Source organism: Triticum aestivum, chromosome 7A (genome assembly GCF_018294505.1).
Source record: "Triticum aestivum cultivar Chinese Spring chromosome 7A, IWGSC CS RefSeq v2.1, whole genome shotgun sequence".
Lineage (NCBI taxonomy): Eukaryota > Viridiplantae > Streptophyta > Magnoliopsida > Poales > Poaceae > Triticum > Triticum aestivum.
Window position 1 is genome coordinate 70,354,136 of NC_057812.1, and position 144,179 is coordinate 70,498,314.

Below are 144,179 nucleotides of genomic sequence, written 5' to 3' on the forward strand. Positions count from 1 at the left end.
TTGCCCAAGATTCGATCGTCGGTATCTCGATACCTTGTTCAATCTCGTTACCGGCAAGTCTCTTTACTCGTTCCGTAACACATCATCCCGTGATCAACTCCTTGGTCACATTGCGCATATGATGATGTCCCATCGAGTGGGCCCAGAGATACCTCTCCGTCACACGGAGTGACAAATCCTAGTCTCGATTCGTGCCAACCCAACAGACACTTTCGGAGATACCCGTAGTGTACCTTTATAGCCACCCAGTTACGTTGTGACGTTTGGTACACCCAAAGCATTCCTACGGTATCCGGGAGTTGCACAATCTCATGGTCTAAGGAAATGATACTTGACATTAGAAAAGCTTTAGCATACGAACTACACGATCTTTGTGCTAGGCTTAGGATTGGGTCTTGTCCATCACATCATTCTCCTAATGATGTGATCGCGTTATCAACGACATCCAATGTCCATGGTCAAGAAACCGTAACCATCTATTGATCAACGAGCTAGTCAACTAGAGGCTTACTAGGGACATGGTGTTGTCTATGTATCCACACATGTATCTGAGTTTCCTATCAATACAATTATAGCATGGATAATAAACGATTATCATGAACAAGGAAATATAATAATAACCAATTTATTATTGCCTCTAGGGCATATTTCCAACAGTCTCCCACTTGCACTAGTGCCAATAATCTAGTTCACATTGCCATGTGATTAACACTCACAGGTCACATCGCCATGTGACCAACATCCAAAGAGTTTACTAGAGTCAATAATCTAGTTCACATCACTATGTGATTAACACTCAATGAGTTCTGGGTTTGATCATGTTATGCCTGTGAGAGAGGTTGTAGTCTACGGGTCTGCAACATTCAGATCCGTATGTATGTCATCTTGTGGATGCAGCTACTACGCTATATTTGGAGCCATTTCAAATAACTATTCTACTATAGAATCCGGTATCTCTACTCAGAACTATCCAGATAGGTGTTAAGCTTGCATTGATGTAACTCTTTACGTCGAACTCTTCATCACCTCCATAACCGAGAAACATATCCTTATTCCTCTAAGGATAATTTTGACCGCTATCTAGTGATCTACTCCTAGATCACCTTTGTACCCTCTTGCCAGACATGTGGCAAGGCACACATCGGGTGCCGTACTCAGCATGGCATACCGTACAGAGCCTATGACAAAAGCATAGGGGACGACCTTCATCCTTCCTCTTTCTTCTGCCGTGGTCGAGCTTTAAGTCTTAACTCCATACCTTACAACTCAGGCAAGAACTCCTTCTTTGGCTGATCCATCTTGAACACCTTCAAGATCATGTCAAGGTATGTGCTCATTTGAAAGTACCATTAAGCGTTTTTGATCTATCCTTATAGATCTTGATGCTCAATGTTCAAGTAGCTTAATCCAGGTTTTCCATTGAAAAACACCTTTCAAATAACCCTATATGCTTTCCAGAAATTCTACATCATTTCTGATCAACAATATGTTCACAACATATACTCATCAAAAATTATATAGTGCTCCCACTCACTTCTTTGGAAATACAAGTTTCTCATAAACTTTGTATAAACCCAAATCTTTGATCATCTCATCAAAGCGTGCATTCCAACTCCGAGATGCTTACTCCAGTCCTTAGAAGGGTTGCTGGTGCTTTGCATACTTGTTAGCATATTTCAGGATTGACAAAACCTTCTGGTTGTATCACATACAACCTTTCCTCAAGAAAATCGTCGAGGAAACAATGTTTTGACATCGTATCTGTAAGATTTCATAAATAATGCAGTAACTGCTAACATAATTCCAACAGACTCTTAGCATCGCTACGAGTGAGAAAGCCTCATCGTAGTCAACTCCTTGAACTTGTCGGAAAACATCTTAACGACAAGTCGAGCTTTCTTAATGGTGATACATACCATCATTGTCCGTCTTCCTTTTAAAATCCACATGTACCTAACAGCCTTACGACCATCAAGTAGTTCTTCCAAAGTCTATACTTTGTTTTCATACATGGATCCTCTCTCGGATTTTATGGCCTCGAGCCATTTTTTGGAATCCGGGCCCACCATCGCTTCTCCATAGCTCGTAGGTTCCTTGTTGTTTAGCAACATGACTTCCAAGACAGGATCACGTACCACTCTGAAGTAGCACGCATCCTTGTCGTCCTACGAGGTTTGGTAGTGACTTGATCCGAAGTTTCATGATCACTATCATAAGCTTCCACTTCAATTGGTGTAGGTGCCACAGGAACAACTCCCTGTGCGCTGCTACACACTAGTTGAAGTGACGGTTCAATAACCTTACCAACAGTCTCCACCATCCTCCCACTCAATTCTTTCGAGAGAAACTCTTCCTCGAGAAAGGACCCAATTTCTATTGCTTTCGGATCTGAGACAGGAGGTATACCCAACTGTTTTGGGTGTCCTATGAAGATGCATTTATCCGCTTTGGGTTCGAGCTTATCAGCCTGAAACCTTTTCACATAAGCATCGCAGCCCCAAACCTTTAAGAAACGATAGCTTAGGTTTATCTGAACCATAGTTCATACGGTGTCGACTCAAACGGAATTGCGTGGTGCCTTATTTAAAGTGAATGTGGTTGTCTCTAATGCCTAACCCATAAACTATAGTGGTAATTCGATAAGAGACATCATGGTATGCATCATGTTCGATAGGGTGCAGTTATGATGTTCGGACACACCATCACACTATGGTGTTCCAGGCTGTAGCAGTTGTGAAACCATTTCCACAATGTCTTAATTCTGTGCCAAACTCGTAATTCAGATATTCATCTCTATGATCATATCATAGATATTTTATCCTCTTGTCATGACGATCTTTCAACTTCACCCTGAAATTACTTGAACCTTTCAATAATTCAGACTCGTGATTCATCAAGTAAATATACAGAATCTACTCAAATAATAATGATATCCACTACATGCCTCAGCACTCATTGGACTATACACATCAAGATGTATTACTTCCAACAAGCTGCTTTCTTGTTCCATCTTACTAAAAAATGAGGCCTTTCAGTCATCTTGCCCATGCGGTATGATTTGCATGTCTCAAGTGATTCAAAATCAAGTGAGTCCAAAGATCCATCAACATGGAGCTTCTTCATGAGTTCTATACCAATATGACTCAAATTGCAGTGCCACAAGTATGTGGTTCTAATATTACTATCTTATATCTTTTGGCATGAACATGTGTATCACTACAATCGGGATTCAATAAACCATTCATTTTAAGTGTAAGACCATTGAAGGTATTATTCAAATAAACAGAGTAACCATTATTCTCCTTAAATGAATAACCATATTGCAATAAACATAATCGAATCATGTCTACGCTCAACGCAAACACCAAACAACAATTATTTAGGTTTAACACCAATCCCGATGGTAGACGGAGCGTGCGATGTTTGATCACATCAACCTTGGAAACTCTTCCAACACATATCGTCGTCTCACCTTTGGCTAGTCTCCGTTTATTCTGTAGCCTTTTATTTCGAGTTACTAACACTTAGCAACCGAACCGGTATCTAATACCCTACTGCTACTAGGAGTACTAGTAAAGTACACATTTAATACAATATATGGCCAATACATACTTTTGTCAACCTTGCCAGCCTTCTCATCTACCAAGTATCTAGGGTGGTTCTGCTTCATTGACCGTTCCCCTTATTACAGAAGCACTTAGTCTCGGGCTTGGGTTCAACTTTGGGTTTCTTCACTAGAGCGGCAACTGATTTGTTGTTTCATGAAGTATCCCTTTCTTGCCCTTGCCCTTCTTGAAACTAGTGGTTTTACTAACCATCAACAATTGATGCTCCCTTTTGATTTCTACTTTCGCGGTGTCGCGAATAGCTCAAGGATCATATCTATCCCTGATATGTTATAGTTCATCACGAAGCTCTAGTAGCTTGGTGACAGTGACTTTGGAGAACCATCACTATCTCATCTGGAAGATTAACTCCCACTCGATTCAAGCGATTGTAGTACTCATACAATCTGAGCACATGCTCAACGATTGAGCTTTTCTCCTTAGTCTGCAGGCTTAAGAAACTTGTCAGAGGTCTCATACCTCTTGACGTGGGCACTAGCCTGAAATCCCAATTTCAGTCCTTGGAACATCTCATATGTTCTGCGATGTTTCAAAAACGTCTTTGGTGCCTCAATTCTAAATGATTTAGCATTACGCATTGAACTATCATGTAGTCATCAAAATGTGTATGTCAGATGTTCGCAACATCTACAACTGACGCTTGAGGTTCAGCTCACTGAGCGGTGCATTAAGGACATAAACCTTATGTGCAGCAATGAGGACAATCCTCAGTTTACGGACCCGGTCCGCATAATTGCTACTATCAACTTTCAACTAAATTTTCTCAAGGAACGTATCTAAAACAGTAGAACTAAAGTTTACGCTATGACATAATTTGCAAAGTCCTTTTGACTATGTTCATGATAATTGAGTTCATCTGATTATTTCCTGAACTCCCACTCGGATAGACATCCCTCTAGTCATCTAAGTGATACATGATCCGAATCGACTAGGCCGTGTCCGATGATCACGTGAGACGAAGTAGTCATCATCGGTGAACATCTCATGTTGATTGCATCTTCTATATGACTCATGTTCGACGTTTCGGTCCTCCGTGTTCCGAGGCCATGTCTGTACATGCTAGGCTCGTCAAGTCAACCTAAGTGTTTAGCATGTGTTCCGAGGCCATGTCTGTACATGCTAGGCTCGTCAACACCCGTTGTATTCGAACGTTAGAATCTATCACACCTGATCATCATGTGGTGCTTCGAAACAACGAACCTTCGCACGGTGCACAGTTAGGGAGAACACTTTTCTTGAAATTTTAGTGAGGGATCATCTTATTTAAGCTACCGTCGTTCTAAGCAAATAAGATGTAAAAACATGATAAACATCACATGCAATCAAATAGTGACATGATATGGCCATCATCACTTTGCTCCTTTTGATCTCCATCTTTGGTGCTCCATGATCATCATCGTCACCGGCATGGCACCATGATATCCATCATCATGATCTCCATCATCGTGTCTTCATGAAGTTGTCTCGCCAACTATTACCTCTACTACTACAGCTAACGGTTAGCAATAAAGTAAAGTAATTACATGACATTTATGTTGACACGCAGGTCATAAATAAATTAAGAAAACTCCTATGGCTCCTGCTGGTTGTCATACTCATCGACATGCAAGTCGTGATTCCTATTACAAGAACATGATCAATCTCATACATCACATATATCATTCATTACATCCTTTTTGGCCATATCACATCACACGGCATATGCTGCAAAAACAAGTTAGACGTCCTCTAATTGTTGTAGCAAATTTTTACGTGGCTGCTATAGGTTTCTTAGCAAGAACGTTTCTTACCTACGCTAAAACCACAACATGATATGCCAATTTCTATTTACCCTTCACAAGGACCCTTTTCATCGAATCCGATCCGACTAAAGTGGGAGAGACAAACACCCGCTAGCCACCTTATGCAACTAGTGCATGTCAGTCGGTGCAACCTGTCTCACTTAAGAGTACGTGTAAGGTCGGTCCGGGCCGCTTCACCCCACGATGCCGCCGAATCAAGATAAGACTAGTAACGGCAAGTAAATTGACAAAATCGACGCCCACAACTACTTTGTGTTCTACTCGTGCAGAGAAACTATGCATAGACCTGGCTCATGATGCCACTATTGGGGATCATAGCACAAATTCAAAATTTTCTACGCATCACCAAGATCAATCTATGGAGTAATCTAGCAACAAAGGGAAGGAGAGTGCATCAACATACCCTTGTAGATCGCTAAGCGGAAGCGTTCAAGTGAACGGGGTTGATGGAGTTGTACTCGCCATGATCCAAATCACCGACGATCCTAGGGCCGAACGGACGGCACCTCCGCGTTCAACACACTTGCAGCCCGGTGACGTCTCCCACACCTTGATCCAGCAAGGGGAGAAGGAGAAGTTGGGGAAGACTCCATCCAACAGCAGCACGACGGCGTGGTGGTGAAGGAGGAGCGTGGCAATCCTGCAGGGCTTCACAAAGCACCGCGGGAGAGGAGGAGGACTTGGGAGAGGGGAAGGGCTGCGCCAGAACTTGGGTGTTGGGCTGCCCCTTTGCCTCCACTGTATATAGGGGGAGAGGGAGGGTTGCGCCCTCACCTAGGGTTTCCACCCTAGGGGTGGCGGCAGCCCCAATCCCCATCTGGGGTGGCGGCCAAGTGGGGGGGGGAGAGGCAGGCGCACCAGGCATGGGCCTTAGGGCCCATCTGTCCTTAGTGTTTGCCCCCTCTTCTCCCTAGGTGCATGGGCCTTGGTGGGGAGGCGCCCCAGCCCACCTAGGGGCTGGTCCCTTCTCACACTTGGCCCATGTATGCCTCCGGGGCCCGTGGCCCCTCCCGGTGGACCCCCGGACCCCTCCGGTGGTCCCGGTACACTATCGGTGATGCCGGGAACACTTCCGATGGCCAAAGTCATACTTCCTATATATAAATCTTTACCTCCGGACCATTCCGGAACTCCTCGTGACGTCCGGGATCTCATCTGGGACTCCGAACAACATTCGGTAACCACGTACATCTATTCCCTATAACCCTAGCGTCACCGAACCTTAAGTGTGTAGACCCTACGGGTTCGGGAACCATGTAGACATGACCGAGACACCTCTCCAGCCAATCACCAACAGCAGGATCTGGATACCCATGTTGGCTCCCACATGTTCCACGATGATCTCATCGGATGAACCACGATGTCGAGGATTCAATCAATCCCGTATTCAATTCCCTTTATCTAGCGGTATTGCACTTGCCCGAGATTTGATCGTCCGTATCTCGATACCTTGTTCAATCTCGTTACTGGCAAGTCTCTTTACTCGTTCTGTAACACATCATCCCGTGATCAAATCCTTGGTCACATTCCGCATATGATGATGTCCTACCGAGTGGGCCCAGAGATACCTCTCCGTCACACGGAGTGACAAATCCCAGTCTCGATTCGTGCCAACCCAACAGACACTTTCGGAGATACCCGTAGTGTACCTTTATAGCCAACCAGTTACGTTGTGACGTTTGGTACACCCAAAGCATTCCTACGGTATCCGGGACTTGCACAATCTCATGGTCTAAGGAAATGATACTTGACATTAGAAAAGCTTTAGCATACGAACTACACGATCTTTGTGCTAGGCTTAGGATTGGGTCTTGTCCATCACATCATTCTCCTAATGATGTGATCCTGTTATCAACGACATCCAATGTCCATGGTCAGGAAACCGTAACCATCTATTGATCAATGAGCTAGTCAACTAGAGGCTTACTAGGGACATGGTGTTGTCTATGTATCCACACATGTATCTGAGTTTCCTATCAATACAATTATAGCATGGATAATAAACGATTATCATGAACAAGGAAATATAATAATAACCAATTTATTATTGCCTCTAGGGCATATTTTCAACATCACCCCCATCGAGAAGAAATTCATAAAGCTGCTACATGATTGTAATGTCGGTCCATCAAGAATGGTCCAGATACTATCACTCATCCACAACAAAAAAAGGACTCTGAGTAGCATGCCCTACATACCAGCTGATGTCACAAACCTAAAGGCAAAGTACCATAGGGAGAGCAAGTTGGCTGACATAGAGGCCACAATGGCCTACTTCGATGAGAAAGTGAATGAAGATCTAGATTTGTTCTACAGGATAAGGTTGGACGATGAGGACCGTGTCAGGAACATGTATTGGGTGGATGGTGCTGCAAGGAGAGCCTACAAACATTTCTGAGATTGCATTTCATTCGACGCGACGTATCTCACTAATATGTACAAGATGCCATGCGCTCCATTCATAAGAATAGATAACCACAATCAGTCGTTGCAGTTCGGATGCGGGCTCGTTCGGAACGAAGACACGGATGGGTACGTTTGGTTGTTCAAGACCTTCTTGGAGTGCATGGATGGACTTGCTCCGATGAACATAATAATAGACCAGGATTTTAGCATGCGTGCAGGCATAGAGGAAGTCTTTCCGTTGGTAGTGCACAGGCACTGCAGGTGGCACATTATAAAGAAGGCTGAGGAGACGCTAGGACCGTTCTTTGCTGACCATCCAGAGCTGCACAAGGCATTCGAGCTGTGCGTGGACCACCGCTTGACGGTGGAGGAGTTTAAAAGGAGCTGGATGGCCATGATTGAAACATATCAAGTCCCAGACAACGAGACTCTTGCTAGCCTGTGGGAGAAGCGAATGTACTGGGTGTCGGCCTACTTCATGCAGTGCTTCTTCCCGTTTCTGCAGACTACGCAGCGCAGCGAGGGGTTCAATGCTGTTTTGAAGCAGTATGTGAGCCCTAGCAACTCATTGCTACAGTTTGCCAAGCAGTACATAGCTTTGCAAAAAAAATACTGGGATCTGAGCTACAGCAAGAAGCGAACACCGTGCTAAAGCAGCCAAAATTGCTAACTTATTTACCGATGGAGAGGCAAATGAGCAAGATATACACCAACAAGATCGTTAACAAGTAAGTCAGTTGCTTACAGTCTTATTTGCGCAAAGCACGAAGGCAATAGGTGGTTGCCATGTTTAATGAAATACTATTTGCCATGCTTACTCAGCTGCAGTTGCCATGTTCAATGGAAATTATGTTTGCCATGCTTACCCGGATGCAGTTTCCATGTTCAATGAAATGCAGTTGCCATGTTTAATGCACCGTACTTCCATTGGGCATGTTGGTATGCAAATGTCAATGTCAACTGAAAAATGTTATGTTGTTGCCATATCTACTGAAATGCAATTGCCATGTTTACCAAAATGCAACTGCCATGTTTGCTGAAATGCAATTGCCATGTTTACTCAACTGTAGTTGCCATATTTAATAAAATGCAGTTGCCATGTTTTATGCAATGTGCTTCCATTGCGAATGTTGGTGTGGAAATGATGATGGCCAGTTGAAAATGTTATGCAGTTGCCATGTTTAATGTACTGCAGTTGCCATGTCTAATTTACTACAGTTGTCATGTCTAATGTACTACAGTTGCCATGTCTTATGTACTATATTTTCCATGTTCAAGGTACTATATTTGCCATGTTCAATGTACTATATTTGCCATGTTCAAACAAAATGTATTTCTATTTCCATGACAACATATGGTGCTACAAAAAAAGAGTGCATGATAGTTTAACAAAAAACACACAAAACTTGCAGATTCCAGGAAGAAATAAAGTGTGCCAGCATGTTCACGGCTTTCCAGGTGGACGAACATACGTTCAAGGTGTGTTCTATTTTGGGCATGTCAGATTCAAAACCTGAAGACCCGGACAAAGGAAGGAACTACTTAGTGAAAGCCTCGATCGGCCAAGGCGAATACTACTGCCAATGCTGCAAGTTTGAACAGGACGACATTGTGTGCTGTCACATACTAAAAGTAATGGACATGAACGCTATGACATGGATGCCCCGCCATTTCATAAGGCGGCGATGGACTTGTGACGCTGACGGCGCGTTGGCACCGCAGACAACAAACGCAATTCTGGCTATGCATGACGAGAGACCTGAGTCTACCATGGAAGCCGTGAGACACGTTGTGTTGACAAAGAACTATGCTGAGCTAGTTGATGAAGCGTGCAAGAGTGATGAGACAGCGAGAGCCGCGGAAAAACACAGTAAGGCCCTGAAAAGAGAGCTTGATGAGATCAAAAAGAGGAAAGTTGAGGAAGCCTTACACAGGTTCTCCCGCACATCAATTGTGCCTTCGTCCACGGGGCCATCATCTGAAAACTCGGAGATAGGATCTGGAATAGCAAGCACACAAACCCAGGCCAGGAACCCGCCCCGTTCCATCACAAAGGGGCGCCCAAAAGAGATAAGGTACAAATCAGGATTGGAGATTCAAGCAAAACACAAGAAAACGAAGAAACGGACGGGCAATCCGTAAGCAAAATTGGGGCGTTGTGACATGGTCCTTGGGGACATTTTGTTTTGTAAGCTAGATGTTGTGAATTTTTTCTAGAAATGGGAGACTGACTCTTGAGGGGCATCAGAAGTTGCAGGAAAATGCATTGAATGGGTAACTGCAGTTACCATGTTGTGTGTACTTGATCTGCCATGTTATATGTGTTTAATCTGCCATGCTATTTCGTACTAAATATGCCATGATATTTTATACTGAATCTATCATGGTAAATATACTAGGTCTGCCATGTTAATTATACTCAATCCACCATGTCAAGTATACTGGATCTGCCATCTTGTTTATGCTGAATCTGCCGTGTTCTTTGTACTGAATCTGCCCTGTTAGCTGTACTGAAAAATGCCATGTTATTTGTAATGACTCTACATCGCGTATATTTTCATGATAATTCGACACGTTTTAGTCACACATGTTGTGTTGTGTGCAATCTATGGGAAACAAAGTTGAAAAAGCGTAACGTGCATCAACCGCAGAAAAGGTTACGGCTACATGATCAAAACTACCATGGTAGCCGATGCAGTTAGCAATGAAAAAGAAGAAGCAAAACAGCCAAATGAAAAAGGACGATGACTTTTAATAACCATGTCTGACAAACTACAGTTGCCATGTTTTAGAACATAGTGCACGCATTTGAAGCAGCAACCTGGTGGTGCAAACGATGAAACCACAATAATAATGATAAACATAAAATGCATCTACTATCACGCCTGAACTAGGTTCACATCCACACAAAATATTACAGAAAATATGCAAATGTCACTCACGAACCACCACTGGTACTAGGCTACTCGGGGTTGCAGTCATAGCATAGCACACGGACATAGTTTTTGAGAAGAACAAAAGGTAGTACCTTACATTCCTCAGCAACAGAATGTAAGGTATGCGTCCGGTGTGTAACGCCATGTGATCACTTGTACTTCTTGATGACTTTCTTGACAGCTTCCTCCACGAACTCGCGTGCTCCGGACCACTTGTTGAAATCTTCATTCGTCAACCAGTTCCATGTGTAAAATTTCCGGAGCTCAACAACCGTTGCAGCTGTGACAGCGGGAACAAGTCTACCTTCCCACTTTGCAAGGTATTCCAACGTGTGAAAGCCACAGTCCGTCCTGCACAAGAAAAAGAGTCAGGTGAACTCGCAAAAAGGACAGACATAGCAATGATAAACTTCAATTCAGATGTAACAACAAAGGGGTGGGATTGATGTAAATGGCACATGAAGGGGGGTAGGAAATTACGTGTTCCCTTGATTCGTAGTCGCCACGTACTCAATCAGGAAATGTCTGATCTGGACCTTTGAGTTTTCGTAGTGACGGCTCCATGTCTCTTTGACATTGTTGATGAAGAATTTAGCATGCGAAGTAGGATCTGCATCGGCTGCCGAACGCATTGAATCAAGCACCTCAAAGCGTTCACTAGTGCAGAACCGGGCATTAGCACCGGTTCGTAAGGCCCTTTAGTGCCGGTTCGGTAACCGGCAATAAAGTGTGGGCACTAAATCCCCCCCCCCCTTAGTACCGGTTCAGCACGAATCGGTGCTAAAGGGCAACCACGTGGCACGAGCCAGCTCCGGCGGCAGGGAGCCCTTTAGTACCGGTTGGTGAAACCAGCCGGTATTATAAGGTTGGGGGGGTTTGGGTTTATGATTTCTTTTTCATTTAATTTGGTATTTTCCATTTAATTTTTTTTGTTTGCTGGTATTTTACGATACTACACATTGTACACATTATGCATATATATATATATATATATAGAATTTCTAGTAGAACCGATCATATATATATCATCAAATGTCTCACAAACCACCATATTAATTCACACATACACACATGTATATATATATATACAATTAGCTAGCTATATACAATTTCTCCTACATGTTGCCTTCAGAGCCAGGGGCATTAGCCTAATTGGTGCCTTCGGAGCACGATGATAATTGGAAGTGGTTCATGGGGGCGATAGCGGGTAATGGTATTCTCCATTCGGATCTATGACCTGGTCGAGTAAAAATCCCGCTATTTCCTCTTGAAGTGCTTGTACGCGCTCCGTTGGTAGGAGCTTCTCCCGCACCTCTGTGAACTGTTAAGAAGGAGATCAATATGCATGTGTATTAGTTGTGCAACTACATATTGATAATGGTGCAAAAATTGTGAATAGTGTTCTGACAAACGTACCCATTCCTGTCTTTGAGATCTGCTCCTTTCGGACGCCATCATGCGAATGTTCTCGCAAACGCAGTATGCACACAGATCAGTCCCCTGCGCCTGCTTAAGGGCCTTTACGAGAATGGAATTTGATCAGATAATAATTAATCAAGCATGATAATTAAAGAGATGGCAGCTAGCTAGCTAGCTAGTACTACCTAATTACTTACCTTGGGTCGAAACCATTTCAGCTTTCGTTTCCATTGGCCTGGAGTGACGCTGATGAACCTTGCCTAAGCCCTGCCCGCCGACAAAGAAAATGAATAAAGGGGTTATTGAATAGTTCATATCAAGAAATGACGAACTAAATAGGCCGAGATATATAGTTCATAATGATTGAAATTACCTGTTGACTATCCCATACAAGATGTTGTAGTCAGTTTTTTTTGAGTAGTGAGTCCAGTATTTCAACTGTTCTTGCATCAACTTTAATGATACACAAGATCCAGTGAAATCTGCATGCACACACGTTTGCATGTCTTAATTAAGCGGGCATATGTAAGCAAAAACATGTAGCTAGCTAGTAGGCAAAAACAGAGAATTTGTAGTACAAGACAGTGTGACTCACTGGAAGTTGTAAGGAAGTAGTATATCTTCATTGCTATTGAGGCGCTTCAAGAACTCTAGCATGCTGTCCTCTACACTTTTTTCATGATATGCATCTAATTTCCATGTGTATTCATTAACGGTGTTTGGGTCAATGAACCCAATGCCATAGCATCCACCTTTTTTCATTTCATACATCTTCATCCTGCATAATACCACAGAAAAGAATATAGTGAGGATAATTACAGGTAATGATTGATCAAAAGGATCACTACAGCTAGCTTGAGACTTAAATTACAGAAAGAAATCACTTACAGACAATAGAAACTGATGATAGATTTGTCGAGTGCGTCTTGATTGTATAACTGAAACAGTTCAGAATACTCAACGGCCACAGCTTTCTCATGGTAGTAATGATCCTTCTTGACATCCACCATGAGGGACTCTCGATTGGAAATCTTGGTAATGTTCATGTACCATTGATGCAATTCATACATTCTCGTTGGGAGCTTCTTGACCTCGTCTGGCTTGACCAAAAGTTGGCCCCAGACATATTTCCATTTTATTTCCTCCTCTGTAAGCAGAGGCATGGGCTCGATCTCGAGGAGTTGTCCAACAGTGATCTTGAGGATTTTAGTCTGCCTGATATGCTCCTCGGTTATTACCACACCGCCCAGCTGGCGAACGTTAATGGTTTTCCCACAATAGTATTGGGCGCGTGTACTCTTATGTGTTGTTGGCACAACAAGCGGGGGGATTGATTGCGCCGCCTGTTCTCCTAGCTGGGGAACGGTTTTACCGCATTTTTTGCCAGCTGATTTGCTCGAGCTCGAGCTCGCCTCTTTCTGTAGACGTGCTCGATTTAACTTCCTGAGGTGGCGCTCATAGTCTGTGTCAACAGGCTTGGGAGCTGGTGGTGCAGCCATACGAATGAAGTGGTCAATCTTTTCCTCGGGCACTTTCTCCTTTGGCGGCGGTGGCGGTTTCGGTGCAAAATGGGCTTCCACCTCGGCCTTTGATATGGCTGTGTTTTCCTCCTCGGACTTGTCGTAAGGCCTCTGCGGAAGAGCCGCGAGGCTGCTTGGACCATATTGAAATCGCTTGCCTCCGCCTGTACCTCCCGTACTACCTCGACTTGTACCGCGACGCACCATAGCTGCGGCGGCTCTCTTCCGTGATTGCTGAGGCGGCGGAGATGGCTGACGTGGCTGAGTTGGACGAGGAGTGTCTTGAAGCTGTGCCGGACTTGGAGGAGGAGTGGCCTGAAGTTGTGCCGGACTTGGAGGAGGAGTGGACGTCTAACGCTGTGTCGGACTTGGAGGAGGAGTGGCCTGACACTTTGCCAGACTTGGAGGAGGAGGAGTGGTGTCGGTGTCAAAACCGGTGGAGCTCGGGTAGGGGGTCCCGAACTGTGCGTCTAGGCCGGATGGTAACAGGAGGCAGGGAACACGATGTTTTACCCAGGTTCGGGCCCTCTTGATGGAGGCAAAACGCTACGTCCTGCTTGATTAATATTGATGATATGGGTAGTACAAGAGTAGATCTACCACAAGATCAAGGAGGCTAAACCCTAGAAGCTAGCCTATGGTATGATTGTTGTATATGGAGTTGATTGCCTACGGACTACAACCCTCCGGTTTATATAGACACCGGATAGGGTTAGGGTTACACAGAGTCGGTTACAATGGTAGGAGATCTTGAATATCCGCATCACCAAGCTTGCCTTCCACGCCAAGGAAAGTACCATCCAGACACGGGACGAAGTCTTCAATCTTGTATCTTCATAGTCCAGGAGTTCGGCTGAAGGTATAGTCCGGCTACCCGAACACCCCCTAATCCAGGACTCCCTTAGTAGCCCCTGAACCAGGCTTCAATGACGACGAGTCCGGCGCGCAAATTGTCTTTGGCATTGAAAGGCGGGTTCCTCCTCCAAGTCCTTCATAGAAGATCGTAAACACCAAGAGTAGTGTCCGGTTCTGCAAAATAAGCTTTCACATATTGCCATAGAGAGAATAATATTAACACAAATCAAATCTGCTGACGTATTCCGTAGTGCATCATCACACTACAGCCCAGTCCTTCACTCGAATCGTTTTCACCTTTCCACCTCAGCGTGTTTTGCGAGGCGGCTTCCTTGGCATGTCTTGTCAAAGCAGAGATCGTGTGCCCCCCTTTTACGGGATTCTCATCAATACGGACGTGGGTAACCCAATCGTGCCCGTTAGCATATTTTCTCGATTAAAGGCGAGTCCCAAAAGGTTATGGTGAGGGCTCCTGGTATTCAACCTCTTATAAAGAGACCAGGGCCTTACTCCTTTTCTCCAATCCCAAAACAAGTTCGCCCGTCGCCTCGAGTTCCAACACCCTAGGCTCCAGATTCTGGGCGCCACAGACCTTCGACAATGTCCGGTTCCGACCTTCAAGGCCGATGGATGCCCTCCTCCGTCACGGAGGAGGACATGCTAAAGTTGAGAGAGGCTAAGTTCTTGACCGCCAAAATTTTGCACAGGTTGCCTGCTCAAAGGCAGGCTATCCCCAGTCCCCAGCCCGGTGAGAGCGTAGTGTTCGTGTCTCACTTCCTGCGGGGGTTAGGCTTCCCGATGGACCCCTTTGTGAGGGGACTACTGTTTTATTACGGGCTGGAATTCCACGACTTAGCTCCGGAGTCCATCCTCCATATCTCCTCGTTTATCGTTGTATGCGAAGCGTTCCTCCGTGTTACCCCTCACTTTGGATTATGGCTCAAGACTTTCAAACTGGAGCCGAAGATGATCAAGGGACGACACACAGAGTGCGGAGGCGCTGTTATAAGAAAAAATGCCGATGCTCCATGGCCCGAGGGCTCTTTTCAAGAGGAGCTAGGCTTGTGGCAACGAGAGTGGTTTTATATCACCGCTTCCTGGAGCACCAAGTGGGTGGCGCTTCCTGCCTTTCGCTCGGGTCCCCCACCACGGCTAGCGTCATGGGTTAACAGAGGGTTAGATTGGGGTTTGCCCAAAGACGTGCCCTTGTTATAGGGCCGAATTAAGGATCTCTTGGAAGGAGACCTCAGCTTGGTCAAGGTGATGCAGGTCATGCTGATTCGCCGAATATTGCCCGGCAAACGTCGCCCCCTTCGCCTGTGGGAGTTTAACCCAGAGGGACCGCGAGCTCTCCAGAACTTTATGGGCGCAACGCCCGCGGAGATGTATAGATTGTTCTTCGGATCACAAGAGATGTGTCCGGATTTAACCGAGGACCCAGGCCTAAGCTGCAATTGCCCGGATACTCAAGTAAGCAACCTTGTGCCCGGAGCTTCTATCCGTATATTTGTCATAAACTTGCCCCTAAAAGAGTCGTCCTTTTAAACAGGAGTGGATAGCGAAGGCAAAGCTGATAAGGTGTCCGGCTCCCCTTCCTGAAACCAGGCCGGATCCCGTGCTGGTCAGGATGCTGGAGATAATGCCTTTGGAGGGGGAGGACAAGGAAGCTATGGCCTCCTCGAAGGAGGCTGCTCCGAAGGGAGGAACCGACAATTCCTCTCCTAAGGGGAAGAAGAGAGCCACCTCTGACGACCCAGAAACCATGGCCTCGAAACGGGGGAGAAAATCCTCGTCAGAGGGTCCGACGCCGGGGAGTTCCTCGGTCGGACTACGCCCTCAAGGGGATCAGCCCTCCAGCGAGCCGTAAGTGGTGAAAAGATTTTCCTTTTGAGGGATGAGGGAAGTCCTTAATTTATATCTGAGAAGATTAACCGAACCTTTATATTGTAGCTCGGACCTCAGCCCTTCTCAGTAGAGCTCGTCTTCGGGGGATCTCCTTCCGGAGATGATGGAGAGCGGGACGCCTCCCCCTGCCGTGCCGCCTAGCGAGGCGGGCGACCCTGAGGTGTCGTCGCGGAGGGTTTCTCCAAATCCGGCAGGGGCGGAAGGTGGCTATGCGCCCCCCCGAGGTTCTCCGTGTCTGGCCTTCGAAAGAGGTCACGGGACGAGCCCGACACCGTCTGGTGCTCGGCTGGAGGAGCTAAAGATTCTGCTGGGGTGAGCTTCTATCTCAGAGGAGCACCGCGCATTGATGGGCACAGTGATTGAAAGGATTTCATCCGTAGAGAGCGGATTGTATGAGGCCGTCAAAAGTTTACTAACGGGTTTTGAGGTACATTAGATAATGTATACTTTTGTCAGTTGCGCATGAGTAAGATGCGCCCTGTGTAGATAGTAGCCCCTGAGACTCTGCGCGTCGTCAAGAAATGACGGCACGCGGAGGATCATAATCCCAGGTCTAAGATGTCACCTTTGAATGTAGGCGGCAGGGTGTCCGGAATTGAGCCGGACTGAAGATTTTGCCGAACTAAAGCGGCAACTGGACGTGGCAGATGCTGACATCACGCTTGTCAATAAGCGGCTTGATGAGGCTCAAGGTATGTAATTCCTCGGGCGGCATCAGGTAAGAACAGTTTCATGCCTGTGTCTTACGATGTGTGTGCTTGACGCAGATGGTGCGGCCGCCGTGGAGAGTCTTAGGGCAGAACTTGCCTGAGTTAAACAACAAGCCAGCGAAAGTGATGCGGCCACCAGGAAAGCCCTTGAAGAGCTGAGAGCCGAACAGGCTGCTCATTGCCGAAGCAAGGAAGAGATGGCCGAGATGGTCGTAAAGTTCAAAAGCACTACAGACCATTGCAGACTTCATGAAAAAGAAGACCAAGCGAAATAGACGAACTTAGAGAAGGTCGTTACCAATGCCAAGGACGCGCGTTGTGCGATGAGAGCTGCGAAGGAGGAGCTGCGTCAGGCCGAACAAATTGCGGCTAGAAAGCCCTTTATGCTGCGAAGGAAATTTTGTGATCCGAAGTTTGCTCCGTTGGACCGGATGTGGAGTGTGGAGGATACCTATCTGGACTTGGCAGCGAGTGCTGCTGATGCGACCGAACACTTTCGAGATCAGAAAGATCGCGAAGTGGAAAAGCTTTTCTAGTCGTAGTTTCACAATCCAGAGCGTCCGCTGGCCATGGATGATCGTTTGGCTCAATGGGCCGAACTGAATAGGTTGTCTGGACTCGCCATGAAGTACGTCATGGGTCACCTGTGGCCGGGGAGATCGGAGCCGAAGAGTTATTTCAGCTTGGTGCAACAATTCCTTGATGCGGTGCCGTGTATAAATGCAATGAAGAGGTCAGCATGCATAGAGTGCGCTACGATGGCTCTTGCCCGTGTTAAGACATACTGGGAAGAGATGGAGACCACCGTTGTTGCGTCCTGAGATTCGGACAAAAGCCGATTACCCTCCGAGCACTATTTTCAGGAAGTTCTTGAAGGCGCTCGTGTAATAGAGACGCAGTGCCCGAAAGATGCTATGTTATGATAGCATATGTAATTATAAAGTAATATTTTGATAAACTGTAGTGGCCTTTTTTATACTTTTTTAAGATATATATATATATATATATATATATATATATATATATATAGAATCTGAAAGATGGCAGTCGTTGGCTTCAGCCCCCACGCACATGGTGCGGGGGTGCTCGCAGAAGACGCATTTTCACACTTAACCCAACGTCTTGGTCCTACAAAGGAGGTGATAGCGCAGCGGGCCAGGCAACCGGACTATAATGCTTTAACACTTTCACTTAGCCATAGGAGTTTGACAGTGAGACTATTTAGGTAGCCCCTTGGTGGCAACTGCGCTCGTCTGAGTTCGGGGCGCGTATGTGCCTGACCGGGAAGCGGCCCTTCGTTAAAGCGGAGGAATTCGATAGATTCCGATAGGTCATCGAGTGGCTGACCAGTCTCACGCTACATCATGACAGTCAGTTTTCGGCTTTCTCTACTGAGGTGCTCGCCCGGCCGAACCGGGGCACAATCGCAGTAGTTCTCCTGGTGCTACCTTAGCCGATAGAGCGGAACGTAAGGTAGCCGAACTCAGGAGCCGGGCAACCCAACATTTGACCAAAGACATGACTCGGAACTGATGCATATAATGCCAAAACTCGCGGCGCCGAACACTCCCTAAGGTGTTCGGTCTTTATGAGTGCGGGCGAAATGACACTCTTTATTAAAAAAGCCCCTAGTGTCCAGGTACGTGCAAAAATTCTGACGTGGCCACATGCCAAGACGCCAGCCTCCTCCTTGGTTATATTAGAAAGATAAAACTAGGGGATGTGTAGCAACAAGAGACAGTAAAAAAGGTTTATGCAGGGTCTTAATCTAAAAAGAATCCTTTAGGACGGGTCCCTACTGCACATCTTCGCCTGTGTCTCCATTGTGCTGTATCCTGGACGGGCGCCGCACGACGTTCATCTGTAAAAGAGAGGAACTGAGTTGAAAACGGGTCGTGCCGAAAAAGTTTAAAATAAGCAAAGTATAAAGTAATATATATAAGATTGAGCTTTATTGTCTCTTATTGTATATGCGTGGAGCCCCTAGTGCGGGGGTATATGGCTTCTAGGCCTGCATCAATGATGATTTGGCACCGAACTCGTCTATCCGCGTTCGTGGTATTGAATGACCTATTTCCAAGTTTTTTTGGCCGTGAGGCCATTTTGCTGTTGGGCTGTCAAAGCGGCCGCACAGTCCTCCGCTTGGGGAGGCGCACTTTAGTGCTTCCCCTTCAAAGAGATGATGCCTCATGGACCGGGCATCTTAAGCATAAGAGATGCATAATGCGGTATTGCGTTAAAGCGAGCGAAAGCTTCGCGTCCCAGTAGTGCTTGATAGTGACTTGAGAACGGGACGATATGGAAGGTCAGCTTTTCGCGGCGGAGGTTATCGGCAGAGCCGAATATGACTTTGAGCCGGAGAAAACCCATACAATGGGTGTCCGGACCAGGTATTACCCCTTGAAAGGAGGTTTTGCTGCGGCGGATTCTTGCTGGGTTTATCCGCATGTGATGGATTGTATCCTGATATATCAGGTTTAGTCCACTGCTACCGTCCATAAGGACATTTGAAAACTGGAGTCCGCCAATTATTGGATCGAGTATCAAGGCAGTCAAGCCTACATTCTTGACATTCCTAGAATAATCTAGCTGATCGAAGATGATCGGTTTTGACAACCAGTGGCAGGACCCTTTGGGGATGGGCCATGTGGAGCGTACCTTTACGGGCGCCGCAGGTTTTGTTATGTGAAGTGAGTTCACTGTTTTTACTTCTTGTGGGAAGTACATTTGTTTCCTGGTGCTCTGCTTTTGGGGTTCGTCCTCGTCTTCGCTTGGTGTGTCGAGCCCCTTGTGTTCGACATTCAGTCTGCCGGATTGTTTGAAAACCCAACAGTCTCTGTGGGTATGGTTAGCAGGCTTCCCGAGAGTACTGTCTATCTGACATATCCTGTCCAGGATTTTATTTAGGTTGGATGGATCGTCCTTGTTATCCCGGGGGGCGATTTTTCCTGATTTTGTCGTGAGCCTTTGAATCCGGCATTGACTGTCATGCTCTTCGGACTTTTGTCCTTAGTCCAGCGACGGTCCTTGTTGCATCACGGTTTTCCGTTTCCATCCCTAGTTTCGGATGTACTTGGGTCGCTGGGGCTGCACCTTGCCAACCAGCTGTCCTCCCATGCATAAAAGCGGGTCATGAGGCTTGTTAGTGCGGCCATTGTTCTTGGCTTTTCTTGGCCGAGGTGTCTGGCGAGCCATTCGTCTTGGACGTTATGCCTGAAAGCTGCTAAGGCTTCGGCGTCCGGACAGTCGACTATCTGATTCTTTTTAGTGAGGAATCTATTCTAGAACTGCCGAGATGATTCTCCGGGTTGTTGAGTTATGTGACTAAGATCGTCTGCATCCGGAGGGCGGACATATGTCCCTTGAAAGTTTGCTCGGAAAGCATCCTCGAGCTCTTCCCAGCTTCTCATTGTGTTTTCAGGAAGGCTTTTAAGCCAATGCCGGGCTGGCCCTTTAAGCTTAAGGGGTAGATATTTTATGGCGTGGAGATCATCTCTTCTAGCCATGTGTATGTGGAGGATATAATCCTCGATCCAAACTCCAGGGTCTGTTGTTCCATCATATGCCTCTATGTTTACGGGTTTGAATCCCTCTGGGAATTCATAGTCCAGGACCTCATTGGTGAAACATAGGGGGTGTGCGGCGCCCCTGTATTTGGGTGTGCCGGATTCTGAGGATGGCTTCATAGCATTGCTTACGAGAGCTTGCTTTCTTGGCCCATAAATGGACCTGACTGGGCCATGATGCGAATCCTTAAGTGGGTCGCATGCCAATTTAGGTGCGGCGCCGCTTGCCGCTTTATGGGGTCGTCTATCCGACCGTGTGGCTTTTTCATTTTTTGAATGCGAGGGCTCTAGGGCCTCTTCGTCGAATTCAGGCAGTAGCCTTCTTTTCGGATAGCTTTTAGTGCGGCGACTGTCGTCGTACTTATCTCTGGTATTGATTACTTTGCTCCATCTAATCCGGAGTGCATCTTCCGCTGTTTTTAGCTTCCGCTTCTGCTTTTTTTAGGCTGCATGCAGTTGCAACGAGCCTCTCGTGGAGATTCTTCTGCTCCATAGGTTTATTCGGCGTGAGGTCGTCCGGAATGCCGTTTTCGTCGGAGGAGGGATGTTCGGTTTCTCTATCCGTGTTGCCCTATTCGGACGGTTGCTCTAAGGCCTGTTCGTCGTCTACCGGCTCGTCCTGCTCTATGGCTGGGTTTTTGTCGAGGCAGGGCTTGGGTCGGCGTTTACACCGACGCTTTGATTTATTTTCGGGGGGTCGATCTCCCGTCCCATCCCCTTTTTCCTCGTTGTCGGTGTCAAAACCGACGGATCTCGGGTAGGGGGTCCCGAACTGTGCGTCTAGGCTGGATGGTAGCAGGAGACAGGGGACAGTTTGTTTTACCTAGGTTTGGGCCCTCTCGATGGAGGTAATACCTACTCCTGCTTCATTAATATTGATGATATGGATAGTACAAGATTAAATCTACCACGAGATCAAGGAGGCTAAACCCTAGAAGCTAGCCTATGGTATGATTGTTGTGTATGGAGTTGATTATCGACTAGCCTGGCCTCGGTTTATATAATGCACCAGAGGCCCAGGATAACAAGAGTCCTAGCCGAATATGCCGGTGGGGGAGGAGTCCTTGTCTTGATCACCAAGTCTTGTGGAATCTTCCTTGTATGCGGCAGCCGTCCAGACTGGCCCATGAGTATATGGCCACGGGGGTCCTCGGCCCAATCTAACAGATCGGGAGATGACGTGTTGAGTACCCCCTAGTCCAGGACACCGTCAGTAGCCCCCTGAACCGGTCTTCAAGTTAGGGACGCTCCTCGATTGTTCCAAACTGTTCTTCATCTTCGGTTGCCGGTCTTGAAAACTGGTTCAACAAATCTTCTCATCTTCTATCTTGAGGATCGCCGAAATGCATTCGACAAGTTTACACATCGGGCATCCGAGGATCCCCTTTAAGTTTCCGGCCTTTATTAATGCCTTGACGTTTTTATGCCACACCTCGTGTTTGAAGTTGTTCCCGGGAGGCAGTGTCCTCTTGCGTCCGAGCTCTAACGCCGGACTACATTCGAGGTATCTTTTGCGGCCGAGTACCAATGCCGGACCGCTTCCCAGCTCTAACGCCGGAATGTATCCGAGCTCCAACGCCGGACTATGTCCAAGCTCCAACGCCGGACTGTATCCGAACTCCAACGCCGGACTATATCCGAGGTGTCATATCACCTTGGTTCAAAAAAGTTGAAGGAGTTTAGTCGAGCTTAATGCCGGAAATGCCCTTTATGCAGCCAGCCACTAGCGCCCGAGCTTTATGCCAGACTGCTTCCGAGGTGGTGCACCACCCCGACTATGGGCCGATTTTTTGTCAATATTTTTTATTGGTGCAATTTATTCTCTGCCGAGATATATAGCCAGTAGCCCTCAAGGTGTGTATCGGTCCAAAACCCGAGATGCACATGAAGGATGACATAAGACCGCTGATCCCAGTAGCCGTTGAGACTCAGGTTGATTTGCAAAATCGGCCTAAGGATCACGTCCTAGCTCGGCAGAATACTTCGGGACACAAAAGCGGCGTGCTCAGTCCTCAAGACTCAGGTTGTGTGCGGCCGACCAACCTGAGGATCAAAATCTCCTCGGAAACTATATTGCACATAAAAATTTTCTGCATTGGACAAGCAATGCAGTAGCCCCCGAGACACTGGTCGGGTGGCAACACCAGATCAGGGGATCGATGTGCCCCTTTAATATTTGTAAATAATAAGCCCGAAGCCCAGTAGCCCCCGAGCCTTAATGCGGGCATGGGTGGCCGAATTAAGGATCAATATCCATATTAAAAATCACAAATTATGTGTAATGACTCTATGTATCCAAGTACTTTACGTAATTAATGCTCGGATCCGCATTGTACAAAACTTTATTGACCGACCATCGGCTTCCACCTCCTTGGCCAGTAGCCGAGGAGTATTTGTCCTACTTTATGAAGCCTTTATGAGGGCAAAGATTTACGACAAACAAGGCAATCTGGCCACACGGTTTTATAAACAAAGGTACGCAGAGAGATATGTTATATTGCTATTTAACAGAAGAAATGTATTCCAAAGAAAATAGTCCCGCTATCGGTTCCTTTCTTTGGGTTGTCATGCTAAGCATGATCATGAAACCTCAGCTCGAATGTAAGAGCAAAATATCGAGGATTTAGTTTGGGAGGCCAGTTAATAGCCCCCGGCAGTGTTCGGCGACAGTCGAGGTCAAGTTGTAAACACTTCGGCCAATGTTATGAATGGCCCGTTATAGTCATCGGATCGCTGACCAGTTTACGCTTATTGTGGCAATCAGTTTTCGGCTTTCTCCACTAAGGTGCTTAACCATGTGAGCTGGAAGCACAATCGCAGTGGTTCTCCCTTTGCACGCCTAGCCGAACAAAACGGAACATAGGAAGCAAGTGCAGGAGCCGGGCAACTCAACTATTGACCGAAGACACAATTCGAAACCGATGCATATATAGCAATATCTAAGAATGTTTTTGCCGAATCCCTAAAGGTGTCCGGCGTTGTACTGCGAGACTAATGCTGGAAAAGCACAAATAGTTTAAAAGTGCCAAAAAAGCTTGGAAAACCAAGAAACGTCAGTAAAAACATGACGTCCGAACAATATCAAGTGTTCGGTGCCAATCCAAAAATTGGTCTTAGAAAAAAAAGAGTGCTTCTGTCGTGCTTTAACATTACACATCCGATCTCAAGACTTCAAGTGGGTCAGCCTACGGCTGGCTATTGACCACACACTCACGTCGAAAAAGGAGCGATAGAAAAAGACTTTGCAACGACCAAGAAGAAAACACATTTACTCTAAAATAGCTCATATAAATTTAAGAGCCCCAAGTGACTTGGGTGAAAGAATGATTTCATGTACCGAAGTACTTATATCATATCTATGTTCAACCGAACTTTCAACGCGTCTTAGCCGACTGTCAGCTTCTCCCTCTTCGGTCAAGGACCGAAAAGTGTTATGTACTCCATCAGTCGAGAATATCAACGGTGTTTCCAATAACCAGGCAATCAGGCCATAAGGCTATAATAGACAAAGCGCGCTCAGGGAACTTATGCTATATTACTACGAAGAGTAAGAAGCATCTTCGAAGAAAATAGTACCCCCACTGATACCTTTCTTCAGTGCTCATTGTTATTATGAGACTTGTGCAATAGATTTTTTGTACTCATGAGTTCCGTTGTGTGCCGACCATCACTGAATAACTATAAGAGCGCTAGCTTTCGGCTTCACCCAGTCTGAGGTCCGGCTCGGGTGACCCGATCGTGACAATCGCAGAGGTGCTCCCTTTACTCCCTAGCCGAACAATCGGGAACGTAGGGGTAAACACAGGAGCGAGGCAACCCAGCTTGCAAATCGCTTAAGTCAATGTGGTGCATATTGTGGCGTAATACACGAACAAGGAACGAAGCCATACAAGTATAATCATATGCAACAGGAAAAACTTCATAAAGGAAGCCCCCAAGTAAATGGGGTATTTGAATTTATGCGTCACAAACAAAGTTTGGACAAGGAAATTTTTTAGAAGCAACTTTTTTCCAAAAAAGTATAATGCTTGGTCGAACCGAACACAAGTTAGAAATTAAAGCTTTGAGCATGAAAGCGACTTAGCTGGTTAATGTGTTCGGTATTGATGACGCGGTCCGAGCTTGATGCGGGGCAAAGTTCCATCCCCCAAGCTGGTCCTGAGGTGGCGGAGCGGAGAGCTCGACACGCCGAAGTGGTGACATAGCACGGTGAATGCAGACCAGCAGAGTGACGCCGAAGTCCCCGGATCATTTTCCTGTGCACAAAAAATAGTGCAAACCGGAGATAATAGTAATAATGATAATTAAAAAAATGTGTTGCATAATAAATAATTTATGCAAAGTGAGGAATAGAAGAAATATGGCCTGGCACCGCAGTCAATGTCGATGCAGGGCGTTGGCGTGATGTAGTAAAGGCGTGGCAAAGCCTGAATTCACAGATCGGTTCGAGCTTCGGATGCGGCGTTCGCCTAACTATGTACGGAAGAGCTCGAACCACCACGCGACCGTCATTAATGCGGTCACCATTTGATAGACCTGTGTACATATCATGGACAAACCAGAGTAATAATTCCTTGGGAAAAATGAACCCAAACAAGCAAAAAATACTGGGATTAATAGCACCTGGTTTATTTGTTGTAGCAATCTGAAGGAAGGTGGTTCCCAAAATTAGGACTCGCTCCGCACACCCATTGCCTGATGGGCGATAAAACGACGGCATGGCAATGCTGGTAAAGGTTGACTCGCCGAGGCAAAGCCCTCGGCCCAGCTAACATGACGGAGCTGGTCGGCTAGTGACGCCGAAGTGTCCGGAGTAGGTTGATGAAGAGATGGCGAAGCCCCCGGTCTAGCCGAGATGTCGAAGCCTCGACGTCAGCCGATGAGTCAAAGCAGGTCGGCGTGACGGACACCAGCTTGAAGAAGCAATAGTGCGGCCCTGTCGATGCAGGTCGTGACGTGGTTGATGCCGGCTTGATGAAGCGACCGTACGGCGATGCCGGTATGCCCGCTCCGTGTAATCCGTGGGGCGGCGATTTTGATGATGATTTATCCTTCGCGATGCCGGACTCTTGTTCGGCTTGCCGAGATGATGATCCGAAGAAGTTGAGCTCGGCTAAAGTGACGACGTGTCTAGCGCAGGTCGGCAGCCGTGGAGTAATATTGCCGGACTGGTTTGACACCAGCATGATGTTGAAGATCATGTTCAAAAGATCTTACAGTTAGTGGGATGTGTTCGGGAACAAAACACAATACCCCATACAAAACTTCCTTCAAAAGGGATGTCCGAAATCCTGTTCATAAAAAAGATGAACTCGGCTCGGATTCGTTTTCGCGCAGAAAAACAGATCCAAAAAATGACGCACTAACTGGAAGGTTCCTGGAGTTTGGACGGTCGGATCGAGCCGAAATTTTGAGAGGTGGTAGATATAGGAATTCCGCAGCCGATCAACGGTTGGATCTTCCAAAGGACGTCCGAGTTAGAAGCTGGACACCACGCCCTAAACTCATCCAAATTCCCGTCCAGATTTGACAGGGCTCCGGTATATCGTGGATTGCCAGAGATTCCTCCTTCGGAACTCGAAGAAATTTTCCAGGGTTGTTGTAGACTCAATTCCGCACAATTCCACCAAAGCGATCGTCAAAGCGATACTCGAGGAGGTGGTGGTGGCATATACGAGTTCGCTGTCCAAAAAAACAACACGGTCGTTTGAGGGCAATATTGACGTTGAGCCCCCGAGCTCCATAGATGATTCCTCCGTGATCTTGATAGAGATCGGAGTTGATGTTTGATGAAGGCCCTTGTCCGGACATGGTGATCCGAACACGGGGCGCAATTCTTGGTCGAACCAAGGTGACCAGTCGAGCTGGTGACGAAGATGCCGAAGTCGCAGTTGATCTGCAGGCGAGCCATCGATCCTTTTGTCGATCACACAGCGGAACTCTCAATGAAAGCACCAATGTCGGTGTCAAAACCGACGGATCTCAGGTAGGGGGTCCCAAACTGTGCGTCTAGGCCGGATGGTAACAGGAGACAGGGGACACTTTGTTTTACCCAGGTTCGGGCCCTCTCGATGGAGGTAATATCCTACTCCTGCTTGATTAATATTGATGATATGGGTAGTACAAGAGTAAATCTACCATGAGATCAAGAAGGCTAAACCCTAGAAGCTAGCCTATGGTATGATTATTGTGTATGGAGTTGATTATCGACTAGCCTGGCCTCAGTTTATATAATGCACCAGAGGCCCAGGATAACAAGAGTCCTAGCCGAATACGCCGGTGGGGGAGGAGTCCTTGTCTTGATCACCAAGTCTTGTGGAATCTTCCTTGTATGCGGCAGCCGTCCGGACTGGCCCATGAGTATACGGCCACGGGGGTGCTCGGCCCAATCTAACAGATCGGGAGATGACGTGTTGAGTACCCCCTAGTCCAGGACACCGTCACTCGTTGTTGCTTCCTTTAGGGGTATCCACCATGTACACATTGTGAGACGAGGTGGCTGTCCAATGCCCTATGGGCGTTGGTTCATCGGTATCTCCTGCATCGTCATCCATGCTGTCGATGTCTCCGGAGTCGAAGTTGAGCACGTCGTTTAAATTGTCGACAGTGGCTACCAAGTGGGTGGTGGGTGGGCTTTGAATTTCTTCATCATCTGTATCCCATCCTCGCTGACCGTAGTCCAGCCAGGGCTCTCCTGATAAAGAGAGAGACTTAAGAGAATTCAGGATGTCGCCAAAAGGCAAATGCTGAAAGATGTCTGCGGCGGTGAACTCCATTATCGGCGCCCAATCGGATTCGATTGGCAGGGGCGCGGGGGGTTCGGAGTCCGGGGAGGAGTCTGGATCCTCGGAGTCACGGGTCGTGCAGAGTGCGGGGTTAGCGTTTGGCTCGATCGCTTTCGGGATTGCAGCCCTCGAGGTGACGTCCAACCGCTCATCCTCGATTGGCGCAATAGGCTCCGAGTTAGGGGTTGGAACCGATGCGTGTGCGGCCTCCAGGACATTGTCCGGGGGTAGAGCTAGATCATGCCCCTCGAGATAGCGCGGCGCACTTGGCCGTGGCTCGAGCCCGTCCAAGATCAAGTCTCCACGGATGTCAGCCGTGTAGTTTAAGCTTCCAAACCTGACTTGATGGCCAGGGGCGTAGCTTTCGATCTGCTCCAGGTGGCTGAGCGAACTGGCCTGCAGAGCGAAGCCGCCGAAGATGAAGATCTGTCCGTGGAGAAAAGTCTCACCCTGGACCGTATCGTTGTTGATGATCAAAGGAGCCATCGGGCCTAAAGGCGACGACACAGAGGAATTCTCAATGAAAACACCAATGTTGGTGTCAAAACTGGCGGATCTCGGGTAGGGGGTCCCAAACTGTGCGTCTAGGCCGGATGGTAATAGGAGGCAGGGAACATGATGTTTTACCCAGGTTTGGGCCCTCTTGATGGAGGTAAAACCCTACGTCCTGCTTGATTAACATTGATGATATGGGTAGTACAAGAGTAGATCTACCACGAGATCAAGGAGGCTAAACCCTAGAAGCTAGCCTATGGTATGATTGGTGTATATGGAGTTGATTGCCTACGGACTACAACCCTCCGGTTTATATAGACACCGGATAGGGTTAGGGTTACACAGAGTCGGTTACAATGGTAGGAGATCTTGAATATCCGCATCGCCAAGCTTGCCTTCCACGCCAAGGAAAGTACCATCCGGACACGGGACGAAGTCTTTAATCTTGTATCTTCATAGTCCAGGAGTCCGGCTACCCAAACACCCCCTAATCCAGGACTCCCTCAAGTGGCCTCACGCGTTGGTGGACTTGGAGGAGCGGGAGTCTACTGACTCAGTGGCGGACTTCGACGAGGAGTCGGGTGACGCGGTGTCGGTGGCCTTCGAAAGACGATGCAATCCTTTCTCCATAGGATGATACGATGTATGGTCTCTCCCAATGTGTGCTCGTCGTCACCTCCAGGAATGTCAAGATGTAGCCCCGAATATGGGTCCAACACCTCATCAACCAAGACACGAGCATAGCCCGCTGGAATCTGGTTGCAATGGAAGGTTGCCTCGGGGGGATTTGTAAAAGTAATGGCGTCCGCCACCTTCATGGATATGTTCTTCATTTTGAAGTGTAGCTCGCAGTTAGTGTTCTCCATGATGTCATCCACGTGGTATCTATCCAGCATTGTGTTGCCCGGGGCGGAACCCACGCTGCTTCTCCGCATGGATGGGGTGGTGCTATCCAATGCTGGATCATCCGCTAGCTGATGCAGCTGCTGAGACCCCCTTTGCTGGCTAAGTGAGTCGATCTGCTCCTGCTGCCGCTGGAATTTGACTGCCAAGTCCGCGTGCGCTGATTCTAGGCCTTGAAGGCATTCATAGTCTAGCTTCCTCTTCTCCTCCTCCATCTTCCTCTTCTTCTCCTCCGCAATCTTCTTTCTCGCACGGGTTCTGTAGTCGGCGTTCCAGTCCGAAAAACCCTCATACCACGGAATAGCGCCCTTGCCTCATGTTCTTCCCGGGTGTTCAGGATTTCCCAAGGCACGCGTAAGCTCGTCGTTCTCTCTGTTGGGATGGAACACCCCCGATCGAGCCTCTTCTATTGCAGCAAGTAGCTTATCGTCGGCCCCGTTCAGACATGCCTTCGTTGAAACTTTGCCTGTCTTCGGGTCCAACTCCCCCCATGCGCATAGAACCAAGTCCTGCACCTGGGGGGCTAGCTCCTAGTAACCGGAGTGACACCTGCATCCTCCATCTCTTTCTCAGACTTATCCCACTTAGGCATTGCCACCGCATAGCCATCCGGCCCCAGCTTATGGAACTTATCCTTTTTTCGGCATTCTTCTTGTTTATTCTCGAACGTTCCTTAGCTAATACCAAATCCTTGAATTTCAGGAAATCGTCCCAATGAGCACTTTGCTTCTCTAGTGTTCCCTTGAATACTGGAGTCTTCCTTCCTCCCTTGACGTACTTGTCCCATACACGATTCTTGTGGTTGTTGAATGCAACCGCCATCTTCCTAAGAGTAGCGTCCTTGACTTTCTCCACATCTGCATTTGTGAAATGATCTGGTAGGGTGAAATGTTCCATGAGAGTTTCCCAAAGCAGACCTTTTTGTCTGTCGTCGACAAAAGTAACATCTGGACGTGGCTTTGCTGGCTCTCTCCATGCTTGAAGGGAGATCGGGAGTTGGTCCTTCACAAGAACTCCGCACTGACGAATGAACATGCTCGCAATCTTCTTAGGCGCTAATGGTCCGCCATTAGGTTTGATGGCCTCGATATTGTACTTTACGCCCTCCTTCAACTTTTTGTTCGGGCCTCGTTTCATGTTGCCTGAAGATTTGCTCGATCCGGATGGCTGAAAGAAGAAAGATCAATTCGTTAATATATCTTCAAGTCATTTAAAACATGTGATGATCACCAGATTCCTGCTTATATAAATATATATAACTCACCGGTCTTTGTTGTTTCAAGATCGACATTTTCTTCGACATCATCATAATCATAGTTCATGACTTCATCAATTCGGTCGTCGCGATCGAAGATCATATCACCCTCCCCGGTGTTGTTTAGAAATTCGGAGCCGTCATAATCTTCTTCATTCTGATCATCATCTGGCCCGCGAGGATGGCGTATGATATCGAACAGGGTCTCTTCTCCCTCTCTGCCGGTATTGTCCGCCATAGCTTTTATTTAACCAATCCAAAAGAAATATAAAACAATTTAGTATTCAAATTACATCGTCTCGAATAATAGATATAATCTCGAATACATCGTCTCGAATAATAGATATAATCTCGAATACATCGTCTCGAATAATATATAATCCCGAATACATCGTCTCGAATATTATATATCGAATACATCACTGGCTAGGTAGCTAATAAAGATCGAATACTACAAAAGAATCTAGGCCACCCGTGGTTCCTGCGGCGCGGGCGCTGGACACCCAAAGAGAAGGAACCCTCACAGGATCATAGCTCAAGTGAGACCCCTGAAGAACCTGCCAAGTATTGGAGAACCTGCCGCCCTCTAACACAACCATGTAGCGATGGACGTGCTCGTCCTCCTCCCTGACATGGTGACGTACCACCTCCGGCGGGGCTGGCTCCCTCTGCACCGAAAGTGGCCCACACGAACGCCACCAAAGGAGATCAGGCTCGACGACGGGACCCGGGGCCGGGTTCCTCATTGTAACGACCAAACCTCAAAGGATTTGAGTCTCTGTGCTTACCGTGCTAGTCCCTGGATCGAACTCGCTAGCACACACAGTATAGATGAATACCAGAATAGCAAGTGCATCATTTATTACAACGTTTGATCCAGAGTATATAAAATAAAACAATCTGCATAGCATTTGGCTAGCCTTATTCAATCAAACAGCGGAAAGTAGCAGAAAATAACGATGAGTCCCATCATAGCCCACTGGCGATGCTGAGTGCAGACTCGCGACCCTAACGGTACCTTACTCTTCATCTGAATATCCTGCAACATGAGACGTTGCAGCCATATAGGTCAATACTTGGAATGTATTGGCAAGTTACACAGGGGTAATAATATAGCATACCTACATGTATATGCATAGTATAACAAAGGAAGGCTTGAGGGTTTATTTTTGCAGAAAGCTGATTTTGTCCTCATAACTACCTAATAGTCATATTTTTATTTAGTTCTTTTATTACTACAATTAAATACACAAGGTTGAGTTGGCCAAATCAGCTCCAACCTACCCTTTTATTAAGTTGCCCACAAATATTATTAAGTGTCACATCTGTAATGGCATAGAGGCTCAAATTTACCCATAACCGGGGCACGGCTAATCATGATTAGTTTTAATACTCTACAGAGTTTTGTTCACTTTACCCACTGGACCCAATCCGAAGATTGAGACGAAGTCTTTCAGAAGAGGTACCCTTAACCACCTGACGGCCACATCCCACCTACATATGCTACATCTGTCGACACAGTCTGGGCAAGGGTTCCAACAACTAATCAACTAAGCCAGAGACCATATAGCCAGTGGCCGCACATGGAAGCTACTAGTCACTAAGTTTGTCTGATCTTTTTGAACCTGGGCGGCATTCCACTTAGGGTGCACTCTCATGAGCGCATGGCCTTAGAAAAGGTGCAAGACCCCATGATGCCTTCCCTCAACACCAAGCAATACCACTTCCGCCCAGAGGTGAGTTAAATCCTTAATTACTACTCAGTTGAGTTATATATATAATCCTCACATAAATTCAATGAATACACGAACCACCCCCGTCTACAAAGCATAGCAACCTACAACTACCACAATTTGCAAAGACGGGAAGATAGCTCAACAGCATTGCCAACATATATAATACTCCTATACATGCATATATTCATAGTGTGATATAACTACATGCATAGAAAACAATAGGTAAAGGATGATCAACATGTAACTTGCCTTCGTTTTGGTTCAGAAAGTCACACTCCGGACAATAGCTCGCATCGCACTCCGGACAATCTACACGTTTCACACAATTCAACAAATCAATCATCGGAACACGAATAGAACCAAAACAAATCCAACAGCAATAAAATCATTTTTAAAACTCAACAACAGAATCTTAACATCACCTAAATTGCACTACGGTCACAACGCAAAAAGAAACAATCGATTCCGATAAACAGTTTGAAAGTTACGGCCTCCGGAAGGTTTGATTTGGATTTGAACGAATTCAAATTTGAACAATGCAAACATGTGCAAAGTTGGTACTGTGATAATGTGCTGATTTTTGTGAGATCATAGGAAAAAGAATTACCTAATTTGGACATATAGGTTAAAAGATATAGCTAGTTGAAGTTAGAGGAAGAATCTGAAAAGAAATAAAACAGCAACAGAAAACTCCTGAGCGCTGTAGCGAACTCCTGTGGAAGCTCCTGTAGAGACATGCCACATGGCGGTTCTTGATTGGCCGGGCGCGTGTGCTCACCCAAAACAGAGAAAAAAACGGCGGCGGTAGTCGGGCGGCGGCGGCTCTTCGGTGGGTCTCCGGCGAGGGCGAAGTGACGGATGGTGTGGCGCAGAGCGGAGGAGGTAGTGGTGGTGTTCAACGGCGACGGGGCTCCCTCGAGCGGCGGTGGCGAGTTCCTGAACTCCGGCGAAGTCGGGCGTCGGTGGCGGCGTCGTTCTGCTGCGCTGCAGGTTAACCAGAGGTGTCAAGGAACAGGCAACCGAGTGGGCGTTCGAGAAGAACAAGCGGCGCAGCCGGGGGCGTCCTTACGGTGACAGAAACGGCCGGCGAAGACGGCAGCGTCGCGAGCTCCTCGGTGAGATCTGATTTCCCCCGGCTCACGCGTGCGGCAACAGGGAAGATCGAGGAGGGGGTGTGGGGCTTCCCTGGAGTCTTTGACTCGCGCACGGCAGGTCGGGTGCTTGCTGGGTTGGCTAGGGCGCGAGCACGAGTCGGGTGCGGCCTCGACGTGCGTGCGTGCGGCGGTCGACCGGTATCCGGCTCGAGGAAGAAACAGGGGCGCGGGGTGGGGTCCGCTGGTAGCGGCTGAAGGCACGGGGCGTGCGTGCGTGTAGCGTACCGCTTCGGCAGCGGGTAGGTGGGCTGCGGCGGCTCGGGTTGGCGGGCCGCGGGTGGGGAAGTGCTCTGCTGGGCCGCGGGCGAGAGCTGGCTGGCTGGCTGGCCGGCCGGCTGTTTTTTTTCTTTTCTTTTACACAACTACAGGAACAGAAATAACTAAAATAAAAACAACAGAATAAAAACTAAATACAAATACATAGACACACATTAAAATGTATACTACTAACATAAACTACAGGAACACTAGTTCCTCACCTAATGCAAATTTTGGAAATTCATTTTGATGCAAAAGGCCACACAAACAGTAAAATAACACACAATTAAAATATTTTGAAGATTGCAAAAATTACCAGAACATATCAGATGAACTGGAAATAATATTCTGCACATTATGAACATTTTTAAAATAGGGGAGAAGTCATGTTATCTCCACTCCAAATAAATTGCCTTTGTTGCATAATGATTTGAATATTTTGAAAAAGCAAATAATGCAATAAAAATATGATATGCATATGAATGATCTATTAACATCCTAATTTAGGAAAATTGGGATGTTACAAACCTACCCCCCTTAAGATGAATCTCGCCCTCGAGATTCGGGCTGGCTAGCAAATAGGTGTGGGTGATCCTGCCTGAGATCTTCCTCTCGTTCCCAGGTAGCTTCCTCCTTTGTATGATGATCCCACTGAACCTTGCATAACTTAATTGTCTTGGTGCGAGTAACTCTCTCTACTGTCTCCAGAATCTTAACAGGCTTCTCGTCATATGTCAAATCACTCTCCAACTGAATTGCCTCAAGTGGGACCGTATCCCTTAATGGAACATCCATCATCTCTGCATGGAACTTCTCCAATTGAGATACATGAAACACATTATGAACTCCTGACAAGGATTCTAGCAACTCCAGCTGGTAAGCTACCTCTCCTCTATGCTCCAAGATCTTGTAAGGTCCCACAAAACGTGGTGCTAACTTACCCTTGATTCCAAACCTCTTAATTCCACGAAGTGGTGAAACTCGAAGGTATGCACGGTCTCCTACCTCATATGTCACCTCCTTGCGTTTTGCATCTGCATAACTCTTCTGCCTGGACTGTGCTATCTTTAGCCTATCACGAATCAACTTAACCTTCTCCTCAGCATCTCTGATCAAGTCTGGTCCAAAGAATTGACGCTCTCCAACCTCATCCCACATCAATGGTGTTCTGCACTTTCTGCCATACAATACCTCAAACGGTGCCATCTTCAGACTAGCCTGATAACTATTATTATATGAGAACTCTGCATAAGTTAAATTATCATCCCAACTGGACCCATAGTCCAAAGCACAAGCTCTCAACATATCCTCCAAAATCTGATTTACCCTCTCTGTCTGCCCATCTGTCTGTGGATGGAAAGCTGTACTGAACTCCAGCCTGGTGCCCAAGGATTCATGCAACTGACGCCAAAACTTGGATGTGAACTGAGTACCTCTATCATACACTACCTTCCTTGGAACTCCATGCAGACAAACAATTTTAGACATATAAATTTTTGCTAGTTAAGCACTGGTATAAGTAGTCTTTACCGGGATGAAGTGAGCAACTTTAGTCAAACGATCAACAACTACCCAAATAGAATCATAACCTGACCGAGTCCTGGGTAAACCTATAATGAAGTCCATACCAATCTCATCCCACTTCCAATCAGGTATAGGCAATGGTTGTAACAAACCTGCTGGTCGCTGATGTTCTGCTTTAACTCTCTGGCACACATCACATGTTGCAATATATCCAGCAATTTCCCTCTTCAGGCTAGGCCACCAAAATCTTTACCTCGAATCCAAATACATCTTAGTATTACCTGGGTGAATAGAATAAGGTGAATCATGCGCCTCCTGAAGAATCAACTTCCCGATATCTGCATCTTGAGGTACACAAATACGCTTCTCAAACCATATGGCTCCATGTTCATCCTCACGGAAACCTTCTGCCTTACCTTTAACCATATTCTCTTTTATCTCAGCAATCTCCTTATCATTCTTTTGAGCTTCTCTGATCCTGTCAAGCAAAGTAGGCTTTACCTCCAGTGTTGCTAAATATCCCTTAGGAACTATCTCAAACCTGAGATTCCTGAACTGTTCACATAACTCGGGTGGCATATTATCAATATTAATTGCATTTGCATGACTCCTACGACTCAATGCATCAGCAACAACATTAGGCTTACCAGGATGATACTACACATTCAAATCATAATCCTTAATAAGCTCCAACCATCTCCTCTGCCTGAGGTTCAAATCCTTCTGAGTAAAAATATACTTCAAGCTCTTATGATCAGTAAATATATCACAATGATTACCAATAAGATATGGCCTCCAAGTTTTCAATGCATGCACAACTGAGGCTAACTCCAAATCATGTGTAGGATAATTATGCTCATGATTCTTAAGATGACGTGAAGCATATGAAACAACTTTACCTTCCTGCATCAAAACACTCCCAAGTCCTTGACGAGAAGCATCACAATATACCTGGAAGTCCTTATGTATATCTGGCAGAGTTACGACTGGTGCTGTAACCAAACACTGCTTCAATTCCTGAAAGTTGGCTTCACATTCATCAGTCCAAACAAACTTCTTCTCCTTCTTCAACAATTCAGTCATAGGCTTTGCAATCTTGGAGAAGTTCTCAATAAACCTCCTGTAATAACCTGCAAGGCCCAAAAAGCTGTGAATCTCTCCAACTGTCGTGGGTGTCTCCCACTCTGTAACTGCAACAACCTTAGATGGATCAACTACAACTCCATTACCTGACACAACATGTCCAAGGAATGCTACCTCATCCAGCCAAAACTCACATTTGCTGAACTTGGCATACAACTGATGTTCCCTCAATTTCTCCAATACCAAACGCAAATGCACCTCATGCTCTTGCTTATTCTTGGAGAACACCAATATATCATCAATGAAAACAACCACAAATTTATCCAAGAACTCCATAAACACCTTGTTCATCATATTCATGAAGTATGCAGGGGCGTTAGTCAATCCAAATGACATAACAGTATATTCATACAACCCATACCTCGTAGTAAAAGCAGTCTTTGGAATATGTTGGTCATGAATCTTTAATTGATGATAACCAGAACGAGGATCAATCTTAGAAAACATAGTAGCTCCTTCCAACTGGTCAAACAGATCATTTATCATAGGCAAAGGATACTTACGGTTACCTCATTCAAAGAACGATAATCAACACACATCCTCAAGGTCCCATCCTTCTTCTCCACAAACAAATCCTTGCGCCTGCAATTCTCTTATCTGCTTCTTCAATTCCTCCAACTCTTGAGGAGGCATTCCATACGGTCTCTTTGCAATAGGTCCAGTGCCTGGTATTAAATCAATAAGAAACTCAATATCTCTATCTGGTGGCATACCTGGCAACTCCTCTGGAAACACATCTGGATAATCCCTCACAACTGGCACCTCTTCCAGGCTACCCCCTTAAGAGAGTTCACCTGCACCTGATTACACTTATACTTACACACATATTTGATCCTCTTCCCTCCTGGTGCACTGAGAGTAATAGATTGACTGGAACAATCAATGCGACCTTTATATAACTCTAACCAATCCATACCAAAAATAATATCCAGACCTTGTGACTTCAATATAATCAAATCCGTAGGAAACACATGCTTCCCAATAGATAAAGTCAACTGATGACAACCAACACCTGCTATCATCTCAGCTTCTGGGGAACTTGCTCTAATAGCCACACTAAGGGTTTTGGTCGGCAAGAATAGATGAGTTATAGATATAGTAGGGCCAAAAACTATGTATATATAAATATATTCTACCCATATGCATAATATGATCTCGGAGTTGGTGCAAGCATCTCGAGGTTGGAACATTCGCTTTGATGAGATGATCAAAGCGTTTGGGTTTGCGCAGACTTATGGAGAAGCCTGCGTTTACAAGAAAGTGAGTGGGCGCTCTGTAGCATTTCTCATATTATATGTAGATGACATACTTTTGATGGGGAATGATATAGAACTTTTGGACAGCATTAAGGCCTACTTGAATAAGAGTTTTTCAATGAAGGACCTTGGAGAAGCTGCTTATATATTAGGCATCAAGATCTATAGAGATAGATCAAGACGCCTCATAGGTCTTTCACAAAGCACATACCTTGATAAGATATTGAAGAAGTTCAATATGGATCAGTCTAAGAAGGGGTTCTTGCCTGTGTTGCAAGGTGTGAAATTGAGCTCAGCTCAATGTCCGACCACGGCAGAAGATATAGAAGAGATGAGTGTCATCCCCTGTGCCTCAGCCATAGGGTCTATTATGTATGCCATGCTGTGTACCAGACCTGATGTAAACCTTGCCGTGAGTTTGGTAGGAAGGTACCAAAGTAATCCGGGCAAGGAACACTAGACAGCGGTCAAGAATATCCTAAAGTACCTGAAAAGGACTAAGGACATGTTTCTCGTTTATGGAGGTGACGAAGAGCTCGTCGTAAAGGGTTACGTCGATGATAGCTTCGACACAGATCTGGATGACTCTAAGTCACAAACCGGATACGTGTATATGTTGAATGGTGGAGCAGTAAGCTGGTGCAGCTGCAAGCAGAGCATCGTGGCGGGATCTACATGTGAAGCGGAGTACATGGCAGCCTCGGAGGCAGCGCATGAAGCAATTTGGGTGAAGGAGTTCATCGCCGACCTAGGAGTCATACCCAATGCGTCGGGGCCGATCAAACTCTTCTGTGACAACACTGGAGCTATTGCACTTGCCAAGGAGCCCAGGTTTCACAAGAAGACCAGGCACATCAAGCGTCGCTTCAACTCCATTCGTGAAAATGTTCAAGATGGAGACATAGAAATTTGCAAAGTGCATACGGATCTGAATGTCGCAGATCCATTGACTAAACCTCTTCCGCGAGCAAAACATGATCAACACCAGAACTCTATGGGTGTTCGATTCATCACAATGTAACTAGATTATTGACTCTAGTGCAAGTGGGAGACTGTTGGAAATATGCCCTAGAGGCAATAATAAAATGATTATTATTATATTTCCTTGTTCATGATAATTGTATTTTATTCATGCTATAATTGTGTTATCCGGAAATCGTAATACATGTGTGAATACATAGACACCAACATGTCCCTAGTAAGCCTCTAGTTGACTAGCTCGTTGATCAATAGATAGTCATGGTTTCCTGACTATGGACATTGGATGTCATTGGTAACGAGATCACATCATTAGGAGAATGATGTGATGGACAAGACCCAATCCTAAGCCTAGCAGAAGATCGTATAGTTCGTTTGCTAGAACTTTTCCAATGTCAAGTATCTTTTCCTTAGACCATGAGATCATGTAACTCCCGTATATCGTAGGAGTGCTTTGGGTGTACCAAACGTCACAACGTAACTGGGTGACTATAAAGGTATACTACGGGTATCTCCGAAAGTGTCTGTTGGGTTGACACGGATCGAGACTGGGATTTGTCACTCCGTGTGACGGAGAGGTATCACTGGGCCCACTTGGTAATGCATCATCATAATGAGCTCAATGTGATCAAAGCTTTTGATCACAGGATCATGCATTACGGTACGAGTAAAGTGACTTGCCGGTAACGAGATTGAACGAGGTATCGGGATACCGACGATCGAATCTCGGGCAAGTAAAATACCGATTGACAAAGGGAATTGCATACGGGAGTGATTGAATCCTCGACATCGTGGTTCATCCGATGAGATCATCGAGGAGTATGTGGGAGCCAACATGGGTATCCAGATCCCGCTGTTGGTTATTGGCCGGAGAGGCATCTCGGTCATGTCTGCATGTCTCCCGAACCCGTAGGGTCTACACACTTAAGGTTCGGTGACGCTAGGGTTGTAGAGATATGAATATGCAGTAATCCGAAAGTTTTTCGGAGTCCCGGATGAGATCCGGGACATCACGAGGAGTTCCGGAATGGTCCGGAGGTGAAGAATTATATATAGGAAGTGTAGTTTCGGCCATCGGGAAAGATTCGGGGGTCACCGGTATTGTACCGGGACCACCGGATGGGTCCCGGGGGTCCACCGGGTAGGGCCACCCATCCCGTAGGGCCCCATGGGCTGAAGTGGGGAGGGGAACCAGCCCATAGTGGGCTGGTGCGCCCCCCTTGGCCCACCCCCTGCGCCTAGGGTTGAAACCCTAGGTTGGGGGGGGGGGGCGCCCCACTTGCCTTGGGGGGTACTCCACCCCCCTGGCCGCCGCCCCCAGATTCAATCTCCAGGGCCAGCGCCCCCCAGGGGGCCTATATAAAGGGGAGGAGGGAGGGGCAGCCGCACCCTTAAGCCTTGGCGCCTCCCTGTCCCCTGCTACACCTCTCCCTCTCGCAGAAGCTCGGCGAAGCCCTGCTGCGGTGACTGCTGCATCCACCATCACGCCGTCGTGCTGCTGGATCTTCATCAACCTCTCCTTCCCCCTTGCTGGATCAAGAAGGAGGAGACGTCACGCTGACCGTACGTGTGTTGAACGCGGAGGTGCTGTCCGTTCAGTGCTAGGATCTTTGGTGATTTAGATCACGTCGAGTACGACTCCCTCATCCCCGTTCTTTGAATGCTTCCGCTCGTGATCTACAAAGGTATGTAGATGCAATCCGATCACTCTATGCTAGATGAACTCATAGATGGATCTTGGTGAAACCATAGGAAATTTTTTATTTTCTGCAACGTTCCCCAACAGTGGCATCATGAGCTAGGTCTATGCGTAGTTCTCTTTGCACGAGTAGAACACAATTTGTTGTGGGCGTATATGTTGTCAACTTTCTTGCCGCTACTAGTCTTATTTTGCTTCAGCGGTATTGTGGGATGAAGCAGCCCGGACCAACCTTACACGTACGCTTACGTGAGACCGGTTCCACCGACTGACATGCACTAGTTGCATAAGGTGGCTGGCGGGTGTCTGTCTCTCCCACTTTAGTTGGAGCGGATTCGACGAAAAGGGTCCTTATGAAGGGTAAATAGAAGTTGACAAATCACGTTGTGGCTTTTACGTAGGTAAGAAAACGTTCTTGCTAGAACCCTATTGCAGCCACGTAAAACTTGCAACAACAATTAGAGGACGTCTAACTTGTTTTTGCAGCAAGTGCTTTGTGATGTGATATGGCCAAAGTTGTGATGAATGATGAATGATACATATGTGATGTATGAGATCATGTTCTTGTAATAGGAATCACGACTTGCATGTCGATGAGTATGACAACCGGCAGGAGCCATAGGAGTTGTCTTTATTTTTTGTATGACCTGTGCGTCATTGAGAAATGCCATGTAAATTACATTACTTTATTGCTAAATGTGTTAGCCATAGTAGTAGAAGTAATAGTTGGCGAGCAACTTCATGGAGACACGATGATGGAGATCATGGTGTCATGCCGGTGACAAGATGATCATGGAGCCCCAAGATGGAGATCAAAGGAGCTATATGATATTGGCCATATCATGTCACTATTATTATTTGATTGCATGTGATGTTTATCATGTTTTTGCATCTTGTTTACTTAGAACGACGGTAGTAAATAAGATGATCCCTCATAACAATTTCAAGAAAGTGTTCCACCTAACTGTGCGCCATTGCGACAGTTCGTTGTTTCGAAGCACCACGTGATGATCAGGTGTGATAGATTCCAACGTTCACATACAACGGGTGTAAGACAGATTTACACATGCAAACACTTAGGTTGACTTGACGAGCCTAGCATGTACAGACATGGCCTCGGAACACAAGAGACCAAAAGGTCGAACATGAGTCGGATGGAAGATACGATCAACATGGAGATGTTCACCGATGATGACTAGTCCGTCTCACATGATGATCGCACACGGCCTAGTCGAGTCAGATCATGTTTCACTTAGATGACTAGAGGGATGTCTAATCTGAGTGGGAGTTCACTAAATTAGATGAACTTAATTATCATGAACTTAGTCTAAAATCTTTGCACAAATGTCTTGTAGATCAAATGGCCAACGCTAATGTCAACCTCAACTTCAACGTGTTCCTAGAGAAAACCAAGATGAAAGACGATGGCAACAACTATACGGACTGGGTCTGGAACCTGAGGATCATCCTCATAGCTGCCAGGAAACAATATGTCCTAGAAGCACCGCTAGGTGATGCACCCATCCCAGAGAACCAAGACGTTATGAATGCTTGGCAGCAGCGTGCTAATGATTACTCCCTCGTTCAGTGCGGCATGCTTTACAGCTTAGAACCGGGGCTCCAAAAGCGTTTTGAGCAACACGGAGCATATGAGATGTTCGAAGAGCTGAAAATGGTTTTCCAAGCTCATGCCCGGGTCGAGAGATATGAAGTCTCCGACAAGTTCTACAGTTGTAAGATGGAGGAAAATAGTTCTGTCAGTGAGCACATACTCAAGATGTCTGGGTTGCACAACCGCTTGTCCCAGCTGGACATTAACCTCCCAGACGAGGCGGTCATTGACAAAATCCTTCATTCGCTCCCAGCTAGCTACAAGAGCTTTGCGATGAACTACAATATGCAGGGGATGGAGAAGAACATTCTTGAAGTTTTTGCAATGCTGAAATCAGCAGAGGTAGAAATCAAAAAGGAACATCAAGTGTTGATGGTCAATAAAACCACCAAGTTCAAGAAAGGCAAGGGTAAGAAGAACTTCAAGAAAGACGCCAAGGATGTTGCCGCGTCCGGTAAGCCAGTTGCCGGGAAGAAGTCAAAGAATGGACCCAAGCCTGAGACTGAGTGCTTTTATTGCAAAGGGAAGGGTCACTGGAAGCGGAACTGCCCCAAATACTTAGCGGACAAGAAGGCCGGCAACACTAAAGGTATATGTGATATACATGTAATTGATGTGTACCTTACCAGTGCTCGTAGTAGCTCCTGGGTATTTGATACCGGTGCCGTTGCTCATATTTGTAACTCAAAGCAGGAGCTGCGGAATAAGCGGAGACTGACGAAGGACGAGGTGACAATGCGCGCCGGGAATGGTTCCAAGGTCGATGTGATCGCCGTCGGCACGCTACCTCTACATTTACCTACGGGATTAGTTTTAAACCTCAATAATTGTTATTTAGTGCCAAGTTTGAGCATGAACATTGTATCTGGATCTCGTTTCATACGAGATGGCTACTCATTTAAATCCGAGAATAATGGTTGTTCTATTTATTTGAGAGATATGTTTTATGGTCATGCTCCGATGGTCAATGGTTTATTCTTAATGAATCTCGAACGTGATGTTACACATGTTCATAGTGTGAATGCCAAAAGATGTAAAGTTGACAACGATAGTCCCACATACTTGTGGCACTGTCGCCTTGGTCACATTGGTGTCAAGCGCATGTAGAAGCTCCATGCTGACGGACTTTTAGAGTCTCTCAATTATGAATCATTTGACACATGCGAACCATGCCTCATGGGAAAAATGACCAAGACTCCGTTCTCCGGAACAATGGAGCGAGCAACCAACTTATTGGAAATCATACATACTGATGTGTGCGGTCCAATGAGTGTTGAGGCTCGCAGAGGATATCGTTATGTTCTCACTCTCACTGATGACTTGAGTAGATATGGGTATGTCTACTTGATGAAACACAAGTCTGAGACCTTTGAAAAGTTCAAGGAATTTCAAAATGAGGTAGAGAATCAACGTGACCGTAACATAAAGTTCTTATGATCAGATCGTGGAGGAGAATATTTAAGTCACGAATTTGGCACACACTTAAGGAAATGTGGAATCGTTTCACAACTCACGCCGCCTGGAACACCTCAACATAACGGTGTGTCCGAACATCATAATCGCACTCTATTGGATATGGTGCGATCTATGATGTCTCTTACTGATTTACCACTATCATTTTGGGGATACACTCTAGAGACAGCTGCATTCACTTTAAATAGGGCACCGTCTAAATCCTTTGAGACGACACCGTATGAATTACGGTTTGGGAAGAAACCTAAGCTGTCGTTTCTAAAAGTTTGGGGATGCGATGCTTATGTTAAGAAACTTCAACCTGAAAAGCTCGAACCCAAGTCGGAAAAATACGTCTTCATAGGATACCCTAAGGAAACCATTGGGTATACCTTCTACCTAAGATCCGAAGGCAAGATCTTTGTTACCAAGAACGGATCCTTTCTAGAGAAAGAGTTTCTCTCGAAAGAAGTAAGTGGGAGGAAAGTGGAACTTGATGAAGTATTACCTCTTGAATCGGAGAGTAGCGCAGCTCAAGAAAATGTTTCTGTGGTGCCTCCACCGATTAGAGAGGAGGTTAATGATGATGATCATGAAACTTCAGATCACTGAACTTCGTAGGTCCACAAGGACACGTTCCGCACCAGAGTGGTACGGTAACCCTGTCCTGGAGATCATGTTGTTAGACAACGATGAACCTTCAAACTATGAAGAAGCAATGGCGGGCCCAGATTCCAACAAATGGCTTGAAGCCATGCAATCCGAGATAGGATCCATGTATGAAAACAAAGTATGGACTTTGACAGACTTGCCCGATAATCGGCAAGCGATATAAAAAAATGGATCTTTAAGAAGAAGACAGACGCGGATGGTAATGTTACCATCTATAAAGCTCGACTTGTCACTAAGGGTTATCGGTAAGTTCAAGGGGTTGACTACGATGAGACTTTCTCTACAGTAGCGAAGCTGAAGTCCGTCCGAATTATGTTAGCAATTGTCGCATACTATGATTATGAGATATGGCAAATGGACGTCAAAACGGCATTCCTTAACGGTTATCTTAAGGAAGAACTGTATATGATGCAGCCGGAAGATTTTGTCGACCCTAAGAATGCTAACAAGGTATGCAAGCTCCAACGATCCATTTATGGGCTGGTGCAAGCATCTCAGAGTTGGAACATTCGCTTTGATGAGATGATCAAAGTGTTTGGGTTTGGGCAGACTTATGGAGAAGCCTGCGTTTACAAGAAAGTGAGTGGGCGCTCTGTAGCATTTCTCATATTATATGTAGATGACATACTTTTGATGGGAAATGATATAGAACTTTTGGACAACATTAAGGCCTACTTGAATAAGAGTTTTTCAATGAAGGACCTTGGAGAAGCTGCTTATATATTAGGCATCAAGATCTATAGAGATAGATCAAGACGCCTCATAGGTCTTTCACAAAGCACATACCTTGATAAGATATTGAAGAAGTTCAATATGGATCAGTATAAGAAGGGGTTCTTGCCTGTGTTGCAAGGTGTGAAATTGAGCTCAGCTCAATGTCCGACCATGGTAGAAGATATAGAAGAGATGAGTGTCATCCCCTATGCCTCAGCCATAGGGTCTATTATGTATGCCATGCTGTGTACCAGACCTGATGTAAACCTTGCCGTGAGTTTGGTAGGAAGGTACCAAAGTAATCCGGGCAAGGAACACTGGACAGCGGTCAAGAATATCCTAAAGTACCTGAAAAGGACTAAGGACATGTTTCTCGTTTATGGAGGTGACGAAGAGCTCGTCGTAAAGGGTTACGTCGACAATAGCTTCGACACAGATCTGGATGACTCTAAGTCACAAACCGGATACGTGTATATGTTGAATGGTGGAGCAGTAAGCTGGTGCAGCTGCAAGCAGAGCGTCGTGGCGGGATCTACATGTGAAGCGGAGTACATGGCAGCCTCGGAGGCAGCGCATGAAGCAATTTGGGTGAAGGAGTTCATCACCGACCTAGGAGTCATACCCAATGCGTCGGGGCCGATCAAACTCTTCTGTGACAACACTGGAGCTATTGCACTTGCCAAGGAGCCCAGGTTTCACAAGAAGACCAGGCACATCAAGCGTCGCTTCAACTCCATTCGTGAAAATGTTCAAGATGGAGACATAGAAATTTGCAAAGTGCATACGGATCTGAATGTCGCAGATCCATTGACTAAACCTCTTCCGCGAGCAAAACATGATCAACACCAGAACTCTATGGGTGTTCGATTCATCACAATGTAACTAGATTATTGACTCTAGTGCAAGTGGGAGACTGTTGGAAATATGCCCTAGAGGCAATAATAAAAGGATTATTATTATAATTCCTTGTTCATGATAATTGTCTTTTATTCATGCTATAATTGTGTTATCCGGAAATCGTAATACATGTGTGAATACATAGACACCAACATGTCCCTAGTAAGCCTCTAGTTGACTAGCTCATTGATCAACAGATAGTCATGGTTTCCTGACTATGGACATTGGATGTCATTGGTAACGAGATCACATCATTAGGAGAATGATGTGATGGACAAGACCCAATCCTAAGCATAGCACAAGATCGTATAGTTCGTTTGCTAGAGCTTTTCCAATGTCAAGTATCTTTTCCTTAGACCATGAGATCGTGTAACTCCGGGATACCGTAGGAGTGCTTTGGGTGTACCAAATGTCACAACGTAACTGGGTGACTATAAAGGTATACTACGGGTATCTTCGAGACTGGGATTTGTCACTCTGTGTGACGGAGAGGTATCACTGGCCCACTCGGTAATGCATCATCATAATGAGCTCAATGTGATCAAAGTGTTTGATCACGGGATCATGCATTACGGTACGAGTAATGTGACTTGCCGGTAACGAGATTGAACGAGGTATCGGGATACCGACGATCGAATCTCGGGCAAGTAAAATACCGATTAACAAAGGGAATTGTATATGGGATTGATTGAATCCTCGACATCGTGGTTCATCCGATGAGATCATCGAGGAGTATGTGCGAGCCAACATGGGTATCGAGATCCCGCTGTTGGTTATTGGCCGGAGAGGCGTCTCGGTCATGTCTGCATGTCTCCCGAACCCGTAGGGTCTACACACTTAAGGTTCAGTGACGTTAGGGTTGTAGAGATATGAATATGCAGTAATCCGAAAGTTGTTCGGAGTCCCGGATGAGATCCCGGACGTCACGAGGAGTTCCGGAATGGTCTGGAGGTGAAGAATTATATATAGGAAGTGCAGTTTCGGCCATCAGGAAAGATTCGGGGGTCACCGGTATTGTACCGGGACCACCGGATGGGTCCCGGGGGTCCACCGGGTGGGGCCACCCATCCCGGAGGGCCCCATGGGCTGAAGTGGGGAGGGGAACCAGCCCATAGTGGGCTGGTGCGCCCCCCTTGGCCCACCCCCTGCGCCTAGGGTTGAAACCCTAGGGTGGGGGGGGCACTTGCCTTGGGGGTACTCCACCCCCCTGGCCGCCGCCCCCTTTGGGAGATTCAATCTCCAGGGCCGGCGCCCCCCAGGGGGCCTATATAAAGGGGGGGGGGAGGGAGGGGCAGCCGCACCCTTAAGCCTTGGCGCCTCCCTCTCCCCTGCTACACCTCTCCCTCTCGCAGAAGCTCGGCGAAGCCCTGCTGCGGTGACTGCTGCATCCACCACCACGCCGTCGTGCTGCTGGATCTTGATCAACCTCTCCTTCCCCCTTACTGGATCAAGAAGGAGGAGACGTCACGCTGACCATACATGTGTTGAACGCGGAGGTGCTGTCGGTTCGGCGCTAGGATCTCCGGTGATTTGGATCACGTCGAGTACGACTCCCTCATCCCCGTTCTTTGAACGCTTCCGCTCGCGATCTACAAAGGTATGTAGATGCAATCCGATCACTCGTTGCTAGATGAACTCATAGATGGATCTTGGTGAAACCGTAGGAATTTTTTTATTTTCTGCAACGTTCCCCAACAATAACGTTGTAATATAAAACAACATGAATGGTGGTCTCAGCACTAGCTCCTACTTAATTAACTGGTCAAGATAACTTGGGGGGGTTAACTAATAAACAACAAGAAGTATAGCTGGTTTATAAAATAATTTTCGCTCCTATGGCTTTTCTAATCCATTTTTGAGGGTCACGTCCTACAGTCAACACACTGCTCTGATGCCATCTGTAATGACCAAACCTCGAAGGATTTGAGTCTCTGTGCTTACCGTGCTAGTCCCTGGATCAAACTCACTAGCACACACAGTATAGATGAATACCAGAATAGCAAGTGCATCATTTATTACAACGTATGATCCAGAGTATATAAAATAAAACAATCTGCATAGCACTCGGCTAGCTTTATTCAATCAAACAGCGGAAAGTAGCAGAAAATAACGATGAGTCCCATCATAGCCCACTGGCGATGCTGAGTGCAGACTCGCGACCCTAACGGTACCTTACTCTTCGTCTGAATATCCTGCAACATGAGACATTGCAGCCACATAGGTCAATACTTGGATTGTATTGGCAAGTTACACAGGGGTAATAATATAGCAGACATACATGTATATGCATAGTATAACAAAGGAAGGCTTGAGGGTTTATTTTTGCAGAAAGCTGATTTTATCCTCATAACTACCTAATAGTCATATTTTTATTTAGTTCTTTTATTACTACAATTAAATACACAAGGTTGAGTTGGCAAAATCAACTCCAACCTACACTTTTATTAAGGTTCCCACAAATATTATTAAGTGTCACATCTGTCAAGATCATCCAACAACTGTAATGGCATAGTGGCTCAAATTTACCCATAACCGGGGCACGGCTAATCATGATTAGTTTTAATACTCTGCAGAGTTTTGTACGCTTTACCCACTGGACCCAATCCGAAGATTGAGACGAAGTTTTCAGAAGAGGTTCCCTTAACCACCTGACGGCCACATCCCACCTATATATGCTACATCTGTCGACACAGTCTGGGCAAGGGTTCCAACAACTGATCAACTAAGCCAGAGCCCATATAGCTAGTGGCCGCACATGGAAGATACTAGTCACTAAGTCTGTCTGATCTTTTTGAACCTGGGCGGCATTCCACTTAGGGTGCACTCTCATGAGCGCATGGCCTTAGAAAAGGTGCAAGACCCCATGATGCCTTCCCTCAACACCAAGCTATACCACTTCCGCCCAGAGGTGAGTTAAATCCTTAATTACTACTCAATTTAGTTATATATATAATCCTCACATAAACTCAATGAATACAGGAACCACCCCCGTCTACAAAGCATAGCAACCTACAACTACCACGATTTGCAAAGACGGGAAGATAGCTCAACAGCATTGCCAACATATATAATACTCCTATACATGCATATATTCATAGTGTGATATAACTACATGCATAGAAAACAATAGGTAAAGGATGATCAACATGTAACTTGCCTTGGTTTTGGTTCAGAAAGTCACACTCCTGACAATAGCTCGCGTCGCACTTCGGACAATCTACACGTTTCACACAATTGAACAAATCAAACATCGGAACACGAATAGAACCAAAACAAAACCAACAGCAAGAAAATCATTTTTAAAACTCAACAACAGAATCTTAACATCACCTAAATTGCACTACGGTCTCAAAGCAAAAAGAAACAATCGATTCCGATAAACGGTTTGAAAGTTACGGCCTCCGGAAGGTTTGATTTGGATTTGAACGAATTCCAATTTGAACAGTGCAAACATGTGCAAAGTTGGTACTGTGATAATGTGCTAATTTTTGTGAGATCATAGGAAAAAGAATTACCTAATTTGGACATATAGGTTAAAAGATATAGCTAGTTGAAGTTAGAGGAAGAATCTGAAAAGAAATAAAACAGCAACAGAAAACTCCTGAGCGCTGTAGCGAACTCCTGTAGAAGTTCCTGTAGAGACATGCCACATGGCGGTTCTTGATTGGCCGGGCGCATGTGCTCACCCAAAACAGAGAAAAAAACGGCGGCGGTAGTCGGGCGTCGGAGGCGGCGGCTCTTTGGTGGGTCTCCGGCGAGGGCGAAGTGACGGATGGTGTGGCGCAGAGCGGAGGAGGTAGTGGTGGTGTTCAACGGCGACGGGGCTCCCTCGAGCGGCGGTGGCGAGTTCCTGAACTCCGGCGAAGTCGGGCGTCGGTGGCAGCGTCGTTCTGCTGCGCTGCAGGGTAACCAGAGGTTTCAAGGAACGGGCAACCGAGTGGGCGTTCGAGAAGAACAAGCGGCACAGCCGGGGGCGTCCTTACGGTGACAGAAACGGCCGGCGAAGACAGCGGCGTCGTGAGCTCCTCGGTGAGATCCGATTTCCCCCGGCTCACGCGTGCGGCAACAGGGAAGATCGAGGAGGGGGTGCGGGGCTTCCCTGGAATCTTTGACTCGCGCACGGCAGGTCGGGTGCTTGCTGGGTTGGCTAGGGCGTGAGCGCGAGTCGGGTGCGGCCTCGGCGTGCGTGCGCGCGGCGGTCAACCGGTGTCCGGCTCGGGGAAGAAACAGGGGCGCGGGGTGTGGTCCGCTGGCAGCGGCTGAAGGCGCGGGGCATGCGTGCGTGTAGCATACCGCTTCGGCAGCGGGTAGGTGGGCTGCGGCTGCTCGGGTTGGCGGGCCGCGGGTGGGGAAGTGCTCTGCTGGGCTGCGGGCGAGAGCTGGCTGGCTGGCCGGCCGGCTGGTTTTTTTTCTTTTCTTTTACACAACTACAGGAACAGAAATAACTAAAATAAAAAAACAGAATAAAAACTAAATACAAATACTTAGACACACATTAAAATGTATACTACTAACTTAACTACAGGAACACTAGTTCCTCACCTAATGCAAATTTTGGAAATTCATTTTGATGCAAAAGGCCACACAAACAGTAAAATAACACACAATTAAAATATTTTGGAGATTGCAAAAATTACCAGAATATATCAGATGAATTGGAAATAATATTATGCACATTATGAACATTTTTAAAATAGGGGAGAAGTCATGTTATCTCCACTCCAAATAAATTGCCTTTGTTGCATAATGATTTGAATATTCTGAAAAAGCAAATAATGCAATAAAAATATGATATGCATATGAATGATCTATTAACATCCTAATTTAGGAAAATTGGGATGTTACACTCATCAAGCGGCATGCCCCTCCAGGCAGCACCTCCCAGTGCCAGCCCGGCGGAGCCCAGTCCCGGACATGGGTCAGCCGGACGTCGTCGCAGAAGGGTCGACGGCGAGGATGCGGGCCCGGCATCATCGAGAACAAATACTATATGCCCGCAAAAAGTAACATTTTTTAATGATTGGATTTTGATAACTAAAATTTCTAACATTTCTATATAACTAACATTTCTATAACATTTCTAACAATGCTATATAACTAACATTTCTATAACATTTCTAATATTTCTATAACTAAAAAATAGAAAAAAAATTATAACATTTCTATATAACTAACATTTGTAAAACATTTCTATAACTAATAAAAAGAAAAATTTCTAACTTTTTTATAACTATTTCTATAACTAAAAAACAGAAAAATTTCTAACATTTCTATAAATATTTCTATAACTAAAAAACAGGAGAAAAATATATAACTAAAAACAGAAAAACAAAGTGTATGTGTGTGTGTGTGCTCACCGGCGAGGCGAGAGGCGACGGGGGGCGGCGACGGGGATGGCGACGGGCGGCGACGACGGGGATGGCAACGATGGGGACAGGGACGGGGCGGCGACGACGGGGACGGGGATGGGGCGGCGACGACGGGGACGGGGACGTGGCGGCCGGGGACGACGCGGGACGGGCCGGGACGGGGCGGCGGTGACGACGGGGACGGGGACGGCCGGGGCGGCGACGACGGGGACGGGGCGGCGACGGGGGTGGCGACAAGGGATATGGAGACGGGGGCGGTGGGCGATGGGGCAGAGGAGAAGAAGCAGATGAGAAACTAAATTTTTTGAAGTGTTTTCTTATATAGGATGGACCTTTAGTACCGGTTGGAGCCACCAAACAGTACTAAAGGCCTGTTTTGGCCAGGCCATGCGGCGAGAAGCGCGCCCGCTTTAGTACCGGGTGGTGGCTCCAACCGGTACTAAAGGCCCCCCCTTTAGTACCGGTTGGTGCCACGACCCCGTACTAAAGGGGGTGCGCTGGCGCAGGTGCGGTGCGGCAAGTTTAGTCCCACCTTGCTAGCCGAGGGGCGTCCGCACTGGTTTATAAGCCCCCGTGCGGTAGCTCTCTCGAGCTCCTCTCCAAAGCAGGCCTACTAGGCCTACATGTTCCGTGCTGCCCTGTGGGCCTACTGGGCCTTTGCGGGTCTGCATCCTGGCCCAACAACACGTTGGGTTTCTAGTCGTATGCAGGCCGCTCTGGCCCAGTAGGCGGGCTTTTTTTCTTTATTTATTTTTGTTTTATTTATTTTTGAGTTGTTTTTTTTCTGTATTTAGAGTTTCTTTGTACAAAAAATTACAAACTTTCTGTTAGTGCCCGTAGTTTTCAAATTTGAATAGTTTAAATTTTGAATTATTTGAAATTAGTGTGAATCACTAGTTTGTGAATAACTTAACTTTAAAAATCAGTAAAGGCAAGAAAGAATTTGTTTGCACATAAATTTCTTCGCGTTTCAAATGCCAAAACAGATAACTACCCTAACTATTACAGAGATTCCCTCCTGGGTGTGAAACACAAAAGAAAGTGATGATAGTGAAGCCGATCACATCCCAGATCTTTGGGTGTGAAACTTTTTCTTCGCGTGTGTCCCTTTGCGCCGTAACCATGGAAAATCTTCATCATTTAACGGGTTGCTCGGGTCAAAATTCACTGTGAATGGAGCAATTTCATCAAACTTTTCATAATCTTCTGACATGTCTGTCTTGTCATCCACTCCCACGATGTTTCTCTTCCCAGAAAGAACTATGTGCTGCTTTGGCTCATTGTACGATGCATTCACTTCCTTATCTTTTCTTTTTCTCGGCTTGGTAGACATGTCCTTCACATAGAAAACCTGTGCCACATCATTGGCTAGGACGAATGGTTCGCCTGCATATGCAAGATTGTTGAGATCCACTGTTGCCATTCCGTATTGCGGGTCTTTTGTTACCCCGCCTCGTGTCATATTGACCCATTTGCACCGAAACAAAGGGACCTTCAAACCACGTCGATAGTCAAGTTCCCATATGTCATGTATATAACCATAATATGTTTCCTTTCCCGTCTTGGTTTCTGCATCAAAGCGGACACCACTGTTTTGGTTGGTGCTCTTCTTATCTTGGGCGATCGTGTAAAATGTATTACCATTTATCTCGTACCCTTTCAAAGTCATTATATTCGAAGATGGTAACTGGGACAGCAAGTACAGTTCATCTTCAATAGAGGCGTCATGCATGGTACATGTCTGCAACCAGCTGGTGAAACTCCTGGTTTGTTCACGTGTAATCTAGTCATCAGACCGCTCCGGGTGTTTGGAGTGTAGCAAATTCTTGTGTTCATCCATATACGGAGCCACCAAGGCGGAATTCTGTAGAACTGTGTAGTCTGTTTCAGTGAGAGAATGTCCGTCCATACATATTATTTGTTCCCCTCCTAGCGTGCCTTTTCCATCCAGTCTGCCCTTATGCCACGATTCAGGAACACCAATCGGCTTAAGGTCAGGAATAAAGTCAATACAAAACTCAATGACCTCCTCATTTTCATGGCCCTTGGAGATGCTTCCTTCTGGCCTAGCACGGTTATGAACATATTTCTTTAAGACTCCCATGAACCTCTCAAAGGGGAACATATTGTGTAGAAATACAGGACCCAAAACATTAATCTCTTCGCATAGGTGAACTAGGACGTGTGTCATGATGTTGAAGAAGGATGGTGGGAACACCAACTTGAAACTGACAAGACATTGCACCAAATCATTCTCTAACCTTGGTATGATTTCTGGATCGATTACCTTCTGAGAGATTGCATTGAGAAATGCACATAGCTTCACAATGGCTAATCGAATGTTTTTCGGTAGAAGCCCCCTCAATGCAACCGGAAGCAGTTGCGTCATAATCACATGGCAGTCATGAAACTTTAGGTTCTGGAACTTTTTCTCTGCCATGTTTATTATTCCCTTTATATTCGATGAGAAGCCAGACGGTACCTTAATACTGAGTAGGCATTCAAAGAAGATTTCCTTCTCTTCTTTGGTAAGAGCGTAGCTTGCATGACCCTGATGTATGCCGTCTTTTCCGTGCATACGTTGCTGGTCCTCCCGTGCGTCATGTGTATCTTTTGTCTTCCCATACATGCCCAAGAAGCCAAGCAGGGTCACACAAAGATTCTTCGTCACGTGCATCACGTCGATTGTGGAGCGGACCTCTAGGTCTTTCCTATAGGGCAGGTCCCAAAATATAGATTTCTTCTTCCACATGGGTGCGCGTCCATCAGCATCATTCGGAACAGGTTGTCCACCAGGACCCTTTCCAAATACCACCTTCAAATCCTTGACCATATCATGTACATCAGCACCAGTACGGTGGCGAGGCTTCGTCCGGTGATCTGCCTCACCTTTGAAATGCTTGCCTTTCTTTCTTACGGGATGCCTGCTCGGAAGAAATCGACGATGTCCCAGGTACACATTCTTCTTACAATTAGCCAAATATATACTATCGGTATCGGCCAAATAGTGCGTGCATGCGCGGTATCCCTTGTTTGTCTGTCCTAAAAGGTTACTGAGAGCAGGCCAATCATTGGTGTTCACGAACAACAACGCCTTTAGGTCAAATTCTTCCCCCATGTGCTCATCCCACGCACATACACCTGTTCCATTCCACAGTTGTAAGAGTTCTTCAACTAATGGCCTTAGGTACACATCAATGTCGTTGCCGGGTTGCTTAGGGCCTTGGATGAGCACTGGCATCATAATGAACTTCCGCTTCATGCACAACCAAGGAGGAATGTTATACAAACATAGAGTCACAGGCCAGGTGCTATGGTTGCTTCTTTGCTCCCCAAAAGGATTAATGCCATCTGCGCTTAGACCAAACCATACGTTCCGTGCGTCATCTGCAAACTCCTTCCCGTGCTTTCTTTCGATTTTTCTCCACTGCGACCCGTCAACGGGTACTCTCAACTTTCCGTCTTTCTTACGGTCTTCTCTGTGCGATCGCATCGCCTTGGCATGCTCTTTGTTTTGGAACAAACGTTTCAACCGTGGTATTATAGGAGCATACCACATCACCTTGGCAGGAATCTTCTTCCTGGGGCGCTCGCCCTCGACATCACCAGGAGCAAACCGGGCAAGCGTTCAAATCCTCGTACTCACCGCGGTAGAGGATGCAATCATTAGGGCATGCATGTATCTTCTGCACCTCTAACCCTAGAGGGAAGACAACCTTCTTTGCTTCGTACGTACTCTCGGGCAATTCGTTGTCCTTTGGAAGCATATTCTTTATCATTACCAGCAACTTTCCAAATCCCTTGTCAGATACACCATTCTCTGCCTTCCATTGCAGCAATTCCAGTGTGGTGCCTAGCTTTTTCTTGTCACCTATGCAATTCGGGTACAACAATTTTTTGTGATCCTCTAACATGTGCTGCAACTTCTTCTTCTCCAAATCACTTGCGCAGTTTCTCTTTGCATCGGCAATGGCCCGACCTAGATCATCAATGGGCTCATCTGATGCCTCTTCTTCAGCTTCTTCCCGCATTGCCGGCTCAGCTTCTTCCCGCATTACCGGCTCAGATTCTTCCCCCATTGTTGTATCATCGTATTCTAGGAACCCATGGCTAGGATAGCTGTCGTCGTCCTCTTCTTCTTCATTGTCTTCCATCATAACCCCTCTTTCTCCGTGCTTGGTCCAAACATTATAGTGGGGCATGAAACCGGACTCAAACAGGTCGACGTGAATGGTTCCTGACATAGAGTAATTGTGACCATTCTTACAGCCAGCACATGGACAAGGCATAAAACCATCCGCCCGCTTGTTTGCCTCAGCCGCAAGCAGAAAAGTATGAACGCCATTAATGAACTCGGGAGAGCATCGATCATCGTACATCCATTGCCAGCTCATCTTCAATACACAGCACCGAAAACACCAAATCTATAATACCTAAATAGTTCATCCCCACTATATTATTTCTCTTGACTTGTAGCCTATCCATATCAGCAGCCTAGCCACGTCAGCATTCTGTTACCCGCTTACAGGTGGGACCCACTACAGGTTGACCAGCATATCCACTACCTTGGCCTGTTCTTATTCTCATTGTTTTAGTTGGTGAATCATTTCAGTTCCGTGCGTTCACTTCTCGCAAACCAGCAATCACATGCAGCCCACTTCAGCCAATATGAGTTGTGAAGCGGCGTCTTCTCCCCTTCCCCTTCCATCCCGCCCCTTCATCTTCTTTGATACAGTCCTTCCTAATTAAAACCAACCAACCATATCTCCACAGGATGTAATCCTTCCCCATTTGAGTCCTTATAAACGGAATGTACTGCATCTTCTTGCCTAGCATGCATTGGCCATCGCCTGGCCATGGCTCCAGTTGATCTTCTCGCCACCATCGCTTGCGGAGCAACACTGGGATGGGTAATATTTGGTCAATTTCATGAGTTAGGAGGTTGATTTCCCTACATGATTTGGGTTATCTATATTATTCTTTGGGAAGATCGATGATCACTGCTAAGGTCTGCTTCTCCATCAAAGCCTCCGAATCTGAAACAAGGCTTCATGGATTTTTTTTCTTCTCCTTTGCTTTCTTGACCACTTACCCATTAATATGCTCTAGACGCAGACCAACATGTTGACAGACGTACGATCAAGGTGTTGCATGTCGTGGTCCATGCCAACCCAATCAGACGAGGAGGAGCTGCCGACACTGCTCCGTGATAGCGTGGGGCGACACCTCGAAGCTCTTGATCTGGACAATCTGGCCCGCCTTCTACCATAGCATCTTGCAACACAATAGGTCGTGCATGTGCATCTTCCCTCATCTCTTTCTATGTTTTTTTTCATAGATATGTCCGATTTCTATCACCTACACGAGCAGGTCATCACCCTGCGTTGGGGAGAAAGAGCCTAGAACCCCGACCATTAGATTTGTGCTTCCTTTGTATTGTTTCAGCACATACTGTCAAAATTGCTCTTTGCAATCTGAATGCTTGATTTGCTAGAAGCTGATTGAAGTCATGTGCCCGATAAACAACAACATTAAGAATATATTCAAGGTGCAGACAAGCAATTTGTCTTACAGTTGAACCTTAGTATGTACTGTATTATGATTAATTTGCATGATGGTCATATTGTTTCCTTCTTAACCTTCTCTGATTAGTTTACTTATACTGAAATTATTTCAGTGTATGTTTGGTCACAAACTGATCATACTACTTTTAATCATCGGATACTAACATGATATACAAGTTTGGTCACAAATTGGTCATACTGAGAAAGGTGATTTCATTGTTACATTATAATGAAGCCATTTTCTACGTTTTTTTTGCTTAAAGTGCTCTTCTCCTAAAAGCTCTTTGTCACACTACCATCCCGCAGAAATGCGCGGGGCATTGTCTAGTTAATACAATACATAAAGTTCATACAACACTTAAATGCAACAAACAAATAACTCTCTAGCAAAAGCATTTAAATGCAACAACAAATGCGATCAAGATCGCAACTAAGGTAACAATTGATCCAACAGCATAATGATACCAAGCCTCACTATCAATGGCATATTTTCTAATCTTTCTCATCTTCAAGCGCATTTTCTCCATCTTGATCTTGTGATCATCGATGACATCGGCAACATGCAACTCCAATTCCATCTTCTCCCCCTCAATTCTTTTCAATTTTTCTTTCAAATACTCGTTTTCTCTTTCAACTAAATTTAACCTCTCGACAATAGGGTCGGTTGGAATTTCCGGTTCACATACCTCCTAGATAAAAATATCAGTGTCAACTTGATGGGCATAATTTGTCATAAACACGAAATGCAAGCAATAGTTTTAAAAGAGAATATACCACATCCGAATCATAACAAAGGACGAGGGCCGACGGGGATGGATATCAAAACCATGGCACTATGTATTGTTGGGGAACGTAGTAATTTCAAAAATTTCCTACGCACAAGCAAGATCATGGTGATGCATAGCAATGAGAGGGGAGAGTATTGTCCATGTACCTTCATAGACCGAAAGCGGAAGCATTATAACAATGCGGTTGATGTTGTCGTACGTCTTCATGGCCCGACCGATCAAGCACCGAAACTACGGAACCTCCGAGTTCTTGCACACATTCAGCTCGATGACGATCCCCGGACTCCGATCCAGCAAAGTGTCGGGGAAGAGTTCCGTCAGCACGACGGCGTGGTGACGATCTTGATGTTCTACTGTCGCAGGGCTTCGCCTAAGCACCGCTACAATATTATCGAGGATTATGGTGGAGGGGGGCACCGCACACGGCTAAGAGACGATCAACTTGATCAACTTGTGTGTCTTTGGGTGCCCCCTCGCACCCGTATATAAAGGAGCAAGAGGGGAGGCCAGCCGGCCCTTGCAGGGCGCGCCAGGAGGAGGAGTCCTCCTCCTAGTAGGAGTAGGACTCCCCTCTTTCCTACTCCTACTAGGAGGGGGAAAGGAAGGGGGAGAGGGAGAAGGAAAGGGGGGCGCCCCCCCCTCTCCTAGTCCAATTCGGGCCAGAGGGGGAGGGGGCGCGCGGCCCCCCCTGGCCGCCCCTCTCTCTCTCCACTAAGGCCCATAAGGCCCATTACTTCTCCCGGGGGGTTCCGGTAACCCTCCGGCACTCCGGTTTTCTTCGAAATCACCCAGAACACTTCCGGTGTCCGAATATAGTCGTCCAATATATCAATCTTTATGTCTTGACCATTTCGAGACTCCTCGTCATGTCCGTGATCACATACGGGACTCCGAACAACCTTCGGTACATCAAAACATATAAACTCTTAATGAAACTGTCATCGTAATGTTAAGCGTGCGGACCCTATGGGTTCGAGAACAATGTAGACATGACCGAGACATGTCTCCGGTCAATAACCAATAGCGGAACCTGGATGCTCATATTGGCTCCTACATATTCTACGAAGATATTTATCAGTCAGACGGCATAACAACATACGTTGGTCCGTTTGTCCTCGGTATGTTACTTGCCCGAGATTCGATCGTCGGTATCTTAATACCTAGTTCAATATCATTACCGGCAAGTCTCTTTACTCGTTCCGTAATACATCATCTCGCAATTAACTCATTAGTTGCATTGCTTGCAAGGCTTAAGTGATGTGCATTACCAGGAGGGCTCAGAGATACCTCTTCGATGATCGGAGTGACAAATCCTAATCTCGAAATACGCCAACCCGACATGTACCTTTGGAGACACCTGTAGAGCTCCTTTATAATCACCCAGTTACGTTGTGACGTTTGGTAGAACACAAAGTGTTCCTCCGGTAAAAGGGAGTTGCATAATCTCATAGTCGTAGGAACATGTATAAGTCATGAAGAAAGCAATAGCAACATACTAAACGATCGGGTGCTAAGCTAAAGGAATGGGTCATGTTAATCACATCATTCTCCTAATGATGTGATCCCGTTAATCAAATGACAACTCATGTCTATGGTTAGGAAACATAACCATCTTCGATTAACGAGCTAGTCAAGTAGAGGCATACTAGTGACACTCTGTTTATCTATGTATTCACACAAGTATTATGTTTCCGGTTAATACAATTCTAGCATGAATAATAAACATTTATCATGATATAAGGAAATAAATAATAACTTTATTATTGCCTCTAGGGCATATTTCCTTCAGTCTCCCACTTGCACTAGAGTCAATAATCTAGATTACACAGTAATGATTCTAACACCCATGGAGCCTTGGTGCTGATCATGTTTTGCTCGTGGAAGAGGCTTGGTCAACGGGTCTGCTACATTCAGATCTTTATGTATCTTGCAAATCTCCATGTCTCCCACCTGGACTAGATCCCGGATGGAATTGAAGAGTCTCTTGATGTGCTTGGTTCTCTTGTGAAATCTGGATTCCTTTGCCAAGGCAATTGCACCAGTATTGTCACAAAAGATTTTCATTGGACCCGATGCATTAGGTATGACACCTAGATCGGATATGAACTCCTTCATCTAGACTCCTTCGTTTGCTGCTTCCGAAGCAGCTATGTACTCCGCTTCACATGTAGATCCCGCCATGACTCTTTGTTTAGAACTGCACCAACTGACAGCTCCACCGTTTAATGTAAACACGTATCCGGTTTGCGATTTAGAATCGTCCAAATCAGTGTCAAAGCTTCCATCAACCTAACCATTTACGATGAGCTCTTTGTCACCTCCATATACGAGAAACATATCCTTAGTCCTTTTCAGGTATTTCAGGATGTTCTTGACCGCTGTCCAGTGATCCATTCCTGGATTACTTTGGTACCTCCCTGCTAGACTTATAGCAAGGCAAACATCAGGTCTGGTACATAGCATTGCATACATGATAGAGCCTATGGCTGAAGCATAGGGAACTTCTTTCATATTTTCTCTATCTTCTGAAGTGGTCGGGCATTGAGTCTTACTCAACTTCACACCTTGTAACATAGGCAAGAACCCTTTCTTTGCTTAATCGATTTTGAACTTCTTCAAAACTTTGTCAAGGTATGTGCTTTGTGAAAGTCCAATTAAGCGTCTTTATCTATCTCTATAGATCTTAATGCCTAATATGTAAGTAGCTTCACCGAGGTCTTTCATTGAAAAACTTTTATTCAAGTATCCATTTATGCTATCCAGAAATTCTATATCATTTCCGATCAACAATATGTCATCCACATATAATATCAGAAATGCTACAGAGCTCCCACTCACTTTCTTGTAAATACAGGCTTCTGCAAAAGTCTGTACAAAACCAAATGCTTTGATCACACTATCAAAGCGTTTATTCCAACTCCGAGAGGCTTGCACCAGTCCATAAATGGATCGCTGGAGCTTGCACACTTTGTTAGCTCCCTTTGGATCAATAAAACCTTCTGGTTGCATCACATACAACTCTTCTTCCAGAAATCCATTCAGGAATGTAGTTTTGACATCCATTTGCTAAATTTCATAATCATAAAATGCGGCAATTGCTAACATGATTCGGACAAACTTAAGCATCGCTACGGGTGAGAAGGTCTCATCGTAGTCAATCCCTTGAACTTGTCGAAAACCTTTTGCAACAAGTTGAGCTTTGCAGACAGTAAAATTACCGTTAGCGTCAGTCTTCTTCTTGAAGATCCATTTATTCTCAATTGCTTGCCGATCATCGGGCAAGTCAACCAAAGTCCACACTTTGTTCTCATACATGGATCCCATCTCAGATTTCATGGCTTCAAGATTTTGCGGAATCTGGGCTCACCATCGCTTCTTCATAGTTCGTAGGTTCATCATGATCTAGTAGCATGACTTCCAGAACAGGATTACCGTACCACTCTGGTGCGGATCTTACTCTGGTTGATCTACGAGGTTTAGTAACAACTTGATCTGAAGTTTCATGATCATTATCATTAACTTCCTCACTAACTGGTGTAGGTGTCACAGAAACCGGTTTCTGTGATGTACTACTTTCCAATAAGGGAGCAGGTACAGTTACCTCATCAAGTTCTACTTTCCTCCCACTCACTTCTTTCAAGAGAAACTCCTTCTCTAGAAAGTTTCCGAATTTAGCAACAAAAGTCTTGCCTTCGGATCTGTGATAGAAGGTGTATCCAATAGTTTCCGTTGGATATCCTATGAAGACACATTTCTCCGATTTGGGTTCGAGCTTATCAGGTTGAAGCTTTTTCACATAAGCATCGCACCCCCAAACTTTAAGAAACGACAACTTTGGTTTCTAGCCAAACCATAGTTCATAAGGCGTCATCTCAACGGATTTCGATGGTGCCCTATTTAACGTGAATGCGTCCGTCTCTAAAGCATAACCCCAAAACGATAGCGGTAAATCAGTAAGAGACATCATAGATCGCACCATATCTACTAAAGTACGATTACAATGTTCGGACACACCATTATGCTGTGGTGTTCCGGGTGGCGTGAGTTGCGAAACTATTCCGCATTGTTTCAAATGTACACCAAACTCGTAACTCAAATATTCTCCTCCACGATCAGATCATAGAAACTTTATTTTCTTGTTACGATGATTTTCAACTTCTCTCTGAAATTCTTTGAACTTTTCAAATGTTTCAGACTTATGTTTCATTAAGTAGATATACCCATATCTTCTTAAGTCATCTGTGAAGGTGAGAAAATAACGATATCCGCCACGAGCCTCAACATTCATCGGACCACATACATCTATATGTATGATTTCCAACAAATCTGTTGCTCTCTCCATAGTATCGGAGAACGGAGTTTTTGTCATCTTCCCCATAAGGCACGGTTCACAAGTACCAACTGATTCATAATCAAGTGGTTCCAAAAGTCCATCAGAATGGAGTTTCTTCATGCGCTTTACTCCGATATGACCTAAACGGCAGTGCCACAAATAAGTTGCGCTATCATTATCAACTCTGCATCTTTTGGCTTCAACATTATGAATATGTGTGTCACTACTATCGAGATTTAATAAGAATAGACCATTCTTTAAGGGTGCATGACCATAAAAAATATTACTGATATAAATAGAACAACCATTATTCTCAGATTTAAATGAATAACTGTCTCGCATCAAACAAGATCCAGATATAATGTTCATGCTCGATGATGGCACCAAATAACAATTATTTATGTCTAAAACTAATCTCGAAGGTAGATGTAGAGGTAGCGTGCCGACCGCGATCACATCGACTTTGGAACCATTTCCCACGCGCATCATCACCTCATCCTTAGCCAATCTTCGCTTAATCCGTAGTCCCTGTTTCGAGTTACAAATATTAGCAACAGAACCAGTATCAAATACCCAGGTGCTACTGCAAGTATTAGTAAGGTACACATCAATAACATGTATATCACATATACCTTTGTTCACCTTGCCATCCTTCTTATCCGCCAAATACTTGGGGCAGTTCCGCTTCCAGTGACCAGTCGGCTTGCAGTAGAAGCACTAAGTTTCAGGCTAAGGTCCAGACTGGGGTTTCTTCTCTTGATCAGCAACTTTCTTGCTGTTCTTCTTGAAGTTCCCCTTCTTCTTCCCTTTGTCCTTCTTCTTGAAACTAGTGGTCTTGTTGACCATCAACACTTGATGCTCCTTCTTGATTTCTACCTCCGCAGCTTTTAGCATTGCGAAGAGCTTGGGAATTGTCTTTTCCATCCCTTGCATATTATAGTTCATCACAAAGCTCTTGTAGCTTGGTGGCAGTGATTGGAGAATTCTGTCAATGACGCTATCATCCGGAAGATTAACTCCCAGCTGAATCAAGTGATTATTATACCCAGACATTTAGAGTATATGCTCACTGACAGAACTGTTCTCCTCCATCTTGTAGCTGTAGAACTTATTGGAGACTTCATATCTCTCAATCTGGGCATTTGCTTGAAATATTAACTTCAACTCCTGGAACATCTCATATGCTCCATGACGTTCAAAACGTCATTGAAGACCCGGTTCTAAGCCGTAAAGCATGGCACACTGAACTATAGATTAGTCATCAGCTTTGCTCTGCTAGACGTTCATAACATCTGGTGTTGCTCCAGCAGCAGGCCTGGCACCCAACGGTGCTTCCAGGACGTAATTCTTCTGTGCAGCAATGAGGATAATCCTCAAGTTACGGACCCAGTCCATGTAATTGCTACCATCATCTTTCAACTTTGCTTTCTCAAGGAACGCATTAAATTTCAACGGAACAATAGCACGGGCCATCTATCTACAATCAAACATAAACAAGCAAGATACTATCAGGGACTAAGTTCATGATAAATTTAAGTTCAATTTAATCATATTACTAAAGAACTCCCACTTAGATAGACATCCCTCTAATCGTCTAAGTGATTACATGATCCATATCAACTACACCATGTCCGATCATCACGTGACATGGAGTAGTTTCAATGGTGAACATCAATATGTTGATCATATCTACTATATGATTCACGCTCGACCTTTCGGTCTCCGTGTTCCGAGGCCATATCTGTTATATGCTAGGCTCGTCAAGTTTAACGTGAGTATTCCGCGTGTGCAACTGTTTTGCACCCGTTGTATTTGAACGTAGAGCCTATCACACCCGATCATCACGTGGGGTCTCAGCGCGAAGAACTTTCGCAATGGTGCATACTCAAGGAGAACACTTTTACTATGATAATTTAATGAGGGATCATCTTATAATGCTACCGTCAATCAAAGCAAGATATGATGCATAAAAGATAAAAAATCACATGCAATCAATATAAGTGATATGATATGGCCATCATCATCTTGTGCTTGTGATCTCCATCTTCGAAGCACCGTCATGATCACCATCGTCACCGGCGCGACACCTTGATCTCCATCGTAGCATCGTTATCGTCTCGCCAATCTTATGCTTCTACGACTATCGCTACCGCTTAGTGATAAAGTAAAGCATTACAGGGCGATTGCATTGCATACAATAAAGAGACAACCATATGGCTCCTGCCAGTTGCCGATAACTCAGTTACAAAACATGATCATCTCATACAATAAAATTTAGCATCATGTCTTGACAATATGACATCACAACATGCCCTGCAAAAACAAGTTAGACGTCCTCTACTTTGTTGTTGCAAGTTTTACGTGGCTGCTACGGGCTTAGCACGAACCGTTCTTACCTACGCATCAAAACCACAACGATAGTTTGTCAAGTTGGTGCCGTTTTAACCTTCGCAAGGACCGGGCGTAGCCACACTCGGTTCAACTAAAGTTGGAGAAACTGACACCCGCCGGCCACGTTTGTGCAAAGCACGTCGGTAGAACCAGTCTCGCGTAAGCGTACGCGTAATGTCGGTCCGGGCCGCTTCATCCAACAATACCGCCGAACCAAAGTATGACATGTTGGTAAGCAGTATGACTTATATCGCCCACAATTTACTTGTGTTCTACTCGTGCATATGACATCTACGCATAAAACCTGGCTTGGATGCCACTATTGGGGAACGTAGTAATTTCAAAAATTTCCTACGCACACGCAAGATCATGGTGATGCATAGAAACGAGAGGGGAGAGTATTGTCCACGTACCTTCATAGACCAAACGCGGAAGCGTTATAACAATGCGGTTGATGTAGTCGTACGTCTTCACGGCCCGACCGATCAAGCACCGAAACTACGGCACCTCCGAGTTCTTGCACACGTTCAGCTCGATGACAATCCCCGGACTCCGATCCAGCAAAGTGTCGGGGAAGAGTTCCGTCAGCATGACGGCGTGGTGACGATCTTGATGTTCTACTGTCGCAGAGCTTCGCCAAAGAACCGCTACAATATTATCGAGGATTATGGTGGAGGGGGGCACCGCACACGGCTAAGAGACAATCAACATGATCAACTTGTGTGTCTTGGGGTGCCCCCTCGCCCTCGTATAAAAAGAAGCAAGGGGGGAGGCCGGCCGGCCCTTGCAGGGCGCGCCAGGAGGAGGAGTCCTCCTCCTAGTAGGAGTAGGACTCCCCTCTTTCCTACTCCTACTAGGAGGGGGAAAGGAAGGGGGAGAGGGAGAAGGAAAGGGGGGCGCCGCCCCCCCCCCTCTCCTAGTCCAATTCGGACCAGAGGGGGAGGGGGCGTGCGGCCCACCCTGGCCGCCCCTCTCTCTCCACTAAGGCCCATAAGGCCCATTACTTCCCCTGGGGGGTTCCGGTAACCCTCCGGCACTCCGGTTTTCTCCGAAATCACCCGGAACACTTCCGATGTCTGAATATAGTCGTCCAATATATCAATATTTATGTCTCGACCATTTCGAGACTCCTCGTCATGTCCGTGATCACATCCGGGACTCCGAACAACCTTCGGTACATCAAAACATATAAACTCTTAATGAAACTGTCATCGTAACGTTAAGCGCGCGGACCCTACGGGTTCGAGAACAATGTATACATGACCAAGACATGTCTCCAGTCAATAACCAATAGCAGAACCTGGATGCTCATATTGGCTCCTACATATTCTACAAAGATCTTTATCGGTCAGACCGCATAACAACATACGTTGTTCCCTTTGTCATCGGTATGTTACTTGCCCGAGATTCGATCGTCGGTATCTTAATACCTAGTTCAATCTCGTTACCGGCAAGTCTCTTTACTCGTTCCGTAATACATCATTTCGCAACTAACTCATTAGTTGCATTGCTTGCAAGGCTTAAGTGATGTGCATTACCGAGAGGGCCCAAAGATACCTCTCCGACGATCGGAGTGACAAATCCTAATCTCGAAATACGCCAACCCAACATGTACCCTTGGAGACACCTGTAGAGCTCCTTTATAATCACCCAGTTACATTGTGACGTTTGGTAGCTGTCACATCCCTAGCTTCTGGTAATGCTCTAGGCTAGCTTCATGTGTGCATCATGTTTAAATTTCATTTAAATTTGAAATGAGGATTGGTGGAACCCTCAGAATCATGTTGAAAATGACCCAAATAAAAAAAATCCCCAAAAGGGTCCAAGAAAATGCTCATGTTGCCCTCTGAAAATATTGGACAGAGATAAAAATCAAAACAATATTTTTAGGAGCTCATGGACATTTAATTTGGCCATTTGGATTAATTCGATAAATATTTGCATTGGAAAGATATTTCTATATATATGAAATATGGTCCAAAAATTATGCCAATTATAAAAGAGCTCTGGAATAATACCATTAGCCCCTACAAAAATTGGCATAATAAAATTAAATGATTTAATATATTTGTTAAATCAAACAAATGTCAGAAAAATAGAAAACAGAGGTAAAATAGGAAAAACAGAGAGAGGGAGGGAAACATTACCTGCAGCCCACCTGGGCCACTTACCTGTAGCCGGCCCAGCTCCTCCCGCTGGCCCAGCCCACCTCCTCCCCTTTGTCTTCTTCCTCCCCTCGCACCGAAGCAGCTCGGTGGCGAGCGCCGATGCCGCCTCGGCCACCTCCTGCCTCCCTGCTTGCCTCCGCTACTCCCTGGAGACGCCACGCGGCTCCCTCAGGCCTCTCTCAACTCCCTCCCGTGCTCATCCCCTTCTCCTGCTCTCCCTCTCGCTCCGCACCTCGGACCCGAACGGAGCCGTCGCCACCGACGCCGTTCGCCGCGGCCACCATCCCCCTCTCGCCTCCCCGACGCCTCCCAGAGCTCCGCAGTGCCTCCCTCGACCTCCTCGACGTCTCACGCGACCAGAAGGGCCCCGAGCAGCCGCCATCGTCATCATCCCCAAGCTTCGGCCCCGGCGCCGTTCTCCGTCGAATTCGGCCACTCCGGCGCGCCCCCGAGCTCGCTGACCCTCCCTGCGCGATCCCCGTGAGTCCCTGCTCCGTTTCCCCCTAACCCCAAGTTCGATTTCGAGCTCTAGCCGCCCCCTCTACCGGAGCCGAGACGCTCCGCCGCACGGACTCGTCGCCGGCGAAGCCCCGGTGACCAAACGGCCCCGCGCGTGCGTCCGTTGCACTCGCAACGACCCGTGGAGCAACGCTAGCGTGGCAGCTAGCTTGTTTGCAAGCCACAGCACTAACCCCGCACCCACCCGAGCTCCGGCCGCCGCCTCGGGCTCCACTCCGGCGGACTCCGTCCACCCCCGCACCTCCCGTTGGCCCCCCTAGGTGCGCACGGGCACGGGCTACCTTCTGGTGCCCTTCGCGCGTCCAGCCGTCGCCCGTAGCGCAACCCCGGTGAACTTCCGCCGCGTTCCGGGTCGCCGCCGGCCGAACTCCGGTGGCCAGTGACGTGGCTGGCTTAATTAGCCACTAATCACCGCTTTGTGACACTGACAGCAGGGCCCCACCTGCTAATTAATCATAGATTAGTTTCTGTTTAGTTTTTAACTAATCCAGTGGCCCCACCCGTCAGCATTGACTCTGCTGACGTGGCCTTTGACCCGGCCCCACCTGCCATTGACACTAAACAGCCCTGGGTCACTGACCAGTGGACCCCACTGGTCAGGTTTGACCTGGAGGCGCCCTGTTGACCTGCTGACGTCAAGGTGATGACATGCTGACGCCATAATTCATTTTCTGGAATTATTTTAATTCTAAATAATCAGAAAATTCCAGAAAATAGCTAAAACTTCAATAAATCATAGAAAATTAACCGTAACTCCAAATGAAATAAATTATATATGAAAAATTATCAGAAAAATTCAAGGAATCCATCTGTACCATTTTCATGCATGTTAGAACAACTTATAGCTGCTGTTTAGCACAAATCAATTAAAGGGCATTTAAATAATCACATATGGAGTTTGAATTTGAATCTTGTATTCAAACCAACTTCATTTAATCTGTTGCTAGTTGCATTAGCTCAAAACACATTCATTTTGCCATGTCATGATCATGCATCATATTGTGCATTGCATTGATTGTGTTTCCTTCTGTGTTGCCGGTATTTGTCCCCTCTCGATAGACGTGATACCGATGATGTGATCGTTGACACTGATGAAGACTCAATGTTATCTTCAGAAGTGCCAGGCAAGCAAAACCCCCTTGTTCATTCCGATACAATCCTACTCTCTCGCTCCTGCTCTCTTTTACTGCATTAGGACAACACCGATTCATCTGTTACTTGCTGCGGTAGCTGAACCCCTTTATCCTTTGCATGACCTGTCATTCCACAGTAAATAGATGAAACCCACTAGCATGAGTAGGAGTTGTTTGAGCCCTGTTGTGCCTACTCATTCATGTTTGTTTGTCATGCCTGCTACTGCTTAGAGTTGAGTCAGGTCTGATTCATCGGGGATGAATCAGAGGTGTGTGAACATGTCCTACTGTGTGTGAGCTAAGTGTGTGAACACGATTTGGTAAAGGTAGCGGTGAGAGGCCATGTAGGAGTACATGGTGGGTTGTCTCATTGCAGCCGTCCTCAGGAACTGAGTTCTGTGTTTGTGATCCATGATTCAGCTACTACCACGCATTGGGCCCGAAACCAATGGACCCTCTCGGCTTCTTGATCACCCTTGTCCTCTGTCCAGGAGTTGCAAGTAGTTTCTGGTGTTTGTAGTATGCTGGAGGCCGTGGACAGCGCTGACCGTAGGGGTGGGCTGTGATGCGGTAGGCACGTGGCCGGGTAACCGGGCGCCCGTTTGGTGTCACGGAACCCTGTTCACATCGTTTGGGGCTGTGAGCGAAACTCCGGCCGGATCTCCTCATGGATGGAACCCGAATAGGCGATAAACCTGGACTAGAGACTTGAGTGTTTAGGTAGGTCGTGGCCGACACCCACGTTGGGCTTCCGCTTGAAGGTTGCCGAGTACATGTCGTGTAAACGGCGGTAAGTGGTGAGAGCGTGTGTGAAGAAGTACACCCCTGCAGGGTTAACCTAATCTATTCGAATAGCCGTGTCCACGGAAAAGGACTTCTGGGTTGCTTATATCAGTTCATAGACAAGTGAAAGTGGATACTCTAAAATACGCAAGATAAGCGTGAGTGCTATGGATGGCGTTCTCGTAGGGAGACGGGAGCGGATCCATAGTGGTGTATTGATATGGTGAATATGTGGACTCGTGTGCGCCACCTCAAAAAAGTTACTCGCAGTCGTAGTTCAGGATAGCCACCGAGTCAAAGCTGGCTTGCTGCAGTTAAACCCCACCATCCCTTTGTTGATAATGATGCATATGTAGATAGTTCTGATGTAAGTCTTGCTGGGTACATTTGTACTCACGTTTGCCTATTTTATGTTTTTGCAGAGAGACTTCAGTCTCACTAGTATTCCGCGTGGTCTTCGACGTTTAGCTTGATACCTCAGCTACGATCTTGTGCCCTCGGCAGGATCTGATAGATAGTCAGGCTTCTCAGCCTTTTTCATTTATAGTTGTCTGTACTCAGACATGATAGCTTCCGCTTGTGCTTTGACTTGTATGCTCTGAGTGTTGGGTCATGAGACCCATGTTTGTAATATCTCGCTCCTCGGAGCCTATTGAATAAACTACTTGAGTCGTAGAGTCATGTTGTGATGCCATGTTGTATTGCACATATCGAGCATATTGTGTGTATGTTATTGAAATGCTTGGTATGTGTGGGATCTGACCATCTAGTTGTTTATCTTTAGTAGCCTCTCTTACGGGGAAATGTCTCCTAGTGTTTCCACCGAGCCATGGTAGCTTGCTACTGCTCCGGAACACTTAGGCTGGCCGGCATGTGTCCTTCTTCGTTCCTGTGTCTGTCCCTTCGGGGAAATGTCACGCGATGAATACCGGAGTCCTGTTAGCCCGCTACAGCCCGGTTCACCGGAGTCCTGCTAGCCCAGTGCTACAGCCTGGATTCACTCGCTGATGACCGACACGTTCGATGCTGGGTCATGGATGCCTGTCCCTGTAAGTCTGTGCCACTTTGGGTTTACGACTAGCCATGTCAGCCCGGGCTCCTTATCATATGGATGCTAGCGACACTGTCATATACGTGTGCCAAAAGGCGCAAACGGTCCCGGGCAAAGGTAAGGCGACACCCGTGGGAATACCGTGCGTGAGGCCGCAAAGTGATATGAGGTGTTACATGCTAGATCGATGTGGCATTGAGTCGGGGTCCTGACAGCGTTGGTATCAGAGCTTGACTGCCTGTAGGATTACCAAGCCAAACTGGTCGAAGTTGAGTTTAGAAATTCTTTAGTTATATAAGGGAATTGATTGTGGGATGGAACGTAAGGCTCTTTTTACTCCTTATACCTCATGCCTTCTGATCTGAGTCATCTTATCTTTCCTGCGGGGATTAAGAACTAGGCTATCTCTTCTTTCTATTAGGATCACGTGTTACTAATCAGTAGACTTATAAGATTGTTGGATTTAAGTCTCAGTTCAGTTCCTACTACTTCCGTATGTTAATTGTTGATCTCGGAACCTTGATATTGTGCTTCTGAGTGGTTATGCCACCATTTTTGTGATTGTCTCAAATCTTTTTGAGCAATTATAGCCGTTATGCTGTCCGAGTCATCCCAGGTTTCTAAATAGTCCGATGCATTTGCAAATCCCTTCCTTCTGTTTCCGATGTTCCCATGGGCCAGATTAACCACACTAATCGGTGTGTTGAGGTAATTATTGCCTCGACATATATGTTGGAATTATTATTATGACCCTAAGTGCTTAGGGGATCATCTAGTGGTCTAGCCATGATTTGTGTCCTAGTGTGAAGATTCTGGCCTTTATTCTCGGAAGCATCCCGTGATGCTACTTAGTAGTAGGTATTCTACTCCTGGGTTCTGAACCCGAGATTCACTCTACCTACTTCATGTTGATAGTAATTGCTAGTGCCTTTAGGATATTAGTAACCTTTGCGATAGTCCTTGAAGTCCGTGGTATCTTCTTCTTCCAAATACCATGAACTACTTATGGCAGATGTTTATTGGATCAAAAAAAATCACAATTAGAGTACTCTTGAGGAGTTCTCCATTCATAAATCGTGACTCTGCCAGTTCTACCTTTCTGCATGGGTTATCCGGAAGAAATATGTTGAACTTGGTTCGACATACTAATCTATGCATCCACAACTCAGAAAGTTATATGTTCCTTTGAGTTGTTCTCTTTAGTTGCATTCTGACCCTCGTCTATCAATTGATAGTCAAGAGTATGCGTGCGTTCGTTCATCGATGCCTATGACTCTTGTGGTCTGTCAAGCCATTCTATTCCGGAATGACTAGGAGAAACAAACTCCAGTACCTCTTCCATATCTAGGATTGGGTCAAAGTAGTTGTATTCCGCAGATCAAATGCCAATCCAGCTTTTGGTTCTGCTCTACCTTGGAGTATTACATATTTTATATCGAGATTGTTATAGGAATTGCACACCATCCCATGAACTCTTGGTACAGTGATACTTCTTGCCATCACTGTTCATTCCTCGGCCCTCGTGTTGATGCAACCGGAATACCGACAAATGAATTGTGATGTGTGAAATCAATACTGCTAGCAACTCTGTTGCTTGGTAGTTAAAGGATAATAATTTCATTCTTAGTATGTTGGTTTTCGAATCATCCTTCTAAGACTGATCGTGCTACCTAGTCCTTATTTCGGTGCACCCTTCGATTGATGAGTTAGGATCTTGTCAAGTCCTCACTCATTTGATCATATCGTCTTGCCCTCAAAAGCAAGATTGTTCTCGAGCTTAGTAACATACCGGTGGTTCGTGACTTTCCAAATATCTTCTTGGAGGTGTTACCGGGTTGTCACCTGACCGCTATGTTGAGTTCGTGATCAAGTTGGTTTCTTGTGAACCACCTTCTCTCCAAGAATCGGTGTTAGATATCCCTGAGCTAGTTGGTTAAGCTAGACAACAACTTGGAGAGTTGGAAGATAAAAGCTTGTCTGACTTAGTTCGTTCCAAAGGGATATTCTTGTGTAGTGTGTGTTGAAGAAAGATGATATCTTCATCGATTGGTCCTTGTGATCAGTTGCTGGACCTATTGTCTTATCAATCCTTTGATTTGAGTGTGGGCTATCGTCAAATCAAATCAGTACCAACGATGCTCGTAATGTTGTCTTATTCGTGGTTGATCCCTCGAGCATACACCATTATATCTTTTAGGTCTGACCAATGCTATCACTTGTTCACTTAACTATGGAATTCCTTTTAAAAGGAAACCCAGATGAATTGTTGTTGTGCCCATTGACAACATCCTTGTCTTCTCCATAATTTTGCTGAACATTAAGCTAGTGTTGGAAACTTTTGAAAGCATTTGTTCATGCTAGCTCATGAAGCATATGTTTGGATGAAGGTAGTGACTTCCTTTAATTCATGTGCATCTGATGCAAGTTGCCGCCGTGGATTCGAGAAAGTCAATGTTGCTTTCTTTGGAATCATTCCAAATCAGTCATGCACACGTGCGAAGAATGCTGTGGTTTGAAGACTTGCAACCTTCAATCTATATGTATCCCTAGCACACCAAGCCACTGATTGATTTGTTCAAGGAGAAGGAGTTCCTTCATAAGAGCTAATCCGGACTTATGAAAGAACTTCGATACCCTCGTTGATGGTTCCCCCTCCTGAACTCGGTAGTGTTTTATTATAAGACTACCACGTGGTCATGCTTGTCTGGGACAACGTGTTCACATGTTTGTAGCAGAACCAGCTCATGTTTTGGAGCTTGCTATCGTAGTTCATCTCCCGAGAATCCCGCAACGTCATCTCGTCGATTTGTGTTGCAAACTTTCATTTTTCTTCCTAAGACTCGATGAGCCTGGAATATCCTAACACCAACCAGAGCTGAATCTCAGGCAGATATGATGGTTGGAACATTTCCCTAAGAACTATAATATTGGTCTCTCGATAACCGGTAAGGTGGATGTCGTGGCCAACACACCCATCCGGTAGACCTATTATTATAGTATCTTGTTTGAGGAAGTTGGCCACCCCCCCCTAGGGATTTCGTAGGATTTACTCCCTAGTTGCCCCTATGGATTTTTGTGTTCCCGAAGTCCGACCTTTTACTTGATGTTTTAGATATCAAACCATATCTATGAATGGGTTATACTAGCACATCAAGGAGAACATTAGAAGCGGAGTGCTAAATGTCTCTCGGTCGATCATCCAGATTTTATTTGCTTGGCCTCGCTAAGGTGAAATCTGAGAAAGTGTTATCCTCCTTCGCATCTGCATCGTCCATCGCTATTCATCATGGTAGTATGTTGTGTTGTCAGCACCCTTGACGCGGTTGTTGATAAAACCTTGATGATTGTGGAAATGCTCAAGTTCTTGAGAGCACGCACAAGCGCTACGTCTTATCATCGGCACTAGCTGGGATTGCCCCAGATTTCCTCGGTTATGCTATAACCACTCCAACAGTGAATTCACTCTCTATTGTTGGGTTCTTCCCCAGTTACCAGAATCATTCCCAGCATTTGCATTTTGTTCCCAGCTTGCACCGCCAATGTGCCATTCTACCATGGGTCTCTTCCATTTCCGGTGATAAGAAAAATTCATCCATTACGTTGTCTTCAACAAGGTAATCCACATCATCCAAGTCCGAGTATGCCATTCTACCGACCCCCTCCAAACGATTGCTGTGATTTGCCTTAGGCTGATATAGAGAGTCTCAATGATCTCTATATCAAAAGTAATTCTTTTTGCCACTTAAGGATAATAATCTACGAATCACCCTCCTCCAGGATGTTTCGTCGTGGTATCATGGCAACTCAACTCCTCGCTACGTTGACAATCGTTTGCCACCCTCTTAAGCGTGAAATTGTTGTCTACCTAGTGAACCCTCGTCATCTGTTCCACTCCATCCCTCTAGAGGTGTGCTTCGTCTCTCAGCTCGAGAGATATTGTTATGTCTCATTCCGTGAGTTGTTCGATCTTCGAGAAGATCGACCCTTCTAGAGTCTCCTTCTTCCCCTCCATGTCATGTTGACAGGAATTCTCAGAGCAAGACTTCAAGACGATGATGGTGATCGAATCAACGTTCCTATGAAGTGCAACCTGGATCGTGAAGATTATACTAGTTTGCATTTCCCCTTCATCCTACCCTATGCTTGAATCTCGAGACGAGATTCTTGTTTAGTGGGGGTGAGTTGTCACATCCCTAGCTTCTGGTAATGCTCTAGGCTAGCTTCATGTGTGCATCATGTTTAAATTTCATTTAAATTTGAAATGAGGATTGGTGGAACCCTCAGAATCATGTTGAAAATGACCCAAATAAAAAAATTCCCCAAAAGGGTCCAAGAAAATGCTCATGTTGCCCTCTGAAAACATTGGACAGAGATAAAAATCAAAACAATATTTTTAGGAGCTCATGGACATTTAATTTGGCCATTTGGATTAATTCGATAAATATTTGCATTGGAAAGATATTTCTATATATATGAAATATGGTCCAAAAATTATGCCAATTATAAAAGAGCTCTGGAATAATACCATTAGCCCCTACAAAAATTGGCATAATAAAATTAAATGATTTAATATATTTGTTAAATCAAACAAATGTCAGAAAAATAGAAAACAGAGGTAAAATAGGAAAAACAGAGAGAGGGAGGGAAACATTACCTGCAGCCCACCTGGGCCACTTACCTGTAGCCGGCCCAGCTCCTCCCGCTGGCCCAGCCCACCTCCTCCCCTTTGTCTTCTTCCTCCCCTCGCACCGAAGCAGCTCGGTGGCGAGCGCCGATGCCGCCTCGGCCACCTCCTGCCTCCCTGCTTGCCTCCGCTACTCCCTGGAGACGCCACGCGGCTCCCTCAGGCCTCTCTCAACTCCCTCCCGTGCTCATCCCCTTCTCCTGCTCTCCCTCTCGCTCCGCACCTCGGACCCGAACGGAGCCGTCGCCACCGACGCCGTTCGCCGCGGCCACCATCCCCCTCTCGCCTCCCCGACGCCTCCCAGAGCTCCGCAGTGCCTCCCTCGACCTCCTCGACGTCTCACGCGACCAGAAGGGCCCCGAGCAGCCGCCATCGTCATCATCCCCAAGCTTCGGCCCCGGCGCCGTTCTCCGTCGAATTCGGCCACTCCGGCGCGCCCCCGAGCTCGCTGACCCTCCCTGCGCGATCCCCGTGAGTCCCTGCTCCGTTTCCCCCTAACCCCAAGTTCGATTTCGAGCTCTAGCCGCCCCCTCTACCGGAGCCGAGACGCTCCGCCGCACGGACTCGTCGCCGGCGAAGCCCCGGTGACCAAACGGCCCCGCGCGTGCGTCCGTTGCACTCGCAACGACCCGTGGAGCAACGCTAGCGTGGCAGCTAGCTTGTTTGCAAGCCACAGCACTAACCCCGCACCCACCCGAGCTCCGGCCGCCGCCTCGGGCTCCACTCCGGCGGACTCCGTCCACCCCCGCACCTCCCGTTGGCCCCCCTAGGTGCGCACGGGCACGGGCTACCTTCTGGTGCCCTTCGCGCGTCCAGCCGTCGCCCGTAGCGCAACCCCGGTGAACTTCCGCCGCGTTCCGGGTCGCCGCCGGCCGAACTCCGGTGGCCAGTGACGTGGCTGGCTTAATTAGCCACTAATCACCGCTTTGTGACACTGACAGCAGGGCCCCACCTGCTAATTAATCATAGATTAGTTTCTGTTTAGTTTTTAACTAATCCAGTGGCCCCACCCGTCAGCATTGACTCTGCTGACGTGGCCTTTGACCCGGCCCCACCTGCCATTGACACTAAACAGCCCTGGGTCACTGACCAGTGGACCCCACTGGTCAGGTTTGACCTGGAGGCGCCCTGTTGACCTGCTGACGTCAAGGTGATGACATGCTGACGCCATAATTCATTTTCTGGAATTATTTTAATTCTAAATAATCAGAAAATTCCAGAAAATAGCTAAAACTTCAATAAATCATAGAAAATTAACCGTAACTCCAAATGAAATAAATTATATATGAAAAATTATCAGAAAAATTCAAGGAATCCATCTGTACCATTTTCATGCATGTTAGAACAACTTATAGCTGCTGTTTAGCACAAATCAATTAAAGGGCATTTAAATAATCACATATGGAGTTTGAATTTGAATCTTGTATTCAAACCAACTTCATTTAACTTGTTGCTAGATGCATTAGCCCAAAACACATTCATTTTGCTATGTCATGATCATGCATCATATTGTGCATTGCATTGATTGTGTTTCCTTCTGTGTTGCCGGTATTTGTCCCCTCTCGATAGACGTGATACCGAGGATGTGATCGTTGACACTGATGAAGACTCAATGTTATCTTCAGAAGTGCCAGGCAAGCAAAACCCCCTTGTTCATTCCGATACAATCCTACTCTCTCGCTCCTGCTCTCTTTTACTGCATTAGGACAACACCGATTCATCTGTTACTTGCTGCGGTAGCTGAACCCCTTTATCCTTTGCATGACCTGTCATTCCACAGTAAATAGATGAAACCCACTAGCATGAGTAGGAGTTGTTTGAGCCCTGTTGTGCCTACTCATTCATGTTTGTTTGTCATGCCTGCTACTGCTTAGAGTTGAGTCAGGTCTGATTCATCGGGGATGAATCAGAGGTGTGTGAACATGTCCTACTGTGTGTGAGCTAAGTGTGTGAACACGATTTGGTAAAGGTAGCGGTGAGAGGCCATGTAGGAGTACATGGTGGGTTGTCTCATTGCAGCCGTCCTCAGGAACTGAGTTCTGTGTTTGTGATCCATGATTCAGCTACTACCACGCATTGGGCCCGAAACCAATGGACCCTCTCGGCTTCTTATCACCCTTGTCCTCTGTCCAGGAGTTGCAAGTAGTTTCTGGTGTTTGTAGTATGCTGGAGGCCGTGGACAGCGCTGACCGTAGGGGTGGGCTGTGATGCGGTAGGCACGTGGCCGGGTAACCGGGCGCCCGTTTGGTGTCACGGAACCCTGTTCACATCGTTTGGGGCTGTGAGCGAAACTCCGGCCGGATCTCCTCATGGATGGAACCCGAATAGGCGATAAACCTGGACTAGAGACTTGAGTGTTTAGGTAGGTCGTGGCCGACACCCACGTTGGGCTTCCGCTTGAAGGTTGCCGAGTACATGTCGTGTAAACGGCGGTAAGTGGTGAGAGCGTGTGTGAAGAAGTACACCCCTGCAGGGTTAACCTAATCTATTCGAATAGCCGTGTCCACGGAAAAGGACTTCTGGGTTGCTTATATCAGTTCATAGACAAGTGAAAGTGGATACTCTAAAATACGCAAGATAAGCGTGAGTGCTATGGATGGCGTTCTCGTAGGGAGACGGGAGCGGATCCATAGTGGTGTATTGATATGGTGAATATGTGGACTCGTGTGCGCCACCTCAAAAAAGTTACTCGCAGTCGTAGTTCAGGATAGCCACCGAGTCAAAGCTGGCTTGCTGCAGTTAAACCCCACCATCCCTTTGTTGATAATGATGCATATGTAGATAGTTCTGATGTAAGTCTTGCTGGGTACATTTGTACTCACGTTTGCCTATTTTATGTTTTTGCAGAGAGACTTCAGTCTCACTAGTATTTCCGCGTGGTCTTCGACGTTTAGCTTGATACCTCAGCTACGATCTTGTGCCCTCGGCAGGATCTGATAGATAGTCAGGCTTCTCAGCCTTTTTCATTTATAGATGTCTGTACTCAGACATGATAGCTTCCGCTTGTGCTTTGACTTGTATGCTCTGAGTGTTGGGTCATGAGACCCATGTTTGTAATATCTCGCTCCTCGGAGCCTATTGAATAAATACTTGAGTCGTAGAGTCATGTTGTGATGCCATGTTGTATTGCACATATCGAGCATATTGTGTGTATGTTATTGAAATGCTTGGTATGTGTGGGATCTGACCATCTAGTTGTTTATCTTTAGTAGCCTCTCTTACGGGGAAATGTCTCCTAGTGTTTCCACCGAGCCATGGTAGCTTGCTACTGCTCCGGAACACTTAGGCTGGCCGGCATGTGTCCTTCTTCGTTCCTGTGTCTGTCCCTTCGGGGAAATGTCACGCGATGAATACCGGAGTCCTGTTAGCCCGCTACAGCCCGGTTCACCGGAGTCCTGCTAGCCCAGTGCTACAGCCTGGATTCACTCGCTGATGACCGACACGTTCGATGCTGGGTCATGGATGCCTGTCCCTGTAAGTTTGTGCCACTTTGGGTTTACGACTAGCCATGTCAGCCCGGGCTCCTTATCATATGGATGCTAGCGACACTGTCATATACGTGTGCCAAAAGGCGCAAACGGTCCCGGGCAAAGGTAAGGCGACACCCGTGGGAATACCGTGCGTGAGGCCGCAAAGTGATATGAGGTGTTACATGCTAGATCGATGTGGCATTGAGTCGGGGTCCTGACAGTAGCACACAAAGTGTTCCTTCGGTAAACGGGAGTTGCATAATCTCATAGTCGTAGGAACATGTATAAGTCATGAAGAAAGCAATAGCAACATACTAAACGATCGGGTGCTAAGCCAACGGAATGGGTTATGTCAATCACATCATTCTCCTAATGATGTGATCCCGTTAATCAAATGACAACTCATGTCTATGGTTAGGAAACATAACCATCTTCGATTAATGAGCTAGTCAAGTAGAGGCATACTAGTGACACTCTGTTTGTCTATGTATTCACACAAGTATTATGGTTTCGGTTAATAGAATTCTAGCATGAATAATAAACATTTATCATGATATAAGGAAATAAATAATAACTTTATTATTGCCTCTAGGGCATATTTCCTTCATGTATAACAAACAACGTACGGGTAAGATAATTATATGAGTAACTATATATCCAAATCACACAAACATCAATTTTTTATATAAAATTTCATGAACAAGAAGCTCACCACAAGGTGGTGCCGGCGACGGGACGGTGCGGGCGATCGACAGTGGTTACGACGGAGATTTAGAAGGCATTAAGTAAACCACACCTACATATGCAAACTAAGTGTTATTTTGACCTCAATTTGCATATAAATCAAATACTACCACATATAATTCCTCCCAAATTACTAAAACCCACAATTAATCACTATATAAACCAATGCAAGAGCTAATCTAGCAATGAGAGATGAAAGGACAAAGTTGCTAACCTTTGTGATCATTTGAACGGATGGGGGCCTGCAAATCTTAACAAATTTGGGGCAAATTTTGTGATGAACTCGAGAGGAAGAAGGAAAGAACAGAGGAGATGGAGAGGGGAAAGGGGGAAGACCAGAGTGCTGGTGGACGAAGGGTTTATATAGGACGACCTTTAGTACCGGTTCATGCCACGAACCGGTACTAAAGGTGTTGGAGGGGCCCCACTCTGACAACATCCTGCCACCACTTTCATTAGTACCGGTTCGTGGCACAAACTGGTGCTAAAGGTTCGCCATGAACCGGTACTAAAGAGCTCCTCCCGCCTAGCCGTTGGAACCGGCACTAATGGACACATTAGTGCTGGTTCTGTTACAAACCGGGACTAATGTGTCTCACATTTGACCCTTTTTCTACTAGTGGTTGGTTCTTTGGGTCAAGACAGATCGCGTAGTGGTGACCACACTTGTCGTGTGGGTCGTGTGGTGCAAGCTCTTGGAACATGGGGAACAGGACCTGCATGTAAAAGTGAAGGAAATGAGAAGCAGAGTTCACATGAAGAACAATAGATGGACAAAAGTAGTAGAATCACGTAGAATGTTTAGTTATAGTGGGTAGTTGAAAGAAAGTTGTCGTCCATGTATGAACAAAATTTGCCGTGTATTTTACTTTGAAGTTGCCACATAGTTTGCACGGGACGCAAAAATCAAAAAGTCAGTTTGCACGGCAGCTGATGCCGCATGGAACATCTGCCACATAAACAGAGTGCAGATAATGGCAAAAAACCATACCATGTGAAAAAAGTGCAAATAGGGAAGGAGTACTCACATATTTCTTCAGTGTGAGCTTGAATTGACCGTGTTGAGCAAAATTCTTCCTCAGGATTTTGTGGTGGAAGTCACCATCCCATATTTTGCAGGTCACACTGTAATGCATGATTGTTTTGTCGGGAGACATATCCATATGCTTGTTAATGTAGTCAATCACGCATGTAACTACGTTCGTCGACATTTTACCGTTTGGCCTCACGGACTCGGCAAGATCACCCAGGTCGACGTACATAGCTTCGCATTGAATGACGTTGGTTCTGTCCAAACATGAGTTGTATGAAAATGATATAACATGAAAGAATCATGTCTACTAAGTAAAAAAGGAAGAACTAAAACGTAAGCGGATCATATATAGAAAGTAGGAAAAATATGAATGGTAGAAAGAGCAAAGCAAAATGTGGTCATTACGCTTTCAGCTCCTTCATGTGCTTGCTGCTGGCCCTCGCATTTCCAAATCGCTTACAATATCGTACAGCTGGGTTTGTTCCTTTGTGGCCCTGACTTCGGGCTCGTAGTCTTCCGCGGGAGGTGGGCGAACTACCCTCTGCTGCCTCACAGAACCAGGGGGGGCACTCCTAATGGTATCCTCAGATACCGTATCTGCAGGCACATTTGAACTTGATTGCCCCTGACCTCGTGAGGACCTCCTCTGCAATGTTGCCTCCTCGATCATGTGGTTAGCCTCATCAAGTGACGGTGAAATCTCCTCAGGGGTGCCTCCAAGGATCAAAAAAGTGGGTTAGGATACCTGGAAAACAAAAAAATGGAATGTGAAAAGATAGGGTGCATGATGTGAAATGTAGGTACAAAAGTAGGGAGTTGCGATGTGGAGGCAAATCTAGTTGCCATGTGTAGTGCACTGTAGTGGCCATGTGACAGCAACTACAGTTGCCATGTTGTGTCAACTCCAGTTGCCATGTGCTTGCCGAATGGAAAATGCAGCATGGAAACAAAAATACAGGTGACATGGTGCAGCAAATCCAGTTGCCATATGTATTGCACTGTAGTTGCCATGTGACAACAACTACAGTTGCCATGTTGAATGAACTTCAGTTACCATGTGATTGCCGAATGTAAAATGCAGCATGGCAACAAAAAAATGTAGGTGACATGGTGCAGCAAATCCAGTTGCCATGTCATCACATAAAAGTTGCCATCACAAGTGAGAACCCCAAAAAATGCTTGGGACAAAAGTCAGACTACACAGATGTATACAAGAAAATGATAAGCATATAAGAAATGTACCTTGGACGATCGGCTCTGTGAACTTGACAGCCTTCCTTCCCTCGACCATTGGCTGCGCCAACATTGCGGGCATGCCTCCCGGGAAAGAAAAGGCAACTGGCATAGGATCTGGCACCACTGGTTGATCTTGACTGATGCCAATGCTGAAGCTCGGTGGGGTGAAGGCCATTGGGTGCCTCTCATGCCTACTGGCCGGACCGCGAATAACTTGCGGGGCAGAATCCAAGGGTGAAAGGTCAACAAACATATCTGAATCGACCGCTACAGAATGATCGGGCTTATTTGTAGGGCGGGGCGTGTTGTCAGCGGTATCAACCGCAGCTTCCTTAAAAATCTTCTTGTTTGGGCTGTAGGGGACACCAACATTGACTGGGAGCCTAGAAGTGCGCAGATTTAAGCTGGGGATTTCCACTGCGGGTAAAGGTGCAGTCTACTCCGGGCATTCACCTGCGTCACTCGTGCCCGGCTTGACACATGCATCAGTTGTGCTCCGGTCTTCCGGTTTCTCCGTCATATTGCTTTTGGCAGGTGGCGGGAACAGTGTGGACGCAGGAACATAACCAGACTCATCTCTGCTGCTCCTAGTTACAGATGGTGCATTGGGTATGTCTGTTGATTGCTTGCGGGGGCTACGACGCCTTGGTGGAAGACCAGCACACGAAACAGTCGCCTTAGCAGTATCTGCACCGACAGGAGCTGGAGCTGTTGTGCCAAGACTCTCACCTGTAGATGGCATATCATTATTAACTGCCACCCCAGCCACTTCTGTCGTGGACACAGGAGTGCCACCACGCATGCGCTTGGAATCAGTGTCAGATGAGCGGGAATCTTCCTTGCTTATGTTGGTCTCGGGAGCGTCCACTTCAACGCTTGCTGATGGGGTGGCATGGCTCACAGCAGCATCCTTCATTGCCAAAAGAGTTGGCAATATTTCAGCTGTCCTGGCAGATACCGACTCGTCACTCCCCGATGTACTGATGCCTGTTGTTCTAACCTGCACATCTGCAACCGACGGAGATGGTCGGCCACTTGCGTCACAGTTAGTGGGAACAGTTGACGGTGCAGCAGCAGTTTTGTCGACTGGCGCCTCATGAACATCTGAGCTGCCCCCTGTTGACAACTTTGAATGAAGGCGTTCGAGTGGGTCCCTAATGATATGCTTGGCCCCGCGTGTAGTAGTCTTCTTCACCCTGCAAAAAAGAAAGCACATGAAAAAGGTATTAAAAATGAAAAAAAATATTTGCCATGGTATAAATCTAAAAAAAATGGAAAATAGGTGGAAAAGCTGGTAGTTGCCATGTAAGGGGAATATGAGTTGCCATGTGGCATAGTTAGCAGTTGCCATGCAAATCCAGCAAGAGTTGCCATGCTAGCCAACTTGAAGAATGATATAAATGTCTGATCTGCCAGGAATGCAATTTCAAAACTAGGTATGGGATGAGCACACAAGCCAATGGAAAGATGGCAGTTGCCATGTAGGTACAATAAGAGTTGCCATTTGGCCTAGATAGTAGTTGCCATGTAAAAAACAAGCAGGAGTTGCCATGCAGTTAAAAAGGAAGGAAATCATTAGAAAAACAGCAGTTGCCATGTGGGGACGATGACAGAAGCCCATGTGGCAAGCTGAACGGATGCATTGAAAAATCAAAAATATAGCACTATGTCAATGAAAGCACATGGAAAACCTACTTCTTGACTGGCTTTCTTAGGTCTGGTAACACGACAGGATCCCCGGTGTTGGACGTCGTCGTATGAGGGGGTGACCTGGTGGAAGGGGTGTCACCAGTAACGGGGGCACCTTTCTTCAACCGAGCAGAAACACGGGTTGGCGTTGGTGCCTGTTTCTTCGTAACTGCTCGTCCACCAGTTGTCGCCTCACTGCACGTATAAGATGGGGAAAAAAGGTGGCAATTGTCAGACAGCAAACTCGTTGCCGCGCTTAGCAAAAACAAATGCAAAAAGGGATCAGTCTATTCCAAAAATATAGACAAAACAAAAAACTAAAATTAAAGTCAAACCTCCTCCTAACAGCTACGGAATCGGTCCTAGACCTCTTGCCAGGAGAACCCTTCCCAACATCCTCTGGAGCCCTCCCCCTCTTTGATGGCAACACCCCCTCGCCTCTCACAGCCGTATGTTCTTTGACTTTCTCCAGTGGGGGGACATCTGGTGCATCCTTGCCCTTCTTACCACCTGCACGAACTTCAACATGTTCATCATCATCGTTGTCCTGTTGCACGTTCTCCATGTCATCATCGTCATCCTTGCTGAGACCAGCGTCTCCATCTAGTTCATCTTGTGTGTCAGCAAGCTCTTGGGAACTGTTGTAGTCATACCGGCCACAGCAACCAGTTGGCCGATGTGTCCGTTCTGGGACAAATGTAGTGAACTGCCTCGCAACCGTGTTGCTGTCGGAGCCATTAAGGGACGTCCACCCCTCAACCAACTTCTCGAGCAAGCCGGTCATTCCGAATGCAAACTGCCCAATTAGATGCTCAACAGGTGCCCTCGCCTGTGCACGAAACAAGAAGCAGCAATAACCAACCATATTACAGTCACTTGCACGACATCAAAAATAATCCAAGGCAACCATAGATATATATCTTTGATTACCTCAGTAGGGCAAGACGGAGCTGAGTGCACGTCCATCCACTTTCCAAAGTTTTGAGGCCCCCCAAACACGCTGTAGTCTATAGCATGCTTGGCCATCAGCTGGAAAAAACCAAAAAAATAGCTAGGATGTAAGAGAGAGAATGATGAACACTGACTAGCTGTTCATGTGTTGCAAAATACAACAAAAAAAGAAGACGCGAATATAAGTTTTACCACGAATGACAGAGTTGCCATGTGGAGTGAGACATGGATACCATACGCAGACAGCCATGGCTAAGAAAGGTAGTCATCTCTTGTTAACCACAGACGGTTGCCACAAAAATTTGTAAGAATGCCGTGTAGAGAAAGAAACCAGAACTAACCTGCAGTTTTCCATATTTGGTATCAGTTACCCTGTCTGCAGCAAGCACAACCTTGACAGTATCGATAGTCCATGCAGAAACAGCAAACTTGTGCGTAGGCGGCGGGCCTCCTGTCCCAGTGAAATCCACGGTGGAGAGATCAAGCTAGTCGACGTACATGAGCTGATGTATAACAATTTTAAAAAGAAAGAAATATCAGTTGCGATCATGGTATTTTGCCAAAAACAGGATAATATATGTTCCTACGATCATCAAGTTGAAGTGCATGAAAAGAGAAAAAGAAGAAGTTGCCATTTTTTTGTGCTAGTTGCCATCATAGTGTGATGGCAGTTGCCATATTGTCATGATGGCAGTTGCCATCATAGTATGATGGTAGTTGCCATATTGTCATGATGGCAGTTGCCATATTGTCATGATCAGGTTGCCATGCATGAATAAAAGGTGTTAAAAAGAGTGTTCGCAGAAAGGACTGGTAAAAAAATACCATTAAATGCAGTCGACAACCCTTCTGGTAGATCTTGCTTGAGAATGCATCATGCAGGAAGTCGGCAATGAACTTACACCAATTCATGTTCTTCACATCTTTCAGTTTCGCCTGCACCGCACAATTTTCAGGACAACGAGTTGCTGCGTCAAAAATCAAATGGAAAAAAACATCAAAAAACACTGGCAGTGACTAGCTTGCACATGACATCGGGCAAAAAACTTGAAGCAAAAACAAGTTAGACGTCCTCTACTTTGTTGTTGCAAGTTTTACGTGGCTGCTACGGGCTTAGCAAGAACCGTTCTTACCTACGCATCAAAACCACAACGATAGTTTGTCAAGTTGGTGCTGTTTTAACCTTCGCAAGGACCGGGCATAGCCACACTCGGTTCAACTAAAGTTGGAGAAACTGACACCCGCTGGCCACGTTTGTGCAAAGCACGTCGGTAGAACCAGTCTCACGTAAGCGTACGCGTAATGTCGGTCTGGGCTGCTTCATCCAACAATACCGCCGAACCAAAGTATGACATGATGGTAAGCAGTATGACTTATATCGCCCACAATTTACTTGTGTTCTACTCGTGCATATGACATCGATCTACGCACAAAACCTGGTTCGGATGCCACTGTTGGGGAACGTAGTAATTTCAAAAATTTCCTACGCACAAGCAAGATCATGGTGATGCATAGCAACGAGAGGGGAGAGTATTGTCCATGTACTTTCGTAGACCGAAAGCGGAAGCGTTATAACAATGTGGTTGATGTAGTGGTACGTCTTCACGGCCCGACCGATCAAGTACCGAAACTACGGAACCTCCGAGTTCTTGCACACATTCAGCTCGATGACGATCCCCGGACTCCGATCCAGCAAAGTGTCGGGGAAGAGTTCCATCAGCACGACGGCGTGGTGACGATCTTGATGTTCTACTGTCGCAGGGCTTCGCCTAAGCACCACTACAATATTATCGAGGATTATGGTGGAGGGGGGCACCGCACACGGCTAAGAGACGATCAACTTGATCAACTTGTGTGTCTTGGGGTGCCCCCTCGCACTCGTATATAAAGGAGCAAGGGGGGAGGCCGGCCGGCCCTTGCAGGGCGCGCCAGGAGGAGGAGTCCACCTCCTAGTAGGAGTAGGACTCCCCTCTTTCCTACTCCTACTAGTAGGGGGAAAGGAAGGGGGAGAGGGAGAAGGAAAGGGGGGCGCCGCCCCCCCCTCTCCTAGTCCAATTCGGACCAGAGGGGGAGGGGGCGCGTGGCCCACCCTGGCCCCCCCTCTCTCTCCACTAAGGCCCATAAGGCCCATTACTTCTCCCGGGGGGGTTCCGGTAACCCTCCGGCACTCCGGTTTTCTTCGAAATCACCCAGAACACTTCCGGTGTCCGAATATAGTCGTCCAATATATCAATCTTTATGTCTCGACCATTTCGAGACTCCTCGTCATGTCCGTGATCACATCCGGGACTCCGAACAACCTTCGGTACATCAAAACATATAAACTCTTAATGAAACTGTCATCGTAACGTTAAGCGTGCGGACCCTATGGGTTCGAGAACAATGTAGACATGACCGAGACATGTCTCCGGTCAATAACCAATAGCGGAACCTAGATGCTCTTATTGGCTCCTACATATTCTACGAAGATATTTATCGGTCAGACCGCATAACAACATACGTTGTTCCCTTTGTCCTCGGTATGTTACTTGCCCGAGATTCGATCGTCGGTATCTTAATACCTAGTTCAATATCATTACCGGCAAGTCTCTTTACTCGTTCCGTAATACATCATCTCGCAATTAACTCATTAGTTGCATTGCTTGCAAGGCTTAAGTGATGTGCATTACCAGGAGGGCTCAGAGATACCTCTTCGATGATCGGAGTGACAAATCCTAATCTCGAAATACGCCAACCCGACATGTACCTTTGGAGACACCTGTAGAGCTCCTTTATAATCACCCAGTTACGTTGTGACGTTTGGTAGAACACAAAGTGTTCCTCCGGTAAAAGGGAGTTGCATAATCTCATAGTCGTAGGAACATGTATAAGTCATGAAGAAAGCAATAGCAACATACTAAACGATCGGGTGCTAAGCTAAAGGAATGGGTCATGTTAATCACATCATTCTCCTAATGATGTGATCCCGTTAATCAAATGACAACTCATGTCTATGGTTAGGAAACATAACCATCTTCGATTAACGAGCTAGTCAAGTAGAGGCATACTAGTGACACTCTGTTTATCTATGTATTCACACAAGTATTATGTTTCCGGTTAATACAATTCTAGCATGAATAATAAACATTTATCATGATATAAGGAAATAAATAATAACTTTATTATTGCCTCTAGGGCATATTTCCTTCAGTCTCCCACTTGCACTAGAGTCAATAATCTAGATTACACAGTAATGATTCTAACACCCATGGAGCCTTGGTGCTGATCATGTTTTGCTCGTGGAAGAGGCTTGGTCAACGGGTCTGCTACATTCAGATCTGTATGTATCTTGCAAATCTCCATGTCTCCCACCTAGACTAGATCCCGGATGGAATTGAAGCGTCTCTTGATGTGCTTGGTTCTCTTGTGAAATCTGGATTCCTTTGCCAAGGCAATTGCACCAGTATTGTCACAAAAGATTTTCATTGGACCCGATGCATTAGGTATGACACCTAGATCGGATATGAACTCCTTCATCTAGACTCCTTCGTTTGCTGCTTCCAAAGCAGCTATGTACTCCGCTTCACATGTAGATCCCGCCACGACTCTTTGTTTAGAACTGCACCAACTGACAGCTCCACCATTTAATGTAAACACGTATCCGGTTTGCGATTTAGAATCGTCCGGATCAGTGTCAAAGCTTGCATCAACCTAACCATTTACGATGAGCTCTTTGTCACCTCCATATACGAGAAACATATCCTTAGTCCTTTTCAGGTATTTCAGGATGTTCTTGACCACTGTCCAGTGATCCATTCCTGGATTACTTTGGTACCTCCCTGCTAGACTTATAGCAAGGCACACATCAGGTCTGGTACATAGCATTGCATACATGATAGATCCTATGGCTGAAGCATAGGGAACTTCTTTCATCTTTTCTCTATCTTCTGCAGTGGTCGGGCATTGAGTCTTACTCAACTTCACACCTTGTAACACAGGCAAGAACCCTTTCTTTGCTTGATCCATTTTGAACTTCTTCAAAACTTTGTCAAGGTATGTGCTTTGTGAAAGTCCAATTAAGCGTCTTGATCTATCTCTATAGATCTTAATGCCTAATATGTAAGTAGCTTCACCGAGGTCTTTCATTGAAAAACTTTTATTCAAGTATCCCTTTATGCTATCCAGAAATTCTATATCATTTCCGATCAACAATATGTCATCCACATATAATATCAGAAATGCTACAGAGCTCCCACTCACTTTCTTGTAAATACAGGCTTCTGCAAAAGTCTGTACAAAACCAAATGCTTTGATCACACTATCAAAGCGTTTATTCCAACTCCGAGAGGCTTGCACCAGTCCATAAATGGATTGCTGGAGCTTGCACACTTTGTTAGCTCCCTTTGGATCAATAAAACCTTCTGGTTGCATCACATACAACTCTTCTTCCAGAAATCCATTCAGGAATGTAGTTTTGACATCCATTTGCCAAATTTCATAATCATAAAATGCGGCAATTGCTAACATGATTCGGACAGGCTTAAGCATCGCTACGGGTGAGAAGGTCTCATCATAGTCAATCCCTTGAACTTGTCGAAAACCTTTTGCAACAAGTCGAGCTTTGTAGACAGTAGCATTACCGTCAGCATCAGTCTTCTTCTTGAAGATCCATTTATTCTCAATTGCTTGCCGATCATCGGGCAAGTCAACCAAAGTCCACACTTTGTTCTCATACATGGATCCCATCTCAGATTTCATGGCTTCAAGCCATTTTGCGGAATCTGGGCTCACCATCGCTTCTTCATAGTTCGTAGGTTCATCATGATCTAGTAGCATGACTTCCAGAACAGGATTACCGTACCACTCTGGTGCGGATCTTACTCTGGTTGATCTACGAGGTTTAGTAACAACTTGATCTGAAGTTTCATGATCATTATCATTAACTTCCTCACTAACTGGTGTAGGTGTCACAGAAACCGGTTTCTGTGATGTACTACTTTCCAATAAGGGAGCAGGTACAGTTACCTCATCAAGTTCTACTTTCCTCCCACTCACTTCTTTCGAGAGAAACTCCTTCTCTAGAAAGTTTCCGAATTTAGCAACAAAAGTCTTGCCTTCGGATCTGTGATAGAAGGTGTATCCAATAGTTTCCTTTGGATATCCTATGAAGACACATTTCTCCGATTTGGGTTCTAGCTTATCAGGTTGAAGCTTTTTCACATAAGCATCGCAGCCCCAAACTTTAAGAAACGACAACTTTGGTTTCTTGCCAAACCACAGTTCATAAGGCATTGTCTCAACGGATTTCGATGGTGCCCTATTTAACGTGAATGCGTCTGTCTCTAAAGCATAACCCCAAAACGATAGCGGTAAATCAGTAAGAGACATCATAGATCGCACCATATCTAGTAAAGTACGATTACGACATTCGGACACACCATTATGCTGTGGTGTTCCGGGTGGCGTGAGTTGCGAAACTATTCTGCATTGTTTCAAGTGTACACCAAACTCGTAACTCAAATATTCTCCTCCATGATCAGATCGTAGAAACTTTATTTTCTTGTTACAATGATTTTCAACTTCACTCTGAAATTCTTTGAACTTTTCAAATGTTTTAGACTTATGTTTCATTAAGTAGATATACCCATATCTGCTTAAGTCATCTGTGAAGGTGAGAAAATAACGATATCCTCCACGAGCCTCAACATTCATCGGACCACATACATCTATATGTATGATTTCCAACAAATCTGTTGCTCTCTTCATAGTATCGGAGAACGGCGTTTTTGTCATCTTGCCCATAAGGCACGGTTCACAAGTACCAAGTGATTCATAATCAAGTGGTTCCAAAAGTCCATCAGAATGGAGTTTCTTCATGCACTTTACTCCGATATGACCTAAACGGCAGTGCCACAAATAAGTTGCGCTATCATTATCAACTCTGCATCTTTTGGCTTCAACATTATGAATATGTGTGTCACTACTATCGAGATTTAATAAGAATAGACCATTCTTTAAGGGTGCATGACCATAAAAAATATTACTGATATAAATAGAACAACCATTATTCTCAGATTTAAATGAATAACCGTCTCGCATCAAACAAGATCCAGATATAATGTTCATGCTCAATGCTGGCACCAAATAACAATTATTTAGGTCTAAAACTAATCCCGAAGGTAGATGTAGAGGTAGCGTGCCGACCGCGATCACATCGACTTTGGAACCATTTCCCACGCGCATCGTCACCTCATCCTTAGCCAATTTTCGCTTAATCCGTAGTCCCTGTTTCGAGTTACAAATATTAGCAACAGAACCAGTATCAAATACCCAGGTGCTACTGCGAGTATTAGTAAGGTACACATCAATAACATGTATATCACATATACCTTTGTTCACCTTGCCATCCTTCTTATCCGCCAAATACTTGGGGCAGTTCCGCTTCCAGTGACCAGTCGGCTTGCAGTAGAAGCACTCAGTTTCAGGCTAAGGTCCAGACTTGGGTTTCTTCTCTTGAGCAGCAACTTGCTTGCTGTTCTTCTTGAAGTTCCCCTTCTTCTTCCCTTTGTCCTTCTTCTTGAAACTAGTGGTCTTGTTGACCATCAACACTTGATGCTCCTTCTTGATTTCTACCTCCGTAGCTTTTAGCATCGTGAAGAGCTTGGGAATTGTGTTTTCCATCCCTTGCATATTATAGTTCATCACGAAGCTCTTGTAGCTTGGTGGCAGTGATTGGAGAATTCTGTCAATGACGCTATCATCCGGAAGATTAACTCCCAGCTGAATCAAGTGATTATTATACCCAGACATTTAGAGTATATGCTCACTGACAGAACTGTTCTCCTCCATCTTGTAGCTGTAGAACTTATTGGAGACTTCATATCTCTCAATCTGGGCATTTGCTTGAAATATTAACTTCAACTCCTGGAACATCTCATACGCTCCATGACGTTCAAAACGTCGTTGAAGACCCGGTTCTAAGCCGTAAAGCATGGCACACTGAACTATAGATTAGTCATCAGCTTTGCTCTGCCAGACGTTCATAACATCTGGTGTTGCTCCAGCAGCAGGCCTGGCACCCAGCGGTGCTTCCAGGACGTAATTCTTCTGTGCAGCAATGATGATAATCCTCAAGTTACGGACCCAGTCCGTGTAATTGCTACCATCATCTTTCAACTTTGCTTTCTCAAGGAACGCATTAAATTTCAACGGAACAATAGCACGGGCCATCTATCTACAATCAAACATAAACAAGCAAGATACTATCAGGGACTAAGTTCATGATAAATTTAAGTTCAATTTAATCATATTACTAAAGAACTCCCACTTAGATAGACATCCCTCTAATCGTCTAAGTGATTACATGATCCATATCAACTACACCATGTCCGATCATCACGTGAGATGGAGTAGTTTCAATGGTGAACATCAATATGTTGATCATATCTACTATATGATTCACGCTCGACCTTTCGGTCTCCGTGTTCCGAGGCCATATCTGTTATATGCTAGGCTCGTCAAGTTTAACGTGAGTATTCCGCGTGTGCAACTGTTTTGCACCCGTTGTATTTGAACGTAGAGCCTATCACACCCGATCATCACGTGGTGTCTCAGCACGAAGAACTTTCGCAATGGTGCATACTCAAGGAGAACACTTTTACTATGATAATTTAATGAGGGATCATCTTATAATGCTACCGTCAATCAAAGCAAGATAAGATGCATAAAAGATAAACATCACATGCAATCAATATAAGTGATATGATATGGCCATCATCATCTTGTGCTTGTGATCTCCATCTTCGAAGCACCGTCATGATCACCATCATCACCGGTGCGACACCTTGATCTCCAGCGTAGCATCGTTGTCGTCTCGCCAATCTTATGCTTCTACGACTATCGCTACCGCTTAGTGACAAAGTAAAACATTACAGGGCGATTGCATTGCATACAATAAAGAGACAACCATATGGCTCCTGCCAGTTGCCGATAACTCAGTTACAAAACATGATCATCTCATACAATAAAATTTAGCATCATGTCTTGACCATATCACATCACAACATGCCCTGCAAAAATAAGTTAGACGTCCTCTACTTTGTTGTTGCAAGTTTTATGTGGCTGCTACGGGCTTAGCACGAACCGTTCTTACCTACGCATCAAAACCACAATGATAGTTTGTCAAGTTGGTGCTGTTTTAACCTTCGCAAGGACCGGGCGTAGCCACACTCGGTTCAACTAAAGTTGGAGAAACTGACACCCGCCGGCCACGTTTGTGCAAAGCACGTCGGTAGAACTAGTCTCGCGTAAGCGTACGCGTAATGTCGGTCCGGGCCGCTTCATCCAACAATACCGCCGAACCAAAGTATGACATGTTGGTAAGCAGTATGACTTATATCGCTGTCAGGACCCCGACTCAATGCCACATCGATCTAGCATGTAACACCTCATATCACTTTGCGGCCTCACGCACGGTATTCCCACGGGTGTCGCCTTACCTTTGCCCGGGACCGTTTGCGCCTTTTGGCACACGTATATGACAGTGTCGCTAGCATCCATATGATAAGGAGCCCGGGCTGACATGGCTAGTCGTAAACCCAAAGCGGCACAGACTTACAGGGACAGGCATCCATGACCCAGCATCGAACGTGTCGGTCATCAGCGAGTGAATCCAGGCTGTAGCACTGGGCTAGCAGGACTCCGGTATTCACCGCGTGACATTTCCCCGAAGGGACAGACACAGGAATGACGAAGGACACATGCCGGCCAGCCTAAGTGTTCCGGAGCAGTAGCAAGCTACCATGGCTCGGTGGAAACACTAGGAGACATTTCCCCGTAAGAGAGGCTACTAAAGATAAACAACTAGATGGTCAGATCCCACACATACCAAGCATTTCAATAACATACACGCAATATGCTCGATATGTGCAAATACAACATGGCATCACAACATGACTCTATGACTCAAGTAATCTATTCAATAGGCTCCGAGGAGCGAGATATTACAAACATGGGTCTCATGACCCAACATTCAAAGCATACAAATCAAGCACAAGCGGAAGCTATCATGTCTGAGTACAGACATCTATAAATGAAAAAGGCTGAGAAGCCTGACTATCTATCAGATCCTACCGAGGGCACAAGATCGTAGCTGAGGTATCAAGCTAAACGTCGAAGTCCAGCGGAACTACTAGTGAGACTGAAGTCTCTCTGCAAAAACATAAAATAGGCAAACGTGAGTACAAATGTACCCAGCAAGACTTACATCAGAACTATCTACATATGCATCATTATCAACAAAGGGATGGTGGGGTTTAACTGCAGCAAGCCAGCTTTGACTCGGTGGCTAACCTGAACTATGACTCGTCTTTTGAGGTGGCGCACACGAGTCCACATATTCACCATATCAATACACCACTATGGATCCGCTCCCGTCTCCCTACGAGAACGCCATCCATAGCACTCACGCTTATCTTGCGTATTTTAGAGTATCCACTTTCACTTGTCTATGAACTGATATAAGCAACCCAGAAGTCCTTTTCCGCGGACACGGCTATTCGAATAGATGATGATAACCCTGCAGGGGTGTACTTCTTCATACATGTTTCCACCACTTAGCGTCTGCACACGACATGTGCTCGGCAGACTTCAAGCGAAAGCCGACGTGGGTGTAGACCACGACCTACCTAAACACTCAAGTCTCTAGTCCAGGTTTATCGCCTATTCGGGTTCCATCCATGAGGAGATCCAGCCAGAGTTTCGCTCACAGCCCCAAACGATGTGAACAGGGTTCCCGAGATACCAAACGGGCATCCGGTACACCGTGCCACGTACCTACCGCATCACAGCCCACCCATACGGTCAGCGCTGTCCACGGCCTCCAGTAAGCTACAAACACCAGAAACTACTTGCAACTCCTGGACAGAGGACTAGGGTGAATAAGAAGTCGAGCGGGGTCATATTTCAGGGCCCAATGTATGGTAGTAGCTGAATCATGGATCACAAACACAGAACTCAGTTCCTGAGGACGGCTTCAATGAGACAACCCACCATGTACTCCTACATGGCCTCTCACCGCTACCTTTTACCAAATCGTGTTCACACACTTAGCTCACACACAGTAGGACATGTTCACACGCCTCTGATTCATCCCCGATGAATCAGACCTGACTCAACTCTAAGCAGTAGCAGGCATGACAAACAAGCATGAATGAGTAGGCACAACAGGGCTCAAACAACTCCTACTCATGCTAGTGGGTTTCATCTATTTACTGTGGCAATGACAGGTCATGCAGAGGATAAAGGGGTTCAGCTACCGCAGCAAGTAACAGATGAATCGGTGTTGTCCTAATGCAGTAAAAGAGAGCAGGAGCGAGAGAGTGGGATTGTATCGGAATGAACAAGGGGGTTTTGCTTGCCTGGCACTTCTGAAGATAACATTGAGTCTTCATCAGTGTCAACGATCACATCATCGGTATCACGTCTATCGAGAGGGGACAAATACCGGCAACACAGAAGGAACACAATCAATGCAATGCACAATATGATGCATGATCATGACATGGCAATATGAATGTGTTTTGGGCTAATGCAACTAGCAACAGATTAAATGAAGTTGGTTTGAATACAAGATTCAAATTCAAACTCCATATGTGATTATTTAAATGCCCTTTAATTGATTTGTGCTAAACAGCAGCTATAAGTTGTTCTAACATGCATGAAAATGGTACAGATGGATTCCTTGAATTTTTCTGATAATTTTTCATATATAATTTATTAAATTTGGAGTTACGGTTAATTTTCTATGATTTATTGAAGTTTTAGTTATTTTCTGGAATTTCAGAATTAAATTAAATCCAGAAAATGAGTTATGACATCAGCACTGCGTCATGCTTGCATCAGCAAGTCAACAGGGCTGCCCCGGGTCAAACCTGACGTGTGGGGTCCACACGTCAGTGACAGGGGGGTTAACCGGGGTTAATTTAATTTAATTAAAAGGTTAGGAGGGTCGGGCCCACTGGTCAGTGTCAGGAGAGGGGGTAATTAATTAAAATAGACTAAGCTAATTAACAGGGGAGCTGGCCCCACCTGTCATCGACCCAGGGGGGTCAAACCCCTGGTCAAATGGCCCAAACAGGCCGGCGGCTCAACGCCGGCGGCAATAGGCACGGCGGAGGGCTTCGGGATCGCTCCTCCGGCGACCATTCGGGCGGCGGAGAGGCTCTACGGGTAGCTGGGAGGGCGCCGCGTCTTCCTGTGGAGTCGGTTGGGGTCGGGACGGCCGGAATCGGTGTCGGCGGCGAGCGAGGCGGCGGCCGGAGCTCGGGCGTCGATGGAAACGACGACACCGTGCACGGGAGGGTCCACGGTTAGCACCTACGCGTTCTACGAGAGCCCACGAACCCAACGGAGGCACGCACGGGACCAAATGGCCACCGGAGCCTCGTCGACGATGAGCTCGTGCGGCGGCGTGCTGTCGGGGAAGAGAGGCGCGGCGGCTACGGCATGCTAGAGAGAAAACGGAGAGGGGGAGGATGATCAGGAGCTCACGGCGGGGTCGTAGGTGATCTCGGCGGCCTCGGGGACGGCCTGGTGACGACGAATCGGTCGACGGCGGCCGTCGGTGCGGGGAACGAAGATGGCGTCGGCGACGGCGCTGCTGGGCATCCGCAGGCGTGTTCTTCGGCTTGGAGCTTCACGACGTCGAGGCGGAGCTGGGGGTCACAGCCACGGGGCAAGGGGACGGCGGTGGGCGCGGTGCCTTGCAGCGGCGGCACCGGCTGATTTGGGCGGCCGTGAGAGAGAGAGAGCAGAGGAGCGAGGGGGGGGGGAGAGAGAACCAGAGAGTGAGAGAGCATCGGGGTCGCGTGGCGTCGCGGAGGAAGTCCAGGGCGATGGGGGGGGGCAGCAGGAGGTGGAAGCAGGAGGTGGCGCTCGGGCGCGGGCGCGTCGACACGCCTCTGCCTACTGGCAGAGGTTGAAGACGGTGGGGAGTTGGGCTGGGCCGGCCGGGGGAGATGGGCCAGGTAAGTGGCCCAGGTGGCTGCAGGTAATGTTTCTCTCTCTCTTTTATAGTTATGTTCTGTTTTATCTTTTTTTCATTTTCTGCAATTTGTTTTTGATTTGTTTTAATATCAAATCATTTTATAAAATCCTGGAAATAATTATGGGTGCTTTCTGAATTATTCCAGTGACCCTTATCAATTTCCAACATTTATTTGAGCATTTAAATTATTTATAGTATTTAAATGCCCAAAGTCAAATACAATATGATTTAATTCAAAAATCCAAAAATGACCTAAGGATATATTCATCATTTTTGGCAGAGGTTTCCACCTTAACCAGAAATCATGAACTTTTCTTAGGGCCTTTTGGGTTTATTGAAAAGATTTTAACTTACCCTAGTTGAGTTAATTTAATGCTAGGGTTTGAACATCCCCATTTCAATTTTAGGCAAAAATTTAAACATGATGCAACACAAGAGGTCTAGCCTAGTGCATTGCCAGAAGCTAGGGATGTGACAACTCACCCCCACTAAACAAGAATCTCGTCTCGAGATTCAAGCGTAGGGTAAGGTGAAGGGTAACGCGGACTAGTATAATCTTCACGATCCAGGGTGCACTTCAGTTGAACGTTGATTCATTCACCATCATTGTCTTGATTTCTTGTTTTGAGAAATCCTGCCAACATGACATGGAGGGAAGAAGGAGACTCTAGAAGGGTCGATCTTCTTGAAGATCGAACAACTCACGGAATGAGACATAGGACCATCTCTCGGGTTGAGACACGAGATACACATCAAGAGGGGTGGAAAGAAACGGATGACGAAGGTTCACTAGGTGGACAACAATTCCACACTTAAGAAGGTGGTAATCGGTTGTCAACGTAGCGAGGAGTTGAGTTGCCATGATACCACAACGAGACACCTTCGGAACCGTGACTCGTAGATATCTCCCCTTAAGTGGCAAAAGAATTACCTTTGATTCAGAGATCCTTGAAACTCTTTATACCAGCTTAAGGCAAATCATAATCGATCATTTAGAGGGGTTCGGTAGAATGGCATACTCAAACTTGGATGATGTGGATTACCTTGTTGAAGACAACGTAATGGATGAATTTTGCTTATCACCGGAAATGGAAGAGACCCATGGTAGAATGGCACATTGGCGGTGCAAGCTGGGAACAAAATGCAAATGCTGGGAATGATTCTGGTAACTGGGGAAGAACCCAACAATAGAGAGTGAATTCACTGTTGGAGTGGTTATAGCATAACCGAGGAAATCTGGGGCAATCCCAGCTAGTGCCGATGATAAGACATAGCGCTTGTGCGTGCTCTCAAGAACTTGAGCATTTCCACAATCATCAAGGTTTTATCAACAACCGCGTCAAGGGTGCTGACAACACAACATACTACCATGATGAATAGCGATGGACGATGCAGATGCGAAGGAGGATAACACTTTCTCAGATTTCACCTTAGCGAGGCCAAGCAAATAAAATCTGGATGATCGACCGAGAGACATTTAGCACTCCGCTTCTAATGTTCTCCTTGATGTGCTAGTGTAACCCATTCATAGATATGGTTTGATATCTAGATCATCAAGTAAAAGGTCGGACTTCGGAAATACAAAAATCCATAGGGGCAACTAGGGAGTAAATCCTACGAAATCCCTATGGGGAGGTGGCCAATTCCATCAAATAAGATACTATAATAATAGGTCTACCGGATGGGTGTGTTGGCCACGACATCCACCTTACCGGTTATCGAGAGACCAATATTATAGTTCTTAGGGAAATGTTCCAACCATCATATCTGCCTGAGATTCAGCTCTGGTTGGTGTTAGGATATTCCAAACTCATCGAGTCTAGGAAGAAAAACGAAAGTTTGCAACACAAATCGACGAAATGACGTTGCGGGATTCTCGGGAGATGAACTACGATAGCAAGCTCCAAAACATGAGCTGGTTCTGCTACAAACATGTGAACACGTTGTCCCAGACAAGCATGACCACGTGGTAGTCTTATAATAAAACACTACCGAGTTCAGGAGGGGGAACCATCAACGAGGGTATCGAAGTTCTTTCATAAGTCCGGATTAGCTCTTATGAAGGAACTCCTTCTCCTTGAACAAATCAATCAGTGGCTTGGTGTGCTAGGGATACATATAGATTGAAGGTTGCAAGTCTTCAAACCACAGCATTCTTCGCACGTGTGCATGACTGATTTGGAATGATTCCAAAGAAAGCAACATTGACTTTCTCGAATCCACGGCGGCAACTTGCATCAGATGCACATGAATTAAAGGAAGTCACTACCTTCATCCAAACATATGCTTCATGAGCTAGCATGAACAAATGCTTTCAAAAGTTTCCAACACTAGCTTAATGTTCAGCAAAATTATGAAGAAGACAAGGATGTTGTCAATGGGCACAACAACAATTCATCTGGGTTTCCTTTTAAAAGGAAATCCATAGTTAAGTGAACAAGTGATAGCATTGATCAGACCTAAAAGATATAATGGTGTATGCTCGAGGGATCAACCACGAATAAGACAACATTACGAGCATCGTTGGTACTGATTTGATTTGACGATAGCCCACACTCAAATCAAAGGATTGATAAGACAATAGGTCCAGCAACTGATCACAAGGACCAATCAATGAAGATATCATCTTTCTTCAACACACACTACACAAGAATATCCCTTTGGAACGAACTAAGTCCGACAAGCTTTTATCTTCCAACTCTCCAAGTTGTTGTCTAGCTTAACCAACTAGCTCAGGGATATCTAACACCGATTCTTGGAGAGAAGGTGGTTCACAAGAAACCAATTTGATCACGGGCTTAACATAACGGTCAGGTGACGACCTGGTGATACTTCCGAGAAGATATTCAGAAAATCATGAACCACCGGTATGTTACTAAGCTCGAGAACAATCTCGCTTTTGAGGGCAAGACGATATGATCAAATGAGTGAGGACTTGACAAGATCCTAACTCATCAATCGAAGGGTGCACCGAAATAAGGACTAGGTAGCACGATCAGTCTTAGAAGGATGATTCGAAAACCAACATACTAAGAATGAAATTATTATCCTTTAACTACCAAGCAACAGAGTTGCTGGCAGTATTGATTTCACACATCACAATTCATTTGTCGGTATTCCGGTTGCATCAACATGAGGGCCGAGGAATGAACAGTGATGGCGAGAAGTATCACTGTACCAAGAGTTCATGGGATGGTGTGCAATTCCTATAACAATCTCGATATAAAATATGTAATACTCCAAGGTAGAGCAGAAACAAAAGCTGGATTGGCATTTGATCTGCGGAATACAACTACTTTGACCCAATCCTAGATATGGAAGAGGTACTAGAGTTTGTTTCTCCTAGTCATTCCGGAATAGAATGGCTTGACAGACCACAAGAGTCATAGGCATCGATGAACGAACGCACGCATACTCTTGACTATCAATTGATAGACGAGGGTCAGAATGCAACTAAAGAGAACAACTCAAAGGAACATATAACTTTCTGAGTTGTGGATGCATAGATTAGTATGTAGAACCAAGTTCAACATATTTCTTCCGGATAACCCATGCGGAAAGGTAGAACTGGCAGAGTCACGATTTATGAATGGAGAACTCCTCAAGAGTACTCTAATTGTGATTTTTTTTGATCCAATAAACATCTGCCATAAGTAGTTCATGGTATTTGGAAGAAGAAGATACCACGGACTTCAAGGACTATCGCAAAGGTTACTAATATCCTAAAGGCACTAGCAATTACTATCAACATGAAGTAGGTAGAGTGAATCTCGGGTTCAGAACCCAGGAGTAGAATACCTACTACTAAGTAGCATCACGGGATGCTTCCGAGAATAAAGGCCAGAATCTTCACACTAGGACCACAAAACATTGCTAGATTACTAGGTGACTCCCTAAACACCTAGGGTCATAATAATAGCTCCAACATATATGTCAAGGCAATAATTTACCTCAACTCACCGATTAGTGTGGTTAATCTGGCCCATGGGAACATCGGAAACAGAAGGAAGGGATTTGCAAATGCATCGGACTATTTAGAAACCTGGGATGACTCGGACAGCATAACGGCTATAATTGCTCAAAAAGATTTGAGACAATCACAAAAACGGTGGCATAACCACTCAGAAGCACAATATCAAGGTTCCGAGATCAACAATTAACATACGGAAGTAGTAGGAACTGAACTGAGACTTAAATCCAACAATCTTATAAGTCTACTGATTAGTAACACGTGATCCTAATAGAAAGAAGAGATAGCCTAGTTCTTAATCCCCGCAGGAAAGATAAGATGACTGAGATCAGAAGGGCATGAGGTATAAGGAGTAAAAAGAGCCTTACGTTCCATCCCACAATCAATTCCCTTATATAACTAAAGAATTTCTAAACTCAACTTCGACCAGTTTGGCTTGGTAATCCTACAGGCAGTCAAGCTCTGATACCAACGCTGTCAGGACCCCGACTCAATGCCACATCGATCTAGCATGTAACACCTCATATCACTTTGCGGCCTCACGCACGGTATTCCCACGGGTGTCGCCTTACCTTTGCCCGGGACCGTTTGCGCCTTTTGGCACACGTATATGACAGTGTCGCTAGCATCCATATGATAAGGAGCCCGGGCTGACATGGCTAGTCGTAAACCCAAAGCAGCACAGACTTACAGGGACAGGCATCCATGACCCAACATCGAACGTGTCGGTCATCAGCGAGTGAATCCAGGCTGTAGCACTGGGCTAGCAGGACTCCGGTATTCACCGCGTGACATTTCCCCGAAGGGACAGACACAGGAACGACGAAGGACACATGCCGGCCAGCCTAAGTGTTCCGGAGCAGTAGCAAGCTACCATGGCTCGGTGGAAACACTAGGAGACATTTCCCCGTAAGAGAGGCTACTAAAGATAAACAACTAGATGGTCAGATCCCACACATACCAAGCATTTCAATAACATACACGCAATATGCTCGATATGTGCAAATACAACATGGCATCACAACATGACTCTATGACTCAAGTAATCTATTCAATAGGCTCCGAGGAGCGAGATATTACAAACATGGGTCTCATGACCCAACATTCAGAGCATACAAATCAAGCACAAGCGGAAGCTATCATGTCTGAGTACAGACATCTATAAATGAAAAAGGCTGAGAAGCCTGACTATCTATCAGATCCTACCGAGGGCACAAGATCGTAGCTGAGGTATCAAGCTAAACGTCGAAGTCCAAGCGGAACTACTAGTGAGACTGAAGTCTCTCTGCAAAAACATAAAATAGGCAAACGTGAGTACAAATGTACCCAGCAAGACTTACATCAGAACTATCTACATATGCATCATTATCAACAAAGGGATGGTGGGGTTTAACTGCAGCAAGCCAGCTTTGACTCGGTGGCTAACCTGAACTATGACTCTCTTTTGAGGTGGCGCACACGAGTCCACATATTCACCATATCAATACACCACTATGGATCCGCTCCCGTCTCCCTACGAGAACGCCATCCATAGCACTCACGCTTATCTTGCGTATTTTAGAGTATCCACTTTCACTTGTCTATGAACTGATATAAGCAACCCAGAAGTCCTTTTCCGCGGACACGGCTATTCGAATAGATGATGATAACCCTGCAGGGGTGTACTTCTTCATACATGTTTCCACCACTTAGCGTCTGCACACGACATGTGCTCGGCAGACTTCAAGCGAAAGCCGACGTGGGTGTAGACCACGACCTACCTAAACACTCAAGTCTCTAGTCCAGGTTTATCGCCTATTCGGGTTCCTTCCATGAGGAGATCCGGCCGGAGTTTCGCTCACAGCCCCAAACGATGTGAACAGGGTTCCCGAGATACCAAACGGGCATCCGGTACACTGTGCCACGTACCTACCGCATCACAGCCCACCCCTACGGTCAGCGCTGTCCACGGCCTCCAGCATACTACAAACACCAGAAACTACTTGCAACTCCTGGACAGAGGACTAGGGTGAATAAGAAGTCGAGCGGGGTCATATTTCAGGGCCCAATGTATGGTAGTAGCTGAATCATGGATCACAAACACAGAACTCAGTTCCTGAGGACGGCTACAATGAGACAACCCACCATGTACTCCTACATGGCCTCTCACCGCTACCTTTTACCAAATCGTGTTCACACACTTAGCTCACACACAGTAGGACATGTTCACCCGCCTCTGATTCATCCCCGATGAATCAGACCTGACTCAACTCTAAGCAGTAGCAGGCATGACAAGCAAGCATGAATGAGTAGGCACAACAGGGCTCAAACAACTCCTACTCATGCTAGTGGGTTTCATCTATTTACTGTGGCAATGACAGGTCATGCAAAGGATAAGGGGGTTCAGCTACCGCAGCAAGTAACAGATGAATCGGTGTTGTCCTAATGCAGTAAAAGAGAGCAGAAGCGAGAGAGTGGGATTGTATCGGAATGAACAAGGGGGTTTTGCTTGCCTGGCACTTCTGAAGATAACATTGAGTCTTCATTAGTGTCAACGATCACATCATCGGTATCACATCTATCGAGAGGGGACAAATACCGGCAACACAGAAAGGAACACAATCAATGTAATGCACAATATGATGCATGCTCATGACATGGTATTATGAATGTGTTTTGGGCTAATGCAACTAGCAACAGATTAAATGAGGTTGGTTTGAATACAAGATTCAAATTCAAACTCCATATGTGATTATTTATATGCCCTTTAATTGATTTGTGCTAAACAGTAGCTATAAGTTGTTCTAACATGCATGAAAATGGTACAGATGGATTCCTTGAATTTTTCTGATAATTTTTCATATATAATTTATTAAATTTGGAGTTACGGTTAATTTTCTATGATTTATTGAAGTTTTAGTTATTTTCTGGAATTTCAGAATTAAATTAAATCCAGAAAATGAGTTATGACATCAGCACTGCGTCATGCTTGCATCAGCAAGTCAACAGGGCTGCCCCGGGTCAAACCTGACGTGTGGGGTCCACACGTCAGTGACAGGGGGGTTAACCGGGGTTAATTTAATTTAATTAAAAGGTTAGGGGGGTCGGGCCCATTGGTCAGTGTCAGGAGAGGGGGTAATTAATTAAAATAGACTAAGCTAATTAACAGGGGGGGCTGGCCCCACCTGTCATCGACCCAGGGGGGTCAAACCCCTGGTCAAATGGCCCAAACAGGCCGGCGGCTCAACGCCGGAGGCAACAGGCACGGCGGAGGGCTTCGGGATCGCTCCTCCGGTGACCATTCGGGCGGCGGAGAGGCTCTACGGGTAGCTGGGAGGGCGCCGCGTCTTCCTGTGGAGTCGGTTGGGGTCGGGACGGCCGGAATCGGTGTCGGCGGCGAGCGAGGCGGCGGACGGAGCTCGGGCGTCGATGGAAACGACGACATCGTGCACGGGAGGGTCCACGGTTAGCACCTACGCGTTCTACGAGAGCCCACGAACCCAACGGAGGCACGCACGGGACCAAATGGCCACCGGAGCCTCGTCGACGATGAGCTCGTGCGGCGGCGTGCTGTCGGGGAAGAGAGACGCGGCGGCTACGGCATGCTAGAGAGAAAACGGAGAGGGGGAGGATGATCAGGAGCTCACGGCGGGGTCGTAGGTGATCTCGGCGGCCTCGGGGACGGCCTGGTGACGACGAATTGGTCGACGGCGGCCGTCGGTGCGGGGAACGAAGATGGCGTCGGCGACGGCGCTGCTGGGCATCCGCAGGCGTGTTCTTCGGCTTGGAGCTTCACGACGTCGAGGCGGAGCTGGGGGTCACAGCCATGGGGCAAGGGGACGGCGGTGGGCGCGGTGCCTTGCAGCGGCGGCACCGGCTGATTTGGGCGGCCGTGAGAGAGAGAGAGCAGAGGAGCGAGGGGGGGGGAGAGAGAACCAGAGAGTGAGAGAGCATCGGGGTCGCGTGGCGTCGCGGAGGAAGTCCAGGGCGATGGGGGGGGCAGCAGGAGGTGGAAGCAGGAGGTGGCGCTCGGGCGCGGGCGCGTCGACACGCCTCTGCCTACTGGCAGAGGTTGAAGACGGTGGGGAGTTGGGCTGGGCCGGCCGGGGGAGATGGGCCAGGTAAGTGGCCCAGGTGGCTGCAGGTAATGTTTCTCTCTCTCTTTTATAGTTATGTTCTGTTTTATCTTTTTTTCATTTTCTGCAATTTGTTTTTGATTTGTTTTAATATCAAATCATTTTATAAAATCCTGGAAATAATTATGGGTGCTTTCTGAATTATTCCAGTGACCCTTATCAATTTCCAACATTTATTTGAGCATTTAAATTATTTATAGTATTTAAATACCCAAAGTCAAATACAATATGATTTAATTCAAAAATCCAAAAATGACCTAAGGATATATTCATCATTTTTGGCAGAGGTTTCCACCTTAACCAGAAATCATGAACTTTTCTTAGGGCCTTTTGGGTTTATTGAAAAGATTTTAACTTACCCTAGTTGAGTTAATTTAATGCTAGGGTTTGAACATCCCCATTTCAATTTTAGGCAAAAATTTAAACATGATGCAACACAAGAGGTCTAGCCTAGTGCATTGCCAGAAGCTAGGGATGTGACAATCGCCCACAATTTACTTGTGTTCTACTCGTGCATATGACATCTACGCATAAAACCTGGCTCGGATGCCACTGTTGGGGAACGTAGTAATTTCAAAAATTTCCTACGCACACGCAAGATCATGGTGATGCATAGAAACGAGAGGGGAGAGTATTGTCCACGTACCTTCGTAGACCGAAAGCGGAAGCGTTATAACAATGCGGTTGATGTAGTCGTACGTCTTCACGGCCCGACCGATCAAGCACCGAAACTACGGCACCTCCGAGTTCTTGCACACGTTTAGCTCGATGACGATCCCCGGACTCCGATCCAGCAAAGTGTCGGGGAAGAGTTCCATCAGCATGGCGGCGTGGTGACGATCTTGATGTTCTACTGTCGCAGAGCTTCGCCTAAGAACCGCTACAATATTATCGAGGATTATGGTGGAGGGGGGCACCGCACACGGCTAAGAGACAATCAACATGATCAACTTGTGTGTCTTGGGGTGCCCCCTCGCCCCCGTATAAAAAGAAGCAAGGGGGGAGGCCGGCCGGCCCTTGCAGGGCGCACCAGGAGGAGGAGTCCTCCTCCTAGTAGGAGTAGGACTCCCCTCTTTCCTGCTCCTACTAGGAGGGGGAAAGGAAGGGGGAGAGGGAGAAGGAAAGGGGCGCCGCCCCCCCTCTCCTAGTCCAATTTGGACCAGAGGGGGAGGGGGCGTGCAGCCCACCCTGGCCACCCCTCTCTCTCCACTAAGGCCCATAAGGCCCATTACTTCCCCTGGGGGGTTCCGGTAACCCTCCGGCACTCCGGTTTTCTTTGAAATCACCCGGAACACTTCCGGTGTTCGAATATAGTCGTCCAATATATCAATATTTATGTCTCGACCATTTCGAGACTCCTCGTCATGTCCGTGATCACATCCGGGACTCTGAACAACCTTCGGTACATCAAAACATATAAACTCTTAATGAAACTGTCATCGTAACATTAAGCGCGCGGACCCTACGGGTTCGAGAACAATGTATACATGACCAAGACATGTCTCCAGTCAATTACCAATAGCGGAACCTGGATGCTCATATTGGCTCCTACATATTCTACAAAGATCTTTATCGGTCAGACCGCATAACAACATACGTTGTTCCCTTTGTCATCGGTATGTTACTTGCCCGAGATTCGATCGTCGGTATCTCAATACCTAGTTCAATCTCGTTACCGGCAAGTCTCTTTACTCGTTCTGTAATACATCATCTCGCAACCAACTCATTAGTTGCAATGCTTGCAAGGCTTAAGTGATGTGCATTACCGAGAGGGCCCAGAGATACCTCTCTGACAATCGGAGTGACAAATCCTAATCTCGAAATACGCCAACCCAACAAGTACCTTCGGAGACACCTGTAGAGCACCTTTATAATCACCCAGTTACGTTGTGACGTTTGGTAGCACACAAAGTGTTCCTCCGGTAAACGGGAGTTGCATAATCTCATAGTCGTAGGAACATGTGTAAGTCATGAAGAAAGCAATAGCAACATACTAAACGATCGGGTGCTAAGCTAACGGAATGGGTTATGTCAATCACATCATTCTCCTAATGATGTGATCCCGTTAATCAAATGACAACTCATGTCTATGGTTAGGAAACATAACCATCTTCGATTAACAAGCTAGTCAAGTTGAGGCATACTAGTGACACTCTGTTTGTCTATGTATTCAACAAGCATTATGTTTTCGGTTAATAGAATTCTAGCATGAATAATAATCATTTATCATGATATAAGGAAATAAATAATAACTTTATTATTGCCTCTAGGGCATATTTCCTTCATGTATAACAAACAACGTACGGGTAAGATAATTATATGAGTAACTATATATCCAAATCACACAAACATCAATTTTTTATATAAAATTTCATGAACAAGAAGCTCACCAAAAGGTGGTGCCGGCGACGGGACGGTGCGGGCGATCGACAGTGGTTACGACGGAGATTTAGAAGGCACTAAGTAAACCACACCTACATATGCAAACTAAGTGTTATTTTGACCTCAATTTGCATATAAATCAAATACTACCACATATAATTCCTCCCAAATTACTAAAACCCACAATTAATCACTATATAAACCAATGCAAGAGCTAATCTAGCAATGAGAGATGAAAGGACAAAGTTGCTAACCTTTGTGATCATTTGAACGGATGGGGGCCTGCAAATCTTGACAAATTTGGGGCAAATTTTGTGATGAACTCGAGAGGAAGAAGGAAAGAACAGAGGAGATGGAGAGGGGAAAGGGGGAAGACCAGAGTGCTGGTGGACGAAGGGTTTATATAGGACGACCTTTAGTACCGGTTCATGCCACGAACCGGTACTAAATGTGTTGGAGGGGCCCCACTCTGACAACATCCTGCCACCACTTTCATTAGTACCGGTTCGTGGCACAAACTGGTGCTAAAGGTTCGCCATGAACTGGTACTAAAGAGCTCCTCCCGCCTAGCCGTTGGAACCGGCACTAATGGACACATTAGTGCCGGTTCTGTTACAAACCGGGACTAATGTGTCTCACATTTGACCCTTTTTCTACTAGTGGTTGGTTCTTCGGGTCAAGACAGATCGCGTAGTGGTGACCACACTTGTCGTGTGGGTCGTGTGGTGCAAGCTCCTGGAACATGGGGAACAGGACCTGCATGTAAAAGTGAAGGAAATGAGAAGCAGAGTTCACATGAAGAACAATAGAGGGACAAAAGTAGTAGAATCACGTAGAATGTTTAGTTATAGTGGGTAGTTGAAAGAAAGTTATCATCCATGTATGAAGAAAATTTGCCGTGTATTTTACTTTGAATTTGCCACATAGTTTGCACGGGACGCAAAAATCAAAAAGTCAGTTTGCACGGCAGCTGATGCCGCATGGAACATCTGCCACATAAACAGAGTGCAGATAATTGCAAAAAACCATACCATGTGAAAAAAGTGCAAATAGGGAAGGAGTACTCACATATTTCTTCAGTGTGAGCTTGAATTGACCGTGTTGAGCAAAATTCTTCCTCAGGATTTTGTGGTGGAAGTCACCATCCCATATTTTGCAGGTCACACTGTAATGCATGATTGTTTTGTCGGGAGTCATATCCATATGCTTGTTAATGTAGTCAATCCCGCATGCAACTACGTTCGTCGACATTTTACCGTTTGGCCTCACGGACTCGGCAAGATCACCCAGGTCGACGTACGTAGCATAGCATTGAATGACCTTGGTTCTGTCCAAACATGAGCTGTATGAAAATGATATAACATGAAAGAATCATGTCTACTAAGTAAAAAAGGAAGAACTAAAACATAAGCGGATCATATATAGAAAGTAGAAAAAATATGAATGGTAGAAAGAGCAAATCAAAATGTGGTCATTACGCTTTCAGCTCCTTCATGTGCTTGCTGCTGGCCCTCGCATTTCTAAATCGCTTACAATATTGTACAGCTGGGTCTGTTCCTTTGTGGCCCTGACTTCAGGCTCGTAGTCTTCCGTGGGAGGTGGGTGGACTACCCTCTGCTGCCTCACAGAACCAGGGGTGGCACTCCTAATGGTATCCTCAGATACCGTATCTGCAGGCACATTTGAACTTGATTGCCCCTGACCTCGTGAGGACCTCCTCTGCAATGTTGCCTCCTCGATCATGTGGTTAGCTTCATCAAGTGGCGGTGAAATCTCCTCAGGGGTGCCTCCAAGGATCAAAAAAGTGGGTTAGGATACCTGGAAAACAAAACAAATGGAATGTGAAAAGATAGGGTGCATGATGTGAAATGTAGGTACAAAAGTAGGGAGTTGCGATGTGGAGGCAAATCCAGTTGCCATGTGTAGTGCACTGTAGTTGCCATGTGACAGCAACTACAGTTGCCATGTTGTGTCAACTCCAGTTGCCATGTGCTTGCCGAATGGAAAATGTAGCATGGAAACAAAAATACAGGTGACATGGTGCAACAAATCCAGTTGCCATGTGTATTGCACTGTAGTTGCCATGTGACAACAACTACAGTTGCCATGTTGAATCAACTTCAGTTGCCATGTGATTGCCGAATGTAAAATGCAGCATGGCAACAAAAAAAATTTAGGTGACATGGTGCAGCAAATCCAGTTGCCATGTCATCACATAAAAGTTGCCATCACAAGTGAGAACCCCAAAAAAATGCTTGCGACAAAAGTCAGACTACATAGATGTATACAAGAAAATGATAAGCATATAAGAAATGTACCTTGGACGATCGGCTCTACGAACTTGACAGCCTTCCTGCCCTCGACCATTGGCTGCGCCATCATTGCGGGCATGCCTCCCGGGAAAGCAAAGGCAACTGGCATAGGATCTGGCACCACTGGTTGATCTTGACTGATGCCAATGCTGAAGCTCGGTGGGGTGAAGGCCATTGGGTGCCTCTCATGCCTACTGGCCGGACCACGAATAACTTGCGGGGCAAAATCCAAGGGTGAAAGGTCAACAAACATATCTGAATCGACCGCTACAGAATGATCGGGCTTATTTGTAGGGCGGGGCGTGTTGTCAGCGGTATCAACCGCAGCTTCCTTAACAATCTTCTTGTTTGGGCTGTAGGGGACACCAACATTGACTGGGAGCCTAGAAGTGCGCAGATTTAAGCTGGGGATTTCCACTACGGGTAAAGGTGCAGTCTGCTCCAGGCATTCACCTGCGTCACTCGTGCCCGGCTTGACACCTGCATCAGTTGTGCTCCGGTCTTCCGGTTTCTCCATCACATTGCTTTTGGCAGGTGGCAGGAACAGTGTGGACGCAGGAACATAACCAGACTCATCTCTGCTGCTCCTAGTTACAGCTGGTGCATTGGGTATGTCTGTTGATTGCTTGCGGGGGCTACAACGCCTTGGTGGAAGACCAGCACGTGAAACAGTCTCCTTAGCAGTATCTGCACCGACAGGAGCTGGAGCTGTTGTGCCAAGACTCTCACCTATAGATGGCATATCATTATTAACTGCCGCCCCAGCCACTTCTGTCGTGGACACAAGAGTGCCACCACGCATGCGCTTGGAATCAGTGTCAGATGAGTGGGAATCTTCCTTGCTTATGTTGGTCTCGGGAGCGTCCACTTCAACGCTAGTTGCCATCATAGTGTGATGGCAGTTGCCATATTGTCATGATGGCAGTTGCCATCATAGTATGATGGTAGTTGCCATATTGTCATGATGGCAGTTGCCATATTGTCATGATCAGGTTGCCATGCATGAATAAAAGGTGTTAAAAAGAGTGTTCATGGAAAGGACTGGTAAAAAAATACCATTAAATGCAGTCGACAACCCTTCTGGTACATCTTGCTTGAGAATGCATCATGCAGGAAGTCGGCAATGAACTTACACCAATTCATGTTCTTCACATCTTTCAGTTTCGCCTGCACCGCACAATTTTCAGGACAACGAGTTGCCGCATCAAAAATCAAATGGAAAAAAACATCAAAAAACACTGGCAGTGACTAGCTTGCACATGACATCGGGCAAAAAACTTGAAGGAAAATAATGTAGTAAAGATAGATCACTCACCAGGATGGGGAAGCATTTGTTGCTTGGGCGAAGAGAAGTGGTCGGCGCGAAAACGGCTGAGATGAGGTACATGAGTAGTTTCATCTTAAAAACCTCGCCATGGGTTGTCATGGCTTGCAGCGAATCTGCCAGTACAGACGTGTTCGGCATGGATTCCAACCCAGGAAACAAACGGGGGAACAACGCTTCCTCGATCTTGTTATTGACCTCATACGGGACTTTGATTTGTCCACGGGGCACACCCAAAGTGCAGAACACGGATTCCTCGTTCAACGGCAGTCTTCCATGTCCCGGAATCACAAATTCCCTGGAGGCGGGGTCGTAAATCTCACCAAGCCAGTCGCATACAGGGTTGACTAGATTCATGCACCGGACATTCATCAGAGCCTGCATACCCATCTCAGCAGCAGCTCCCTTCTGATCATCGGTAAATCGGTCAGTCAATGAAGTCATTCATTCCTGGGAGGCCCTGTTGCGAGTACGTTTCTTCTTCTGCAAAAAACAGACAAATAATCAGTTGTTTCCATGTTTTCACTATCATGAAATTTTAGTTCATGACAGACGACTGCAAGCTCGAGGTGGCAACCAATAACATATGCAGGAGGAAGAGGGTGTGTGGACAGTTACCTCATCGCCCTCTTTTCTCCGTCCAGTTGCCCGATTCTGCTGTGGTGGATCCATGAAATCATCATCATCATTTTGATGATCGCCGCGAGCCATTCTGCTGAGGTAAGAACAAACCAAATTGTCACGGTGAAAATGAAAATGCAGGAAGTAAGCAGTTGCCACCTAACAGAATGTCCTTGCCGCATGGGCTCGAGTGAAAATGTCAACTAGTGAATGCAAAATATCACATGAACACACACGCACCCTCCCTATGATTGTCGAAAACATAAATGTGGCAATTAAGCACATTGGTTACATTTGAAAAAAAATGTACATATCATAAATGCACTTAAAAAGAAAATGTTGAAGTTGCCATGTTAGCACAAGATAGCACGAAAGGAAGTCACAAAATCCTCCACTGCACAAACCTAAGATGTGGTAGCTCACACCTTGTCCTCATACAACAATGACTTGCCATGTGTTCAATGGCAAAAATGTGCTAGGTTGAAATTGCCATGTTAAAATGCAACACAGAATTCAAAAAAGCGATGAAAAACATCTAATGAATAACCTGAAATTGCCACAGTGTGTTCAGATATCACAAGTCATCATGGCAAAACACGAAAATTGCGTCTGCCGTACAATGAATTTGCCACATTATACTGACTATAACATGGCAACAGACATGTTGTGTTCAGACAAATACTTGCCACATGGAAAGCATATATATGGCATCTGACACAAGTGATGTGCAAATTAGTTGCCATGTTATGCACCCAATTTGCCACATTATCCTGTCTACAACATGGCAACAGCCACAGTGTGTTCACAGTCTATTTGCCACAAGAATATACTATCCAAGTGGCAACAGACATAGTTGATGTGCAGATTAGTTGCCATCCAGTGCAATTGGTTGCTGAAACTGCAGTGACTACCGATTTACTACACTTTACCATGCCTAAAGTGTGGCAACTATCACAATCATTCAGCAAAAATTAGTTGCCACATGGAAAGCATGTTTGTGGCAACTATCACAGTCACTCAGGAAATTAGTTGCCACATGGAAAAGCATGTTTGTGGCAACTATCACAGTCATTCAAGAAATTAGTTGCCGCATGGAAAAGCATGTTTGTGGCAACTATCACAGTCATTCGGGAAATTAGTTGCCATACAGTCATGATAGTTACTCAAACCACCACGTTTGCCTTCATACTACATTTTGAAAAACAACTAACAAGATCTAGGGTTCAATGGCAACTATAATGACTTGAAATTCATCCCCAAAATTCTCCCCAAACTGATCGCAAATACCAATTCGAAGCAATGCGCAACTATCATATCGGAAAGCAACGGCCCAATCCCAAGGCACAACCAGTGTGTGTCTTCGGACAGGGAGAACCACACCGGCGAGACCGCCACCGCGGCAGCGACGAAACTGCCTAGTGCCACCGAAAACGGCAAACACAGGACTCCGCCGCTGGCGGGAACGCCGGCGCATCGCCAAATCGCCTGAATCTCTACGAATCTCGAGTGAAGCATCAAACACGGAGGTAAGGGGAGAAAAATGCAGGCAAGGATTATGAGAGTGGGAGCGAGCATTACCTTCAATCTGTAGGCGCTCCGGCGAAGCCGCTCCGGTCCGGCGAGCACCACCGACGGCCGCGAACGCCGTCGACTCTTCCGCCTCGGCCGTCGCCTTCTCCCCTCGTCTTCTCCTCCAATCATCTGAAATGTGAAGTGGGTTGTGCGAGTAACTGTGGGGATGAGTAAATGGAACCGTGAGGGGGAGGCGGGCGAAGTGCGCGACGTGTTTGACGTCAACCACGGTCGGCGCGTGGCGTGCGGGCGCATAGCAGTTCCACCGCACGCCCCCGAATGGCAACCGCTGACCGCGGGGGGGGGGGGGGCAACCAACGTGCGGGCGAACTATGTCACACACCACACACACGCCTTGTCCTACGTGGCACAGAAAATCGGCCAGATTGTGCCAAGATTCGTGCATATAGTACTGGACGGTGATGGATGCATGTGGTCAAGATGGTCAACGCCCACACGTGTGGGTATTAACATTTCCGAGGAAAAATAGAGGGAAGAAAGAAACAAACAGAAAATAGAAAAAGAAAAAGTAAAGGAAAAAAATTCGATCGAGCGTTCCTTCTCTGGGACTCCTCGCGAGAGAAGGGAAGGTTTAGCCCTCCGCTCCAATTACCAAATACCAATTCCCCTCCCTAATATAACTCGATTCGATTCCCCACCCCGCCGCACATCGTTCCTTCGTTCCTTTCTGCCTGATGCTCGCGATCGACCACCATGCCTCACCCTGTTTTTCCGCCCGTCACCAACTTTCGTAAGTCGCCTCAAATATCCCCTCTACCCTCGCCCGGCGTCTCTCTCTCTCTCTCCAACGCTGTGCCGGAGCAAATCTGGAATTGTTAGGGCAAGCAATGAAACCTAGATCCGAGCCTTTGCCTCGGTGTACATGCGGATTGGGTTGTGAGCCGGACCGGCGAGACGATTATCGCGGGTGCCCGATTTGCATTCCGATGCATTTGCTAGCTAGGGCCGGCACATCTTTGTTTACTTTATTCACGTCTTACCCTTTTAAAGTTGGATGGATTTATTAAATCCAAAGTCCTAGATCCACCGCTTACTTACTTACGCTTTGCTTGATTGATCTGTCTTTTGCTTCATCCATTTACCAGCAATAAATAAAAAGAAGAATCTAGGGTTTTGCAAGATGCTATTCGAGACACCATCCGGCTTCGCAATTTTCACTTTTGATATGCGCTACCTCCACAAAGATATTGAGGTGACCACCACGTGATTTCTTGTTTCTTCTATGTCGTTGATGATGCCATTGCCAAGCACCGTCTCATGGATTAACCTTCTTCTCTTTCCCTGTAAGACACCTGGACCTACTTCGTGGCCAACTATTGGCACTTACTTGTTAGTCATGACACCATTTTTATTTCCTCTTCTTTCACTTCAGACTAGAGTGAAACTCGCCATTCTAGGGTTGCTAAATCAGTTCATAAGACTATATCTATGTATGTACGCTAGTATCATTTAGGAGCTTAATTAGCATGCAGACATGATACTATTGCGCATGAACATGTGCACACCCCAAAACTAATTTCGACCACTTAGTCTCACACATGATATACTGTTGCTAAGAATGCCACAATCCTATCTCACGGAGACACATTGCATAATTACGAGTAAGCTTTGTGTTTTTCTCTCTAATCATGCTTTGCCCTTGTTCCTCAGTTCCTCAAGATGCATACTTTCCGTAGGTTCGAGGATAAGTCTGATGCCATCAACCTCACCACCAGGCGAGTAGGCCCCCGAATGATCTCACTGATCTGCAAGTACTGCCTCCTTGGAGAACTAATCATTGTTGGAAGCCTTGAATATAAATCAATTCTCGAAGAGAATCTGGTTTGTCTAACTGTGTAAAGCTCCCTAGTTGTTCATGCATGCACATGCAACACTACAATATAACCAATTCCTCTTTTCAGAGGCGAGCCTGTTCGTACAATGACATAGTGAGGGAGATTATGTGGGGTATGCAGAATCTCATGCCTCTTTTAATCCCTCAAGAACAATCTGTGTTCACAAAAGCGGACCGGCTCCTCATATGCAAAGGATTGGATATGCTTTTATCTTGACACGGCATTGATAATGTCAAGCAAGAGTGGGTGAGCTTACTAAGCTTTGTCCTTCTCTTTTCTGATAGGAGTAGTATGCAATGTTTTCTGCTTTATAGCTATCTTGTCATGTAATGCTCCTTTCTGATCCATCATGCCCCCCACTTTACCAGTGATGAAAGGCATTCATAGGAACTCAATTTGTTCAAGTCATCTTATAGAAAATTTTGCCTTTTCATGTTCCTTTCAGTGATTAAGCAAATGCTCATTTTTTATCCAGATTAATGAAGATATTCTTCAGCTGGCTCTCAAGGTGTATCATGTTGATTTACGTGAAAACGAACATTCAAAGTTCTTGCGCAGGAGTCTTGGTCTTGATAAGCATCTGAAGGCCATTTCTAGATTTGATGCAAAGGATTGGGATTTAGTCAAACTTGCAACAGCGTTGAAGACAATGGTCGATCCTAATGCTAATATTCTTCCACTTGACAAAGCTTTCGAGGTGAATCTTACTTTCTTGTCTGCAAAATTTTAGTATGCATATGCTGGAAAGTTTTCATTTGGGCTGAAGACTGAAGTATATGTTTGTTTACAGATGTTCTCGCGTGAGGAGGCTAAATTGATCAAGCTTGATGCACCTAAATATGAAGATCTATTAGACAGGGGCACAATCTCGGAAATCTATGATGACATTGTTGCTTTCCGTGAATACGTGGACAAAGTGCTGTTGAAATTGCGCCACTTGCTTAAGAAGGCTGAAGCAGCACTGGAAACCGAAGATGTGATGGAGAAAGCTGCAACAAATGGCGTTGACTCCATGCAGCAAGTTGACCATACATGCTTAGCAGTAGACCTGGAAGTACCGAACCAACAATGTCATATCACAGGTAAGAATACTGAGCTCTTGGTTGTGTGATCTTGGTGAAGACAGTGTATCGTGTCATATATGCTAATCAGTTCATGGTTGAAGTCTTCAAAATCAATCAACAAGGTCAAAACATGGTACTCTTCAGTGTACATTTTTGTGTGGATTGTGAAGAATATCAGTAAAGCGCTAAAACTCTGAAGTTACTGTAAGCTGTGCAGTCTAGTTTGGATGATGGAAGCATGTCATATGGGCCAAGGTGTTATTAAACTTCAAAAGCTGACGAATATAAGAAATCCTAAGCTCTTTCCCTAAACTCTCAGACACATCGATGGCCTGAAGTGCTTGCTTCAATATGCAGTATGCTTTAGTTGCTAATCATGTTCAATAATATATTTTAGGTTTGTAAAAAATATTAATAAAACAACTACTATAATCAGTTTATTTCTCCTTCCACATGGCGTTGGTCCCAACGTCCCACCTCAAAGCCTTATGTCTTGACAATGGGAAAGTGCATTTATATTTTGTACTTGCAAAATCATTTGAGTTGGTGCTGTGCTCTGTTCAGTAAATATGATTTATTGAAAATTTCTAGTTGATGCAGATGGTGCAGAAATCTCGCCACCCAGTAAAACATGTAGAAGGAATGATGCAGGAAAATGAAGCTGACAATGCTAGTTTGGAGGAGCAGAGGAATACAAAATTCTGGATGGAGCCAGGAATGACCTGACTCCACAAGCTGGAACATTAGTGTAGAGAACACTTCTTTTCGTAAGATAAAAGTTCAAGAAGGGAAGTGAACTGAAGGCATTAGTACCAAGGATGCAGGTGATGGTGAAGAACAGAGGCATACACACAATTGTTGTTCTAAAAGCTCGTTTTGCGATTTGAAGTACGAAAGGAGTTCTGTATATCCATATAAAAATCAAGTCAAAATTGCTATGCTTGTTACATTACTTGTAACTTAGGAAGGTTAATCAGCCTTTGTTTAGAAAGGATTGATCAGCTTGATGAGTTGTTCGAACTATATGAGTTTGGGGAAACACAACAAATGTTGACCATGGTGGTCAACAAGGCATCGATTGAGAGTTGTGGACTAATCGTCAATAGTGGCAAGATAATTAAACTAGTTTTCAAAAAAAACTAGTTTTCAGATAGTGTAGATCAGCACGCACTTGTGAGAAATACATCATAATATAGTGTAAATTCCTCTAGTTATGCGGATCAATATTAGGTCTGCAATCACGATCTACCACCCTCCAATTCTAATGTCCTTAACCAAATGCCCCAAAGTAAACTCTATCTGGGGTTCCCAACCCTAGTCGCTGCCACCAAAGCTTTTCTACATGTCGCTGCCACAGTCCCCTTCCTAGTTTTCTTTCCTTGAATTTTGTTTCTCTGGCAACATACAAGGCGGTGGTGGCCATGGCATGTTGGAACAAGGTCTCCTCGGGCTCTTCCTACCTTCGATCCTGCGCCGACGAAGGGCATTTGTTAACTCCCTTCAAATCTTGGCTGATGCTGTGCCTTTCAAGGAGAGCTATTTGATGTTGTAGTCCGATACTCTCTTTGTTCCTAAATATAAAGCCTTTTAGATATTCCAATGCAGACTACATAGAGAGCAAAACGAGTGAATCTACACTTTAAAATATGTATATATACATCCGTATGTAGTCCATATTTAAACTCTACAAAGTCTTATATTTAGAGACCGAGGGAGTAGATGTTAATATATTTTTCTATATACATGGCAAAACTTACGAAAGTTTGACTAAGGGTGAAGAGACTCAACGGTTGGAGAAGGGATTCTTTACTCCACCTATATTTTGTCAAAATTGTAAGCAAGACCACAACAAAGAACAAAAACCTTTCGATTTAGAGGTGAAGGACCACATCACTTCATTCATCTACTATCTTCTACCCCTATAAAAGAACGAGTGGGGGCAGATCTAAACAATCTCGACAATCTATTCACGCGATCTAACGTCCCTCTAGACGGAGAGTTTGCAATACAATAGTCGTTGTATTGATGGGGTGCTGGTGCACATATATATAATATAGAGTAAGCCTCAAACTCAACTTTACAGGACTAGGAGGTGGGCCACAACACGAATACACAAGCAACACAAAATATATACTCAACATCCCCCCACCCTCGCAGTCGAAGCGTCGTCGGCGACACGGAGACTGGACTGAAACTCCTCGAAGACGGGAGTAGGCAATCCATTAGTCATCACATCAGCAAACTATTGCGACGTCGGAACGTGGAGAACCCGAACACGGCCAAGGGAACCTGCTCGCGCACGAAGTGAATGTCGAGCTCAATATGCTTCGTACGTCGATGGTGCACCGGATTGGCGGAGAAGTAGACCACACTGACGTTATCACAGTAGACAAGAGTGGCCTTGTGAACATCACAGAGCAACTCCTGGAGTAGCTGATGAATCCAAGAGCACTCGGCCACGGCGTTAGCCACGGCTCGATACTCTGCCTCGGCGCTGGGGCGGGAGACCGTGGGCTGCCGCTTCGATGACCAGGAGATCAATGAGAGCCCAAGGTAGACACAATAGCCAGACATGGAGCACCGAGTGTCGGGGCAGCCGGCCCTGTCGGCATCCGAGTAGGCAACGAGGTCGGTGGAGGCGGAGGCCATCAGGGTGAGTCCCAAGGACATGGTGTCACGTATGTAATGGAGAATACGCTTCACCAAGGTCCAATGAGAGTCACGTGGGGCGTGCATAGGGAGACATGATGACCCACAAGTATAGGGGATCAATTGTAGCTCTTTTCGATAAGTAAGAGTGTCGAACCCAACGAGGAGCAAAATGAAATGACAAGTAGTTTTCAGTAAGGGGATGTCTGCAAGTAGTTTTCAGTAAGCCCAATCCTTTTGAGGCAAAGGATAGGCCAAAACGGTCTCTTATGATAAGCAAAGTATTCTTGAGGGTACACGGGAATTTTATCTAGTCACTTTCATCATGTCGGTTTGATTCGTGTTCGCTACTTTGATAATTTGATATGGTGGACCGGTGCTTAGGTGCTGTTCTTACTTGAACAAACCTCCTACTTATGATTAACCTTCCCGCAAGCATCCGCAACTACGAATAAAGTATTAAGAATAAATTCTAACCATAGCATTAAACTTTTGGGTCCAATCGGTCCCTTACGGAATAGCGCATAAACTGTGGTTTAACCTTCTGTCACTCTCGCAACCCACCATCTATTTACTACTCCACAATGCATTCTCTTAGGCCCAAATATGGTAAAGTGTCACGTAGTCGACGTTCACATGATACCACTAAGGGAATCACAACATACATACCATCAAAATATCAAACACATATCAAATTCATATCAGTACGCGAACACGGATGCGGGAGGCAGCCATCCAATCGTAACCGCATACAACCGGCCTGATAGATTATTTTTCCCAGTCCGACCGATCAAGTAGCCGCATGCAAAGGGCACACGGATGCGGGAGGCAGCCATCCAATCATAGCCGCATACATCCGGCCTGATAGATTATTTTTTCCAGTCCGCACGATCAAGAGCCGCATGCAAAGGGCACATATGTTCAAATAGGTGCATGCGGCACTAGTTAAAATTAAAAAAATTCAAATATTTTATATCCCAACATTGTTGTCCCCTTTCACCGCCCATTGTTATCCTCCTTGAGCTACTCGTGAGTTGGTCGATGCCGAATTTGTTGACGCATTTGAATAAACTCCTCAAATGTGGTTGAATTCTGGTCCAGAAGTTGGATAGGATCACTCATGTTCTCAAATTCAAGAGTTGCGGCAGCATCCTCACCCTCATTCTCGACGATCATGTTGTGCATGATCAGACAACATGTCATAACCTCCCACAAGGTCTCCGGATCGCATTGTTTAGCAGGTCCACGAACAACTGAAAAACGGGCCTGAAGAACTCCAAATGCCCTTTCGACATCATTTCTAGTTGCTTCTTGTCTTTGGGTAAACTTAGCCTTTTTCTGACCAACTTTAAGTGCATCTAGAGCCACCCCTAGTTGGTTTTGGAGTATTGACGACAAATTTGGTTGAGGGACTAATGTGTTTGTGAGAATTGCAGGATAACACAGGTAGTAGTCCCTCATTGATTCGGTTTACCTACTAGAGATGACCCCTAAAAATGTATGAAGACATTGACGACAATGGTGGTATGAGAAGATACTCATATTCAAGACTATGACATGAGAAGACATTGACTGAACACTATAGAGCGCGAAGACTGAGTCGTTTCGTTGTTTCCTTTTCTTCTTTGTTGAGTCATAGGAACCACCGTACTGTTAAGTGGGGTCCAAGTGAACAAAGTCAGAGTGACTAAAGTGATGCTCAACCCAAATCCTATGTCTTCGAGCGAATACAATGAGAGCAAACCTTATCCAGAGCTGGATGAGTCAACTTTGCTTTTAGCCCAAGTAAAGTTGCCGTGTGTGTTTGAAATCTGACCGTTGGAACACGTGTCAGTTCCTTAGTGACCCAGGGTCATTTCGGACATATCAGGTCGGGTTTCCTAGTGGCTATAAATAGCCCACCCCCTACACCATAAATTGGTGGCTGCTCAGAGTTAGTGCACAGCTTTTGTCGTTTGAGAGCAACCCACCTCCGAAGCCTTCGAGGGAGAGAAATCCTTGCGAGGATAAAGCTCAAACACCCAGAGCCAAAGAGTGTTAGGCATCACTGAAGTATTTCTGCCCGCGTGACCTGACGACTTATTACACTTGAGGACTGTGAATCCTCCAGCCGGTTAGGCGTCGCGTTCTGAGCATCCAAGAGTCATTGTGGATCGCCGGTGAACGAAGTTTATGAAGGTTTGAAAGTCTACCTTGAAGACTTACCAGAGTAATTGGGCGAGGACTGGGTGTCCTTAGCTCAAGGGGAATAAGGTGAAGACGCGGTCTTCTGAGTTAAATCTCAGCCTCCCTAACCAGACGTACAGTTGCCACAGCAACAGGAACTGGTCCAACAAATCCTGTGTCCTCAACAAGTGACTGGTTCTATCCTCTCCCTCTCTTTACTTAGAGTTTGTCTTCGTAAAGTCATTGCATGTTTGATGTACCTGTTTGACTTCATTGCTTGACTACTATTGTTGTTTGGCTTCATACCATCTTCCATCCTGATCCTCACTACCTAGCTGCTATTTGTCTTCGTACTCTCACTTAATTGAATCTTGACTATGGCTTGCTTAGTGTAGTTTGTCTTCCACTGCATACTAATAGGATCATTTCTTGTTTGTCTTCGAAACTTCCATGTTTTGAAGACTTTCACAAAAATCGCCTATTCACCCCCCCTATAGTCGATAACTAGCACTTTCAATTGGTATCAGAGCAAGGTACTCCCTTGTTCTGTGTGATTTGGTTTAACCACCTGGAGTTTTAGCTATGTCGACTGTAGGGATAATCAAAGTCTCCGCTGCTTGCCCCGTCTTCGATGGAACTGAATATCCCTACTAGAAGAATAAGATGCGCATGCATCTTGAAGCCATTGATGTCGACCTCTGGTATGTCGTCAAGAACGGTGTTCCCAAGACTGGTGAAGGTGTCACTCCTGTTGATGTCAAGAAGTTCATTCAACTGGATTCTACTGCCAAGACATCATCTGTGGTCATCTGACCAAAGGACAGTATGGCCGTGTGAGTGCTCTGGAAACATCAAAGCTAGTCTAGGACTGGATGTCCAAGGTCAACGAAGGCGTCTCAACCCAGAGAGATCAAAGGATCAGTGTTCTTCACAACCTCTTCAACCGCTTCAAGAGAAACGACAATGAAAATGTCCAGCTCACGTTTGATCGCCTCACTGATATCACAAATGAGCTTCGTGCTCTCGGCGCCACTGAGATTACCAAGCATGAAATCGTCAAGACACTACTGAGATCACTTGACACCTCCTTTGACACCCTTGCCCTCATGATACAAGAATGCCCTAACTTCAAGACACTCGATCCGTCTGATATACTTGAGAGGCTTAACACACATGAGTTCCAGTTATCTGAGAAAAGAGATATCTATGGTCCCAACTATGGCCGAACTCGCGCTTTGAAGGCAAAAGTTGTTTCCTCATCTGAAGAAGAATCTGACTGCAGTTCTGATGATCCTGAAGACATTGGAAAGGAACTTGCTATGCTTGTGAAGAAGTTCCAGAAGTTCACTAAGAAGAAGGGCTTCAGAAAGTCTTCGCGATCCAGCTCAAGAAATGATGAAGCTTCCACTCATGACTACAAGAAGAGAACATGTCACAAGTGCAACAAACCTGGACACTATATCTCTGAGTGTCCACTGTGGGACAATGAGAAGAAGAAGAAGAAGAGCAAGGAATATGATTCTGATGACAAGAAGAAGAAGAAATCTTCAAACTCTTCTTCCAAGTCTTCATCTCATAAGAAGAGCTCATCTGGCAAGGCTCGTGCTTTTGTTGGCAAGGAGATGGATTCAGAGGAGGAGTCTGCTTCTGAGGAGGCGGAGGTGGTGTCTGAGGAGGAGTACGACCCTGGTGTTGCAAGTCTGGCTCTAGCCACCGCCTACGTTGCCAAGTCCATCTTCAACACTGAAGACAATGACTTCCACACCAACACTAACGCTAATGACAAGGACGACTCTGCTCCCACCTACTGCTTCATGGCATGTGGTGCCAAGGTAAAATCACGTGATGCTTACTTTCAAACATCATGTGAAGATGACTCTGATTGTGAATCCAAGCCCAGCTACAAAACACTTGCTAAAATTGCAACTGAACAACAAAAAGCTATGGAACATACTCAAAAACTGTTAGACAAAAGCAATGACATGTTGGACACGAAAATGACCCGTTCACAGTCCTTAGTTGAAGACATAAAAAAATCTTCATGCTAAGTACCAAGAACTTGAAAGTCGTCATGAAATGCTCTCAACCACTCATGAAAAGCTCTCCTATGATTATCTTCAAAGGAAGCAAGAGCTTGAGAAATTGAGAGCGGCTCATGAAGATCTTCAAAGAGAGAATGAGTCACTTCGCGCTCAACAGATTAGTCCCGCTCAGGATGGATTTGAACCACCATGTCTAAAATGCCTTGAGCGTGACAACGCTACCTCTGTTGCTGAATGTTCTACTGCTGCTACTGTTGCATTGTCTTCAACTACTGATGTGGTAACTAACCCCTCTGTGGAGGATACCACTACTATTGCCGATGAAAATGCTAGGTTGAAGACATTGCTTGAAACAGGGATGTATAAAAGTCTGAAAGGGCATCAGACACTGTGCGATGTCCTCAAAAAGCAGATTCTGAACCGAAACCCTAGGAAAGAGGGTGTTGGGTTCGAGAGGAAAATGAATGTTGATGGTTCCTACTGGAAGCCTGAGTAGTACCCCAAAACCACATGGGTTGCTGCAAAGGGACCTTCAGTGGATCCATCCACCTTATCTGGCTTTACCTGTGATAACCCTATTATCATTGATGAATCCTTTGATGCAAACTATAAGCAGTTCAAGAATTAGAATGGTGAAGTGTTTGCCAGGTATATTGGTACTAATTGCAGGAATGGGCCACCTATGAAGAAGATCTGGTTCCCAAAAGCTGTCTTGAGAATCTTCCCGTGAATGTCATCATGACACCACCTGGGAAGAAGACAAACCCCAGACCTAAGGCTTCATATGGTCCAAAGGCTTCATACAGACACATGACTCACCTGAGTCACCCTAACACCAATGTTTTGCAGGGAAACCATACTCAAACTTATGAATATGAGTGTGTGTCTTCAAACCGCTATGTTCATAGAACTAAGAACTTTTCTGCTTATTCATATGAGTATCATTCATCTCCTGCAAGGATATTTGCTAGGGCTCCAAAGCCGAAGTTCTCAGATGTTGCACTTAGACTCATTGCTTCTAAGCCACCCTTGAAGATGTGGGTGGTTAAGAAGAATTAACTTTCTTTTTGCAGGGAAAGGTCTCCAGCCGAAAATCAAAGGCGTCTGATGCTATTGCTGGGGACCTAAAACATCTTGTAGGGCACAAGATCAAATGCCCAAATGGTCTCACTATGTATTTTGTTCCTGAATCATTTGCCATTCATCCTATCAGTCCTAATCTTGATCTGAGCTTCAATAATCCTCTTGCCCGTCAAATGTTTATGCTTCACACATCTTTTGGTGAGGCCTACCCCACTGACTGTACTGTAGGGTATGACACCTCATGCTTCAGAATGGATTATGGACAGAGGATGCACTAATCATATGACTGGAGATCGAAGTCTTCTCATGGACTCAACCTTACGTCCATCTGACAAGAGTCACATCACCTTTGCTGACACTGGTAAAAGCAAGGTCCACAGCTTGTCGTATGTCTTCTTGCAAAAGCTTCAGAATGCTCGCTCTGGCATCGGAGGCTGGGGCATGCTGGCATGAGGAACTTACACACTCTCGCCAAGAAGAAGCATGTCATAGGCATCGAGGGCGTCAAGTTCAAGAAGGATCATTTATGTGGTGCCTGCGAAGCTGGAAAAATGACGAGGGCCAAGCATCCCTCGAAGACAATCATGACTACATCTCAACTCTTCGAGCTGCTACACATGGACTTATTTGGCCCTACTCACTACTCTACCCTCACAACAACTGCCTGTCTCTATGGCTTCGTCATTGTTGATGATTACTCAAGATATACATGTGTGCACATAATTCTCTACAAGACTGAAGTGCAAGATGTCTTCAGATGCTTCACCAATCGAGCCATGAACAATTATGGCGTCAAGATCAAGCATATCAGAAGTGACAACGGCACTGAGTTCAAGAACACCGGACTTGATCTTTATCTGGATACAATGGGAATCACTCATGAGTTCTCTGCTCCATACACACCTCAGCAAAATGGCATCGTAGAGCGCAAGAACAGAACCCTCATTGAGATGGCTCGAACAACGCTCGACGAATACAAGACACCAAGAAAGTTCTAGCATGAAGCTATTGATACAACATGTCATGTCATCAACCGTATTTACATCCATAAGCTTCTGAATAAAACATCCTATGGGCTCCTCACTGGCAAGAAGCCAAATGTCAGTTACTTCAGAGTATTTGGAGCTAGGTGCTGGATCAAGGATCCACATCACAAATCAAAATTTGCACCTAAAGCTCACGAAGGCTTCATGCTCGGTTACAGAAAGGACTCGCACTCTTACAGAGTCTTCAATCTCTATCTTTACAAAATCGTCGAAACTGCGGACGTGCGGTTTGATGAAACCAATGGTTCACAAAGAGAGCTCCTGCCAAGCACACTAGACGAAGCTCCACCCAGCGAATCTATCAAGCTAATGGGAACTGGTGAAATCATGCCTTCTAAAGCACAGCCTGAAGAGGAACTTATCATTTCTGCACCTAACCAACCTGAAGACAATGCTCAGCCTGAAGACAATCCTCCCAATAATGACAATAATCAGCAAGAGCAAAGTCTTCGTCCAGTTCATCCTCGTGTTGCAAATGAAGTACAAATTGAGAAGATCATTAATAGCATCGATGCACCTGGTCCACTTACTCGCTCAAGAGCAACACAGTTAGCAATTTTCTGTGGGCACTTTGCCTTTATGTCAATAATAGAACCCAAGAAAGTTGCTGAAGCCTTTATGGAACCTGAATGGATTCAAGCTATGCAAGAAGAGCTTCAACAGTTCAAGCTGAACAATGCTTGGGAACTTGTCAAGCGTCCTGACCCTCGCAAGCATAACATTATAGGCACAAAATGGATATATAGAAACAAGCAAGATGAGCATGGTCAAGTCGTCAGAAACAAAGCACGTCTCATCGCTCAAGGATATACTCAAGTTGAAGGGATTGACTTCAATGAAACATTTGCTCCTGTGGCTAGGCTTGAAGCTATTCGCATATTGCTAGCCTATGCTAACCATCACAACATCTTGCTATATCAAATGGATGTGAAGAGTGCATTTCTCAACGGCAAGATTGAAGAAGAAGTATACGTCGCACAACCTCTTGGCTTGGAAGATCTAAAACATCCTGATATGGTGTACAAGCTAAACAAAGCACTGTATGGCCTCAAACAAGCTCCTCGCGCTTGGTATGATACGATCAAAGACTTCCTGAAGAGCAAAGGCTTCAAACCTGGATCCCTCAATCCCACACTCTTCACAAAGACATATGATGGTGAACTGTTTGTGTGTCAAATCTATGTGGATGATATTATCTTCGGCTGCACCAATCAGAAATACAGTGATGAGTTTGGATACATGATGCAAGAGCAATATCAGATGTCCATGATGGGTGAGCTGAAGTTCTTCCTCGGTCTTCAAATTCATCAGAAAAGGAATGGCATCTTCATATCTCAAGAAAAATACCTCAAAGATTGCCTGAAGAAGTTTGGAATGCAAGATTGCAAAGGTTACACGACGCCAATGCCAGCCAAACATCATCTGGGTCCCGACGACAATGGTAAATAGTTTGATCAAAAGGTATACCGCTCCATGATTGGTTCTTTACTTTACCTATGTGCATCTAGGCCAGATATTATGCTTAGTGTTTGCATGTGTCCTCGATTCCAAGCGGCATCAAAGGAATCGCATCACTTAGCTGTGAAGCGAATTCTTCGATATTTGGCTTACACCCCAACACTAGGATTATGGTATCCAAAGGGCTCAGAATTTGATCTGGTTGGATTCTCGGATGCTGATTATGCTGGTGACAAGGTGGATCACAAGTCTACATCAGGCACATGTCACTTTCTGGGACGATCACTTGTCTGTTGGTCTTCAAAGAAGCAGAACTGTGTATCACTCTCCACTGCTGAATCTGAATACATTGCTGCTGGATCTTGCTGCGCTCAGCTTCTATGGATGAAGCAAACTCTCAAGGACTATGGCATCAATCTGAAACAAGTACCTCTCTTCTGCGACAACGAAAGCGCCATCAAGATTGCCAACAACCCAGTCCAGCACTCGAAGACAAAGCACATTGAAATTCGTCATCACTTCCTCAGAGATCATGTCATGAAGAAAGATATTGATATCATTCACGTCAACACTGAAGAGTAACTGGCAGATATCTTCACAAAGCTCTTGGATGAGAAAAGGTTTTGCAAGTTGCGGTGTGAGCTAAATATCTTGGAATCCTCAAATGTCCTGTGATCAGGCACACATCCTAACACTCATGCATGTTGATGACTTAGATGTGCGACACACGAATTAAAGTATATCTTCAATCAATGAAGACTTACATTCTAAGTGTGAATACATTAATGTGGAATTTGACTTCGGAGCGCCACGATAATTGTGTGCCGTGTCTGGGTCTAATACTTCCTATACGGTGGGTAACGCCGCCACCAATTTTTTTTGAAGTGTTTCACTCATGGCGTTACATTTCATATGTTTTCACATTTGGTTTTTCTTCAATCTCAACTTGCTTTCATGATTATCTTCACTATGTTGATTTGATTGTTTTCTGATATATACATGCTAGTGTTCTGTCCTCTACAGCATTCACTTATAGCTGTGTCTTCCTTGTTGAATCTTTTGAACTAAGTGAATGTGATCGGACCCCAATCTCTCTATGCTTTCTATCTCAAATTCTATCTGTCCAAATCATATGCATTCTATTGAAACTGTCGAATGTCTTCTCTGCGTCCTTGTCAGCAGAAGATACAGAGACAAACATTAAGTCTGTTTTAAATGATTCATCCTTATTGCTTGAAATCCGGAGAAGCCGGAACGACCATCTGACAAACCTGGCGGGCGTGGGAACGTGGGACAACTACAAGTATGTTGCATGCTTGCCACGTGTTCCTCAGATGTGAACCGCCAGGGGCACCTGTGTAATTGTGATGTGCCGCACACTTCCTTATAAATACATGTCCCCTGCGGTCAAGAAAACCTTCTTCCACCTCTCCACCTCGTCAAAACCCTAGCGCCACCGCTAGCTCTCGATGACGCCGGCGAAGAAGCGCTTAGCTGCCGCGACTTCTCCGACGCCGTCCTCATGCCGGCCGCGGACATTGTCCTCTCCGCCGCCGCTGTAGGTGTCCTCCTTTGCCAAGTTAGGGCATGGTGGATTGAACTGCTCAGTCTCCTACTCTTCCCATCTAGCAGTTCTTCGCGTGGTAAATACAACTCTATTTTTAACGTCTTTTTTATCCTCAAAGATTCATCCTGTTTGCCAAAATAGGTTTCTGCCTATACAATGTTCGATCTATCCTATCTGCATCTCATACTGCCTAGTATATTCACTTAAGCTTCACATCTAGTTAGATTCCTCACTTGTACTTATTCGCGGATTTGTACAAATCTGGAACCAACTCTCAACATATAAGTGAATGTCTTCGCATCATGAGGTCAATGTCTTCAAACTGATTTATCTTCAAAATCTTCTGAGAATGCATATGACCTCTTCCCCTTCCCTCGCATCTCTAATGCTATCACAGGTACATGTCCGTGGGAGATTCCCTTGGTTCTCATAGTCTGCATTCGTTTGCAGAACTCTTACAGCATCACATTAACTCTCCCGAAGCCAGTTCATGTTTGTCCAGCAAGCGGAAGCCTTTGAAGCCTTTGAACGTGTTGAAGCCATTCAATTTGAAGTTCATGGCTACAGAGAAATCAACAAGGAAGGGTGGCAGACAGCGCCGTGGGGGTACATCAATGGATCTGCCCGAAGATCTCTATGAACTTTACAAAACTGATCCCGAAGAAAGCTATGGTTAGCGCAAGACTTGAATCCAATGGATTCGAAGATATTGGGCAGAACAATGGTTCAAGTACAACTTCGTCACCAAGGAGTACGCTGACAAGAATGCTATCAAGCGGCCTTGGGGCGATATTTTGTACAAAAATCTTCAACCCAAGACCAGAGCTGAAGCCATTGAGCAAGGCTTCTATCCTTGCATGGTCAGGGGACCTCAACCTGCCAACGCCGACCCCACTTCTCTCTTGTAGTGTCGAGATGACGATCTTTTCAAACGGAATTATCAGTTTGCAAAAGCCTCAACAAAGAAGAACAAAGATTCTTTGAGGTTAGACTTCAATCCTGGTCCTCCTGCTCCCCGGGCTGACGGCACACGCGATGCAGAACCCAATATCATCAGACCCTTCTACAACCTCGATGGCCTCATCACCCACATCTCTATTCAAGGTGCCAAAGTGGATCATTCTGATGATGATGCTGACACGGATGAAGCCCCTGCTCCTACTCCAAAGTCGCAGAAGCAGAAGAAGGCTAAAGCTTCAAGGTCAGTTGCTCCTCCAAAAGCTTCACGTGCGAACCCACTGGCTACTGCACCTCCTGAAGAGACAGTGTGCAGTCTGAAGATCTATCACGTATCTCCAAGAAAACAAAGAAGAAAATCAAAAACGTCAAGAATACTGATCAGACTTTGACCCCTGCTGCCATTCTGCGTAACGAACACATTGATTTGTCTAGTGATGAAGACCTTGCAGATGACGCTCTTTAGCAACTGATCAAGAGCAAGGAAGAAGCAGAAATCTTCAATGATTTTGCTCTCTTTGATGTGGCAATCATCCATAACTTCATTGATGAGTGGTTTGACACTCCCAACCTCATCTTTGAAGATCTGCAACTTCCCATTGGTCTCAGCGTCTCTTTCAATGGCGCCATTGCTTCTGAGCTAGCTCTAGCTCAGCGCATAGTTGAACTGAAGCACAAAATTGACTATGAGAAAGCTCAGTTCAAGAAGCACATGGAAAAGCTCAGTGTGCAAGATGTCAAAAACTTCAAGGTTATTGTTGGGGATATCACTACTGGGCGTAAACCGGCCTATCTGGGCCGGGTTAACTTCGTCAGTAGTTAAAGTATGTTAAAGCCCAAGAAGGCAGATGAGGGCTTAAGGCCCATAGTCGGTCCAAGGCTTGTAGCCGTAGACCGGCGTTGGTATGTAAGTTGTATTGTAAGTTAGGAACAAGTAGAGACCAAACCGGACACGTCTATGAGCCGGTGTTGGGACTCTGTAAACCGACGGGCGTCACCCATGTATATAAGGGGACAACCCGGTGGCGGTTCAAAAAGACAGATAACAACTCGAGACTTAGGCGAAGCTTGTTTGCTCCCTAGTCATCGAAACCCCATCAATTCCATCACAACTAGACGTAGGATTTTACCTTCATCGAAGGGGCCGAACTAGTATAAACTCTCTTGCGTCCCTGTGTCTGCTTTAACCCCTTCAAGCTAACCCGTCGCGATGGCTCCACGACTAAGTCCTTTCATGAGGACATCTGCCGTGACAAAACCACGACAGTTGGCACCCACCGTGGGGCTATCGCATGATGGTTTCAAGTTCTTGGAGGGCAGCTTCGAAGGACTCAAGGGCTACGCTGTGGGACGAATGACGAAGAGTCGTCGTGGCAAGCTCTACATCGACGATGCAGGCTGGGGCCCCGAGGCCGGCTCAATCGAGTATGGGTACCGGGTCCCCTTTGGTGGCATACACGTCTTCATTGGCAAGATCGGTGAATCGGGCCCTGAGCCGGACATCTGCACCGACCTTGTTGAAATGGCTCAGCGTGCGCGATCTGCCCAGGTTAAACCGGCCGTGAAGCGTGCCTTCGTGGGAGTCATCCATGGAGGAAGCTGTGAGGATGGATTGGAATCTGGTGGCGAGACCGTCGTTTACTCCGACGACGAGTCATCAACCGGAGAAACCGAATCTTTGTATCAGCTACAAGATGGCCGGATTGGGGGCTGTTCCGATGGCGAGAGTATTCCGGAACCCTCTGATCTGGCCAACCGGGTTGGAATATTCATGGCCGGTACACAAGCGGTGCTTCATTCTTCGACGGCAGCAGCAATGATCTCCGGGTCAGTAGCGGCGACGGCTGCCGGGGTGATACGTCTCCAACGTATCTATAATTTTTGATTGCTCCATGCTACTTTATCTACTGTTTTGGACTATATTGTGTGAGTAGTTTACTTCAGACCTTCGGGTCCATAGCTAGTAGCTAGATGGCTTCTTCTCTCTTTTTGGATCTCAATACAATGTTCTCCCCCTCTCTCATGGAGATCTATTCGATGTAATCTTCTTTTTGCGGTGTGTTTGTTGAGACCGATGAATTGTGGGTTTATGATCCAACTTATCTATGAATAATATTTGAATCTTCTCTGAATACTTTTATGTATGATTGAGTTATCTTTGCAAGTCTCTTCGAATTATCCGTTTGGTTTGGCCAACTAGATTGGTAGTTCTTGCAATGGGAGAAGTGCTTAGCTTTGGGTTCAATCTTGCGGTGTCCTTACTCAGTGACAGAAAGAGTTGCAAGGCACATATTGTATTGTTGCCATCGAGGATAAAAAGATGGGGTATTTATCATATTGCATGAATTTATTCCTCTACATCATGTCATCTTGCTTAAGGCGTTACTCTGTTTTTAACTTAATACTCTAGATGCATGCTGGATAGCGGTCGATGAGTGGAGTAATAGTAGTAGATGCAGGCAGGAGTCGGTCTACTTGTCACGGATGTGATGCCTATATACATGATCATACCTAGATAACCTCATAACTATGCTAAATTCTATCAATTGCTCAACACTAATTTGTTCACCCACCGTAGAATATCTATGCTCTTGAGAGAAGCACTAGTGAAACCTATGGCCCCCGGGTCTATTCTCATCATATCTGTCTCCATTACTTTGTTTTACTTTTTTTCTTTTACTTTTCACTTTGCATCTTTATACCAAAAATACCAAAAATATTATCTCTATCAGATCTCACTCTCGTAAGTGACCGTGAAGAGATTGACAACCCCTAAGCGTTGGTTGCGAGTTGCTACCGTTTTGTGCAGGTACGAGGGACTTTCGCGTGACCTCCTACTGGATTGATACCTTGGTTCTCAAAAACTGAGGGAAATACTTATGCTACTGTGCTGCATCACCCCCTCCTCTTCGGGGAAAACCAATGCTAGCTCGAGATGTAGCAAGAAGGATTTCTGGCGCCGTTGCCGGGGAGGCCTACGCCAAGTCAAGTCAAGATTTACTCTCCCATCAATGAGCCATTTCTGGCGCCGTTGCCAGGGAGGCCTACGCCAAATCAACTCAAGATTTACTCTCCCGTCAACGAGCCATTTCTGGCGCCGTTGCCGGGGAAGCCTACGCAAAAGTCAACATACCAAGTACCCATCACAATCTCTATCTCTCGCATTACATTATTTGCCATTTGCCTCTCGTTTTCCTCTCCCCCACTTCACTCTTGCCGTTTTATTCGCCCTCTCTTTCCCAATCTCCTCCTCTTTTTCCCTTTGCCTTTTGTTTGCTCGTGTGTTAGTTTGCTTACCTGTCGCTATGTCGAATTCCTTATCCACTCCTATGTCTCCCGAGTTTGAAGTTCTTCACTTCAAGCAACGGCAAGGAGAAAACTTAAAAGATGCTTGGTATAGGATGATGGAATCTTATTGTAAGTGCGCCCTAGAGGTGAACTTTAGAATTCTTCTTTGCAATTTTTATGTTGGGTTAAACCTGACGCATAGACAACTCTTGGATTGCATGGCCAAGGGAAATTTCATTAATATTGATCCCGGTATTGCGCATGAGATTATAGAGGGAATAGTGGGAACACCACCCCAAAAGGGAGGATCTCATCCTACCCGGGAAGAAACCCAAGTGTTTGAGAAGATTTGCGAAGTAACAAAGATTTTACAAAAGTCTCTTGAGCCTCTTAAAAATATTAGCGGAAATCTTAACCGTATGAATATGTTGATTACTCTTTGCAATAAACGGTTGGATTCTTTAGATCTAAAAATTTCCGAGTATGAAGGGAAGAGGGAAGAACCCCCCGGATTCGAGCATGACTCCGCTAAAAAGTTCAAAATTAAAGATGGCAATACCTAGATCTATCCTTGCTTTTATGCCTAGCTAGCGGCGTTAAACGATAGCGCTTGTTGGGAGGCAACCCAATTTTATTTTGTGTTTTTTGTTTTTGGTTCTGTTTAGGAATAAATAATCCATCTAGATTCTGTTTAGATGTGGTTTTATCTTTTTATTAGTGTTTGTGCCAAGTTAAACCTATTAGATCTTCTTGGAAGATAGTTATTTGATCTTGCTGTAATTTCTAGAATCTTTGTGCTCAGTGCCCGAATTGTCAAAAATCACCAGAACGTGATAAAATAGTGATTCCAATTGCTGCTGTTCAATAAACAAATTTCCCAGGTTGTCTAATTTTGGTAGAATTTTTTGGGTTCCAGAAGTTCGCGTTAGTAACAGATTACTACAGACTGTTCTGTTTTTGACAGATTCTGTTTTGCGTGTGTTGTTTGCTTATTTTGATGAATCTATGGCTAGTAAAATAGTTTATAAACCATAGAGAAGTTGGAATACAGTAGGTTTAACACCAATACAAATAAATAACAAGTTCACTACAGTACCTTAAAGTAGTCTTTTGTTTTCTTTCACTAACGGAGCTCACGAGATTTCTATTGAGTTTTGTGTTGTGAAGTTTTCAAGTTTTGGGTGAATTCTTTTGATGGATTATGGAACAAGGAGTGGCAAGAGCCTAAGCTTGGGGATGCCCATGGCACCCCCAAGATAATCCAAGGACAGCAAGAATTCAAAGCTTGGGGATGCCCCGGAAGGCATCCCCTCTTTCGTCCACTTCCATCGGTAATTTACTTGGAGCTATATTTTTATTCACCACATGATATGTGTTTTGCTGGGAGCGCCTTGTATTATTTGTGTCATTGCTTGTTAGTCTACCACAATCATCCTTTCTATACACACCTTTTGAGAGAGCCATGTATGAATTGAAATTTGTTAGAATACTCTATGTCCTTCACTTATATCTTTTGAGCTTGATAGTTTACTCTATGTGCTTCACTTATATCTTTTTGAGCGTGATAATTTTTGCTCTAGTGCTTCACTTAGATCTTTTAGAGCACGGTGGTGGTTTGTTTTAAACAAACTTGATCTCTCATGCTTCACTTAGATCATTTTGAGAGTCGTTAATAGCATGGTAATTTGCTTAATGTTAATATACTTGGTATTCAAGATATGTGAAACTTTCTTTTTAGTGGGTTGAATACTAAGATAAGTTTGATGCTTGATAATTGTTTTGAGATATGGAGGTGATAATATCATAGTCGTGCTAGTTGAGTAGTTGTGAATTTGAGAAATACTTGTGTTAAATTTAGCAAGTCCCGTAGCATGCACGTATGGTTAAAGTTGTGTAACAAATTTGAAGCATGAAGTGTACCTGGCTTGTGCATCCTTATGAGTGGCAGTCGGGGATGAGCGATGGTCTTTTCCTACCAATCTATCCCCCTAGGAGCATGCATTTAGTACTTGATTTTTGATGACTTCTACATTTTTGCAATAAGTATATGAGTTCTTTTGACTAATGTTGAGTCCATGGATTATACGCACTTTTACCTTTCCGCCATTTGCTAGCCTCTTCGGTACCATGCATTGCCCTTTCTCACATTGAGAGTTGGTGCAAACTTCGCCGGTGCATCCAAACCCCGTGATATGATACGCTCTTTCACACATAAACCTCCCTATATCTTCCTCAAAACAGCCACCATACCTACCTATCATGGCATTTCCATAGCCATTCCGAGATATATTGCCATGCAACTTCCATCATCATCATCATCATCATGACATGCTTTAATTTTGTCGTATTGCCATTGCATGATCTTGTAGTTGACATCGTATTTGTGGAAAAGCCACCATGCATTATTTTTCATACATGTCACTCTTGATTCATTGTACCATCCCGGTACACCGCCGGAGGCATTCATATAGAGTCATATCTTGTTCTAGTATCGAGTTGTAATCATTATGTTGTAATCAATAGAAGTGTGATGATCATCATTATTAGAGCATTGCCCAATCAAAAAAAGAGAGAAAGGCCAAAAATAAAAAAAGAAAGGCCCAAAAAAAGGAGGAGAAAATAAAAAGGGCAATGCTACTATCTCTTTTTCCACACTTGTGCTTCAAAGTAGCACCATGATTTTCATATAGTGAGTCTCATAAGTTGTCTTGTTCATACTAGTGGGAATTTTTCATTATAGAACTTGGCTTGTATATTCCAACGATGGGCTTCATCAAAATGCCCTAGGTCTTCATGAGCAAGCAAGTTGGATGCACACCCACTAGTTTTCTTTTGTTGAGCATTCTTAGCTCTAGTGCATCCGTTGCATGGCAATCCCTACTCCTTGCATTAACAACAATTGATGGGCATCTCCATAGCTCATTGATTAGCCTCGATGATGTGAGACTTTCTCCTTTTTGTCTTCTCCACACAATCCCCATCATCATATTCTATACCACCCATAGTGCTATGTCCATGGCTCGCGCTCATGTATTGCGTGAAGGTTGAAAAAGTTTGAGATTATTTGAGTATGAAACAATTGCTTGGCTTGTCATCAGGGGTATAGAAGTTGGGAACATCTTTGTGTGACGAAAATGAAGTATAGCCTAACTATATGATTTTGTAGGGATGAACTTCCTTTTGCCATGTTATTTTGAGATGACATAATTGTTTGATTAGTATGCTTGAATTATTATCATTTTTATATCAATATGAACTTTTGTCTTGAACCTTTCGGATCTGAATATTCATACATGATTAAGAAGATTTACATTGAAATTATGCCAAAGTATCACTCCGCATCAAAAATTCTCTTTTTATCATTTACCTACTCGAGGACGAGTAGGAATTAAGCTTGGGGATGCCTGATATGTCTCCAACGTATCTATAATTTTTGATTGCTCCATGCTACTTTATCTACTGTTTTGGACTATATTGGGCTTTATTTTCCACTTTTATATTATTTTTGGGACTAATCTATTAACCGGAGGCCCAACCCAGAATTGTTGTTTTTTGCCTATTTCAGTATTTCGAGGAAACAGAATATCAAACGGAGTCCAAACGGAATGAAACCTTCGGGAACGTGATCTTCTCACCGAACGTGATCCAGGAGACTTGGACCCTACTCCAAGAAGGTTCCGGGGAGGTCACGAGGGTGGAGGGCGTGCCCCCCTGGGCGCGCCCCCCTGCCTCGTGGGCCCCTCGGAGCTCCACCGATGTGCTCCTTCCTCCTATATATACCTACGTACCCCAAATAGACCAGAGACGGAGCCAAAAACCTAATTCCACGCCGCAACATCCTGTATCCACGAGATCCCATCTTGGGGCCTGTTCCGGAGCTCCGCCGGAGAGGGCATCCATCACGGAGGGCTTCTACATCAACACCATAGCCCTTCCGATGAAGTGTGAGTAGTTTACTTCAGACCTTCGGGTCCATAGCTAGTAGCTAGATGGCTTCTTCTCTCTTTTTGGATCTCAATACAATGTTCTCCCCCTCTCTCGTGGAGATCTATTCGATGTAATCTTCTTTTTGCGGTGTGTTTGTTGAGACCGATGAATTGTGGGTTTATGATTCAACTTATCTATGAATAATATTTGAATCTTCTCTGAATTCTTTCATGTATGATTGAGTTATCTTTGCAAGTCTCTTCGAATTATCCGTTTGGTTTGGCCAACTAGATTGGTAGTTCTTGCAATGGGAGAAGTGCTTAGCTTTGGGTTCAATCTTGCGGTGTCCTTACTCAGTGACAGAAAGAGTTGCAAGGCACTTATTGTATTGTTGCCATCGAGGATAACAAGATGGGGTATTTATCATATTGCATGAATTTATTCCTCTACATCATGTCATCTTGCTTAAGGCGTTACTCTGTTTTTAACTTAATACTCTAGATGCATGCTGGATAGCGGTCGATGAGTGGAGTAATAGTAGTAGATGCAGGCAGGAGTCGGTCTACTTGTCACGGACATGATGCCTATATACATGATCATACCTAGATAACCTCGTAACTATGGTAAATTCTATCAATTGCTCAACAGTAATTTGTTCACCCACCGTAGAATATCTATGCTCTTGAGAGAAGCCACTAGTGAAACCTATGGCCCCCGGGTCTATTCTCATCATATCAATCTCCATTACTTTATTTTACTTGTTTTGCTTTTACTTTTCACTTTGCATCTTTATACCAAAAATACCAAAAATGTTATCTCTATCAGATCTCACTCCCGTAAGTGAGCGTGAAGGGATTAACAACCCCTAAGCGTTGGTTGCGAGTTGCTACCATTTTGTGCACGTATGAGGGACTTGCGCGTGACCTACTACTGGATTGATACCTTGGTTCTCAAAAACTGAGGGAAATACTTACGCTACTGTGCTGCATCACCCCCTCCTCTTCGGGGAAAACCAACGCTAGCTCGAGACGTAGCACGGGGCAGGAGGCTCTGTGCGCCCGCCGGCTCAAGTTTTGTCGGATCAGTTTGATGCGTTGGCTACGCTTATGGCGGAGGCCAACCCGGCGGATCAGGACGCACAAAACGCAGAAATTGCAAAGGTGAGGGAACATATCACTCAGGCCAAGGCCGACCTAGCAGCTGAAGATGCCAGGATGACTGCAGAGCGGGCCGCTTTGGATGCGCAAGCCTATAGTCTTATGCTGGATCAGAACACATCACATGAATTCATGAAGAGGAAGTACCGATCTCGTTTGCCTCCGGTTTTTGAAGCCAGAGATCTCTTTAACACCCCAGGAGCGGGAATCAGTAATCCGCCGGTGGTAAACCAGGCGGAAGCACCTGGGACGGGCGCACCGGTTCAGCCCCGTTTGACGGATCTGCCTCGTCAGAACGCTATTGTACCTTAGGCTATCCCGACACCTCCAGGTCACTACTCCAACCCGATGGACAACCTTGTCGCACCTGCCGCACGACTAGAGGCCATCCCAATTGAAGGTGATTCGCCACAGGCGGTGGAAACGCGCCGTGTTAAGGAGCTTCTTTGGACAGCTTTGATCCAACAGGAAGCATACTCGTACAGCCGTGACCGGATCCACTCCACCCCTCGTCCAAGCCGGAGCTATAGCAGACGTATGGATGAACCGGCCGTATCAAGTAATGCACGAAACCATGAAGCACCCCGTGGTAACAACCCGGCAGGTGGTGCTGGTGATGCTCAGGAAGTGGTGGACCGGGCCCGAGCGCGCAGGGAGGCCGAGTTAGCAGCACAGTGTCAGGCTCGTCAGCTTACGCCGGTTCATCCAACTACCTCGGTCGAGCCTGGTGTTACTTCTAGTTCTTTGGGGGTGCCTTGCCTTGTCCCCGCTTTGCGCAATGTGCGCCTGCCCAAGGATTTCAAGGGCCCGCGCAAGGTACCAAATTACACTGCTGATCAACCTCCAGAGACATGGGTGGAGAGCTATGAGATGGCCATGGAGATGCTTGATGTAGATGATGCGTGTGTGCGAAGTACTTCACCATGATGCTCAAAGGGACGACCCGTACTTGGTTAAAAAGTCTACCGGCCAACTCTATCAGTTCATGGGCCCAATTGCGAGCCCAGTTTATCAGTAATTTCAAAGATACATGTAAACAACCTATGTCGATAGTGTACTTAGCAGCCAGTGTCCAGGAGGAAGGACAATTGATGACCCATTGGGTGCGCCGGGTCTCGCAAATTTTACATTCATCAGACCGCATCAACGCTGATACCGCGGTTATAACTTTGGAAGGCAACTGCCGGTTTGGGCCTCTAAAATTGAAGTTAGGACGGATGAAGCGCCATTGCAACGATATGGGGACCCTCATGGCTGTGTTAGTGAAGTATGTTGATTCTGATAGTACCAAGGATCCCGAGTCTGATGATGACAAGACAGGGAAGGTAAAGAAGAACGGTAACTCCAAAGAGCAGCAGCACAACCCGGCAGGTCATGGAAACGGAGGCAAGCGTAAAGCGGATAGCAGCATGGACTTTGTGGCTAATCCCGATGCGCAGGACAAGGGCCATCAACGCAAGGGTAAACTGCTGAATCGCGGTGGAGCGCCTAATCCTAACCCGGACCGCCTAACTTATCTGTTAAACCAGCCCTGTCCAAAGCATGGGACGAAGGAGATGCCAGCCAACCACCTTTGGAAGGATTGCTATATTATGTAGGAGTTCAAGAATTCTAATGCTTTCCGGTATGATCACGGATCAGGTGGTGGTTCAGGATCCAGGACGGGTTACGGTGGAGGAAATTCCGGTTCAGGCTTCAATGGTAATCAGGGCGGATATAACAATCAAAATAATCAGAATAGCCAGGGTGGTTATAACCAGCAGCAGCAGTCGGGCTATCAGAGCAACCCGAAGCAGTTGAATAGTGGGCAATACCATGTCTTCACCACTAGTTTGGACAAGCGAGACCGGAAGCTTCATAAGCGGGCAGTCAACTCTGTTGAACCGGCTGTGCCCCGTTATCTGCGCTGGTCTGAAGAACCAATCGTATGGAGTAGAGAGGATCACCCTCCCCGGGTTGACAATCCGGGTCAGCTAGCGTTGGTGGTGGCACCCCAGGTGGGGGGTTATAAGTTCACCAAAGTGCTCATGGATGGAGGGAGCAGCATTAAACCATCCAACATGGTATTCCATGGTGTGGTACCTGGTAAGTCAGCATATCCTGTTGGCAAGATAGCTCTGGAAGTGGCCTTTGGAGATGATCATGATTCCAGGTCAGAGACATTGACTTTTGAGGTGGTAAAGATCCAGAGTCCATATCACGCCCTATTTGGGCGGCCGGCTTACGCCAAGTTTATGGCACGGCCCTGTTATGTGTATTTGCAGCTCAAGATGCCGGGTCACAAGGTGACAATAACGGTTCATGGAAGCCGTAAGATCGCTTTGGAGTGTGAGGAAGGTGATGCAGCCTACGCAGAGTCGGTTTGTGCCATAGAGGAGCTGAAATACTATAAGGACAAAGTTGATCCAGCAGACAAGACTCCGTTGAAGAAGCCAACTACGGAGCATGATTCGGCCCTGAAGTTCAAATCGGCAGCTGAGACTAAGCTTGTTGACTTCGTACCTAGCGATTCGTCCAAGCAGTTCAGCATCAGTGCCAATTTGGATCCGAAATAGGAAAGCGCGCTCATCGAGTTCATCCGTGAGAATCGGGACATTTTTGCATGGATGCCTTCTGACATGCCAGGTGTACCGAGGCAACTCGATGAGCACACTCTTAATGTGGATCCTAAGTACAACCGGTGAAACAGTTCCTCCGCCCGTTTAACGAAGAAAGACGCAAATCTATTAGAGAAGAAGTAGCCAGGATCTTAGTAGCTGGCTTTATCATTGAAGTTTTCCATCCTGAATGGCTGGCTAATCCGGTGCTGGTCCTTAAGAAAAATGGCACCTGGCGCATGTGTGTGGATTACACAGATCTTAACAAGGCTTGTCCAGCAGATCCTTTTGCCCTCCCCCGTATTGATCAAATTATTGATGCTACGGCGGGTTGTGAGCGTTTGAGTTTTCTGGATGCATATTCTGGTTATCATCAGATCAAGATGGCGGTTAAGGACCAGGAGAAGACAGCGTTCATAACTCCCTTTGGAGACTTCTACTATGTATCGATGCCCTTTGGGCTCAAGAGTGCTCAGGCAACTTATCAACGGTGTGTACAGAATTGCCTTCATAAACAGATTGGTCGTAATGTACATGCCTATGTGGATGATATCGTGGTTAAGTCATGGGAGAAGGAGACTCTGGTTGACGATTTGAAGGAAACCTTTGATAACCTAAGGACGTACAAGATGATGCTCAACCCGGCCAAGTGTGTCTTTGGTGTACCGGCAGGCAAGTTATTGCGTTTTCTGGTGTCCAATAGGGGAATTGAGGCTAATCCGGATAAGATCACAGCAATCACCTCCCTGGCTAAACCGAAGTGTATCAATGATGTTTAGCGCTTGGCAGGCCGGATTGCCGTGTTGAGCCGGTTTATCAGCCGCCTTGGTGAGAAGGCGATCCCTTAGTATCAGATGTTGAAAAACACGGATCAATTCGTCTGGAGTTCTACGGCTGATAAAGCATTTGAGGATTTAAAGCGACAGTTGGCCAATCCGCCTGTGCTCGCCGCTCCAATTGATAAGAAGCCATTGATGCTATATGTCGCCGCTAATGCTCGTGCAGTCAGTGTGGCTATTGTGGTGGAACGAAAGGAGGTAGGCAAGGAGCATCCGGTTCAGCGTCCGGTTTACTATATCAGCGAGGTGCTTATTGAGTCCAAGCAAAGGTATCCGCATTGGCAGAAGCTGGTATTTGGAGTTTTTATGGCAAGCCGGAAGCTTAAGCAATACTTCCAGGGACACCCCATCACAGTGGTAAGTTCTGCTCCCTTGGGAGATATAATACAGAACCGGGAAGCGACTGGTCGGATTGCCAAGTGGGCTATAGAGCTTGGGCCGCACGGATTGAAATACGTGCCTCGAACGGCAGTCAAGTCTCAAGCACTTGTCGATTTCATCAATGATTGGACAGAACTGCAAGCACCTAAAGAGAAGCCGGATCACACATATTGGACTATCTATTTTGATGGGTCCAGGCAATTGGAGGGATCGGGGGCTAGAGTCGTGTTAACATCCCCACGAGGTGAAAAGTTTTGTTACGTTCTCCGCTTAATGTTCCCTTGTACTAACAATGCAACTGAGTATGAAGCCTTACTCCATGGTCTCCGGATGGCTAAGGAAATGAATCTAAGCCGACTTAAGTGCTTTAGTGACTCAGACCTGGTGGCTCAACAGGTGTCTGGCACTTGGGATTCCAAGGACCCACTCATGGCAGCATATCATCATGAGGTGGCTATTGTTGCTGGTCACTTCAAGGGTTATCAGGTGGACCATGTGGACCGCTGGAAGAATGAAGTGGCGGACGCTTTAAGCCGGTTGGGCTCTCAACGCAAACCGGTCCTGCCCAATGTTTTCCTTGATGTACTGCACAACCTGTCGGTCAAGCTCCCTGGTGAAGAGGATTTGGCTATTCCTGATCCGGAGGCTCAATTGGTGGCAGCTCTTTATGTCATTCCGGATTGGACGCTTCCTTACCTTGCGTACATGAACCGGGGCGAGTTACCAGAGGATGAGACTCTGGCCCGGCAGATAATCCGGCGATCCAAGTCTATGACTCTTGTTAATGGCGAGTTGCATCATTGTAGTGTGTCAGGGGTGTTTCAACGCTGTGTGTCTCCTAAGGAAGGCTGTGAAATCTTGTGTGAGATCCACAAAGGAGACTGTGGTCACCACGCCAGTTCAAAATCTTTGGTGGCTAAAGCGTTTCGCCATGGCTTCTATTGGTTGACTGCTCATGCTGATGCGGAAGATCTGGCCAGACGATGTGACGGTTGCCAAAAGTTCTCAAGACGTGCTCATGTGCCGGCTCAAGAATTGAGAATGATTCCAATCACTTGGCTGTTTGCGACTTGGGGGCTGGATATGGTTGGGCCTTTCAAAAGGTCCAAGGACAAGAAGACCCACCTTTTGGTGGCGGTTGACAAGTTTACAAAGTGGGTGGAGGCAGAACCCGTTAGCAAGTGTGATGTGGCCATGGCGTTTCAATTCATCAAAAAAGTGATTTTCCGGTTTGCCTTTCCACACAGCATCATCACGGATAATGGTACCAATTTGTCCAAGGGTGCCATGAAGGAGTTCTGCGAACGTGAGCACATCCGGCTTGATGCTTCATCAGTAGCTCACCCACAGTCCAATGGCCAAGCAGAGAGGGCTAATCAAGAGATCTTGAGAGGCATCAAACCCCGGCTTATGGTTCCTTTACAGAGAACGCCGGGTTGTTGGGTGGAAGAGTTACCATCTGTATTATGGAGCATCAATACTACACCCAACAGGTCAACAGGATACACACCGTTCTTCATGATCTACGGAGCGGAGGCGGTTCTTCCCAGTGATATCCATCATGATTCACCTCGTGTAGCGGCTTATGTTGAAGCGGACAACGAGGCAGCACGACAAGATGCTTTGGACCTGTTGGACGAAGAGCGTGACATAGCAGCTGCCCGCTCGGCGATTTACCAGCAGGATCTTCGTCGTTATCACAGTCGCCGAGTCAGAACCAGAACCTTTCAAGAAGGAGATTTGGTGCTTCGGCTCATCCAAGACCAGACTGATATGCATAAGTTATCCCCACCTTGGGAGGGACCTTTCATGGTCAGCAAGAATCTGCACAACGGGTCATACTATCTGATCGATATTCGAGAGCATAAAGACTCACGTACATCAGAGGAGGAGACCAACAGGCCGTGGAACATAGCTCATCTTCGGCCTTACTATATCTGAGCCATCGGCTCTACTTATGTACATATTATGACAATGTATATATTATGATTAATACAATAATCCGGAGCCTCAGCTAAAGCGGGGTCTCTGTTCTTTTTACATCATGTGTGGTTACACGGAGTTATTCTGTCTTAAAGCGGCCTCCGGTTTACCCCTTGAGTTAGCTTTTCAAAAGCTTCATGTCATATCACTTGGGGGCTTGGTCGTACCCGAACCAATGCAACACCTTTTGATAAGCGAAATCCACAAGATCACTTGGGGACTTGGTCACGTCTGAACCAGTCACGCCTCTTGATCGGCCTAAGGCCACAGAATCACTTGGGGGCTTTGGTCGAACCCGAACCATCGCTACACCTCTTGATCGGCATAATGTCACTGCATCATTTGGGGACCTGGCTGACTTGAACCATAGCTACGCCTATTGGGGGCTTGGTCGTGTCCGACCATGGTAATGCCACTTGATCGGCTCAATAGCCTCTTTTTGCAAATGGTTTTATCATTGCCTTTGAAATTTTGTTTTCCTTTGGATAAATATTTCTTTTGTTGCGTTTTTAAACCGACAAATTCTTAAACCGGTTCGACTGTCATTTGACGGAACACGGTCAATTCTTAATCCGGAGACTATTTGCCCGGTTTGATTTTTTGTTAACATCCTATTATGGAGTAACACGGTGTTTATCATAACGCCCACGGTTTTCATGATAAACCGTCATTATATGTACAAGAGCTGTTTTCTCCTTCGACGATATGGTTTTATAAACCTCCGTTTCAAGATTGGCCAAAGCCAACTTCATGCCCAACAATGGCAGGTATTTTGTAACACAAGATTTGATCATATACTTAAATTTCATTTCATAAATATAGCGATCATAATCCGCCTGGCGGTACAACCGCGGTGGCGCTTTAAGATTTTTTTGATTGCAGTAAAATAGTCTGGAGATTTGATCATCTAAAAGAAGCGCAAGTCGCAGTAATTATGCACGAAGGCATATCAAAGTCAAGAGTATTGGCTAGCCTATTACAACGCAACATGGTGCCCAAATAAGATCATTGTTTTTCTGCAGAATGTAAAAGAGCAGCAATTTAAATCGGCCTCCAGTTCAAGCTTGGTCACCAGCCTGGCCTAATGGTTGCGGATCATCTCGCGCCGCTTCAACTTCTTCTTCCCTACCCAGCGGCTGGAAATCAACAGTTGTCCAGTCGATTCCCATTAATGCTTGAAAGATAGCTTCATCATTGATCAGCAACGATGGTTCAATATCAGGAGCGTAAGTATGCTTACGGATTGGAGGGATAAGGTTCTCCATTTCAGGAATTCGTGCAGCCACTCGTTTGTTTTGGTTATCATATTGGGCTTGATAGTGAGACAAATCTGCCTCTTCAACCAATTGACAAGCTAGAGGGCGCACCTCCCGGTTTATCGCTCGCAGATCCTCCTCACTGAACTCGGACCCATCTTCCTTCAAGCTGGGATAGCCTTGAGCCACTTCAACAGGATCAAAATCCGGCACCCACGCTTTGGCCCGGATTAAGGCATTAATAGCACCGGTTCGAGCAGCAGATTTCTTCAGCTCTTCAACCTGGGCAGGAAACATCGACAGTCTCTTAAGAGTGTCCTGAATCAAGGTGGGAGCCGGATTGTTATGGGGCGCAGTAGAGATGATCCGCTGCGCACCAGTGTACAATTGCTCTATCAATGTGTAGGCGGCTTTCAATTTCTTCCGCACGTCCGACCCCAAGTGACCAATGTCTGTCCATGTAACATTACAAAGGATTAACAAACCGGCAAATCCATAAGAAGGCCGAGTTACTCCAAAAATCAAGAAAGCTTACCAAAGATTGCATCAGTCATGGCATGCACTTGCCGCTTTATGCTGGTCAGTTCGTCCACTACCGGTTTCAGTGCAGCCTCGGCATCTTCTGCTCGCTTGGTTAAAGCGGATTTTTCGGTGGCCCAATCCGCCCGCTCCTTGTTGAAGCCCTCTTTAAGCTGTTCCATGGCGCTTAAAGCGCTGGTTAATTCCTCTTTTTCTTTAGAGGTTTTAGCTTGTTGGGACTTCAGCGATTTGGCTTTCTCTTTTGTTCAGCTCAGCCTGCATATAGACAGCAATACGATTCAGATAACAGGACCAAGAATTGAAGTACCAACCACACAACAAGTTATGCCCTTGGTACTTGGGGGCTAATGCATATTTGCTCTTCATCCTACAATTGTTCATAAAGTTCCAAGCTCAATACAAGTATTCAACTTGGCACTTGGGGGCTAATGGCTATTTGCTCAATTAGGACTGATGTTACAATCTTTATTATCTAAAGTCCCGGTTTAACTACACTAAGTTGAACCGGCCCTTGGGGGCTACATCAGCAAATTCAGAAGCATTGATGTTGGCATTGACAAGTCCCAGTTTGAATGGAGATCCTAAACTAGCCCTTGGGGCTAGGAGAGTCTACAAGATTGAAATGTACAAGCTGAAAAAAGCATATGGAAGTTACCTCATATTTGTCTTTCATCATGTATACAGCCGGTTCAGATAGCCGGAATGGAGATCTTGGGCGTTCAGAGCAGCGTAAGTCGCTAGATCAGCATTCCATTTGCCTTTGCCAATGGCAGCAAATTCTTCTTTGGCGGTGTGTCTAGATAAAGCGACAGGATTGC

The 144,179-nt window shown here is 45.8% G+C and overlaps 1 protein-coding gene across 1 annotated transcript; it reads right to left on the bottom strand.

Annotated features, from left to right (window-relative positions):
- Positions 1-32,168: 32,168 nt before the first annotated feature.
- On the bottom strand, positions 32,169-81,346 carry LOC123153038 (mucin-2-like). The gene is made up of 4 exons (XM_044572359.1): positions 80,998-81,346; positions 32,989-33,254; positions 32,698-32,903; positions 32,169-32,228 (listed from the first exon to the last, which is right to left on the bottom strand). The coding sequence occupies exons 1-4, from the start codon at positions 81,344-81,346 to the stop codon at positions 32,189-32,191; spliced, it is 861 nt and encodes a 286-aa protein (XP_044428294.1). The 3' UTR covers positions 32,169-32,188.
- Between the last annotated feature and the right edge of the window lie 62,833 nt (positions 81,347-144,179).

What these genes read in the sequence shown, in the direction of transcription:
- LOC123153038 (XM_044572359.1), bottom strand. Translation starts at nt 81,346, where the DNA reads ATGCGTGGTGGCACTCCTGTGTCCACGACAGAAGTGGCTGGGGTGGCA. An exon ending in GCCGGGCACGAGTGACGCAG is followed by an intron (nt 33,255 to 80,997) that starts GTGAATGCCCGG and finishes AGCCGCTACCAG; the next exon opens with CGGACCCCACCCCGCGCCCC. An exon ending in CGCCGGCCGTTTCTGTCACC is followed by an intron (nt 32,904 to 32,988) that starts GTAAGGACGCCC and finishes GTTAACCTGCAG; the next exon opens with CGCAGCAGAACGACGCCGCC.